Source organism: Microtus pennsylvanicus, chromosome 6 (assembly GCF_037038515.1).
Source record: "Microtus pennsylvanicus isolate mMicPen1 chromosome 6, mMicPen1.hap1, whole genome shotgun sequence".
Taxonomy (NCBI): domain Eukaryota; kingdom Metazoa; phylum Chordata; class Mammalia; order Rodentia; family Cricetidae; genus Microtus; species Microtus pennsylvanicus.
The window spans coordinates 80083202-80227380 of record NC_134584.1 but is presented as its reverse complement, the minus strand read 5'-3'; the positions used below and the strand labels follow the sequence as shown (position 1 = coordinate 80227380).

At 45.5% G+C, this 144179-nt stretch overlaps 1 protein-coding gene across 3 annotated transcripts; it reads left to right on the top strand.

Annotated features, from left to right (window-relative positions):
• The first annotated feature begins 31621 nt into the window (after nucleotides 1–31621).
• On the top strand, nucleotides 31622–97744 carry Smad1 (SMAD family member 1). Of its 3 annotated transcripts, XM_075976536.1 has the most exons (8): nucleotides 31624–31758; nucleotides 51940–52016; nucleotides 58344–58896; nucleotides 74555–74812; nucleotides 77417–77533; nucleotides 80813–81034; nucleotides 90714–90970; nucleotides 96369–97744. In XM_075976536.1, exons 3-8 carry the CDS (start codon nucleotides 58497–58499, stop codon nucleotides 96510–96512), a joined length of 1398 nt encoding a protein of 465 aa, XP_075832651.1. In that variant the 5' UTR covers nucleotides 31624–31758; nucleotides 51940–52016; nucleotides 58344–58496; the 3' UTR covers nucleotides 96513–97744. The 3 variants fall into 3 exon arrangements, with proteins under 3 accessions (XP_075832649.1, XP_075832651.1, XP_075832652.1); XM_075976534.1 differs by lacking the exon at nucleotides 51940–52016 and having other exon boundaries at nucleotides 31622–31758; XM_075976537.1 differs by lacking the exons at nucleotides 31624–31758; nucleotides 51940–52016 and adding an exon at nucleotides 52431–52453.
• Nucleotides 97745–144179: the final 46435 nt, after the last annotated feature.

The window sequence follows — 144179 nt, the reverse complement described above, 5'->3', positions numbered from 1 at the left end:
AAAGGGGACGCTCATGCTCTGCACACAGAGCGCCCCTAAAAGGGAAGGGAACTCCCGTACAAATCACTGGTCCTTTGCAAAGCTGCATTTCCTCTTGACTGACCAATTTTTAAAAGATACCTTCTCTAGGCGGGGTAGTTAAATCCCCGGGTCAGACTAAAATTTTACTTTTACTTATGCCCAAGTAGAAGACCTGCATGCAGAACCTGAAGCTTGTTCTTGCCTCTGTCCTGCCATTTCTTGTGTTAGCCAATAGGATCTGGGGTGGGGGCAGACCCACAGAATGCTCCCGTGGAAGCGGGGTCCACTGGGGTCAAGCTGCCCCTGTGACTTTCTAACAAAACCTCTGACGTTTCTAGTTTCCACTGTTAGTGCCACACTCAGTATTTCAACAGACACACACACACACAAGCACGCGCGCGTGCAACGTCCCCACATATTATTAGCTAGATGGCAGAGGATCTGAGGGACTTGTCACAGGAAGCCCTGGGCAGCTGGAGACGTTTCTGCCAGTACCTGCATTTCAGAGCTATGACTTATGGACAGAGACAAGAGGACGACAGTACCTTTGAGCAAAAACACAACCCTCCAGTGACCCCTCTGGCAGTACATCAGAGGTTCTGCAATCCACCTTCAGGCAACAACTTGAGGCCAGCCAGACATGACGGGAAGAGCCTGTGCCTGGCTCAGCTTCGAATACCTGCGCTGCCGTGCACGGCCGCTGGCTTAACACATGCGCATCCAGCCCTAAACTGTGTCTGATTCACAGTCTGGCTGGACGGTCCCTGGGAACATGCTGGGGAGAGCCCACCTGTTGCAAAACTTTCTTTTGATCCAGGATTGTCTGTAGGGTGTTCCTGGGAGTGGTGCGAGCCTTTCACGAGCCTCGTTCTAAGTCAGCTGAGGTTTGTTCGGACAAAGGCCGTGCTGTGCTGTCGCCATCCTCGAAGAAAACAGCTACACTGCTGCCTCTTCAGGGTCGTCACCAGCAGCTGGTTGGACTTGGACAAGCACAGACTTGGGCTCTCTCTTGTCCGGCCTCACTCACCAAAATTTCACTGAATAAGTAACAATCTCAACAAATGAGAAAGATGATCTAGGTTCCTAGAAAAAAACAAATGTTAACCTGCCTCCCCTCCTTCCTTCCTTCTTTCTCTCTGAAGTACTTATTAGGGTAGGAAGCTGGGGGTAAGCACAGACTCTCTTATTGATAGTGAATGCAGATCAAGGAATATTACTGAGTAGATACAAGCAAAGGCTTAGAAACAAGGCCTAACTCAGTGGTAGGGTGTTTGCCTAGTCAAGGGCTCAGTCCCCAATCCTGCAATCAAGAAACCAAGAAGGCAACGTAACCACACCCAAGGATCGGGGATCACTGTGGAAGAGGGGGCAGAAAGGCTGTGAAAAAGAAAGGGCCCGGAAGATTCCGAGAGTGTCTCTCAGAAATGCCAGAAACCATACCCGTGAAGTCTCGCCAACATAGGTACCGAAGCATAGCCTAAGCAGGACAGTACCAGTGCACATGGACATGATAGCCAAGCCCTCAGCCCTGCATAAAGAACTACAGGCAACCAAGAAGACCTGAGAATGGGGGGAATAGCCTTCCCCAGCGAAGAGCACACCTATCAGATGTCCAGTCTCAATGTGAGTCCTGAAAGCATATATATGTAAGTAGAGGGACTAAGGGGGTGATACTTATATATTTAAGAATATATATACATACACACACATACTTTTAAAAAAGAGGCCATAAATTTGAAAGAGAGCATGATGATGTGGGGATAATACATGGTAGAGCTTTGAGGGAAGAAAGGGAAAGGGGAAATGATATAATTTTATCCTAATCACAAAAAATAAAAGTATTTTAAAAAGAAGGAAATGTGAAAAGAAATGGAGAAGAGAGGAAAAAGCTAGGTTAGCAGGGTGAGAGAACAGAGTGTGAGTGTGCACTTGCCTGAGGACACTCCAGCCCAGCCACCACAAGATGCTCACGCTGTACAAAGGCCAGCGCTTGGTCAGCGCCTGCTCCAGCGTCAACAGCAATGACAGTAACATGCTTCTGCCTTCTTCCCTCTGGCCTTCTAGGAACCTGTCTTTAACGGCCTGCTTTTAAGTCAGAAAGGCTTAAGAAACATTGCTCTTAAGTCCAGATGAGCTACTACTCCCTGCACCAACTTCCTCTCAATCCACTTCAGAACAGTGACTGGGCTCTTGCTGGGTGGGAGCCTCTTGCGATAGGTCCAAATGGTGGTGGGAAGAGGGGGGCTAGAGAATGAACGTCTGGTTCCAGGCTTCACTGAGCTCAGACCAACACACTGCGGGGGGGGGGGGGGGGGAGTACTGAGCAGCAGGCAAGTAGAAAGAGGTTCATAGGAACAGCAGGGGTTTGGAGAAGGGAGACGGTGAGATGCAGGAGAGCATGAGGGTGTGCAGTTTACTGCTCTGGGCGGGAATGGCAGGGTGAAGGGTTTCAGGGTGAAAGTGTTGAGATTCTAAAAGAGGGACAGCTGAGCCAAGTTTCAGAAGAAGAAATTGACATTTCAGGGCAGCAGAGATTAAGGTGGGGTTTTGGCATGAGAGTGTTTTGGACTGCCGTGAGAAATGTGGCGGAACAGTTAGGCTTTGGAAAGACTCTGAAAGATTTTGAGGCCCAGATGAAAGGCTTCGACTTCGCCTAGAAGAACAACACTCATCTTCCAATCTATCTTGTATGCACCAAAATCCAACACGGCATCCGCTTCTCAGAGTTCCTGAAGCTCTAGATGAGAGCAACCCCAACACAAGGAAGTTGGGATGAAGATTGAGAAAAACTCTTCCTGCCCAATAGGTAAAGAAGACATCACAATGCCATCGTGATAGGGTTGGAGAGAGGATGGGTGTTCATTGCACTTGCTGCTCTTCCTGAGGACCCATTTGGTTCCCAGCACCCACATCAGTTGACTCACAACTGTTGGGAATCTGATACCCCTCTGGACTCTACAAGTACCTGCGCACATGTGACATAACACACACATATTCTACTAAAAACAGAATCCTTAAAAAATAAGACTTAGGTAATGTTCAACAAATGTGCTGGACAATGATTCCTTCAGGGAACCCAATGGGATGCAGCATGGAATCAGGAGGCCTCCATCGCGAAGGAGAGGTGAGATTAGCCCCACGACACGGGCCATGTCATTGTGTGGAAGTACTAGGACACTGGAATAACTCTTTGTAAGAACATCAGTTCCAGTCATGAGGCATCCCTAGGGAGGAATTGGGGACTTCTTTCCAGATACAGAGAGCCCGCTCAGTCAGGGAGCTGTGGTATTCGCAGCAGGTGGCGCACATGACCTGAGAGGTGAACCAGTGTTCCGATCTATCACTATTCCCGTTGACAATGTGTCTCTCTCTTCTCTAGCTCTGGACTCCATAGACTCGGGCTCCACTCTCACCAGGGCACACAGCACAGTCACTAACGAATCCTAAGCTCTGACTGCTCCCATGGCTCTCCTGGTGACTTCTTGTGACTATGGACTGACAGCGGATATCAGTGTGAGGGCTAAGGTAATTGATCATGTGAGGGGGTAAAACCATGAGAGCCTAGCAGTTTGCTTCAAGCCTAAAAATGATAAAATATTTTGTTTTGTTTGTAAACTCTTTCAATGAAATAGACAATAGTCATATCACACAATTTTTCTGGCTGAACATGATTTTGAGAATAACTCTACTTGAGGTCATTTAGGTTCAGGGGTGCAAAAAAATTACACATTCATGTGGATTGGATTGTGGGATATTATTAGTAGTTTAGAAATTAAATAAAATTAGACAACCACAGCACAGTCATAAGAACAACCAAAAGAAAAGTTAAAATTAACGTAAAAACACAGAATTGATTATACTATCAAAGTTGTAGAATAAAACCCAGGTATGTTTCTATACACTTGTAACCCCAGCACCCAGGAGATGAACACAGGAGGTCATTTTTGACTACTTAGTCAGTTTGATCCTTGGCTATATGAAGCCCTGCTCAGAAAAACGAGACAGACACAATTTGGGGAATGATGACAAAATGAGCATTTGGGGAATAGAACAGAAAAGGTACAGAGTGGAGACGGAACAGTGAATGTCCAGCTGATGTTTCAGGAGCACAGCGGTACAGAGCTGCAAGAAGGAGAAAAGAATACAAGAGCAGAGGTCAAGCTAGACATCCCAAAAGGAAAGGGCCGTAGAGCCAACACTTCGTCTTGATCTTGGAAAGCGGAGCTGGAAGGGGCGGTTTGTGAACAAGGTTGTTCTGGGAGGACGGAGCGACATAAACAGCATGATCGACGGGCTTGAAAACAGAAGGCATACATTTTTTAAATCCAAATTAAAAAAAATAACATATTATATGTAACTCAAAATTTATCTATCTATACATGCACAGCCTTTACCAAATATTAGAAAATTAAAGCTTGGAAATACCTCCTATGGGGCCATTCAGCTTTGGCACTGAACCAAAGAGAAAGGTACAAGAAGAGAGATCCTCAGAAGAAAAGGCGATCACATTTAGAAACGTGACGTAAGTTTCCTAAATAAAATATTAGCAAACCAAATCTGATGTCTAAAAAATACATCATGACTAAGTCATATGCATATCCCAAGAATGTGCGAATTATTATTAGAAAATACATAAATGTAAGTCACCCAAAACATATGAAGGAGGGGAACAAGGTGGTCATTTCAACAGATGTAGAATAAAAACTTACTAATAAGTTACTGAGGTCCTCAGGCTAGCACAACAAGCATCTTTCCCACTGAGCCATCTCCCAGGCTCCTTAAAATACCATTTAAATGAAGAAAATTGAAAATATTCCTTTTAAAATTAGGAACAATACAAAAATATCCCTTTCTAGTCAACATTGTATTAAACATTCAAATCCAGCACAATAAGCCAAGAGTAAATAGTAACAGAGACAAGGGTTGAAAGGAACAATGTCATTTTTATAAATGACATACATACCAAAAAATTTTTAAATACTCAAATTATTGAAATTAATAGTTTGGCAAGGTGATAAAACACAAACTCTTACTTGTTTATATAGACCAACCACAAAGGGAAAATGACCACCCAATGTCCATTTATGGCTCTCTGGGCATGCAGGCCATGTGACCAGACCTGGAAATGGTATGCAACCCCTTGGCTTTGCCCTGTCTTCCCTTGGACCTTCTCCAGGTGCCTAACTCACTGCCACATCTTGAGACTTTCTTTGGGCAAGAGATCTGTTCACTTCATCTTTGTTCCCAATTCACCTGGCACCATACCCCACCTCAAGACTCCCCCACAGGGTCCTAGTAAGAGAACAATTCACCTTGACTCAGAACCTTCAGGATTCCCTGAACACCAACCCCACTGCCCTGCCTTGGAACTCTGACCTTGTGGGTTAAGGACTCATAGCAAAATACACAATCAATGACCTAACTAAAGATGTCATGATTCTATCTCAAAAGCCACACACACACATACACACACACACACACACACACACACACACACACACACACACACAAATGAAAATGCTACATCTCCACCAAAATGGTTATTTCCATAGTAATGATCACTGATGGGAACAACTTGGGTGAAATTCAAGACACAGAATTCAAAAGAACAATTATAAAAGTAGTCAAATAACTCAAAGAGAACATGAAAAAAACTTCTTTAAAAACACGAACAAAGAACTGGTTGAAGTCCAAGTAAACAAACACACAGCTGGATAAAATAAGAGAACTTCACTGAACATTTCAACTGAATGAAAAAATAGAGATACTGCAGTAAACTCAGACTAAAGGCAAGCTGTAAATAAAAAATTCATCAAGTCTAATAAAAATGTTCAGTGGAAGCCTCCCTAACAGGATGGATCACATAGAAAGCAGAGCATTAGGGCCTGCAGGTAAGGTAGAGAATTAGGTCACTCAATCGAAAAAGTGATACATTTCTTAAAAACCTGCATATGGAATAAGCAAGAACTTTGGCACATTGGGAAAAGATCAAGTCTATGACTTATGAGCATAAAAGAAGGAGAAGGAGTCCAGATCAAAAGCATAGGAAATATTTCCAGTAAAATCATAGAAGAAACTTCCTAAGTCTAGAAAAAGATGCCCAGTCATATATAAGAAGCACACTGAACACCAAACAGACAGGTCTGGAAAGTAAGCGACCACATCATATTATAGTTAAGAGACTAAACATACAACATAAAGAAATGCTTTGACAGCGCCAGCAGGGAAGACTCAAGTCCCATAGAAAGACAGCACCATCAGAACACGTCTGGTTTCTCAGCGGAAAGTTTAAGAACATGAAGAATCTGGAGCAACATGGTTCGAGTTCTGAAAGACCATAGATATGAGCCCCGATTACATCTCCCGGCAGAACTGTCAGTTTTCAGGGGAGAAACAGGCTAAGAGAGCTGATGACTGACAAGCCGGCTCTGCCAAGAATCCTGGAAGGAACAGTTCACACTGAATAAAAGAATAAGCACTCTGAAGAGGCTGCAGAAAACAAACAAACAAATAAATACAAAAAACAATAAGTGATGGTAGAATAGCTGTCATACAAAGCAGGACTAAGAAAGCAAACACAACAAAATAACAACAATTAACAGACTTCTCTCAGTGAGAATGCTGACTATTCCTGGCCTCAGTTTCCGAGTCAAAAGGCAAAACCTAGCTGATTGGATCAGAAAGCAGAATCTAGGGTTCTCAGGATGGCTCTGTAGTCAAGGCTAGCCCTCAAGCCTGAAGGAAGAGCTGACTCCCTACACACCCTACACATTCTTCCTTGACATTCACAGATGAGCTGTGGCATGTGTGCACACACACACACATTCATATACACACATGCATATGTATATGCACAAGTAAATAAATAAATGTCATTAATTTTTTAAAAAAGAAACAGGCTCCATCTTTTTGTCATCTGCAGGAATCACAGATCACTGTCAAAGATGCCCTCTGCCTTAGAACAAAAGGATGGAAAAACGTATTCCAAATGGAGCCAGGAAACAAGCAGGCAGCATTACGATAACATCTGACAAAATAGAGAAAACTAATCAGAAGCAATTCCAAGGTCACTTTATTCAGATCAAGGGAACATTTCACCAAGAGAACATTACAATTCCAAACACATACTCACTAAACTCAAACGGTGACTTGAATATTCTACTTCTGTCAATGAATAGATCATCCAGAAAAAGATTAATAGATAAAACATTGGAGCTAGGTACATGATAGACAATAGACCCAAAAGATACCCACAGAAATATTCTACCCAAACACTACAGAAGGTACATCTGAGAAACTCTTGGAAGTTTCTCTAAAGTAGACTACATATTGGGACACAAAGAAAGTTCCCCCAAATTAGAAAAAATGAAATGACTTCATGAATTCTATCTGATCACATTGTAACAAATCTTAAAATAAACAGAAAAAGAAACTCCATAAATACACAAACTTATGGAGACAAACATCATACTATTAACTGGAACATTGAAGAAATCAAGAAAGAAATTTTAAAGATGTACACAATATACAAACCTTTTAGATATAGTGAAAACAGTCTTAAAAGGGGACTTGTACCTCTAAGTTTCTACATTTAAAAATATCAGGAAGAGCACAAGTAAAAACCTTAGTGATATACTTCAAGAGTGGAAAAACAAGAAGAATCCAAACCTAAAACAGTAAATGGAAACAATCACAAGTGGAGATTAATAAAATAAAAGCAAATAAAATAATACAAAGAATTAATGAAATGAAGAATTAGCTCTTTGAAACTATTTACAAGACTATCAAACCCTTAATCAAATTAACCAGTGGATGTAAAGGAAGATTCAAGTGAATAAAATTAGAGATGAATAGGGAGACATCACAACAGATACCAAGGAAATTCAGAAAGATCATAAGGACATGCTCTGAAAACCTATATTCCAATAAGCTGCTAAACCTGAAAGAAATAGATGATTTTCTAGATACATCTGACTGACTCAGGAAAGTTAAATCAAGACGACTATCAACAATTTAAACAGACCTACAAGTTAGGGATTGAAGTGGTCATAAATAGAGTCTACTGGAGCTGGAGAGAGGGCTCAGTGATTTAGAGCACTCAGTGCTCTTGCAGAGGGTCCGGGTTTGACCCAGCGCTCACATAGTGACTCACAACTGTCTGTTACTCCAGTTCCTAGGAATCCAACCCCCTTTTCTGACCTCTGAGAGCACAAGGTTTACAAGTGATACATACACGGGCATGCAGGCAATACATGCATACACATAAAATAAAGTTTCAAAATATTTTTTAAAAGAAATCTACTAACTAAAAAAGCTCAGATACAGATGGATTCACAGCAGAATTTTACCAGACCTTCAGAAAAAAGCTACAACAGTGCTTCTAAGTGGTCTACAAAAAGAAACACAGGGGCTGGAGAGATGGCTCAGAGGTTAAGAGCACTTGTTGCTCTTCCAATGGTCCTGAGTTCAATTTCCAGCAACCACATGGTGGTTCACAACCATCTGTAATGAGATCTGGTCCCCTCTTCTGGCCTGCAGGCATATATGCAGGCAGAACACTGTATACACAATAAATAAATAAATAAATATTTTTTTTAAAAAAAGAAACACAGGAGGCACTTCCGAACTCCTTTTGTGAAGCTATTGTTACTCCATCAGTAAACGCAGATAAAGACACAGCAAAACAAAAAAGAACTATAGACCGAAACCCCTCATAAACAAAAATGCAAAAATTCTCAACAAAATAATTGCAAGCTGAATATAGGAACACATTTTAAAAAATCATTGACCATAGTCAAGTTGGCTTTTATTCCAGAGATGCAGGAATAGTTCTGCCTAAGTGGCTAAATATAACAAATAGTATAGATGGAAATGAAGACAAAAATCACATGACCATCTTAATAGATGCAAAATCAACCTTTGACAAAAACCCAACATCCTTTCATAATAAAAGCCCTAGAAAGATTAGTGTTGGAAGAAACATACTGCAACACAATAAGGCTCCATACAAGTAACTCATGACAAACTGTCATGATAAATGGAGAAAAACTCAGTCATAACATTGTCCCCACTTCTTTTCCATATAAGACAAGAGAAGGAACTAACAGGGATACACATAGGAATATAAGTCAAACTAGCTTTGTTCGCCAATGATGTGATCATAGGAAACCCTAAAGATTCCACCAGAAAACTCCTAGAACTTTTAGAAAACTGGTAGAATACAAAATTAACATAAAAATGTTGTTTTTCTGTTGGCTTAGTGGCAACACCTGAATCTACTAGGGGGTTTTGTTGTTGTTGTTGTTGTTTGGTTTTTCGAGACAAGGTTTCTCTGTAGCTTTTTGGAGCCTGTCCTGGAACTAGCTCTTGTAGACCAAGCTGGCCTTGAACTCACAGAGATCCGCCTGCCTCTGCCTAATACCGAGTGCTGGTATTAAAGGCATGCACCACCACCACCTGTCTTACTGATGTTTTAACTACTACTCTGCAGACAGATGTTGGGGGTTTTTACCTTGACCTCAGAAGGGTCAAGAAGTAACCAGCTGAACTTCCTTTGGCTGGAGACCCAGATCTCTCCATTTGTTCCAAAACAAAAAGACCAAAAAATCTCCTACTCCTTCCTGTGCATCTCGCTATCCTTCTTTCAGGGTTCTTGGATTTGGTGTGTCTAATTCTTGTCGACTGGTTGCTGGCTTTGCCCCCAACCCAAGGCTGATTTTATTAACACAGTCTCCGGGTTTCACAGTGCAATCAAACATCCTGCAACAACAAAAAAACACAATGAGAAAGAAAATAGGAAACATCCCATTAACAATAGCATTAAAAAATATATCTTGGAGTTAATCTAGCCAAGGAGGTGAAAGACCTCTATAAGGAAAACTTTAAAACTCTTAAGAAAGCAGTAGAAACCATCAAGCATATAGAAAAGCCTCCATGCTCATAGGCTGGTGGAATTAATATTGTAAAAATGACCATCCCCCCAAAAGCAACCTACAGATTTAATATAGTCTAAATCAAAGTCCCTGTACCATCCTTCAAAGAAAAAAATCTTAAAATTCGTATGGAAAGGTATTACTATACCTGGTCTTGAGTTATACTGCAGAGCATAATATCAAAAACACCATAATAACTGACATAAAAACGGAAATGTAGTGGACTGGAAGAGAAAACCCAGATTTACATTTGTACAATTACAGCTACATTTAACAAGAATGTCAAAAATATACAGAGGACAAAAGACATCTTCGCCAAACAGTGTTGGGAAAACTGGATGTGAACATGTAGAAGAACAAAACCAGATCCTTATCTTCCAGCTTATCAAACAATCGGCTCCAAAGAACTCCACATAAACCTGAAACTCTACCGCTAGAAGGGAAGTTAGAGAGTGTCCCAAGATATAGCCATAGATAAGGACTTTCTAAATAAGACTGGTCATCCAGGAAGTAAGGCAAACAGTTGACAAATGGGACCTCATGGAACCGAAAAGCTGTACAGAGAGGAATCACTCACTTAAGCAAAGAGACGGTCACAGAATGTGAGAAAATCTTTACCGGATATATATCCCACAGAGGGTGTATACCTAGAAAACACAAAACCTCAAACAACAACCTATCAAGAAAACAGCGCAGTCAAATAACGGGCTGTAGATCTGAACAGAGAAGTCTCAAGCGGCTTTGTTAGTCTGTGTTTCTTGGGCACCACAGAACATCTGTTGACAAGCATGCGCTGTAACAAGACCTTGGACTGAAAAGCATGACCTGTGTGTTGAAGGATATCACATATGATTATTTACTTTGATTGTTTCTTAATTTTACTGTATTATCTAATGAAAGTCTTAGAAAATAAAATCATAATGCTTGTTCTTCATATTGATTTAGATAGAATAATATGAGAAGGCAACTTGATTAAATTTGAAATTGAAAACTTTTTTTAAATCAATTTATAACAACAGTTAAAATGTATTTAAGAATAAATCTCACAAGGTGCAAGACTTTCATGGCTATCCTATAAAATTATATTCCAAAATGTTAAAGAAATTCTTGGTGTATTGAAACTGATCTTACATTCATGAAAAGGAAGTACAGTTTATCTTGATTGTCAACTGGATTAGATGAAAAAGGCCTGGGAGGTCAGGACAGCATAGTATTGGGTGTGTCTGTGATGATGTGTTCAGGGATGGGGGGCTGCCCTGAATGTGGGTGGCACTGCCCAGTAAGCTAGGAGGCCCGCTAGCACAGGGGTCCTTTCTCACCATGCTTGCTGACCGCCATGATGTGGACAGTGTTACACCGCTCTACTGCTTTGCCTCAAACAATAAAGCCAGAAATCCATAAGTAGCTCTCTGCAAACATGATCTGAAATTAATCTTTCTTCCCTGAAACTTTTATTTCAGATGGGTTACAGAGACACAAAAAGTCTGGACAACACAAGACAAGACTGTTCTAAATATTTTAACACTCCCCAAATTGATTTACAGTTTCAACACAGCGTAATTAAAACCCCCATGATGCTTTTGGTGGTTCTTGACAACTGATTCTAATACCTGTTCAGAAGGATCAACAGTATGGTCTGTTCTCCTGTGTGGTGTGGTATAGTGAGTATGGTGTGTCTGTGTGTGTGTGTTGTCTATGTGTGTGTGTATGGTGTGTCTGTGTGTGTGTTGTCTATGTGTGTGTGTGTATTGTGTGTCTGTGTTGCATATGCATGTACAGGTATGCTGGGGAAACATAAATGAGCACATGTGTATGCACGGGAGTAGATAGCAGAGGTTGCCACTAAGTGTCTTCTTCTATTGTTGGCCATTTTGAGACAGGATCTCTCACTGAACCAAGAGATCACTGATTGGACCGGCTAGTGAGCCCTGGAGTCTACCTGTCTCTGCCCCCACAGTGCTGGGGTAGTAGACATGTATGGATGTACCTGGATTTTATATGGGTTCTGAGGATCTGATCTCAGATCCTAATGTTTGTGCAGCAAATACTTACCTACTGAGCTATCTTCCCATACCAGAAGTCACCAGTAGTCTTCATAAAGAACAAATCAGGTAAATTTCTCATTTTGATGTTAAAACCTTGACAGTTATGGCAATTAGGATAGTGTTGTTTTAGTGTGAGAGTCAACATGTTGATCAGCGGGTAGAATAGGCAGCTCAGAAACCAGAGAAGTGGGATATGGCAGCGGCTGTACTGCAGGTCTGTGAGAGAAAAATAAGACCATCAGTCCAGCTGGCCTAAGTGCCCATGCCTGCCGTTAGTGCCAGCCTTCAGGAGCCAGAGGCAAGTGAAGTTCTATGAGCTGGAGGCTAGCCTGATCCCATAAAGTGAATTCTAGCCCAGCCAGAGCTATACATTCTGACCCTGTCTCAAAGCAAACCAAGACCAATTAGTATACTGGGTATCTTCCAATAAGGTTGGAGTATTGCTGCATAAATATTCTAGAGCTGCAATAATATGGTATTATAAGTCAGATTTCTTAAATGTTATAAATTTATTTTTTCACAGTTCTGGAAGCTAGAAGTGCAAGATCCAGGTGCTGGCAGGGTCCAATTCCAGAGACCCGTCCAGTCTCAGCTTACAGACAGCCACTGCTTCCGGAGTCCTCACGGCACCTTCCTCTGCTCATACCCATTTGATGGTGTGTCACTTTCTTCTTAAAGACCTGCCCTGATGACCTCATTTCACCTTAGTTGCCTCCTTAGGCCCAGTCTCCAAATCCAGTCACACTGTGAGAGAAGATACAGTTCTGTTAATAACCCCTACTATGTGCAAATTGAAAGAAGAAATGCATTCCAGATCAATCAAGGGCTCGGTGTTAAACACAACACTTCAATGATGTGAAATGTCCTTTCTGTATATGTGTTGTTTTTATTGGCTAATGAATGAAACTGTTTTGGCCTATGGCAGGAAAAATATAACCAGGCTGGAAAAGATAGATAGATAGATAGATAGATAGATAGATAGATAGATAGATAGATAGATAGATAGATAGATAGTAGGTGGAGTCAGAGAGATGCCATGTAGCTGCCAAATGAGAAGGACACACTGGAACCTTACCAGTAGGCCACAGACTCATGGTGATACACAGAATAATAGAAATGGGTTAATTTAAGATGTAAGAGTTAGTTAATAAGAAGTCTTAGCTAATAGGCCAAAGAGTATGTAATTAATATTAAGCCTCAGAGTGGTTATTGCATAAGCAGCTGCAGGAGCTAGTGAGCGGGACCAGGTGGGTGGAGAGAAAGCAGTCCAGGTTTATAGTAGAATATTTGTAGCTACACGTCAAGACGTCGAACATAAGGTAACATGGGTCAACAAACCCTGAGAGAGAAATTATCAAGGTAAGGCTCAGGAAGCCCCCAGTGTAGTGCTTGGAAAGTTGCACTGACAGTTAACAATGGGCTAATAAAATGAACAGTTTTCAAAAGAAGAAATACAAATGGCCAACAAGTGTTTTTGAAAGCATTCAGCATCCCAAGTCATTAAGAAAATGCAGATTCGGAGACCTCAAACCAGACCAATGACTCTTTGCAAAGAACATTTGAAAGTAAAGAAAAATGGATAAAGGAGTTTACCCTGTGACTTACTGTGTCACACTGTAGCTTCCACGAAGAGATTTTTTATTTTTTTCCTTTCTTTCTCTTAAATTGTGTTTCATTTTGGTGGGGTTGCAGGGGGTAGAGGGAAGATACAAAGGGACAGGAAAATGAATGAGATCAAAATGTGCGATGTCAAAGACACATTGAATAATTAAAAAGAAAGTTAAAATGCAAATTAAAAATCTTTGAGATTCCATCTATTGACAGTCAAATAGCTATCACCAAGAAATCTAACAGTAGCCTGCTGAGTATTTGGGAAATCTAAGAGCAACCCTGCTGAGTGTCAGTATTGGTGGGACTGTACACGAATGCCCATTACAGAAACCAGTGCTGAGCTGGAGAGGTGGCTCAGTGGTTAAAAACACCTCCTGCTCTTCCAGAGGACCCATGTCCAGTTCCCAGCACGCATATCAGGTGACTCACAAACACGTAACTACAGCTCTGGGGCATCTCCAGCTCTGCGGACACCTGCACACACATGAACACAAATCATTATGAAGATTCCACAGAAATTTAAACTAGAACAAGCAAAGGACTCAGCTGTATCATTCCTGGCTGGACAGCTAAAGGTCTCTGTACTCTACCACAGAGGTACTTGCTCAGCCAGCCACATCTGTTGCTGCTCCACTTACAATATCAAGAAAATGGAATAGCCTAGATCATCAACAGATAAATAGATGTTGGAGGAGGCCTCTTATTCGTTCCCAGCTGTCCGGCTAGCTTAGACCCAAAATAATCACACAGAAACTTTATTAATTAAATCACTGCTTGGCCCATTAGCTCTAGCTTCTTGCTGGCTAACTATTATATTAATTTAACTCATTTCTATTAATCTGTATATTGCCACATGGCTGTGGCTTACCAGGTAAAGTTCCCAGCATCTGTCACTGGTGGCTCCATGACTTCTCTCTAACTCCACCCCTCCTTCTCTCAGCATTCAGCTCAGTCCTCCCCACCCAACTATAGGTCTGCCCCGCTATAGGTCCAAAGCAGTTTCTTTATTCATTAATGGTAATCACAGCATATAGAGGGGAATCCCACATCACCTCCCCTTTTGTGTTTAAATAAAAAGGAAGGTTTTAACCTTAACCATAGTAAAATTACATGGTAATCAAGGTAATTACAGGTATCAAAAAATAATTACAATTACAATATTTATATCTACTTTATTTTTATCATAACTAAGGAAAACTATAACAACTATAAATTTTTTAACCCTATCAAAGACTCCAGAAGGATACAACATGACCTAAGTAAACAGGAATACATTGTAAGCAACTTTCCAAAACTCTAGAAATAAAAGAGACATCTCGCTGCCTGGACAGTCACCCAAAGTTCTTTTGTACCATTGGGGCACCCATCTTCAGCCTACAGGCCCATAGTATCCAGCAGACTTTTCCATGAGAGAATGAAAATGTTGTATTTATTTAACTATAAAGAAAGATACAATTATGAAACTTGTAGGAAAATTGTATCTTATGCAAAGTTATTCAAACCCAGAAAGCTAAAACTTGAATGTTGTTTGTATATGTAGATCATGTGAGTTGAGGGTAAAGGCTGAGAAACGAAAAACAAAACAAACAAAACCCAAAAAAGCTAGAAAACGGTGATGAAGAAGGAAAAGGAAGTGCTGAGGAGGGAAGGGGATGAAAGGACAGATGATGTGAAAGTGGGAAAAGATGAGAGCAAGAAAAAAACCCTAAAAATGATCTGTTTGAAAGGCTATAGTGAAACCTAACTCTTTGTCTTTTGGCTTAATGCATAAATACTGCAGTCAAGAATTAAGAGATGAAGGAACTTAGAACAGAAAGGCAAGATAAGAGTGCAGATCTTTGAAGGAATCCACAGGGCACTGAAGGAAAAATGACCGGCCGTCACCTCTCTGGCCCCCAAAGTGCAGAAACGTGAATGGAATAGATGTAAAGAGAAGGCTGTGGTTGTGACATGCTAACACTGAAATAAAATCACAACTCTGATGAGCTAGCAGCCACTGCGAAACTCCACTCCAGAGGTGCGGTCATGTCAGACAGGTGAAGTCAACATGTTTATAGTCCTGGGAGCTGAAGACAACCTCCAGGGAGATCCCTGAGCAGATAGGAGGGGAGAACAGAAGCCTCCTGGGCAGTCCTGGGGATAAAGGAGACTCAAGAAGGCAGCGGAAGGCCCAGGAGGTTGCGACAGACGGCTTCAGAGAGCAAGAATGTAAAAGAAAAGGTCATTGTACCCAGAAGGCTATAGAGTGAGAGGCTAAAAGAACCTCTGTGTGTAAGGTTTGCCTCAGGACTTCAGAGGGGATTCTAGCCTCTGGCGGATGAGTCAGGGTCGAGGGCTAAGGAATGAGTGTGGGCTTACCAACTCCAAGAGGACATTTAGCAGCAGGTGAGTACAATGGAAACTTGGCAACCAATTTAGAGAATGGAGAAACTCTCGGGATGAGAAGATTCCAAGAAAAAAACAGAAATTTCAGAGAAACTCAGGGTTTGGAATCAGAAAGAAACAGCTTGAAAAAGAGAAGAGGAATCTGCTGGTATCTAGAAAATGGCATTGGTGTGGTGTGTGTGTGTGTGTGTGTGTGTGTGTGTGTGTGTGTGTGTAAAATATAATGGATACCCTGGGGCACAGTGGGTAAGGCGCTTATGAGGCCTGAAGACCTCCATTTGATCCCAGGAAACCACATGGAGGGAGGAGAGAGCAGATTCCAGTAAGCTGTCCTCTGACCTCCTCATACACGCTGCCCCCAACAAATATACATGCAGTAGATTTTTGGGCACAGGAGACTTGCAGAGATACAAACATATATTCCTTTCATGCATGTGCATACACACACATACATATGCACACACAAAACCCTAAAATAGTTTATGCTTATAAAATTTACGACGATTTTTATAAATGTAAAGATGTACAAGCATTTTTTTGTGAAGAGTGGGATTTAGTGGCATTTTGGTTTTGTATGTATTATTCTCTATATTTAAAGGTTTAATTGATTTTGTTTTTGTGTTCCTTCTTCTGTTTTCTGAGAATCTTCTCAGAGTGCTTAGAGAGCCTTGATCTCTAAGGCTTGGACCACCCTTTCTCCTCAGCCTCCTGGGTAGCCGGGCCTACAGATACACACCGTCATCTCCTCAGCCTCCTGGGTAGCCGGGCCTACAGATACACACCGTCAGAAGACTGAGTGCTTTATGAATTTCATATTGTGATCTTACATGCCTTTTATAGTTAAATGCATTCATGAGTCTTAAAATATTATTTGTGAAGGACACATCTGTTCTTAAGGAATGAGATGAAAAAAAAAGATGATAGAGTGTCTTTCATTTATTACTTTATCCAAAAAGAAAACAAACAAACAAAAGCCAGGTGGTGTGGCATAAACCTTTAATTCCCAGCACTCCGGAGGCAGAGGCAGGTGGATTTCTGTGAGTTCCAAGACAGCCAGAGATGTTATACAAGCCATACTTGAAAAACCAAACCAAACAAACAAACACCAAAAACAACAACACACACACACAATTATTACTTTATGTCTTTGTACTTTGGGGTTTTTATTGAAGACTTACTCTCTTGTGAAGTGATCTGTAGCGTGTGGGAATGTGCACATGTGCGTGCCCCTGGAGGCAGGAGAGGTTTCAGATCCCCTAGTTGTGAGCCAACATGGCTGCTGGCAAGTCACCTTGAGTCCTCTGCGTTGACAGTCCGCTCTCTTAGACACTGACCTTTCTCTAGCTTCCTAGAATTTCTTAACGTACATAAACTTCTTTCATGATCTCTCAACATGTAAAGCTTCCCGTGAACACCATGTGAGTGCCACGGGGTGAATGGGGTGAATCTGATCTAGTAATAAACACCATGAAAAATCTGTTCTGCTGGAAGAAAGGATGAAACCCTTTAGTGTGTGACACCTTGAATGGACCGGGGTGCTGTCTTCAGTGAAAGAAGTCAAATACAAAGGCACAAGCTCTCCATGATTTCACCAATATGGAATCCTAGAACAATCTTGTCTAGAACTCAACAGTAGACCAGTTGTTAGCCGAGGCTTGGGAGGGAGAACAAGTTCTCTTAAGAATACTGCCTCATTGAAGGGAATCAGTTAAGAGCCCTTGGTTCCCTGCAAACATAGGGCAGAGACAATCCTTCCCTGTCAACTCTCATGTGTAGGTGTCTGTGTTCCCAAATGAGTGTGTTTGTTTGGTAAGTAATGTTGACCTTTCCCCTTTGCATGCATGCATTTGTAGGACTCCTGGCAGGATATGCCTATGTGACCTGAGATGCTAACCCACATGAAACCAGTTTTTGTGGGAATGGTGTTTTCCAGCGTGACATACTGTGGCTGGTTCTTTCCTAGGCTTGGCCCAACTAGTAAAGTGTTAAGCATTATGGAGAATGGCTGAGCACGTACAATCTAAAATGGGTGTGGTCTCAGAGCTCAAGTGACGATGCTCAGGACATTGGGAGGAAACAACTGAGTCCAGGAGCCATGAGCCAATCCCCCTAGCACTGGAATGTTTGCAGTTCACCTTTAACCTCTGGTGGCAAAGGCTCTTCTGTTTTCTCTCTCTTCTGGCTCTCTGTAGCAGGACTGGAATCCTTTGAACTCAATAAGTTGTAGGGTGGTGGAAGAGTCTCAGGAAGTCAGGGTACTTCCTGACACTAAGAGCAGGTGGGTACTCAAACACATAAAAGTGAAGTACTGTGTTTGCATTGCAAGCTAATAAAGATCATTCCAGACACATGGCTGACATGAATCTCTGCGGAGTGAGTCATCCCCTCATGGTCTCTGCTGAGTTTCCTTAGATGTCCTCATGGCACCTGCATGCGGTTCATTCTGCGCATATTTCCTGCACATGGGGAGGGGTGATGAAAAGCAAGCACACCATTCATCTAGGAGACAAATGGACCAGAGGAGAGGGGCAGGAGTCCTTGGAAGAGGCAGTCTTGTGCAATCTGTCTCTTCAAGGTGCCTTTTCCAACACCAGCAGACTGCCTCTTGGGAGCCAGCTCCTGGATGGTGGTATTCCCAGGGTCCACAGGACATCGCTTCCACGGAACCAAGAGTCCTTCACGGCTTGTTCGCCTATGGCAGGCCTCACAGAGGCCCAGCAAGTATATATTAGATAAATAAATGATCTAGTGAGTATCCGAGCAGGACAGAGGGGGATTGAAGCTGAATGCCACTTCATCTGTGCTAAGAATCTCCCTGGTGAGCGAGAAGCAGGAGCACACAGATACATATGCTCTGGGGAGAAAGCCTGTACCACAGAGGCTTCTGTCCAGGGCCCTGTGAGAATTCTGTGAGGAAGAGCATTCTCCCACGAAGGAGCGTCCCCATAGAGAGGAAGTGAAACTTGCTAAGGAGAGGGAGTCAATTTTGATCTGCTGGGCCTGATGCCAGATACCCTAGCCCATTAACCATGGCATGGAACAGGAGAGGCATCCTAAGGCTCGTTCCGGACTACATTGCCCTCCTTCTGTGGGTCAGCGGGTGTGACTAACGTAAATCCAGCTCTCTATAGCCCTAGGGCCACTTGAGTTAGTCTACCTGGGGGCAGGGACTAGATGCTTCTGACCCCTGGGGGGTTGCTGCACTGAAAACACACTAGCATCTTTATTTCGCCAAAGAGTAAGTGCAAGAGGCAGGGTCGCCGCTGCATACTGAGAAGGAAGAACATCTATTAGAGATGGAAAGGAGGGCTCATGCTATAGCATGCCTGTGGATGCCAGAGGGCAACCTGTAGGAGTCAGTTCTAGCCGTCCACGTGGTGGGTCTCGCCTGCAAGTTCAGTTCGGGTCTTCAGGTATAGAAGCCAGTGCCTCTTCTACCTGTTGAGTCATTTCCCCTAGTTTTTATTTTATTAAATAATAAAAAAAAGCTTGCTGTACTGTGGAAAACATAAACTGATGGGGGCTTGGGGGCTCCTTATCACATTTTCTTCTTATTTTGGCATTCATCATCACAAAATAAACCTAAATAAGTAGAGTAGCCAGAAATGGTTCTTGCTATTTGCCATGTGGGAAGAGTTTTAAAAGAATGGAATTCTGAAATCCACAGGGCCTCTCCTGGCTAAAATGTTTATACCTTAAGACGGTGCATACCTGTGCTCAGTACATTGGAACCCAAGGCAGGAGGATCACAAGCTTGAGGCTAGCCTGGGCTGCATAGGAGAACATATATAAAAGACAAAAACATTTATATCTAATTCAGGAAAGGAAAAAAAAGCAAAGCCAAAACCAACTAGAGGCCTTTAAGTAGGGATTTCAAGGCATAGGCATTTGGGACGCTGAGAAAAATGATGTTTTGAATCCATTGCTGTACTCAGGTAGCTCACAGGGAGGAGATGGACATGCAAAGGCAGTTTAAAAAGTGGCAAGGGGTATCTGGGAATTACACACGTGCTTAGCTTGGGTGCTGGCTCCCAGTGTTACCCATCTGTATGAATTATCCAGTGTGTGCGGCTCCTCCCCGTGAGCTGCCGGAGGGTAGCAACGTGCTCAAAAGGCCGTGCACAGTGAGAGCTGTGCCGGTTTCCTTTCTGTCGCTGAGATAAGGCACTCTGAGCAAAAGGAAGCAAGCAGAGGAAAGGGCTTGTTTGAGCATACAGGTCCCAGTCCGTCATTGCAGGAAGTCAGGGAGGAGTGTGAAGCAGAAGCCACGGAGGAACAGAGCTAGCTGCTTCCCTTGCAGACTGGCTCGTGGTTAGCGTAAAGCAGCTCCCGCCCACCTGCCAGGGAATGGTGCTGCCCACAGTGGGCTTCATTAACCTCCCCCGCCCCAGACCAATCAGATCTGGGTACTCCCCTAACTGAGTCTCCTCCTTAGGTGACCCTAGGCTGTGTCAAGTTGACAGTTAAAAGACAGTGCTCAGGAAACATTTGTGAATGAATCAATGTCTTCCTTGTTGACTTAAATTCAAATACATTCAAATGACTAGGATTCGAGTTTTTGTTGCAAACTATGTAACCTATTGTTGATGTAATATGCGTGTGTAATATATACATATATTACACATACACAGATATGTTGAATACATATTATAATTTGATTGACTTTACTCTACCTTTCCTCAATGTTAACCATGCTGTTATAAAACAGTGTCCCTTCCTGCGTGTTCCTTAGGCACAGAGCTTTTCAGCCATCCAAATGGTCCTTCACTCACATGGCGATCCATATAAATTGTAGACATCACAGTTTTGTCTCTACTCTTGCAGTCATGACAACCCAGCCGGGCACATGTAAATCTCCTAACTCCTCAGAAGCTTGTGACATGGGGGCCATTAATTCTTCAGCAGTTGAGCGAGGAGCACAAGTTTTTGTAGGAAACCCCCATGGCTCATCTGGCTCCAGAGTCTTGGAAAGGTCCCAATCGTGGTTTGTAACAATGTTAAAATAATTAGTTTTGTCTTATATTTTATTACAATTTAAAATTCAAAATGTCAAGTATTATTAATGACGTGACCATGGGAAATAGTCTTTCTTGCTTTCTTTCTTTTGCTTTCTTTTTCAGTTCTCTGTGTCACTAGATTATGTCCTACTAAAGATTTAAACTAGGTGACTACATTTTTTGTTGTTTCTTGTTTTTTGTTGTGTGAGACATGGTCTCATGACCTTGTCTGTCCTGGAACTTTATGTGTAGATCAGGCTGGCCTCAGACTCACGGAGATTTTCCGGCCTCTGCCTCCCAAGTGCTGGGACTGAGAGTGTATGACTCCATGTCTAGCAAGGAGACTGTATTTTCATGAGACACTTAACATAATCCACCTCAGTGTCACAGGCTGCATTCACGGGTTGACTTGTTTCATTTTTCAATTTTTACTTCTTCAGAAGAATACTTTTGCTTTGTGATTATGTAAAACATGAATATGGTTCAGTGTTAAATTCGCAGAATATGTTATAGTCAGAAAAGGCCAGTTTCTGTTCTATTTCTCTCTTTTTCAAATCTATGCAACTTTTAAATATGTTTTGGTTTATCCTCTCACTGGCCTTTTAATTGGGAACAAACGTTTATATCCTCACAGGCCACAAGCTTTTTAAAAGACTTATTTTATTTGTGTGTATATGTGTGCATGCATGTGTGTAACAACAGAGGTCAGAAGACAGAATCAGACTCTCTAGAGAGCTGGAGTGATAGACTGTTGTGAGCCGCCCAACACGGGAGCTGAGAGCGGAACTTGGGGCCTGTGAAGGAACAGCCAGCACTCCACTCCTAGCCACTGAGCCACCTCTTCAATTCCAACCCTCCGCTTTTAAAGACAACATCATAACACACACATTCTTTTTTCTACTTTACTTTCTTCACGTGATATGCCCTGTAGCATAAAGAAACTATTCTAATTGCTTTTTTAGTATTTTATTTGTTAACTAGTCCTCTAGGGATGCACGGAGGAGTTAGTTTCTCACTGCGAAAGAAAGACTAATGCATAGTGAATCTGGGCCATTCAACAAAAGGAGGACTGAAAAGTATGCGTTCAACTTTGGCAATATGAAGACCTGGGACATTTTAGCCAAGGGCAAACTGTACACAGAGTCTGCCCAGCAGGCTGCAGCACCTGGCTCAGCAAGAGGGGTGCAGTGGCATGGCACAGACAGACGCTCGGTGAAGGACGGTGGTCAGGAAACGGGACGCTGTCCTTTGGAGGAAGGAAAGGTCTGTCTGGACTCGCAGTGTAAGAGGGATGCAGTTCATCATGGGGGGACACGTGGCATGTGTGGAGTGGCTGTACACTTGCATGTGTGATATGGAAGTGTCCTCAGAGATTGAAACATTCCATCCTGCAGGCAGCTCCTTAGCAGGAAGGCAAACCACTCAAAACAGCTTCAGGAAGTCCCAGGAACCGAGCAGATTCACTAGGTCCCCCCCTGCCAGAGTAAGCAATAAAAGCCTACTGTTACTCTCAGACAGAGATGCCAAGAAGACTCTGAGACTAGACCAGCTGCCTGGAAGATGCAGAAACCAGGCCAGCTACCTGGAAGAGGTTTAGACCAACTGAGGAGCTGGAGAGAATGCTCCCCAAGCTGCAGAGGTGCCTGCAGGCTGTGCAGTGTGCTCCAGGTTCCCAGCTCTGTGAGTCACCATCCATGCTGGGGTGGGCTGTTGTCATACAGCTGTCAGTGAACTATTTCCTCATGTAAGTAACCCTATCAAAACTCACTGGCTCACCAAGTCGGACTTTGGTGATATCTGTACTTGGTTTGTAGTGGGATCCCTGACTGGGATGAATAGATGTTTGTATGTTGTGTCTCCCCAGGAAAAGCCTTGTCACACAATAGTGTGCAGGTGGGAAACGGAGAGCAGAAAGTAAATGGGAGTCTCAAGGCACACGGTTATTTTACTATAATGTTTTATGTTTGTATATTTATTATGGAAGATATTGGAGTCACATTTATTGTTTATTCTCCGTTTTTATTTTAGATGTGGGAAGAATGGCTGGGAATGTGAGATGAGCAAACTCTCAAAAGTTACCTTTCCCGGGGCGGTGAGATGGCTCAGTGGATAAAAGTGTTTACCGCAGCGTTTAATGACCTGACTTTGACCTTGGGAAGAACCCATGTGATCGGAGAGAACAGACTCCAGTGCCTTGATCTCTGACCTTCACACACTTGCCACAGCACGGGAGCACCTTAAATAATAATAAAAATAATAAAAATGGTCTTTCCTGAAATTCGCAGGGTACCATGAGAAGACTTCCACTCGCCTAACTCCAATCCAGCTGAAGTTCTCATTAATTCACCCACAGTGTTTAACTGTTTTGATCCTGCTGTTTGAATCCACCGGTCTCACCAGCCCCCACCAAAAGCGTTTGCTGTTTGTAACCACCAAGCACTGGCCTACCTGAGTGGGATGGCTAACACTGATTGTGGATGTGGGAGATAACTTCCAGTGTTCCTGGATTGGGTTAGCTGAGGAGAGCACCTTGAGTGTGGGTGGCACCATCCCACGGCAGGTGTCAGTGACCGAGTGAGCAGGAGAGTGGGAGCTGAGCATCACCATCATGTCTCTGGGCTTCCCCATTGCAGATGTCACGTGACCAGCTGTCTCACACTCTGGCTGCCAGACCTTCCTCACCTTCATGGACGGCACCATCAAATGGTGAACAGCACCAACCTTCCCTCCCTTACGTACGTACGTACGTCTGTCAGTATTCGACCGTCCTTATGACAGATGGAACTAGGAAGTGCGGCCACTGCTCTCTGTGGTAGCCTGCCCATCTATGGTCTCTCTTGTGGCTTTACATAAGAAATTCAACTTTAACAGCCATGGATTTTCGGGGGCAACCCAATGTTTCGGTAGTTCTTAGTTTTCTATTAAGGATCCCGGAGCAGTAACTCCAGTCCTTCCTTCCATGCTATAATAACGTCCATCACACTTAGACTAAGTCTGAAGTCCTGGTGAGGGCTCAGACAGGCTCCATAGCTTGTTCAGGAGCTGCATTGTTCCCACCTCAGCTCAGAGGCCTCAGGGAAGCCTTTCCCACCACCTGCTAAAACAGACCCATCTAGCCCCTGACATCCTTATTACTCACAGTGATTTTTCTCGACACTTAAATGACCATGTCTTAAGCTATGTCCTTTGGTCGTGTGTCCCCAGTGATGACATGTCTGGTAGTCCAAACAAAAGCTTCTGTATAACACAGACAGTCCGCGGCCACGAGCTGTGCTCAGCATGCAGCAGGGATCCAGCAAATAACCACTAGAGAAACCTTTTTCTCTCTCTTGTATAATAACTTCCCCATCTATTCTTTCTCTGATTTAATATTGATGGCTATTGTGGTGATACAACAATAATAAATTTAAAATTTGAGCTTCTAACATTCAAACTTTAGAGAGTTCATCCCTTGGCTCACTTGGGAAAAACACAACTTAACTAACCTGCTAAGTTTGCCTCAGATGGAAAAGTGCAGAGGTAGCCTGTGCTAGCCGGTGCTAGCCTGTGCTAGTCTTCATCTAGGGAGAGGAGGCACTCAGTGGGAAATCCTGGAGGAAGCCAAGAGAAGGAAAGTGTCCTGTGAGGGAGGTCCTGCTGGTCCAACCACACAGGATGTGATCTGTCTGTCTGCCTCTACACTACGGCCAGGGAGCTAGCTGCCTGCTGGTGATGGAGCTCCACTGACTGGAGGGGCATGGAGGGCGGGTCAGGGGGTGTGTCAGAGAGCGGACCAAACTGGCCACAGGGCTAAGACGGCGTCTTCCAGGATACCACGTAGGTGATGGTCTCACTTAGACTTTTGCCTTTGCTTTCCAATTTGACTTCATACTTAGGAAAGCAAATGAATGTATGTATGCTTGCTTTTTAAAAATATATTTTATTATAAAAACGTTGTGAATAATGATACCGTGTACCAAAATTAACAGTTAGAATTGGCATTTGGAATGGAAGCTGTGAAGCCTCACGTTAAACTTTGCATTTTCAACCTGGAATAACTCCGGAAACCAGGAAGGTAAAAATGGGCCACTGTGGGGGTTAGGAGGGCAGTTGGGGGAACATCGCAGGGGCTAGGGGGCAACGGGGATAGCAGGGCACACATAACCTGAAGTGGAAAGCGGGAGCACCAGAGTGGAGCTCTAACTAGAGTCGGGGCGGAGGTGGGGTAAAATGACAGTAAGGATGCCCGAAAAAGTCGTGAGGAACCAAACCATTAACTATCTACCTAAAAATACTGATACTACGTGTAAGCCAGTGTATAGACACACATGGACAGTTTAAATGAAATTTTCCCATCTGTGCTGAAACTGTTCCCACCAAGAGCTATTAGACCATCTATCAAATACCCCAACATCAGGGGCTGGAAGTCCCCTTTTGAATTTTTGGTCAGGATTGTCCAACAGACTCCCCAGACATGGTAGGCTATTGCTATTGCCCTTGGTTACCCCCAGAGGTGGAGACACCATGTATGTACAATATAGGGCCCAGAGGCCCTGAGCAGGAACTCCCTGAATGCCTTAGCCCTGAAGAGTAACTTGCCTGGTACCAGAAAGCAAAGTCCCCCCCAAGCAGCAACAGCAAGCCAATCCGTTTTTCTTATTACCAAGATGAAACAACAACACTTTACAACTTTTCAGATTGCCTTGTGACAGGGTCTCACTATGTAGCTCTGGTTGGTCTTGAAGTTGATATATAGACAATGCTGGCCTAGAGCTTACAGAGCTCTGCCTGCCCTGCCTCCTGAGTGCTAGGGTGAAGGTGTACACCACCATGCCAGTGCGTAGAACAGGAATTATTTTGAAGCGTGTGATCATCCTTCACTTAGAAAAGCGAGCTGTCTTAGTGATGGCCGCAATATAAAACCAAAGTCATTGCTGAACATGTCTGAATCTCACTAGACTAATATTTCAGGATATTTTCAAATAAAACCCTTTAAAGGATTTGAACAGAAACACCAACAGCTTTATGGCACTTCCAGCCTGCTAGCAAAGAACGCTGCACACTCTCCCAGGGAAGAACAGGAGCCATTATAAATGGATGGGCCTAGAACCACTATGTGAGGAAGAAGTGGAGTTATTATGGTGAACGCTTCAAAGTTTACCTGCTTAATCATTAATAAATTTGACTCGTGAGTCAGAAATAACTGATGAAGGCAAGGAAGGGGAAAGGCCTCTTGCAGCAGGAAGTTCTGGTTGCTTGCCGACTCTGGCGTGCTGGTAAATGTTTAACAGCTGACTTTCCGCAGGGAGAGGGAAGGCCTTGGCTCTTGGTGTTCGCCCAGTTTTGTTGCGGTTGTTGCCGACACTCCCACCACGAGCAACTTCCACACTCACGCGTTAAATACTTTTGCAAAGAACTCGAAAACCGGGCCTAGGGGTACGCACTGGTGGGTAAGGGTGCTTACTGAACAAGAGGACGCGAGTTTGAAGTCCAGCATCTGTTTAAAGAAGGACATGGCTGGACATGCAAGTAACCACAGCACTCGGGTGGGGGTGGGGTGCAGAGCCAGGTGGATCCCAAGAGCTCGCAGCCAGCCCACCCAGCTGAAATGCTGAGCTCCAGGCTCCGTGAGATACCTGTCTCAAAGCACAAGGCCAAGAGTGACAAAGCCATCCAGCAGCGGGTTTCCAGGAACTGTGTATGGACACGCATGCGCGTCACACGCACCATCCCACGCACCATCCCTTCCCCGTAGTCCTTCAGGGCCCATGAGCCTGTGCTGGCCATCCGGGCTTGCTGCTTTCACCCTTCACCTTTTACTCACAGGGACAATGTAGACAGATTAGAAAGGATATTCTCCGTCACTGAGTGCTAGCAGAACTTGTAGGAGTGGTGACAGTCACCAAGGGTTAGCAGTGTCTTGCTTCAAGCAGTTGTAGGCTAGGCCACCACATTTTCAGAGCCATTTTGTAACTAGCCATGAAGGAAAAGCCACAAAAATGGCAGAGGACTGTAATGCCCCTGAATTCCTCCCTGGGGTCTTCTTTAAGCCAGGGCTTATTTAGCTTTTGTGTTAAAGCAAACACAGTCATTCTTCGGGTGGCTCAATGGATACAAACAAACCAAAAGGAGATTGCTACTGAAAGCAAAACTATTGGAAATTTAAAAAAAAAATTCATACTGTTACTTTCAAAGATTCATGGTTCCTTTGATGTGAGTTTGCCTAAAACTCTTGGCTTAAAGACAGAAACTGTTCTTAGCACAGCACTGTGAATATTTGGGGAAAAGAACATGGCCTCCCTGTATCTGCTACAGGTAGAGGCCACGGTGAGTACCAGAGAGACATCAACACGCTTGTTTGACCAGCAGCAAGTCACTTAGCAGTTGGCACCTTAGCTCCTCATCTGCAAAACAGAAATAATGTCATCCATATTAAAAAAGATTTCTTTTTATTGTTAAGTTAGTATATGTAGGTGGGAGAGGACGTCCACTTGCATGTAGCTGCCTGTGGAGGCCAGAAGAGGACATCAGATCCCCTAGAGCTGGAGTTACAGGAAGCTATAAGCTACTCAGGTGGGTGCTGGGAGCCAAACTCAGGTCCTTTGCAAGGGTACTCGGTACTCTTAACTGCCGAGCCAACTCTCCCGCTCCTTACTGTGTTGTTTTGAGGGACTAAGGAGTTGGTAACTGTGTAAAGGGCCCGGAACAATAGAAGGCAACCAGCATGCTCCAAGTCAGTAGCTGTCTCCATCACCCTCGTCACAAACCCTAGTCAAATAGATTCTGGGGTCATCTAAAGATGCGGAAGTGGCTGCCTTCATGGGGGGATGCTTTGAGACTGAGACCAAGCCTTTCAGGGTTCAGTCCTGTGCCCCCATGCTTAGAAAGCTCTATCTGCTGTGAGTCTCAAGCACCCCTTTTTCAAACTGCTCTCCAGCTTTGGAAATACCCCTCAAATCTGGAAATTCATGAGCCCACTGGACACTGCCAATTCACTGATCCTACCGTCTTCTCCGTATCTCATGATCTCTCCAGCTCCTGTGGTCACTCCCTGGTCTGTGCCTCCTAGTGCCTGGCTCTTTTATTCTCTCCATCATACAGCCAAGCCCCAGCTGTAGGGAAGCCCAGCTCAGCCTCCTTTGGTCAAGTGAACCTGGCTGACTGGGTTTGCTTCAAAGTTTTGATTGCTAACCTCAAATGGGTACTTGGCAGTGCGGCCTGGCATCCCCTCCACACTGCTGTACGGACTATGCCTCCTGACTCTCATTTAGAACACTTCTCTCTTCTACCCTCTAGCCTCCTGGCTGTGCATCCTCAGGATGGAGTCCTGAGGTAGTTCACAGAGAACAGAAAGCAGCAAGAGACCTCTCTGGGGCTCACATCTCTGCAGCTATCAGTTTGGGTGCATCGGAGCCTCTCTGCCTCCCTCCTGGCCTTGTTTCTCCCTGCGCATACGCGGCTGGATCCCTCAGTCCTCTCAGTGTGCTGCTGAAGACCTACCTGGAAAGCAAGGTTTTCAGTCCACATTGGAAGGCCAAAGAAGCTAGGTTCTGATGGCATCGAGTAATGGAATCTAGCACAACAAACAAGCAAACCAAACTGTGAGCCCAAGTCACCGTCTCTGGTTAGCTAAGACATTTATTGTAGCAACAGAAGATTGGCAGATGGAGACCATGATAACAGAAAGAGAACCTGTGAGTGTGGAGCTGAGGGGAAGCAGGAGAGCCAGGCACTGAGCAAGGGGTCTCATGAGACATACATGCTGTGAGTGTGGTGGAGACAGCTTCGTGTCACTCTCGGGAGGGCCTTCTAGGGAGGTAATGACAATTCCTTAAAGCTTTGGTGGAGTCGTGTCCATCTGGAGACGGAGGTGGCCAGGATGACAGGAGGGAGAGAGCGAAAGATACAAACTAGTTTGGAGTAGGAAGGATGGTGGGGAAGGCAGACCACACATGGCCTCTGCGCATGGTATGAACTTTATTCTGAGTGAAATGGGAATTCAAGTTTTGTTCAAAAGACTTTAATATGAGGTTAGCCAGAATTTACAACTCTCTCAAAAATGCCCTTTTTGAAAGAGTATCCAAATTTTTTATTACCACTTAAAAATAACTTGTACGGGGTCAAATAAAAATTTATAGTGCATATAATATTAATAATTATCATTTAGGGATACCAGGACTACACTAAGAAAGGCTATCTGTAGTTTTATAAATTACTTTAACAAACAGTTATATTATGCCACTGTATATCTCCCTTTTAGGATTTTTTAAATTTCTTTTTATTATATGTGTATGGGTGTTTTGCTGGCATGTGTATCTGTGTGTCATGCGCATCGCTGGTACACTTGGAGGCCGGAAGAGGGTGCTGGATCTCCTGGAACTGGAGTTACACTTTTGAGCTGCCATGTAGGTGCTAGGAATTGAACCCAGGTCCTCTGGAAGAGCAGTCAGTGCTCTTAACTGCGGAGCCATCTCTCCAGACCTCCCCTTATGATTTAATCAAGAACATGCACTGCCTTTAGTTGCCTTCCTTTTTTTTTTAAACAGTTTTATCAGGATAAAATTCATGGTCATATAACACAATCATTCAAAATATAAAATTCTATGGCCTATACAGTTGCATAACTATCAGATTTTATTATTTTAGAATCCTTTTACCACCCTGCAACTTTTAGTGATCACCTCAGGTCCTTCAATCCTACACCCCAACACCCAATCCCAGGCAACTTCCTGTCCCTATGGATTTGTCTACTATGAACAGCTCACATGAATGAAGCAAATAAAATATGGTCTTTCCTTATTCATTTGATAGAATGCCTTGTTTTTTGATTGCTTTTATTTTGTTTTTGGAATGGTCTCAAGCAGACCCAAGTGGCCTTGAAGTTACTATCCAGGCAAGGGCAACCTTAGGCTGTTGGTCAACTTGCTGCGAGATCAGGGAGCACTGTCTGAGCTGTTGGTCACCTTGCTGCGAGATCAGGGAGCACTGTCTGAGCTGTTGGTCACCTTGCTGCGAGATCAGGGAGCACTGTCTGAGCTGTTGGTCACCTTGCTGCGAGATCAGGGAGCACTGTCTGAGCTGTTGGTCACCTTGCTGCGAGATCAGGGAGCACTATCACACCTGGATCATGTGGTGCTCGGGTTCCAACCCAGGCTTGTGGTCCGTCTGCAGAGGAAATAGCAGTACGCCATTCGTTTTCCGGGTCTAAATGATGTTCCTGTGTATGGATAGACCTCATTGTTTTCGTCAAAAGAGCTTCAGTAGAAGGCAGGGGAATGGCTCTGAGTGGCATTTAACCAGGCTCACTCCAGCTGTTGCACAAGGGACCAGAGAACAACCAACTATGTCCAATGCTGCTTTTAAGGAAAATAAGATGAGATCCAAGAATTGACCATTAAGTGCTCAAATAGTTTAATGAAGAAAGAAATTTAATTAGCAGAATATTCTTATGTATAATTTATAAATGGCATTTTATGGGTTTATGGGATTTGTTGCATTTCCTTTGAATAATTAAATATGGAATACAGATATAATACTTAAATAATTAATAAGAATTTTAAGTGGAATACTAGGCATGTAAAGGTACAGGAATGATTGGAGAGAATCATTAATTTGTAGTGGCCTTTGGTATTTTCTTTATATTGCTGGTAATGATTTTTTTCTTTTTTTGGTTTGTGGGGCATTTACTCCTAGAATAGTTCTCTGAACATAACTCGACATTATGATAATTGTCCAAGATTTCATGCCAGCTTCCAGAAACTGACCAAGAGAAAAGTTGATTATTTGAGGAAGGTCTTTTTGGTGCCTGCACAGATCAGGAAGATGTGAGCTCATTTGTGTTATTGCTCTTTGGGGGGGGGGGGGGAGCAGGGGCAAGACTCTATGTCATCTACAAAACTGACCAAAAATTTACAGCATTGAAAGGCTATTTCCCAGTTCAAGGCCAGCCTGGGCTCTACAGAGAAACCCTATGGCAAAGCAGGCCAGCAGGCAAGCAAGAAACAAAAGGGCTGGGGTGAGGCTCAGCTGTGAAGTGCTTGCTTAGCCTGCACGAGGCCATGGGTCCGATTCCCAGACTTATAAATAAAAACATGTGCTAACACAGCACTAAGGATGAGGCGCAGAAGTTCAAGGTCTTTTTCCCCAACAAAACGAGTTCGAGGTCATTCTGGGCTACAAGAGACCTTGTATGGAACAGACAAATGGCTTCTGTCATTTGGCGCAGCTAGAGTACATACTAGAAACAAATGCATCTACCTATGCGATGTTGGTGTAAACCATAGCAGTAGTCAACAGGTCAATTTGGGGCACATGCTACTTGGAGGGCATGTAAATCAATGGGCCAGTGATTGTAGGGCAATTTAGAGCCGTTTGTAGGACGATTGGGTGGGCTCGGTGGTCGTGTTCGAGAACATTTCCGAAAACAAACCCAGGCTTTGGAACTTGACTGGCAACTAGGCAGGGACCGCAGAGTAGGAAGCAGGCGCGGGCCGGGAATTTGGAGAGGATCCCTAGGCGGTGGCGGGCGCGCGCGGTGCGCGTGTGAGCGAGGGCGAGCGGCGGGCGGGTTGTGAGCCGGGTATTGGCAGGCGGGCTGTGGAGGCTGGGCGGTTCCGACTGCCTGACGCCAGCGCGACCAGATCAATCCAGGCTCTGGGAGCGAGCGGGCGCACCACGGCGAGGCCAGGGCCAAGGCTCGGGGACGGCGGCCGGGAGCAGAGCGGAGCGGAGCGCGGGACCCGGCGCCCGGTCTCGTGCGTCCCCGCTGATGGGCGCGCCGCCGAGCCGGTAAAGCCGAGTGTACCCGAGCTGACTCGAGAGGGACTTGTTCTGCGCCGCGCGGGGTGCACCGGAACAGGGACCGGCTCCAGGGGGATCCGGGACCGGCTCCAGGGGGCGATCGGGGACGGGTTCCGGGGAGGATCCGGGACGGACTCGGGGACCCGCGCTTGGGGAATCTGGGACGAGGTCCGGGACGTGGTTCCCCCCCCCCCCCCCCATGATGGCGCCTTGCGGCCGCGAACCTGCCACCAGACCTCCTCTCCTGTCTCCCCGCGTCTTTGTCGGGCGTGCCCAGCTCTCCGGGGACCCCGTTCCGCCACGGGCCGCAGCCCCATTGTGTCCCCGCCCTGGCCTGCAGACCCTCGCCTGGACAGCGCAGCGCTGCGCTCCGCTCGGGTCTCCCTGGATGGGTGCGCGCCCCCCCTCCCCGGGGTCCCCAAGCAGCCTGTTTTGGGGGTCGAGGTTAAGGAAAGTTCGCAGCACAGTTCCCTCTGATTTATTCAAAGGTCTGGTGGCCTCGCGTCTTTCCCCCCTCCCTCCTTCCGCCTACACCCCCTGCGTCGCCCAGTGTCGCCTCATTCCTTTCCCTTTACCGGATTCGATTGCTTCACTGCGTTCCGAGAGCCGGGAACAACTGTTCTCGTCCCGACCGTCTTTGTTAGTGTTTCTGTCGCGGGGTGGGGGCGGTGGGCGTGAGAGCGCGGGCCTGGGCGGCCGCTCTGCCTACTGCCTGCAAAGGCTGCGGGGGACAGCGTCTCCCCGAGGTGCTTTGGGGAGCTAGGAGATCCTTCACCGACCACATCTCCATACTATGGTAGTCGCGGCTTTTGTTTATTCGGAGGCGCAGGCAGTTTTTCTAAATGCACGGTGCAGGATAATCCAGCTAAGAGCTTTCCATCTGAAAACCTCAGCCCGAGCCACAACCCTCTAAGAGCATCGTGATAGAGTGTGTGTTGTCACCCCCGGCCTGTCTCTTCCCCTTCTCTTGGATTCCTGGGTGACATCTGAAGTTTTTAGAGCACGGACTGAAGGGAGTTTCTTGGTTTGTGTAATGTCTTCCTGTTGCTGGAGCGAAATCACAGCCTGCCCTTCACATCTCTCACTCTAAGGGCCTGTGGTGGATAACGTGCCCACACCTCAGCACAATGAGAAAACTGTTCCCTGACAGGTTCATTTTTCATCTTGTTTATAATTACCACTTTAAGTTGTACCGGAAGCAGATGAGCTGTGCTGGAACAGTTCACAAGGCAGAGGCAGTGTTCACTGCCTTGGTGTTTTCAATTGGTGCAAATAATTTTTTTTTTTTGCGCCAGTATTACTATAATGTAGGTGCCAGGCCTAAACAGGTTGTACTGATTTGATGGGTTTGGCCTCCCCTTCCCCACTTTTCTCATTTTCAGTTGTACGATATTTCTGTGAAGGTGATATTTCTGTGAAGGTGGTGTGCCGTTTGAGTAATTTAGCATTTGTTAGGAAGCTGTAAACCCGAGTCTTGAGAGATGATTATTTGGGGGTGGGATTCGAGATGCTCCCGAGGAAGATCAGGTTTCTTCAGAGGCTAGGATTTGTCCTTGGTTTAGTTTTGACCCTTGCAACCATAGGTAGTAACTAAATCCATTCTTCCTTTACAGTATCTCTAGCTTTGTGCCCTTGGGGAGATGATGGCTTTACGTTTTGGAGGAATGACAGCTTTTTTATAGGCAATTAAAAATGCTAACCTCTTGTTCATCTTGGAATTTATATTCTTTTTCCGGTGAGTTCATGTGAACGTTAAGAGGAAGTAAATCTTGGTTCCCAGCTAGACATACTAGTTGAAAACAAAATTTCGGTTTTTAATCTTGATTTACAACGATATTGGCCTCAAGTAAAATGCAGCAATGTGGGAGATTGGAAGAAGAAATCCTGTTGTAATTAGATGAGCGTATTTAAGCTGCAGTAGCCTACATAATCAAGGCCAAGTTGTGTGTGTATAAAAGATCTCATTTGTGTGGTCTTACAAGGCTAATGGAGGCATCGCGGAGACTTTATAAATAATGTAAGTTGTGTATAATGCGGAGTCTCCAGAGAGCCGGAGAGAGCGTCATTACCAGCCTTTTCAACCTGCTTGAGATCTTAAATTGATTTACAGCACTGAACTGGTGCAAAATGATACATCAGGATGACATGGGGTCAGCCTGTAAAAGTCTATGATGTCAGCCTGTTAGTTCAGCCATCATAATTAAACCATATTACAGGGGCAGCTAAGCAGGAGTCTGGCGTTCTACTTCAGATATGGGTGGTACATAGATTTTGTTTATAATGGAGAGGGGAGGTGGTCAAGGACCCTAGTGTTTCTAAAAGCGGAAGAAGCATTCTGAACGGCGATTTCTGAGGGAGAAAAATGGCAGAGATGTTGCGTCTTGTCGAAGACGCAGCTGCTTTGCAGTTGATGCTTTTTGGGTGGTGGAGCGACCTTTGCAGTTCTGATCTGGGTGTCAGAGCTTGCTTACATTATTGTGAATTTAACTTGGCCTTCAGAGGATCACTTACTTTGTTTCTGATCATTTCTTAGCTCTGAGCTTGCACTGCATTTGTAAGTGAGTCAACACGTTATTGCCTTAACAGGTCAGAGTTACCAGGTTCGCACCGAAAACATAACAGCAACTCTGAAGAGGATTCTTGCTTCTGCTTAAGTTTTTATAAAACATATTAAATTTAGACGTGCTGTCCGATAAGAGAGAAATAGAAATAATAATCATAATTTAAGATACCACGTTGTGTGCACCACCCACATTTCCAGTAGCCTTATGTGACTGCCACGTTGAATGTGTATGGGACAGTTTTATCATCACAGAAAGTTCTAGACTCTAGAATCTGAAGAGTGAACCTAGGATCTCCCTCTGTTCTTCAGACAAGTCGTTGGGAAGTGACGGGAAGAAACCAGGTGAGATGAGGTTGGCTTTTCAGTAGATCGTATTTGCCGTTCATGTTCATGATTGAGAGTACTAGGTACTTAGAAATTATTCTCGGGTTTTTTTTTTCTGATCCTTTTACTGTGTGCCAGCGGTTTTAAATTATTTAAGCCTGGGACTTCCCTCCACCCCCATCTTACAGGTAAAGAAACTGAGGCAGAAGTGATCATGTTGCTTCAGGCTGCACAACTAACATGCAATGATTGACAGTCTAAGCAGGAATATGAACCAAGCGACCTGACTCCGCCCTGAGCCTCATTCTTAACTCTTTTTTGTTTGTTTTCTATTTAGAACAGAGCCTCTTAATCTCTGTTCTTGCCCAAGGAATGTATCTGTGACCCTGAGTATACGGGTATATGAACTAGGTCTACAAGTCACATACTTTACTGCTACCAAGTCCTAAAGAGATGTGCGCTACCAGAGACCGCAGGAGGGTTCGACATGTCAGGAAGGCCGGTGACCCCAGTGTGAGTCTAGAACCTACATGGTAGAAGGAGAGAACTGACTCTCCTAAGTTTCCCCAGGCCTGACCTCCACCCTCCTTAAATAAATTAAATATTAAAAAAATTAAATTTATTTAAAGATAATTCTTTGGTATACATATACTTTTTTTTTTTACCACTTATTAAAGAGGAAACTAAATTTTCTAACTAATCAGATGAATGTGCTTGTTTATTTTACATTAAAATTGGTTGGGTATTTGGTAGCATGGGACATGGAGCCTTTTTAGAATTTTTCAGAGTAGATCTATACTTTCATAATCGTCAGTGCTGAGAACGCCACTCAGCCTAAATACGTGGCGTAGAGTGTCGGAAGTGTGCTTAGGGCTGTTATAGAAGTTATTAGAAATTCTAGCCTAATCCCAAGTCAGATTCATTGAGTGTTTTGCCACACTCAAGTCAGCCTCTTGATCATCAGTTTCTAGAATCAAACGTTCTAACACCACACGTTCCAGGGATACTAATTTAATACATGCTGAGGAGTGGCCCTGTAGGAAGACATTCAAAGTCTTTGTTTTCCATAATCAAACTGTTACGTTCAAAAAAACATTTATTTGTGTGTGTAGGTGGTGGGTGCCCAACCTCTGAAGGATAGGGACAACCCTCTGGAGTGTCCCCTTCACTTCATGGGTTCCGGGACCCAAACAGGCCATTGGGCTTGGCAGTGGCACCCTTACCCACTTCTTGTTGAGTCTTCTTGTTGTGCCAAGGCGTTGCAGTTCTGTAAGAGCTGAAAATTTGGTGTCTATAGCAAGAAACAAAAACCCATGGCAATCCATAGCAAATGATAGTGTCAAATCCGAGCAGAAGTGTGGCCCTCAGTGTTACTGTGTGGCAGGGGGGTAGGGACAGGGCGAACTGCAGTGTGTTCCAGTCCGACATCAACGAGCCTGCCAGAAACACCTTGGATTCACATTACGCCTTTGATTTTGAGTTAATGTTTGGCTACGACTTGAGTTAAGCTGGGATTTGGAATACCCGGTAGGCCTTGCTTTGTCCATGTGGACATGGCTCTGCTTTTACATTTTAGGACTTTAACAAACTCATTCTGCGTCAAGCTTTTTTTGGGGGGCAGGAGGATACTTCCTCCTGTCGCCCCAGGTTAAAAGAGAAAAACTGAATTTCATCCTTACCTAAGCAGCACATGACTTGAAGGCGAGTTTGACAGTCCAGTCAGTTGTGACCCTGCTTTTCTGCGTCGTTCCCACCGCTTGCCCCTGCTGTGTCTGTGATCAGTTCCCAGCTGATGGGGTGGTGAAAGGTGACGCTGTCTGGTCTACCTGTCTCGACGACAGAACCGCTCGCTCTGCTTCCCTGAGCGGTCCAGCCCAGCAGCTGAGTGAAGGACGGTTTGCTGCCAATTCTTTGTTGACTTTTTTTTTTTTAAGGATGGGTGTCAGCTTTTGTAGAAAGCCTCACAACTTACTTGCTTGTAGCTTTTTTGGAGGAAGGGTCTGAGCTGTTTGCAGATCTGATGGGAGCATGGTTCTGACCTCTTTCACTCCCGTCTTCCTATCCAGGAATGGCTATGTGTAGTGGTGAGTTGGTGAGCATCAGGCTGTGTGCTCAGGCGAAGTCCACTCTTGAGACTGTCTTGTCAAGGGCGTCAGAGAGAATGAAGATGTTCGGTGTTAAACATTGCTTTAAAAGGTTCCTAATCCAATCGGTTCCTACCAGGTTGGGCAATCTGAGGCCAAGAGAAGTTACTTGGCTTGTGTTTTATTTCCTATCTAACTGATTGAAACAGAAAGCCAGACCTGGATCCTCTGAGTATTGAGGGTTCATTTGTTTGTTTTTTCCTGGTACATTCAGTGTTCCTGAGGCATTGGGCTCAGCATATCCTACATCATTTGGGGAGGGGAAGAAAGAAAAATTTGTGTGGGGGGGGCATGATATTGCTGTTTTTATACCTAATAATTTTTTGAGCTAGGAAGCAATTAAATATGACAACCATAGAGAAATGTTTGCTTTTTACGGATTAAAATTGGTATTTTTTTCATTCAAGAAATTGAAAAGAAAAACCCCATGTCTGATTTAATCAATGAGATTGTATTAGAAATGGTTGGCCAAAATTCAAATTAAATCAGACATCTATGACATACTAAGAAATCCTAAACTCTAGGCTGGAACACCTCCTCACCAAAAGCTGAAGTTGGAGTCTTTATGGAGTTAGGTGGGTAGCAAGGAGAGAGTTGGAAAGGTCTGGGAAGAGAAGGGTAATTTAGCTGTAAAAGGATGGAGGAAATTTAATTCAAAAGAATCCTGAGATTGGCGAAATGTCTTGGTATTTCTATGTGTGGTCTTGTAATTTTGGCACCAAGATTGTAGGATACGTGTTTTGGTAATGGGTAGGGACATCTCTCCTGAAGTGTGGTCTTCTCACTGTGTTCCTTTTTGGCTATTATCTGGCAGTGGAAATACTCCAATCTGGTCGTCAGTGATCTGATTTGTCGCAAAAATCCATGAAGTATTTTCAGCACTTCACGCTGCAATTGCTTCTCTTAGGGGAAGTGGTGGAGCGAAGAGGCCGATATGTAACCACTTCAGATCCGAACCATTCATTTAATGATACTGTGGCCACTTCAGATTCAACATTCATGGAGGCGTGTGCCGAGATGGCCCACAGCTGGTCCACAAACAGCATGGGAGGCCCTCGCTGGAGTGTGCAGAGAGGGGCAGGATCTCTTGGGTGTCCGTGTTCATTTGCATAAGGGATACTATCCTCCCTTGGGAAGCGCAGTTCAACCTCAGCGACGACATCATTTTGGAGGAGGCACTGGGAGCTGCCATATTTGGACAGTGTAGCAGCTCAGCTCTGCAATTTTTATTATAAACTGGAAGCAGAATTTGAGAACGGATTCCCTCCTGAGAAGAAAGCACCAGCCGTCTCAGGCTCCGGAGCCCTTGCTTGTTGATTCTCCTGCATCTATCGCTGCATGGTTCCAAGTGTCTGAAAAGAAGCCTGTGTTTCTCTTTGAAGTGCACACATCTGTGGTGGCTTCTTCTTCCTCCTCTTCCTCATTCTCTTCTCATTTTTGTTATTAGAGACACGCCTGCATTGAAGGAAAGAACACATAACACACGTAACCATTAATTAAACATCTAGACGTTTCTTAGCTCCGAGGTGTCAAAGAATGTTCATGGTCATGCTTGGGAGAGAAAGAAAAGGGCTGCTTGTTGATTTAGAAACATGTACTTAGACCGAATTTTTGAATGTTTTATTTACAGTTTGGAGCTCCCATGCTATATTTTTCCTTACAATTTCAAATAGTTTTATGATATAGTTTGTCTAACTATTCACTTTTTGTCTGCTTGCCTGTGGTTTCTTTATGCCTGTACCGAGTAGAAACACTTCAGACCGGCACAGCTGTTTTATTTTTCAGTTTCAAACACCACAAGAAAAAACGGGCAGCTAATTATCTACCGACTGCTATAATTAGGCATTAAATTAAGTTATTCATTTAGTTAAATGAAAGGTCTTTTATTTCTTTAGATTGAAAGAAAACTTTTTTAATGGAAGAGGGATATTTAAATAAGGCCCTTATTTGATGATTTTTGGTGTGGTATTGTAGTTAGTGTATGCTTCATTCATCCATGATTTTTTTTTTAGTTATGGTAATTCATGAGAAGACACATAAAAGTGAAAGAAAAAAATTGAATAACACTGCAAGAATTGTTCCTGAGCGGTCTGGGATTTAGTCTTACAACTCTGGAGGACTCCTGTGGGATAGAGGAAATACATGGGGCTTGTATTGGTCAGAGCACAGTGAATGAGCAAGGCTGAGCGATCCTGTGGCAGCCCAGTCCGGTGGAAATCCTGCTGTGGTGCGGGTGTGCTCTCTCCAGCCCCCAGAGCCATAGCCACAGGTGGCTGTCCAGCACTAAATGTGACGATGCGATTGGGGAACGGCCTTTATTCATGTCAGATAACTTGTGTGGCTATCAAATTGGGCAGCGCAGACTTATCCGCTAGTGAGCCGACTTGCCTGGCTTCAGCGGGCATTACCAGTGGACCCTGAGGGATAGGACGAAGATGTGCAGACGTTGAAATGAACATTCTGGGGGCTTGTCCTGTGCCAGAATGCAGAAGCAGCAGGTTGTCGCTGAATAAACTTGGACATAGGTTTGGAATTGGGGTCAGTAGTGCTGGATGCAGCATTTTTTAAGCTTTCTTTTATATGGTGATTAATCTTTGATAAAATGGATAAGGAACAGCAATGACAAACTAACAAAGACTTGGCCATTACTTGGCTGTGGAATTACGAGAAAGATGCCAGGCATGACCTTAGGCTCCGAACCTCTGGCTGGGAACTGGCGCAAGTGACATGGTCGTGAGGGATAACGCTTGTGCAGGTGGCAAATTAGGAGTGGTTTTGTAGGTAAGTTAGAGATGCAGAGCTCAGAATTTGTGTGGGATCCTTCTATGTAGGATGAGAGGAGGGGTGGCGTCTCTCTAGCCGCCTGCTGTGCACTCAGAGAGAACCAGGACAAGGAGACACGGCACGTAGGTCCACTTTTCCACCCAAGCTCATACCTAGGAATGCCGACGCGGCATGTCAGAAGTCAGAAGAAGCAGCTGTAAGAGAGATGTAGCACTGGAGGAGTGGAGAGACCAGGACTCCTGAGCAGAGTCCAAAGGAGGGCCAGCGAGGGTGTGCCTGTCACTTGGGCTAAAGGAGGGCCAGCGAGGGTGTGCCTGTCACTTGGGCTAAAGGGAAAAAGCCATACTTAAGTGAATGCAGTTGTGGAGAGAATGAGTATATCAAGAAATGAGAAATAGATTCTTATATTCCTGCTAGTCCCTTATTTTTTTTTAATATGAGACTTTATATGGAAAGATGGAAGAGACGAAGGGGCAGCAATTAAAGACAGTGTGCTTTTGACCTGAAGCCCAGATGACAAAGTACCGACCCCTGTAATGTCTGAGTGGTTGTAGAGGAAAGCAAGCGCCTCGGCAGAGGGCACACCAGCCTGTGCTGACCCTCCCCGTGTTCCAGGGAGCTGGCTACCTGTGTTTAAGATCATGCCCCAAACTTGCTCACACCATATATTTTGGAAAACTACCATGACCTCGTGGTTCTTCCTCAGTAGGAGGAAAATGGCGCTGATCGCACAGCCAAGGATTGCTGTGGACATGAAAGAGGCATGGTTTTGTATTTCATCTAGTTTAAGGTGTTACTTCATGTTCTGCTGAAGGAAAAACACCTGTCCAGTTAAACACGGCGGCCTAGGAATCACACTCTGTGTGGCTCTAGAGATATTAAACTAGTGTTAAAATGTAGGAGTTGAATCTTTCGGCCGTTCTGTGTGGGACCAGCCGTCCAGTGAGCATTATTCAGCTGATTGTTCACACAAATCAGTGTGGTTTACAGGAGAGAATGTTAATGAGGGCAGTGTTGCATCTCGTCCAGATAAAGGGATGCCGCTGGGATGAGGGGGCTAAAGGACTGAGTGGTTGCAGAATAGCGAGCAGAGGAATCTTGAAGAAAGAAGCCGTGAGACCGCCAAGTCTGGGAATTTGTACCTAAAGCACTCCCTGGGCAGATGATAGCAGTGTTTAGAAAGTATGGTCACTGAACTCGGGCGAATCCCTTTAAAGACCTGGGCATGTTTTTTAATTGTTCAAAGCCTTTAAAGTCAGTATTCTGAATTTATCCGTGCCCTTTCCCGTTGACCTCCACCCCAGTCCAGGGATTAATACCCGCATCTTCAGTCTCTTGCATCATTCATTAGGGTTAATTTCTGTCCCACTCTGACAACACGTACTAGCTAGCAAGGGTTCTTACCACGTTTAGATGGAAAGGTTAGTGTATGACAGTCCGGGGGGAACTGCAGAGCCTCCGGATGTGGCTCCAAAAAGAAAAGCTTCATAGATATGACAAACACCATCTCCATAGTGTGCACAAATATGCAGGCAGCCTGACAGCAGGTCTGGGCAGGGTTACTGTGGCCTGCAGGAACCTTCCCAGTGCAGCAGGAAGCAATACCCCCTCCCCAGAGAAGAACTGAGCGAGCACCTCACAAACAGATGCAACACAGGCCAATGAAGGGGTCCTGCACCTGCTCGTCCCTGGGAGGGAAGGGAACAGTGTCTTGTCTTGGACCTTAGTGAGTTTCTCACTGAGATCGGAATGCATCTGCCTGGCAACACTGGGAACGAAGGAAAGGGGTTCAGTATTTTAGAGCAACCGGTGGGAACCAGGAGTTGCAGGGTGTGTGAGATAGATACATGTAAACTCAGTTGTTTCCTCCACAGTAGCCTGCTTCCCTTCATGACAGGTCTCGGGGTCAGGGGTCACAGAAGTAGAATTTAGCATTTCTAGCCCTGTTAGGGCTCTGGCACATGCACATTGCCGGCAGCTGCCAGGACTAATGAGCCTTGAAGATGCTGGTCTTCCGTGGGACACTGTGAAATCCCCCTCCCCCGTCTCCTACCTGTACTGTATTAGATTCACAGTGGCGTTTGCTCATATATATGAGGTGCAGTGATGACTTGGAATATGCCTTTGATTATCGAGACAAACAGGCTTACGGAGAACCAAAGTGAGAAAAGTTGCCCTGTGCAGTAAAACCTCTTCTAACGTTAAAAAGGCATTCAGAGTTAATCCCCTGATTTTCTGTTACGGATAGTAGTTAGTGGTCAGGGGTTTTAAAAGACTTCGCATACACTGCGCAGAGGAGGTTTGCTGATGATGGGTGAGATTCTGACCCAGCTGAATCAAATTCCGTCTTGCTCAGCATTCGGTGCAAGTCTATCCAAAAGCTGCTGGGCAGACTTGTCTGTTTTCTCACGCTCGCCTGGCCTCTGAGTTGCCTGAAAATACTTTCGAGGTGGAGGGGAATCGCACGTCTCACCTGTAGTCTCTGTGGTGGGGGAGGGCACATCTCACCTGCAGTCTCTGTGGTGGGGGAGGGCACATCTCACCTGCAGTCTCTGTGGTGGGGGAGGGCACATCTCACCTGTAGGCTCTGTGGTGGGGAGGGCACATCTCACCTGCAGTCTCTGTGGTGGGGAGGGCACATCTCACCTGTAGGCTCTGTGGTGGGGAGGGCACATCTCACCTGCAGTCTCTGTGGTGGGGAGGGCACATCTCACCTGTAGGCTCTGTGGTGGGGAGGGCACATCTCACCTGCAGTCTCTGTGGTGGGGGAGGGCACATCTCACCTGCAGTCTCTGTGGTGGGGGAGGGCACATCTCACCTGCAGTCTCTGTGGTGGGGGAGGGCACATCTCACCTGCAGTCTCTGTGGTGGGGAGGGCACATCTCACCTGCAGTCTCTGTGGTGGGGAGGGCACATCTCACCTGTAGGCTCCGTGGTGGCCTGCAGTCATCCCTTGGCATCCTTTAGGTGTCCTCTGAATGGTGAGTAACCAGGAGGACCCTGAATGGGCATGCACCTGGTCACATGTGCCACTCAGACACTCTGAGCTAAGTTGGACAGGAAGAATGAATGTTGAGATGTTAATTTTATTAAATGTAGTGGCTTTTTAAAGTGTGTGTGTGTGTCCGGAAGAGTTGGGGGAGGGTCTGTGGACAGCTTTTGGGAATCAGCCCTCACCTCCACCTTCTTTGAGGCATTGATGTTTCTGTTTTTGCACTGCTTACTCTAATATAGCCTGTGAGCCTCCAGGCAGTTCTGTCTCCGCTCTCAGCTCACCCTCTGAGTGCTGGGATTATAGGTGCACGCTGCCATATCTGACTTTTTACTTGGTTCTGAGGAATCGGACTCAAATCATCAAGCCTGCCAGGCAAGCACTTTTCCCCACTGAGCCATCTCCCTGGCCCAGTGACTTTTCTTGATGGGAAATAAAATAGCTCTGTAGAAATTAGACATGACCTCTTTTAAAAGCTCAGGACAGTTGGTGTGTGCTTGCCCTCTCGTGTATTAGAGCTTCCTGTTTTGTTGATGGTTCTTGCTGGCTCTGCAGTCCCGAGTGATTAACAACAACCTCGTTGTTTTCCCTGTTGTGTTTAGTTTCTGTTTAGTTTGTTCAAGCTTGAGAGAACGTTTGATAGGTTTTTAATGTCTTTTGCTACCTGAAAAAAAAATGAGCTTATCATCTAGATGATTGGCACAAAAACTTGATGGCATTGATTTGTGCTTAAACAGGGAGTCGTCAGATTGTAGGAGGCGAGATGTTTGTGTTCCAGGAAAGCCTCCTCCTCACAGGGCACATCTGCTGTTGGGATTTGGGGATTGAAGTCAGTATTAGCCAACTCAACAAACACTCTGGGCATCCTGCACAGGACTGTGTGGTTTGAGAGGGAAGGAAGTGTGTCATTTGTACCTGAGCAGGCAATCTAGTTGGCACGATAGCAGTACGGAAGGTTGGCTGAGTTTAAAGGAGGCTGAGTTTAAAGGCAGCTCAGGCATGCTTGGGGTGATCTCTCAAAATTAAGGGATTGGGATGAAAGTTTGATGCAATTAGTAAGGCGTTCTAGATTTATTATTCATTTAGTGTATGTGTGTGTGTATTTTCGTGCATGTGTGCATACCATGCTGTGACTATGTCAGAGGACAACACGGTCTCTCCTTTGACTGTCTGGCTCCCGTCTTCCGGTGCAGAGGCAAGCACCTAACCCGTTCAAGCTCTCTTGCCTGTCTGGGAAAGTGGTTCCTGCCAGCCGACTTTTCTCCCTTAGCTGATTCTCCAGCAAGTTTCTGAATGCCCCCAAATGTATATTTATACTTAGTGCATATCTTATACAGTTTGATAAAGTTGGGATAAAGGATCATAAATATAGGACTTGGACTAAGGAGCTCGTAACCCTGCAGAACAGCGCAAACCTGCTTGTCTGGTCTGGCTTCTGTTGTAATGCCTTTTATTTCAGTTATCATGTTAACTGAGTTCCTTGAGGGTGTGCGGGGTGTCTTCATGATCTCTGTGTGAAAGCACACTGGTTCCCACCTGGCCTGTTCCTCAGAGTCCCATCCACATCAAGAGCACAGACAACCTGGCTGTCCAGGGAACGCTATGACAATCAGGGTTGGCCTGGCACACTGCACGTGTGCTGAGTGCATTTTTCTGTGTTGATATTTTTGAAAACATGTTAGGAAATCGGCCATGTTATGTTGTAAGTGCTTTGTGGGTATGGACCATGAGCGGCTTTCGTGCTTGGGGGTCTGTGGTAGGATGTGGGACCATTTTGTGTTGAAGCACACCAGTGAAACACGTAGGACCATTGCTCTGTTTTTCTTTGAGGAGAGAAGAGCTGGGTGTGGGCTGGAGAGATGGTTCAGCTGTTAAGAGCACTTACTGCTCTTGCAGAGGATTTACATTTGGTTCCTAGCACCTGCAATCAGGTAATTTAGTCCCATATAACTTGTACCCCCGGGGATCCAGTGCCCTGCCCTCTACTGGCCTGTTCAGGGAGTGCACTCATTGTACACACACACACACACACACACACACACACACACAAAGAGAAAGGGTAGTGTTTTGGACATCATTTCTTCTATCCTGGCAGTAACCAGAGACTCCTCACATTGAGGAGTTAGCTATGCAGCAAAACAAAGCCACTGAGACCTGAGGTGCTGATTGCCCAGAGAAAAGGAGGGGAGGTGCAGTAGGACAGTGTGGTCGCCTGGCAGTGTCCTTAGTTGTCACAGTCTGGAGACCAAGCATGGGGACAACAGGCGGCTTATGGGAGCCAGAGACCGGGGTGCATCTGTGCTGCTGTCGGGCTGAGGCAGGGAAGGGAGCATCAGGAAGCCGCAGGATAACGGAAGTGTATGTCTGCCGCATCTGCTTTGCCTTTCCCGCCACGCTGCCCCCCACCACTTCTTCAGAGTCCAGACAGCACCGGCACTTGCAGCTGTGTGCTAGGCCATACAGTGACTGTTGTGGTATTTTTATCTTTACTAAAATAAGATGTCTGAAAAGCTCTTGGCTAAATTTTCTTTCCCTCTATGCTTGCTCAGTTGGGAAAGTATTATCCCAAGAATGGGAAATGAGCCTCGTAGTTTGTTTTTGCACTGTTTTATATTTTTAATAAAAATGTTGAAAATAAAAAATCTTTAATCACATTCATCCATTTATGTATGCGTATGTGTGTCAGTGGGTAGGCGCACTGTGCCATGGTGCACATTTGGAAGTCAGAGGCCAACTTTCAGGAGTCTGTTTTCTCCTTCTACCGTGTAGGGCCTAGGGGTGGGACTCAGGTCCTCATGATTGGCCGCAAGCGCCTCTACCTGCCGACTCATACTGTCAGTCTGGAAAATGAATTGCTAAAGGGGACGATAGTATTCCACAGACAGCTAAGAAAGGGGTACCAAGCGTGGAGCCTCTGTGTGGGCTGTTGGTGTGACGTCCTGCTCCACTTTATTCAAAGCTTTGTAGGGTCAAGTGAACCGAATTTTGTTCCGGCCATCCTGATAAAACTTATGATTTGCCCATGTTCTAAGATGGGGACATACCAAGAAGGAAAACAATAGTAACAGAAGTAAATTAGGAAAGGAAAGAGCTGAAGGAATCAAAATGCTAAACAAATCCGTATGCTTTCTGCCTCAAACAAAAAGGGGGTATCGTTGAGGAAGCAGGGGGTGGCTGGGTAGCCTCAGTGAGTTCTGTTGGCCCAACTGGCCATTTGGGTCTTGGTTTTACAGCTAATAAAGTAAGGCAGAACTTACAAGATTCCCACTGGGGTGAAGGGCATGGTGCCTGTGGCTGGTTCAGGGTTCCTTGACTTCCTGTGGCTTTCCATTGTAAGGGAGCCACATGGCTTAGGATACACAGGAGAGGTGTGGCAGCGAAGAAGACAGTGTCGGCCATTCCACTTGCATGTGTGTGTTCCTTAGTAGGTAAATAGGCAATGCCTGGTGCCCGTCTCTAGTCTCCTACCGTGTGGCTCACACTTCCTTCCCCCCGCACATTCTTGCAAGCACGGCAGAGGTGGGAACTCTCGTTCGTACTTTTCCTTTCTTTTGGGGTGCTGGTGAGACCTTCAGGAATTTGTTCTGGAATAGTGGGCACTAAAGCTCTCCAGTAATTGAGCAGGTACTAGAGGGGAAATGGGTTCTCAAGCCTTCTGAGAGCATTGCCTTGAGTCTTGTCTTTCTGATGGGTAAGTTTTACAGGGGGTTACTGGGTAGGACTGGGTATGATCCGAGGCAGAAGGTCCTCGGTTATGGGACAGGCAGACCTTTTGGTTTATGCTTGCCTTTATCTACAGCTTAGTTTTTCTAAATATAGTGGAAAACGGTTTCTTTCAGCTCTCAGGTAGAGGGAACTCTTACTGACGGGACAAAGGCTACCACTCTGATTTCTCCGAAGCGGCTATGTGTGCAGTGGCCAGTCCATCCGTGGTCAGAGGGTTGCCGGTGGGCTGCCATTGGTTCTGTGGGAGAAGGTTCTGTCTGGCTCGCTCAGCACCGGTTTCGGGGGTTCTCCAAAGTTCATCTCCACAAATTGGTTCTCTCAACTCACCTTTAGTCCAGAAAAGAGGCAGAGACAGTTTGCTGTTGGAGATGTTCAGGTAATAGAGAGCATTTCCCCCTTCCCTTGGTAATATTGCATATGTTGAAATACTGGTGTTGATGAGCGGCTGATGGAAAGAGGACTTAACAGGAAACAAACGCATTTTTCATAATAGGATACCATTTCGTAAAATTGAATTTTTGATCATTTAGCCGAATGGCTTAAAAAAGAATTCATTTGCGCCCGTGTTCTGTTTCTCTAGGCAAGTCATTGCTTCTAAACTGGGCACAGGGATGCAGTGTGCTCCCCTGAAGATGCCCGTCAGTGGTACCAGTCTGCACAAATGCTCCCTTAGTTGTTTTCCCCTTTATATATGTAAAATGTCAATTGTAACACCTGTTGGTCACAAATGCTGCCTTTTGAAGCTATGCAGAATGAACCTTGCACCTACTTTCAGCTTTTATTGTTGGGATTTTAGACCCAAAAACAAGAATCTAGTTTAAAAAAAAAAAGTGGTTGGCTCTGGCATCCCCAGCTCATTCCTGAAGGTGACGGCCACCAACTTTCAGTTTTATCCGGTTCTGACGAGGTTTGCAAAACACCTGGTAAAGAACACTATTGTGCAAATAGAGAACTCTGATAGTTAAACAGAGGGTAGAGAAACCTGCCTCTGCACAGAGACAGGCTTTTGTTTCTTTCAGAGGTTTGAAGAGGGCTCATGGGAGAGACACTGGTTTGTAGCATATTTTAATCGAAGATCGAAGGTTTATTTCATGTGAGTCTTGAATGTATCTATTCTGGTTGCATTTTTAGTAGTAGCCGCGTTACCTGCGGGTTCGTATGTGGTACTGTCAGATGTGTGTTCTCTAGAGTGGGATAGAGGCAAATATCCTCTGCTGTCTATGTGGGGACGCTGCTGCCCTCCAGCTCTCTCTACTCCCGCTCGCTGCCTCGCTCGCTCGCTCTCTGCACCCTCTCGTTCTTCGCTGCCCCAAGCCACGTCTCCTGGGAAACACTGGTTTTGAGGGCTGTATTCCTACTCCCTCCCTCCCCTGCCAGTCTCCTGCGGTCTCACTGCACCCTGGTCACCTCCCTCCTGTCTGAGATCTGAGACTACCCCTCCAGTACTCAGTCTCGGTCACCATAACACTGAGTTTCATACTTCTGAAAATGAAGTCGGTTTCTCTATCCTGTATATAACCGTTTTCTCTGTTTGTACAAGTAGGGCTATCTACTCATGGCTTTCTTGTCAGGATACAGCTGGAATCTGAGCACCTCTGCCATACCATGCTGGCCCAGGCCTTTAACACCTATGTCTTTGTGTCTGCCACCTTCCCCCCCTTGAGACTCTCCCACTCAGAATCCCTCCTTGGGCCCCTTCAGTCTGTCACAGCCCCGCAGGCTTCAGTAATCCTGTTAGCTGCAAGTCAGATGTGTTTCCATTGAGGTCCGGTCTTCAGCAGTTTCCACCTCAGCCTGGTTCCCTGCTTGCCTCTGTCCCCTTGCCCAGGCTCCACTCCAGCCAAACTGCACTCCCGGCTTCCCCGGAACATGCGGGATCTTCTGGACAGTAGCCTTTGCCCTTGCTCCTCTGTTTACCGTGCTTCCTGGGTCTCTGTTCAGGGCGTGTTCTTGGTGAGGTTTCCTGCACACCAGCATGCAGGTCCATAGGTGTCAGGGCACTGCCTTTGTCTCAGTACTTACGACAGCTCTTGGCACGTCCTCCGTGTTTGTTGAGTGAATTAAATAACTGTGATAGTTACCTCTTTTTTTTAAAAAAAATAATGTTAGAAGTTAATTAAACAGAAATAAAATGAACAAGTTTCATTTTACATATATAAGCAGTATCCCAAGAGCATCTATCAGTTGGCAAACTGCTCTGTTAACGGAATATGTTCAAATGTTTCAGCGTGTACTGTTTCCAGACCTATCTTACTATACATGCACATTTAATCCTTGTAACAACCCAGTCAGGGTGGTGGTGGCATCAGCTGTGGTGAAGTCGCTGAGGAACAGAAGTCACAGCAGCTATGCAGTGGGGAGCAGCAGCTGAAGCCTTTTCAATGAAGGGCTCTTGTTTTTTATTTAAAAGCTATCATAAAATGGCAAAAAAAATATTTTATTTAAAAGCCTGAAAAAACAGGCTCTGGCTAATTTTGGTTTTAGTCCGCCTTTTGTTTCCATTCTGAAAGCATAAAGTAAATGGTTAATGTTAACAACCCCTGACAATGTCAAAGCGACAAGTTTTATTTCTCTCACCTGTGGAGGAAGTGGCCTCCACCCAGCTTGAATGAATTAGGAGGGAAGTGATTTTTTCAAGTGATAAAAAGAACTAGAATTCCATGCTCTTCCCACAGGAGGGGCTCAACAATCGGGAGAGAGGCGTGAGACCATATGTTGGTTTGCAAAAGGATATAACTCGTAAAGATGTTTCCTTTGATGCCCGTGATGGACATGGATGTGTTTCCCTTCTAGAGGGTCCTGATTAAATTAAGCAATTAAGAGCGGGGCTAAAAGATCTAAATATAGAGAGCGAGTTCACGTTGTCCTCCTTCGGGTACACGCCCCACAGATGTGGCCGCTCTTACAAACAGCACCTGCACATTCAGAGAAACAGACAAGCACATTCTGAAAGATGCTAGGCAGCGGGAGCTGGCAGGGAAGGGAGGCTTTTCCTCCTGTGCTCAAATCCCTTTGTATCTGTGGGCTTGCTGTTTGAATGACCTTGTTTTTAAAACCCGATTCTAAACTTTTTTTTTCTTGCTCTCTCTCTCTCTCTCTCTCTCTCTCTCTCTCTCTCTCTCTCTCTCTCTCTCTCTTTTTATTGAGACAGTGTATCCCCTGGTTGGCTTGGAACTGGCCAGGGAGATCAGGCTGGCCTTAAACTCAAAGAAATTCTGCCTCTGTCTGCTTCCACACATTGGCACATTGGGATTAAAGCTGTGCACCACCAAACCCGCCTGCTAACTGAACTTTCGTATCAATCAGTGCAGGCTGAGGTGTAGGTCAAACTGTTAGTAAAATTAAGACAGTCGTAGATGTGAGGGGGTCTGTGAGATGCAGCCACTGTCCCCCAGGCTCAGCTAACGGCACTGCTTCTGTTAGTGACCGGCAGGCATTCCTGGGCACCAGCGGGAATTGTTCCCTTTAGCCTTGTCTGCAGACTCTGTAAAGCTGCTGTTCAAGACAAGGATTCACAGAGAACAGCAGCTTGGTCTGTTTGTTGTTGTTGCTGAGATGACTGCGGGCCTTGCTCTCCTGCACTTCAGGAGCGAGGACCCTGGTGAGCTTCTTCAGGGGAGGTTGTGGGGACCTGGATCTGCCCAAGGTCCCTTCAAGCTGAGTCAAGAACAAGCACCCAGTAAGGTTTAGGGGAAATGTCGAGGAGAAGGAAAACCAAGTGTGGAGGTTGACGTTGGGGGCAGTAAGGTAACCGAAAAGGTATCAATTTCCTCGTTCTAAGGAGGTTAAAAAAAATGAAAATAAAAATCCTGAAACTTGCTGCTGCTTAGGGAATCAGAGTGAAACGGGCCAGGATGTGCTGGAAAGGATTTGTGCCTGCAGAGCGGGAAGCAGAGAGCGCATACCTGTTCATCTGAATGTAGAAACTGCAGTTGTATCCCAAGAAGGCCTATTGTGACATCCATAGATTCTTGGATTCTTCTTCATCCAGGGGGCACTGCTTTTGAAGTTATTTGCAGGGTCACAGCCCTCGGTAGGTTTGTAAGTGGTAATCTGGGGTTCACACGCTTGCTGATTTCTAGGTCTTCCTCCTAATCAACGGTGTTCAGAGGCCATATGGCATCTCTGGCCCCTAGCCTGTGCCCAGACTGGGAAGGGCTGTTAATGCTGACACCTTCAAGGCACCTGGTCCAGCTGAGCTCTGCCTCTGGGGGCTCGCCTTTCTTTCACTGCCTGCCACCCCTACCCCACTGGGGAAACGCCAACTCTGGAAAGATACATTGTTTTTTAATGAACACTAAGTAAACTAGATACTCTACCTGGTCAGTCCCTTGAGTGCCTAGCACCAGTGATCTCTGAGCGTCTTCATACTGTTTTCTTACATAGGAATTTTGTAAAAATAATTTTTCCTGGTACTTCATTTTAGCCTAACTTTCTGGCAATGAAATAAAGTCTTTAAAACATACGTGGGGGCGGGGGCAGAGAAGGGGCTCAGTAGGTAAAGGTGCTCACCGCCAAGCCTGAGAGCCGGAGCCCCACCCATGGCCGAAGGAGGGAGCCGACTCCTAGGTGAAAGTTGTTCTCTGACCTCTGCACGAGCAAAGTGGTGCGTGTGTGTGTGTGTGTGTGTGTGTGTGTGTGTGTGTGTGTGCATGCGCACACCATAAATAAATGGAACTTTGACAAATAGAAGAAATATTGAGAGGTTGTATAACCTCCAATGTCCTCTTTTTAAGATTTTATTGTTGTTTTTCTTTGTGTTTGTGTTTTGTTTTTCTGAGACAGGGTTTCTCTGTGTAACTTTGCAGCCTTTCCTGGATCTTGCTCTGTAGGCCAGGCTAACTTTGAATGCACAGAGATCCACCTGCTTCTGCTTCCCAAGTGCTGGGATTAAACACATGCACTACCACTGCCCGGCCCAATTTTCTCCTGTTACTGGGAATTTTCTTTCTTATTTTGGTTGGCGGAAAGTCTTACCTACCTGTGTTTGGCCCTCTCTCTGACGGGGATGCTGAGAGCTTAATTAAGTTGGAGCGATGAGCTGGTAGCACGTCCCCGCACAGAGTGGACCCCTCCGGTCACGTGCAGCCAGATCATAGCGTTTCAGTTAAGTTCTTTTCTGAGACAGTGAGGCCCGCCTTCATTTTTATGTTCATGTAATGACATTGAATTGTTTTGGCAATTCTAGCTTGTCTTTTCTGCTGCCTGCCTTACTTATGAAACCTTCCCCACCTGACTTTCTTCTGCTTGTTGGAGGAGGGGGATAAATATGCCAGACTTGAATATTCTTCACCCCTTTTTTGAGATACTATGTAGCCTTATTTCAAACTCAGTATGTAGACTGGCTGGGTTTGCCCTCAGAGATTCACATACTTTGGCCTGCCAGGGTGCTGAGATGAAAGGGGTGCATCCCTCTGCCCCAGCATTGCTTTCGCCCCTTTAATCCCTCTGGGGCCCCAGCTCCAACCTGAAGGGCCGCCCACAGTCAGGGCGGGGCTTCTTCCACCCTCCCTTTATCTCCTCTGGAAAACTCCCTGACAGGCCCAGAGGTGTGGATAGCTAATTTAGGTACTTCTTAACACAATCAAGTTGATAATCAAGATTGATTTACCAAAGCCAGTGTCTCTCTTTGTCAGGCGATGGGGGTGTGGCCACTCCTGGGAAGTCCTTGTGTGTGACCATTCCATGGGAATTCTGCTGCCTGGCTTCTAAAGTAAGAAACTTGACATTATTGAAAGTTTTGAGCTCTTTGGTCTTCTGAATTCTGGTTACTCCAATAGCTTCATTTCATGTAGGCCTAATGATTATAACCATATTTTTTTTTTTACTTTCCCATCTTATTACCAAAAAACCTCACTGTACTTTACTGAATTATAGGGTTTTTTTTAATGTTTTATAATATATTACTGTCTGTAAGCGTGTGAAAAGGAAAATATTCTTACAGCCTTTGTCTTCTGACCCTGCAGCATTTAGTCTTTTGTTAGCGTGTTGTTTCTGCGAGTGTGAGGAATTAAATATTTTTAAATCCATTTTAGAATAATGAAAGTTTCATTATAGGCCCTGGTGTGCTCGTCTTTGTCTCCTCATTCTAGTTACGTATTTCAGAGGAAGCAAGAATTCCCCTTCTCGGGCTATGGATTGGATACTAGGGTAGGTTAGTTGCAGTGGTTCTCAACCTGTGGTTCTAACCCCTGAGAGAATGACCCTTTCTCAGGAGATTGTCAGAAAACACAGATACTCACATTACAGATACAACTCATAATGGTAGCAAAATTACAGTTATGACGTAGCAGTGTAATAGCTTTATGGCTGGGGTCACCACAACATGAGGGACTGTCTTAAAGGGTCACAGCATTAGGAAGGTTGAGAGCCACCGGTCTCCACAGTGGATCTCTCAGGCCTGTTTGCTGCTGTGGTGTCCAGAATCGAGAACAAGATGATTTTCTATATTAAAATGACAAATGACACAGGCCTATCAGCCTCTCCGCAGGTCTTGTTGTTCTGTGTGTCCACGGGTTCAGTCCATCTGTGTAAAATGGTGGCCATGATGTCGTCTGGAAACAGACCCCAGTTGATTTATTTATGGAGTTACTAGAAAATGCTTTCCTTAAAAATGTAGATCAAACAAAATCTTTTTAAAGTTTTTTTTTTCTTGAATAATCTACCCAGCTGTTAGGCGGTTTCAAAGTAAAGTTAATTAGTACCCTGTGCTTTTGTTTGGCTCAGTCCTCTTGATCCTTAGGCCCTGATACTGTGCCATTAGTTTTGAGCGAAGGAATGAATGGAGCCGAGGGTGAGAAGTGGGGGAGGAGTGGGCGGCCTCCTGCATAGCTGAGCACATACTGGTCAGTAACTTTTGGAAGGTAGTGTGAGCCTTCTATTTTATTTTTCTCAGTCCCTCTCTGCCACTGTCTTACTAGGATATTTAATTACTCCCTCAGGACATACGGAATCGTGCTTTTGTCTGGTTCCCACACCAGGGTCAGGCCTGTGGACCAGTCCTTACTTGTCTCATTTCTTTCCTCTTGGAAGGCCCACCAGGCTTTCCTACTTGTGGAGGTGGACTCCAGGGCTCGGAGGAAACCCCGAAATCCACGTAAACTGCACATCTTCCTGTGCCGCTCACACCTTGGGTTACTTACAGCACCTCACTCGGTAGGGCCTCTGGGTAAAGGGTTCTGCTCTGTTGTTTAAGGAGAGTGGAAATGTTACATGCCCGTGCAGTTCAAGAATGAATGTGTGCGTATATGCATGATGTGTGTGTACGTGGACACACGTGCCATGGTGCGTGCATGGAAGTCAGAGGACATCTGTGTGGAGTCGGTTTTCTTCTGCCTTTACGTGAGTTCCAGGGACTAAACTCGGTTGCCAGGACTGGGGCCAGGACTTTTACCCAGAGAGCCATCTTGCCTGCCCAAGGTCCATTTTCTGAAAATATCAGCTGTTAGTTGAAGCCACAGATACAGAAGTCAGAGCTGTGGAGGGTCAACTCTGTCTCCAGGTACAAGCTAGTGTGACTTAGAACTTTCTGGCGGAGTTCAAGGCATTGAACGCGGAGACTGCGGTTGGCCGATATTTACACAGTTGGGTAATTACATGTTTCTTTACTGGATGAGGTGGAGATAAGGAAACTGCATTGAACAATTGGCTGATTCTGTTTCCTCTAATACAAAGCAAATTATGCAGCAATCAAGAGTAGTTTAAATTTTACCCCTTTAATGATAAAGAATATCCCATAAATTTCAAAGTTAGCCATCGAAGAAATGAATATTCTAATGTCTGACTTGGCTACCAGTCAGTGGTACTAGTTGAAATCCTTCTTGTGATGGAGAGTTTATTAGAGAAGTTGTGAATTGAGAACCGTTGGTAAGTTATCCTTTTGTTATTTCTGGAGCTGGGTCACACTAACAACCCAGTTGTGTGTGTGTGGGGGGGGGAGATGCATGTGAGTGCTGAAACCCACGGAGGCTTGAGGCCAGAGACACGGATCCCCTGGAGCTGGAGTTGTCAGTTGTGAGCCATTGGCTGTGGGTGTTGGGAACCAAACTCTGGGTTGTGCAAAAATAATGCCAGCTCTTAACTGCTGAGCCCTGTCTCCCGCTCCTCACCTCATCGGACTTCTGAGAGAGTGCATAACAGCAGGCAGCTTCAGCTCCTGAAGAGTGTGTGTGTGTTGTTGTTTAATTAGCAAACATTTGCATAATGAAGTTTCAGAATCTTTTGTTTTATAATTTTTCAGTAAAGACTGCTTGGAAAGTTTGGGGAGTGGGGGACGTTTGGCCGCCAACGCTGCTGCCTGGGGTACTGGCACAGTGTACTCAACCCTTTTGCTCTCCGAGTGAGTGCTGTCTGTTTTTCACAGGGGCTGTGAACAGAGCGGATACAGTCCACACAGTGGATGTGTGTAAAGTTAATAATTTTCTGGTTATAAATAATTCCCATGAAAATCTTGGTGTGAAATTTTTTTCCTCTTTCCAGTTTAGAATAGTCTCTGCTAGTAAATGCACACTTCTGATGAGGTAGCTGAGCCGCTGGCGGCGGCGGGGGGGGGGGGGGGGGGGGCTCCTCACTGAATGGTTTTGGGTTTTTAGTTTTGTTTTCTTGGTCAGTGTGAAATGTTTGTGTTTGCTCAGGAGGGAAGGAAACCTCTGTATGCTGACTCATGTTTTTATGTTACCCTTTAAATTGATAAGCCACTTAGCTTCAGACATAAACCAAGGCAGGAAGTACAAAAGGGGACAGAAAAGATCTGGTCATGTGGCTTAATCTGTAGAACTCATTTTTGACTTCTTCATGTGAGCTGAATTCCCTGTTGGACATGGACCTGGAAAAGCCTTCACTCTCAGAAGCCTGAGTTGTCAGTATGTATTTTTTTATGGCTATCACGCGCATTTCCAGGGCTTGTGATCTTTTTAGTTTAATTATTGTAAGTGTCATCCAGACCTTGACTGCTGGGTGACCACTGCCTTGCTCCCTTTGTGCTGGGTGCAGAGACCCTGCTTTCTTAAAGGTACTACCTTCCCTGTGAATCTGAGTCACCTCCCGCCGTCCACAGGCTAAGACACAGAAGATGTAGGCTGTCACATCTGTATGGGTTGACTTCTTAGGGTTCCTATCCCACATCTGAGTATGGAGATTTAGGACCAGAGTTTAACAGCCTGTGCAGTAGGGGTTCAGACTTCTGTTTTGTCTCTCACAGATAGACATGGAGTATGGAACAAAACATTTAACTTTTCACAATTTTACTTCTTGATGTCTAAAATGAAGAAAATGGAAGCCGTTTCAGAGTTTGTAGGTAAGATTAGAATGGGTGAGCGGAAGCACTCAGGACATCCCTTGTACTTTGCAGACGTCTACATATCGTTCCTGGACTGACTGTCTGAGGCTTCCTCTTTGGAAGAACTTCCTGGAGTTAATTCTTCACTCACTCCTTTTCGTCTTTTCTGTTCTGTCGTGGATTTTGGCTTCATTTATTCAAGCCTCTGCACCAGGCAGTACCATAGCCGGTGACACCCCAGACCAAGACGGACAGTTGGAGGACTTCCTCCTATGCGGCATCTTGTTGCCACACCCTCCAAAGGGAAGATGATTGGGGACTGTCTGGGAGAGTTCTGAGGCTTTGTTCCTGTGGTCCAACCCCCTCCCAGAGGCCGTGCCCAATACTATAAGGAGTTAGGACACACAGGCAAGTATCAGACTTGCTTGTGTGTTTGACAACTGTTAGCACATGGTGCTGTTATCTTAGGTCAGCATTCCTTCTGGGTGAGGCCTGGAGTGGCCGGAGAGGGCAGCGCAGTCCCGTGGGGCTGGCCCTGGATCAGCCATCTGCTCTGTGGAGTTACTTAGATGTTTGTTTGCGTTCTGGTTCTTCCCTTAAACGTCCATCCGAGTTCTTCAGGGTGTTGGTCACCACCCATCCCCAGTGCCCTAGTTCCAGGCACTTGGGCTAACTGTTCTGGGGAATAAAGATCCAGAATGGGGGTTCTTAGGCAGTCCCCCAGAACCCGAACACATATATGGTAAACACTCATCAGAAAACAACCCTCAAGTGATTTTGAGATAAATAAGCCCTCCTGTTTGAAAGTCAGTGATTAAAATATTAAAAATCTTTTTGGGGAGTAAAAGAGCTGGTAAAAAATCAGGGTCTCTCTAACTTGCTTCTGGAGGTCTTTCCAGTTCTGGGGGCGGGGTGCCCCCCACGCTTTACTGAAGACTGGATTACCATATCAATAGGTGTGTGCTAACTGCCTGTGACTTCTGCTAAGGGCCTAACTTTGTTTTCTCTTTCATTTCCTGTTAAAAGAAAACCTCAAACCCTAGTAAATTAGGGCTGAGCTCTGGTGAAAGGACAAGCAGCTCTCTGCTGGGTGAGGTTGAGCCTTTACCCTTGGAGAGTGAAGGGAACGTGCAATCTCTTCATCTTAGTGTAAGTTCTGGAGCCCGGTCGGTCGTCCATCGTGTGCCAGGTACCCTGTGCCAGGTACCACGCTGTGCTCATTATGACACGGAGTGGCCAGGTCATTTCCTGTAGTGAGGAGACGGCGCGCACACCATCCCAGCTCTCTGCAGTTACCGATCATGATCAGTATCGGTTTAAGACTGAGGATCAGGAAGATTGTCCCTAATTATACAATTTTTATTAGTGTTTTGGTTTTATAGGTTTTCTTTACTATGCTTTAAAAAATAATTTCTCAATTCCTTGTATTTTCTTTGGGCTTAAATCACTGCCTACATTCCCAGACTTTTTTTCCCTCCCCAGTAAATGCATTTTAGCTATAAATTCCCATATGATTACAGCTTGTCACATCTTTTTTTTTTTTTTAAGGCAGGGTTCCTCTGTATAGACCTAGCTATCCTCTGTAGACCAGACTCCAGGCTGGCCTCAAACTCGGAGAGTTGCCTACTTCTGCCCAGGATTGAAGGCATGTGCCACTACCGCCCAGCTACATCTTATTATTTTTGATGTCATATTTTTATAATCATTCAATTAAAATATTTCATCTCCACTGTAATCTCTTCCTGACTCACAGTTAATATGTGGTTTTATTTTCAGTAGTGATATTATTGTTGATTTCCTAGTTATACTGAGACGGAGAGGGCTTATTCATTATTGTTTGTTGCGTGTGGTGGTGTGCACATATTGCGGTTGTCAGGAGTTTTCCCTTGTGTTGTTTGTTCATTTTCAAGACCAGGAGCTTGCCCCCTGGTCTAAGCAGGGCAGCCAGCAAGTTCAGAGACCCCCCCCCCGCCCCCTCCCCCCTCCCCATCCCCTGTCCTGTCCAGTCCCCTCCTGGCTGTCAGCGTGGGCTGAGTACCTGTGTGAGACCTGTTTGAGGCCAGCACTTGAGGCACGCAGATAGCTCTTGGCCCAAATATTTTATTTTCCACGTGGCTTTACTCCTTGGCGTGTTGGTTTTCATATACATTGGGCCACACGCTTACACTTGACTCTCTGTCAGTTTTTCCTCATCAGTTAATATGTCTGGCTCCCACAGGACTGGGTTGGGATAGCTGTTCTGATTCTTTTCAGTCTTCTGCTTGGTGTCTGCTGAGGCTTGTCACTTGCCTGTACATTGGAGGTGGTGATATGCAAATCTCCTGAGTGGCTAGCTGTGCCGGAAACACTCCCATGACCTTTGTCCTGGGCCTGGTGTGGCTGTGAGCCGGCTGTTCTCTTCCTCTTGTAAGACCGCCAATCCTGTTGCTTTAAGGTCCCACCCTTATAATCTGATTTAACCCTAGTGAGTTCCTCAGCGGCTCCAGGCCCAAGTACTGTCTGTCACGGTGGGCACTGGGCTTTGGTGTATGAATTTTAGGAGAACACAGTTCAGCTCCTGGCAGCATAGAATACAAAAGCTCAGGAGCTTAGCGTGGGGTCGCATCTCTGACAAAGCCACCAAATGGGGAAGCTGAACGGTAGAAGCCGGGGCCACCTGTACAGGGAAAGACCTAAGGAATTAGTACCTGGCATTTAATAATTAGTTAAATCGATGTGTCTCGAGCTAATATTAAAGCCAGTTTCCTCTCCTGTCTTTCGCAGGTGCTAACTTTGGGTCCCTTCTTGGAACAGAGGAACTGAGTGAGTAGCTAAAGAGAATCTATGTGAACAGACTGAAATCTCTTCTGACTGTGCCCTTTGGAGACCTCCCCACTTCACCCGGTGTGAGGAGCGTGAAGAGCTAGACCAGTCGCTATGAACGTGACCAGCTTGTTTTCCTTTACGAGTCCGGCTGTGAAGAGACTTCTAGGGTGGAAACAGGGTGACGAGGAAGAAAAATGGGCAGAGAAAGCCGTGGATGCTTTGGTGAAAAAACTGAAGAAAAAGAAAGGGGCCATGGAAGAGCTCGAGAAGGCCCTGAGCTGCCCAGGGCAGCCAAGCAGCTGCGTCACCATTCCCCGCTCCCTGGATGGCAGGCTGCAGGTGTCCCACCGCAAGGGACTGCCTCATGTCATTTATTGCCGCGTGTGGCGCTGGCCTGACCTCCAGAGCCACCATGAACTGAAGCCTCTGGAGTGTTGTGAGTTTCCTTTCGGTTCCAAGCAGAAGGAAGTCTGCATCAACCCCTACCACTACAAGCGAGTGGAGAGCCCTGGTGAGTGGGGATGCACTTCGTGTGTCCCGTGAGTTCTGCCGAGAGCAGAGCAACAACAGCTTTCTGTTGTGGGGTGTAAATCCAAAATATTGGGGGAAATTGTTGTGTGGACTCGTACATGTGTGTGCAAAAGAGAAAGAGCGCAGGAACACTTGCACGCTACTCAGCCTTCGCTCACTCTAACGGTCCCTTTAGAAAGAGGCAGGTTTGGTCCCATTGGCTCCAGGGCTCTGTCCTGCTGCACTGTAGCATCCTGGGGTGGAACGGTGGTGGAGCAGAGCTCATGTCGAAAGAGCAAAGAGCTGGAGCCTCACTGTCCCCTTTGGTGACTAGGAGACTTCCCACTAGGCTCTGGGGACAAGCCTTGAGTGTCTGAACATTTGGGGGTGCATCGCGGTCCAAAATTCAGCAACCCTGGAGTATTTCATCCATGCTAACATGTGACTTCTCTCTATGTGACTTCATTTCTTGGAATCGGGCTCTGAAAATTGAGTTTTGTGTCTGAATCTGCTTTGTATGGTTCACATTGTTCTGTGTGTCTTTCTAGCGAGTTCAGCTGTGCGGTACGTCAGCGGTCAGCTGAAGCACAGGCTCTTGCTGTGTGCTGCGAAGGAAGGGCAGTGTGGGGCACTCCATGTTTCCTGGCAGTGCTTTTTGTCATCTGTGTTGAGGTGTGCTGTCGTGTGTTCCCTGTGGGACGACGTTCCGCTGTGTGAGGATGTGACGTGTTTCTTCATGATATCTGTCTACTCGTGTGGCGCTGGGCTGTGGGAAAGGCTGCAGTTGGCCCCTCACATCTTTGGATGCTGCATCCATCCATAGTCAGCTGCAGATGCAAATACTTAGAAAAGGAACTCTGTCTCTGTGGAGCAGGCCGACTCTCCCTTCCAGGTCCTTTCTCTTTGGGTTTTGGTGGTTGAAAAAGTGGACTCCATTCTTTCTGGGGCTCAGGGTTCGGGAGCTCTTGGTGGGTGAGTCTGCTTCCTGTTCAACACCCCAGGCCTCTAACTAGCCACCACATGGAGATCAGGGCGGGACTTGGGTTACCAGGGCTGGAGGTCCTCATAGGTTGACTTCCATTGGCCTAGTCTCAGCTTTGGGACTGGCACAGCTCTGCCTTGGCAGAGGCTGCACTCCTATAGTCTCCGTGAACCCGCCCATCGTGCTGGAAGGAGTCCACGGCCTTGAGAGGTGACTGGGCTAGGCGCTATATGACCGCTTATTCCTCTGGACCAGGAACCTGGAGCAGGGCAGCCCGCGTGACTGACCATTGCAGATGCCTACGCACAGCGACAGCAGCTAGGGAAGGACAGAAGCCCCTCTGAATCTCTTCACAGCATTTATATCATGTTAGGCATCCTAAGTGGCTCAGAGCTGGGTTAAAGTGTAGGGCGGACAGGTGCACGCTCCTCGCAAATTCGGTGCCGTGTTATAGAAGGGCTTGAGCGGCTGCAGGTGAGGGCGTCTGGAGGAGCTCTGGGCCGCTGGCCCATAGATACAGACCACTATATTTTGAATTTATGTAGTTTTGCTCTTGTGTTTGTTTCTCCATCCGGACAGGTGGATCAGTGCTTCTGTAGGGAAGAAGCCAAAAAAGAGCTGTGCTCATCCAAGGATACAGAAACAGAAAATAGAAACCCTCAGAACCTAGTACCCCGCTTTGGACTCCTGATCTTGTCGTTCTGAACCTTGCCACCTCCCAGATCTACTAATTGTCATCTCTGTGAGCCCCTAGCTCCCCTGTCAGGGTTCTTCTTTTTTGAAACGCCACATTGTCATTCTGGGTGATTTTGTTGATGGACTGGGTTCACTTAGCTGGTGGTTTCTGAGGATCCCTAAACGTGGATGGTGGTGGTGTCAGATTCATGCGGCTTCCCTCCCTGTCCCTGCTCCTGGGATGGCCAGATGATCTTTCTCTCACAGGAACTTCAGACCCCAGGGCAGAGGTGTCGCTTCAGTGACTGCAAACTTCCAGCTCGGTCGTGCAATCATCTGTTTGTCTCCAAAGGCATTTTGAAGTTTTTTTGCAGAACATTTAAGTCATGTAAAAAGACTAGAGGAAGATTTACAAAGGCTTTTGTGTGCACTGCCTATTTTAAGAAAGAGAGCATATAAACTAAAATCATGTGTTTCCTTCTGTTATTTTTCTGTGAGGAACCACCATTCTGAACTTGACATTTGTCACCATGTATATTTCATACTAATACATTTGTCCATAGGAACACGTTGTTTTGTGTATTTTAAAATATTCTTTAGTGACATTAGGTTTTCCTGGAACTGATTGTCGTGTTCTTCCCATATTACGCTGTGTGATTCTAGAACGTACATTTTTACGATGACCTTGTCCAGTGCTGTGAGGGACCCTCTCTTCTGCTGGAATTTCATTTGGGAACGACTGCTAGAATTAGGCCGTCACACATAATATTATTTAGTATTCATAAGTTTCCACTCTACTCTTCTTACACAGCTTCTAGCTTCCTTTCCGGGTGACTTTTTATAGGGCCCTTTGAAAATGACACTGTTAAAGTTGCTCCGGGCTAAGACTCTGTGTCCCCTTTCCCTAGCAACCTTACTGGTTCTCATTGCTTTAGTATTAATACTCTTTACTGTTTGTCAAACCAGATAGGATGTAGGTTTTATTGTTACTTGTTTTTAGGAACAGCTCATATAAAGACACATGGTTTTCTTCAGGTAGAAACTGAAACGGAGGTGGGAGTCTCAGAGAACGAGAAGGACTGTGCAAGCTGGGTCCCTGGTTTTCGGTTCACAGGGTCCACAGGGAAAATTTTAATGTAACTCAAGTAATGAAAGCGACTCCTCCAAGTCAAGGGGCTTGGGTGCCAGACCCCTGGAAAGCAGAGGGGTCTGAACACAGAAAGTGCTCTTCCACCTGAGTCACTGATGAGAACACGGGGGCGGGGGGGTGTCCTTGCCCTGCCCTGCTGCAGCCCCACCTAGTCAGCTCCGTCCCCTCTATAGCTCGTGAGCTATGAAGATGTGGCCCTGACAGGGTCCTCTTTCCCAGGGCTCTTTAGGCGAGCCCTGCCGCCTTTCCTACTTCCTTCTCTGTTTTCTACTGGCTCTGAGCTTGAGTTCTCTGCGGGCACTCAAGGCCTTTTCCTCTGTAACTCCCTTCTCTCTCGGGGTACAGCTCACTTCCCTTCCTCCTTCAGACCTGAAGGGAGTAGAGATCTGTGTAGCTGGGACTTGGTCCCACCGTTTTCCTGTCCCAGAGAGAGTGTGCCTTCCCATCCCAACCCCAGCTTCTTCAGAACACACATACGGCCCAGCCATTGCTGCTCAGCTACTCTCTGAGTGAAGAAAGCATAGGGCGGGGCCCTGCATGCTAATTTCTCTGTCTCGGCAGCTACCACAGCAGCAGGGATTGTGGATCCCTAAAAATGCCGTGACTAGTGTATTCATACAGCCGTCTGTCTTTCTAGAATGAGTTTTCAACTTGTCTGCAGCCTTTGGAAACCGTCTTCCTCTCTTTGGTCATTTCCTTGCTGATGTAAGATGAAAAGGAAGCCATTCCTGGTGCAGTTCTGTTACTTAGTAACTTGCTGAGGTGGGGCGAGTAAGCGGGACTCTGAGCTTCCTATTCTTTCTCCTCTTCAGCCACAAGTCTCAGGAGCCGCCTACAGGACAGCCCTAGAGGTCCTTTGAGGGCAAGGCTGAGATGTATTTGGTGTAAATATACTAGGCTCTTGACTCGGGTCTTTCGTGCTGCTTGGGTCTTTTGTGTCCTTAGAGTCCGTGTGTGTGATCACATGACAGCCACTCACTGCCCCACTCTCCTGGAGAGTTTGTCCATTCACAAGGTGCCCGTGAATTGGTCTTTGAAGTCGTTCAGCATTCGGGAGTTTTCTGTTCTGATGCAGATAGGAAATTGGCTGGCTCTTTCTAGACTTTTCCTTCAGGTAGTCCTCAAGGTTGAGACTGAGAGAAAGACAATCGACTGTTTTCGTTTGTCTCTTGCAGATTTTGTCATTGTTCCTTTGAGTATCCTTGCTTTCTATTTCTTTGCCGCAAAATAATTTCATCAATTTAAGTAACTACAATTTCTTCTTAACCCGTGGCTTGTATTTTGTTACAAATAAAATAGTGTAAAAACGATGGTCGGGAAACGGCCGCACTTTCAGAGACACTGTGCCTCTCCTGTTCACTCTAGCTTCGGCGGGGTGTGTGTGTGTGTGTGTGTGTGTGTGTGTGTGTGTGTGTGTGTGGAGGGTGGAGGGGTGGGCACCACAGGCGCAAAGCAGAGACCCTCCGTGGAGAGGCTGTCCTCTGGCCATCATTGAAAGATACATCTCTCAAGGACATGTTGGGATTGTTCTCTCGCTCACAGGAAACAGAGTCCCCAGACTTCTGAGACTGGCCCTGCCGCTGCTGTGGCTGTCCACTGTCTGCCGGACTTTTACTAGCCTTCCGAGTGGAGGCTGCTTATTAGTGGTCGGATTAAATAGTGCTTCTCTTTTTCTTTTCCCAAAGTATCTGCTGACCAAGGCTGAGTAAGTCACCTAATTGTGGTACTGAGACGACCGTGCGGCTCCTGTCCGCTGCTCTCAAAGTGCCTGAATGGGGGTTTCCTGGCTGCTGGCCTCTTCTTTTTCCTCATGTGGTTCTTTAAAATTATTATGATTTTTTTTTGAACTTCACTGGGAAAGTCCTTATCGAACCTGAGCCTTCAATCCTGAGGTTGTTGTCAGGTGTGCCAGTACATACCCATATTCCTAGCCCTCGAGAGGCTGAGGCAAGAAGTTGTGAGTTTGGGACTCCAAAGTAAGAGTCTGTCTCATAAGACACCATCCCCCTAAATAAATGCAGTCTGAGATTTCTGTTTTAATTGTTGGAGAAAGAATGCTGCTGGCTGCTGAAAATGGAAATACACTGAAAATCCTCCTCACCTGTCAGCTAAATATGGGCTTCAGCTCCAGCTGTCCGTTCATCCTGTAATTTGTGGCTTGGTAAATTTTACCTGGAAGAATGTTTTAAATGTTACAGAACTGGAGAAAGATCCGTTATTGCCAAGCAGGAATGGGGCAGAGGAAATCGACGCCAAGGAAGGAAGTAAACTGAGTGGTCCTGAGGATGCCACAGACTGTTTTAATTTGACAGTATCCCTTCAGACGCTGGGGGCTGCATAGGGCTGAATTCGTAATGGTCTCAAAAAGTATTCTGTGAGCCGGGTGGTGGTAGTGGGGCATGACTTTAATCCTAGCACTCGGGAACCAGAAACAAGCAGATCTCTGTGAATTCGAGGCTAGCCTGGTCTACAGAACTAGTTCCAGGACAGTCAGGGCTACGCAGAGAAGCCCTGTCTTGAAAAACAAAATAATAACAACTCAGAGCGCCTGTGTGGTACGTTTGCTGCGGTGGGGGTGGGGAGCAGTATTGACCTTGCTTGAAGGCTAAGTTATAAGTCAGATACCAAGATATGTTCATTACAAAGATTATGAAAATTGGAGGTAAATTAACTATACTAACTATAAAAATTAAAACAAGACAGCATGCACTGCCTTCCAGTACACCCAAATTTCTGTTCCTTCTGACATTTTAATAAACACAAGGCTCTACGGGAACTGTGCCCCCAGAAAAGACGGGCACGGAATTTTAGTAGCGTATGCTGAATTGAACGGCAGGTGTGGATGGAGGATGAACTTGACCCCTAAACTTCAGACGAGCACTGACAAGACTTCCTCAATTGTGACACACCTGGACACCGCGTTCCAACTAACGCTGGCCCATGGTACAATGCAGACAAGTTCACGTGTCTGTCATCCCAGGGATTTTTTTATGTGTGTGTGTGCATTTGAAGGCCAGAGCACAACCTTGGGTGTCATTCTCAGGAACACATTCTACTTCCTTTGCAACAGTCCCTTAGCAATACCACAAACATAACTTAAAATTTAGTATTCGCCAAAAAAAAATATAAAATTCTTGATACCGGTTGATAATCACCAGGCTTGATTCTCTGTGAGCTCAGGCCTGTGAGCTTCGGGGGTCCTCCCGTCTAGGCCTCCCCAGCGTGTGGGAGAGAGTTAGGAGTCATCGTGCCTGGTGTTCTGTGGATTCTCTGGATGGAATCAGGTCTTCAGGCTCCCAGGCCATCCCACAGCTCTGTACAAAGGACTGGAACCAGTTTTTAGGTAGAGGAAGAATAAAGTAAATGAATATTGTTAATGAAACGGCCAAGAAAAATAGATGAATGGCTAAGACCAAGGAAAATTAGCAAATATGGCACTGCCATCACACAGAAGCAGGACTGGGTCAGTCTGGTGGTGCCTCGTGGAAGGTAGGTCACTGAGGATGCAGCTTTGGTCCACTGGGTGCTCCAGCTGTAATGTGCTGTGTCACCACAGGTCCATAGAACCCAGCCAGCCGCCGAGAAACGGCTGGAACCCCATGAGTCAAATAAATGAACGAATGATTTTTGGTTAAGTTTGTGTTAGCAAAAGAATCCCAACAAACCATTAGATGACACAGAGACCTCCCGCTCCATCCCACCTCCGAAAGCTTCAGTCAGAACAAGGCATGGGAAGAAAATATGAAGGCGTCTCATCTGTTCTGTGGGAGGAGCACAGGGTTGGCCCAGTCTATGCAGAGGTCAGAGGATGACATCTCACCAGCCGCCTTTCTCCTTCCACCTTGCTTCTGAGGTAGGGTCTTCCTTACTGTTTCTGCAGCTGGAACCCACAGGGTGTTTTGTTTTGTTTCTTCTTTAAAGGCAAATTCTTTCAAGAAGCCCCTAAAAAGCCCACGCCTGTAATCCCAGGAGTACTACGACCAGATAGGAGGGCAGATAGGAGAGTCGGTCAGAAGCTTACGTACACGGTAGCAAGAGAGACGGCCACTTGATCAAGAAGTCCTTAAAACAGAACTAGATTGTAAACCATTGGTGGTGATGGCTCAGAAATCCCGAAACCTCACATGTAACATCAGTGAGAGGACATCAGCCCACGTAGACCGATAGTGTGGAATCCCTTAGGAGTTAGGACAGAGAAAGGCCATGTAAAGAAGATACCAATTGCCTGTAGTAATGATGTAAAGACACGATAGGGGATGAGCCGGCTTAGGTGTCCACTCAGCCTGGGCAGTTTGACCATGGGCCACTCGCTTGTCTTCCGGGGGCCACTCACGTGTCTTTGAGGGCTACTCACTTGCTTTGAGGGCCACTCACGTGTCTTTGAGGGGCGCTCACATGTCTTCCGAGGGCTGCTCATGTGTCTTCCTTGAGGGTCTCTGGCTGCTGACCTGTTGGAGAAGGCGAAGGTTGAGACTGACCATCTCTTCAGGGCTGGCGTGAAGTTCTTTTAATCACAGTGCGTGATGAGGCCCCTCTGCATAGGACATTCTTGAGGACAGTGCAGAAATCTCTGCACCGTGCATAGAGTAGAATGAAATTTGTGATGTGAACAGGTCTCTGTGAGGAAGTCCTCCGAAGACTAGCGGTAATGGGCACGGAGTGACAGCGAGTCTCGTTGCTCACGTCCCGCCCTACCGTGTTCACTACCACACATATGTTTTCGTGTATTTCTGGCCTAGGGAGCAGGTGCCAAGGACTGCTGAGATGTAGAGGCGGAGTAATGAACAACTTGAAGCTGCAGAGCTAGAACCCAAGTTCAAATCCACGCCACTTAGCCCCGCGTGGGACTGCTTCACAACAACCAGGAAGCGGTTGGCTTCTCTTTAGCAAAGGAGCCAGACACCCAGAGTTATAAGTGTTGGAGAATGTGCCTAAAATGCCTGTGGTAGCCAGCCTGCGGACTGGCCGAACACGGGCAGTAGGGAGCATTGGCGCCTAAGGCTTGGGTGCTGAGGAAGTTGTGTTTACGTTTATTTCCTGTTCAGCAGTAATCATCATTAGAAAACCAGTGTCCCGGCTTCACAGAGCATATTTGCTGGGATCCAATTTGAACTCAGAATAAGCGAGTTAATTAATTGAACTGTGATTGTTCATCAAGCAAAGCTGCTTGGGGGTCATTGTGAAGCTCTCAGTGGATTGTTAGGTAGCTGAACCAACTGTTCAGAAACTTCCTTAAGACCAAGGTGGTCCAGAGCCTCACTGTGGAGCCAGACTGCCCAGGCTTGAACCCTGATTCACTGGATACTATCTGTAAGACCATAGGTAACCCAACCCCATTGGCTGTTGGTTCTGTATTCTTAGGTAAGTTACTTATTCCCCCTATACCTCCATTTCCACTTTCATTTAAGAGTTATTTTTATCCTTTTTAATTACCTGTATGATGTTTGTCTGCATGTGCACGTGTGCATAGGAGTGCAGTTGCCCATGGAGACCAAATGTATTGGATCCCTGCTAGGTGAGCCACCAGATCAGGGTGTTGGGGCCAATCTCCACAGTCCTCTGCAAGAACAGTTCACGTTGTTAACGCAGAGCCAGGTCTCCAGACCCTCGGGTTTTCTTTTCCATGCGGCATGGGGTAACACGGGAATGCGTGAGAGCAGGGTTGTTGGGGGTTTGGTGAGTTAACACATGATACAGCAGTTAGCATGTAAATGCTGTGTGTTGGAAAGAAGCGCCCTTGTTCCAGTTATGCTGTGGCTGTAATCCCAGTGCGGGGGGGGGGGACACAGGCAGTCATGGGGGCTCGTTGGCCCAGCCAGTCTAGACAAAACAGTGAGCTCCAGGTTGTGAAAGAGCCTGTCTTCGAAAAGTAGAGAAACCTTTGAGGAAAACAATCCAGTCTCTCTCTTTCTCCCTTCCTTTCACACACACACACACACACCCTAATCAGAAACTGGAAAGGGAATTTTTGAAGCAGCTTTTCAACTCCCTCTCAGTTTTGAAGGACTAAGCAGTAAGGCCTGGTTGTGAACAGGCTTGGATCAGGCCCTAGATCCGAATGAGTTCCTTAGCTAGGCTGAGCCTGCTTCCCTACATCCGAATGAGTTCCTTAGCTAGGCCAAGCCTGCTTCCCTAGATCCAGAATGAGTTCCTTAGCTAGGCCGAGCCTGCTTCCCTAGATCCAGAATGAGTTCCTTAGCTAGGCTGAGCCTGCTTCCCTAGATCCGAATGAGTTCCTTAGCTAGGCCGAGCCTGCTTCCCTAGATCCAGAATGAGTTCCTTAGCTAGGCTGAGCCTGCTTCCCTGCACACCCCAGACTGCAGTTGTGAAGTCAGTGTGAAGCACTCTGTGGTACAGCCTTGTTCTCCTGTTGGCTTTTATTGCCACAGTTCAGGGGACCTTATCAGATATTTCAACCCTGTCCACCCTCAGCTCACCACCAGTGAACACACAGACAGATAAAGGTTTTTTTTCGCTGTTGTTTATTGCTATTAAAATTTAACCTTGATTAAGATTCAGAGAACCATTTCTTCAGTTCCCAAGATGTATCTTGAAGTAAGGAATTTTATTTTATAAATAAACATACTATTAACTTGAAAACCATCTTTCACACCTACCTCTTTACACGGAAGGTCTCTGCCCACAAGGTCATCCAGTATACTCTATCAGGGATGTCTGTCTTAGGCAGCTACTCAGGCAACTCACCCTTTTGATAAGAACTGCTGCAGGGTGGGACGGGCCACCTCTCTGCTCTTAGACAACCCCAGTGCTGTGTCCTGAGATGTTACTTGTGCGGAGCTTTGTGTGGCATACTGATAGCATTAGGTGTCCACGAGCCATGGCCAAGACATACAAATCTAGAATGGGGGTGTCTGAGTAAAGCAATGTTCTTTTTGGGGAGGTAAGGAGTGTGAAAGCCCAGAAGTCAGGTGAGTTGCTCCCGGTCCCAAAGGTAGTCACCCTGCTCAGGTCCCCTAGCTAAACACCTCCTCCACTCCTGCAGAACCAGGCGGGAAGCATTTCGGTAGCTTGATTGCCATTCTGTCTCCATGGACAAGCATAGGGAACAGGCTGGCAGTCTCATCAGAACTCTCTTGTGTTAAAGCGGAAGCCAGCTGCCTTTTGGAGAACATTTGGAGGGTCCCGGCACAGCTGAAGACCGGTCAGGTTGGACTAGCACATGTTGCCAGTGACCATTCGGTGTAGAGTTTCAAGCCATGCTTGAATCCCTGGACAAAGCTCCAATCTGGGGTGTACAGGAATGCTGTTGAGCTCGGCTGTATAATTTTAGCTGTTCTTGGTCGTTCCTTTCCCATGTGTCTTGGCAACACAGAAAAGCAGAGGCCAACAGCAGAATCACAAATGCCTCCCCGGACTTGAGCATCCTGCAGTTTTATTCTCCGTTTGATTTTCTGTTGGCGGGAAAAGGGATTTTAATTTTCGTTTTTCATGGGAAGAGATACAGAGTTTGAGCAGCAGCGAGGAAGGGAAGACTCTGACTTCGTCTTTCCAGAGGTCCAGAGGAGAGCACATCCTCAGACTTGAGCCAGCGGGCCGAAGAGATGGCTCAGGGGCTAAGAGCACACACTGTTCTTACAGAGAATCCACCCACACTGGGCAGCTTACAACTGCTTGTAACTCCAGCTTCAGGGGATCTGATGCCTCTGGCCTTAGAGGGCATTGGCACTAACATACATGTACATATGTTCACAGATACACACATAGACATATACATAATTAAATCATTAAAGTTTGTTTTTAAAATAGACTTGGCAGAGAGATGGTGTCTCCCCTTCCTTAGTTGGCAAAGTGCTCCCTGCACCAGCCTGCAGACCTGCGTTTAGATCTCCAGCACCCCACACAAAGCAGACTTCCTAGGCAGCATACCTGGAATCCCAGCGCCAGGGAGCTCGAGGGAGGAGGACCCTATAACTTGAGGTCCAGCCAGTCCAGCCAGATGGGTGAGTCCATGTTGAGCAAGAGATCTTGTCTCAAAAGGCAAAACGGAAAAGCAATTCAGGAAGACAGTGGATATCAACTTCTGGCCTCCACATGCATGTGTCCCTGAACCTACACACACACACACACACACACACACACACGAGACAGAGAGACAGACAGACTCCAGGCAGTTGTTAGCTAGGTGGGAAGGTGGGGAGAAAGGCCCCACTCATCCAAGCAGGCAGGGTTCTCTGAACATATGACCCGATCAGCTCAGAGATGAAGCTTAGTAAAACCATTAGGCTCCACATCCAAGGATAAGCCTCAGGGCTGAAGCAGAAAGCACAGGTTGCTGACAATGTTTAGGAAGCAGGTTTGGGATCTGGCTTCTCAAAGGTGTCTTACATCAAGAAGCGTTTCCAGAAATGCAAGGGTTGCAGTTCCAAACCACGCATGCTGCCCTTCAGTGGAGTTTGAGGTATGAGAAGTTGGAAGATGCCGTGTGCACCTGTACGGACTGGGTTGCGTGTGTCCCTAAATTCATGTTGAAGCTCTAACCCCAAGGACCACGGAATGTTGGTTTTAGAGACAGGGCCTTTAAGGAAAAGATAAATGGAGATGAAGGCATTGTGAGGAGCTAACATCCTTACAAGACAGGGTTAGGCTGTGCAGAGAAACACGGGGCTGGAATGCCATTGGGAGCCGAGGACAGAGGTCTCAGCTGAAGCCAGCCCACCGGTACCTTCATCTCAGGCGTTTGCCCTCCAGGGCCACAGGAAAATGCATTCTGTTATTCCAGTCTCTACTCTCTGGTGTTTATTCCCGCTGCTCTAGGAAACTAATGCAGACAGTGTCTACAAATCACAGAGCCACAGTAGACGTCAACAGACCTTCGTAGTGCTTCTGTTTCCCCAGTCCTGGGGGTGAAGCTGGGCCCTCATGTATGCTAAGCTATATACCCTTGGCTTTCTCTAACTTTGCACATGTGTGCAGGAGACCACGGAGTCCAGGAGAGGAGCCCTTGGAGATGGAGTTATCCATGTCCAATGTCCATGCTAGGAAGTGGAAGAGCAGTGTGCACTCTTAACCACTGGGCCAGTTTGTTTGTTTGTTTGTTTGTTTTTGAGCAGAGTTTCACTCACTTGTTCACACTGGCCTAGCACTCATTCTGTAGTCCGGACTAACTTTGCACCCTCATCCCCCTGCCTCTACCTCTTATCTGGACTAGCTTTGCACCCTCATCCCCCTGCCTCCACCTCTTGTCTGGATTAGCTTTGCATTCCTATCCCCCTGCCTCCACCTCTTGTCCGGCTCTTCTTATTCTAAAGAGGGCATTTCTGCACCAAGGTACTGCTCTTTACGTTGACCTGTCAGTGTGGTGGCATCTCAGTAAGGACTCAGGAACTTCATTGTTTCCAAAGGCATACAGGGTGGTGGCTAAAGCTATTAGGAAAGAGAAACGTGCAGCTGAACTCTGAGGAGCTGGGCCTGCCAGCCATGGAAACCCCTTTCATTAACACAGTGGTGTGGCCAGGAGGTGGTGGTGCGTGCCTTAAATTCCAGCACTCAGCAGGCAGACGCAGATGACCCCTTTGAGTTCAAGGCCAGCCTGGTCTACAGAATGAGTTCTAGGACAGCTAGGGTTACACAGAGAAACTCTGTCTTGAAAAACCAAAAATAAACACACACAGTTACCAAAATGTAATTAAAAAACATTAACAACAGCAAAACACAGTGGCATGGACACAGACTAGAGCAGAAGAAACTGTCTGAGAACATACAGCATAGACAGGAGACTATAGAAAAGGTAGCAGCTCAGTCTGCAGGACAGAGATGGGCTCTTAATCAGTGGCATTTAAGGTGGCTTGCTAACCAACCATTCAGAAAAAGATGAAGTGAGATACATTCCTCATACCACAAATAAAACGTAAATAAATTGGGAAACTCTGCACAGCCCAGAAGGGTGCAGGGGTGAGCTCTCCCATTTAGCATGGGCATACAAGACTTTCTAACCTCAAATTCATAACACACGGGCGAGAAGAGTGAAGAAACAAGAACCCCGTAGCTGCCCTGTGCGGAGGTTAGAATGAGGGAAATGAACAGAAGGGATGGGAGAGGGATTGTTCTGACCTTCAGAACCGCTTAGTGTTTTCTAGATTTACAAAGAATTGGGGAAGTCAGCACCACCAACAGATAAGCTAGCTCAACGCTGAAGGTGGGAGTCTGACCCAGACAAATTTTGAGCAAATGGAAATGAGTCCAAGTATTTTACACATAAAAATAAATTTAGAAAGAAAATAAATCCCTAGGTGTAGTTCATAAGATGATATGACTATAGTAGTTTTGAAAAAAATTAGTGAATTTAAGGGATTCATGAATATATGGGGACTGGGATAGGCAGGTTGACTCATATCTATAATAATCCCTGTGTAGAAGAAGTGGAGGCAGGGGAACCAGGAGTTCAGAGTCATCTTCAGCTACAAATTTGAGGCTAACCCTAACCTGTCTACATGAGATCCTGTTTTAAAAATTCCAAAAGATAAACACAGATAAATCTATAATAATAAATATAAAATAAAAAAATAAATCTAAAATAATAAATATATAATAGGAAGGCAAATAAAAAGTTGGTGGACATGGGTTGGGCTTAGGGAGAGCACTTGCAAAGCTTTTCTGCTCACGTCCCCGTGTGCACGCACACAACTTAGAACCAGGGCCCCGGGGATGAGGAGGGAGAAGCGAGGCAGAAGCCAGGACACTTTGAAAAGCTGGAGAGAGAAATGCCTCAAGAGTGGCAGCGTGCTTGAAAAGACGAAAAGAGCAAGCAGTGGCCCGTGGTGGGACACGGTGAACCACAAGAATACACAAGAGCAGGAATGTGTCAGCCCATTTCTCAGGAACTCACAGACCCATGTCAGTGGCTGTCATAGACGAGCAGGAGGCGGGAAATGGGGAACCCCTCCTCATGGGAGAATTCTGACGGAAAAGTAAGGACAATAGAAGGAAAGAACCATCCCATCTGAGCAAATGCTGATTCAAGCAAAATCTACATTCAGAGTTGGTGAAGTCTGGTGAGAAGTGGAAGGTTTACTCAGTTGGAGGATTAGCTGTGGATGGTGGGTGAACTGGGCAATAGTCTAACCAAGCAGTCGAAAGGAAGCAGGCATATGTCATTGGCCACTGGGTTTGTACCCAGAGAAGGGCATAATGTCAGCTGCGTAGCATGGTAGCCAAGAATCGCAGGGTTTAACTATAAAGAACTGTTGGGAACCCATGTTGAGAGGCCGTCTGTAAAATCACTCATATGTGATTGCATCAAGGGTTACCATGTCAGTGATGGTTGCCTGTATGTGTGGAACTTAGGCCTGCAGTGTAGCAGTTACTCTTGACCACTGTGGAGTTCAGGGGCACACAGCATCCATCACCTGCTCTCAGAGAACCCCAGGGTGGGGTGGGAAGGGTTTGGAGCAGGAGAAGGGAAGAGGATGAGGAATTTTAATACTTCCCAATCTGTTTTACCAACAGTTCGCAGCTAAGTCAGTGATAATCCATGTGTTCCGAATGCCTTCCAGTAGAAGCACTCACCGTCAGGCAGGAAGAGGGTTCCTGGAAAGCCCCGAAGTCAACTCCATTTCCAATGTCACTGGGCGTTTCTTTAGGGAAATGCACGGGGTCCTGGTCACTGTTCACAGTAGCCAGTTTAAATCACCTTCCTCCTCTTGCTCAGTTTTAATACATGCCGCTTTTCTCTCATTTCGAGACCACAAGACAGGAGGGCTTCGGAAGGTCTTTGCCACTAAGGGGAGCCACCTGGTGACCTTGGAGGAGATCTGGGGCCTACGGGCACTCTCCTGGGTAGGGTTCTATAATCAGCGGTAGGCAGCCCGTTCCTCGAGGGTTGCCATATGGTGGTGGCTCTGCCAGGGTTTTCTGGAGTTAGCTGTGCTGATTTTTCATCACCTCAGGCTCTTGGCTTTCAGCGGGCAACTCTTTTTGTCTGGGTACCGACTCTTTGACCCCCGTCTTGGCGTTTTTAGTTGGCAAATGTAACTAGCTTCTGCGTCCTCCTTGGCCCTCTTGTGTGGTGTCGAGGACCATGGAGAAGTGAGTCCATGCATCCAGATCCTTGCAGAAAGGATGCTTCTAAGTATGGCTGCCAGGACATCCCCGAACATCAGAGGCCACGTCACTAACCTCCTTCTCTGGCCTTTGGATGTCACATGATCACAGTTTACTGCTTTTTATTTTAAAGAAATTAATGTGTTGATTCAAACACTTAATGGTAATAATATCATTTAATACATATTAACTCAGATTTTAGCAGACCTTTAAGCGAGAGTATCGGTGGCAATATGTACATATGTAAACGGAGTGGCCCAGGCTGGACACCAAGCTCCAATCCCTTTGCCTTAGCTGCCCTCCTGAATACTGGAATTGTGGGTGTATGCCACAGTGCCCGTGTGGGGGGGGGGCTTGGAGGGGTGCACATGTAGAGGTCAGACCAGCTTTGTGGAATCTACTCTGACCTTTCACCTTTACCTGAATCCCAGGGATCAAACTCAGGTCTTCCAGCTGTATGACAAACCCTTTTAACCATGAAGCTATCCGGCTAGCTGGTGATGTATAGTGTGAAATATGCTTTAGGGTTTTTGTGAGTAGAAAAATTAAAAATGGAATAAAGCAATTAACTTTAATCTGAAACTGTGTCTTGAGGCTTCCCTGGGTCAGCAGGCCAGCAGGCCAGCAGGCCAGCGGCGCTGCCCGGAGGCTGGGGTCCTGTGATCTAGGCTGTACTCTGGAGCAGAGAGTCACTATCCTTCTGATAGCAGGATGGAGTTCAGGTCATCTGACCTCGCTTACTGTGAGGTAATTATCGATTTTCACCTTTCTCATTTGTCTCTCTGTTCCCAGTCCTGCCTCCCGTACTGGTTCCCAGGCACAGTGAGTATAACCCTCAGCACAGCCTCCTGGCGCAGTTCCGCAACCTGGGACAAAACGAGCCGCACATGCCGCTGAACGCTACGTTTCCAGACTCCTTCCAGCAGCCCAGCAGCCACCCGTTCCCTCACTCGCCCACCAGCAGCTACCCCAACTCTCCAGGCAGCAGCAGCAGCACCTACCCTCACTCACCCACCAGCTCAGACCCGGGCAGCCCTTTCCAGATGCCGGGTAAGAAGGGGTGTTCTGGGACCCTGCCTTGGGGAGATGGTGGGCGTGGCCTGCGGTGTGTGTGGGGGGAACCCTGTGAACCAATGCTTCAGAATATCCGTGTAGCAAGAGGAGCCACACAGCCGCAGAAGAGGATGGCCTGTTTGAGTCCTGCTGTCCCTTCCCGAGACAGCTGCATCCTCCTGAGTGAGTGGCAGGATTGTTCCAGTCCCTGCTCTCCATAAAGAGAGGGGGAAATGTGCTACGCACAGTGCTGCTCCGGGAAGCGGCTTCAGCGAGCGTTTCCGACGCTAAAGAACGCTTGCTGTCAGTGCAGCCGCAGAAGCGCTATTTCCCAAAGGATCACACCCCCCATTTAATTAGATTCATTTAGCCGGTGATGTCATCCCAAGAAACATGTACTTTTAACAACAAGGAATTGCAACAGAAGTGCTGGAGACCATCTGCTTGTTTAACTTAGCAAAGACAAAAGCCAGTTATTTTCCTGTTTTAGTCATAATGGATGGTGTAATAGTTATCAAAACAAGCGATTAATTAGAAGATTGTATTTTTCAAATTACAGGTCAGTAAACAAGCATCTCAAATATTAGTCCCAGATTAAATTTTACTTCAACATCCATGTTTAACCTTCAGAAGTTGACAAGTGACCCATACTTTATTGCTTCTTTTTTTTCTTTTGAAAGGGTTATTTTTCAGCCTGTTTATTATGTTTTTCTGTTTGGGATGAAGATGGGAGGACGATTATTTTAATAACCAAACTTCTAACATCCGGTCTTCCTATCCACCCATTCCCTGGCAAGCCCATTGGGTCTGGTGGACCAGTTAGTAGTGAAAAGGTCCATTTCAGAGGACTTTCGAGCAGGGGCAACCCCAGGTGAGCTCTAGTGAAAGAGTCCAAGTCCATCACTAGAATTTCTTTTTGTCCTTGACTGCCAGGGATTAGTGTACAGCCACCAAGAGGGAAGAGGAAGGGGCTGCTGTGTTCTGGCAGGGACGGTAGAACACCTCAGCAGTAATCTGGCCCCGTGAGCCCTGGTGGTGCCAAGGACTGCGAGTGAGGTTTCACGAGGCCTGTTGGTGTATATTCAGTGGGTTCTGCTGAGAAGAGGCTCTGCCTACACCCCTGGCTTGAGGGATGCAGAATGAACCTCACTGCAGCAAGAGGCTGGAGTGAGAGGAGAGACAGTCTGAGAAGGGCCCAGGAGACTGGCTGGCTCGCTTTTCAGCACCTGGGTCAGACGTGGGAGGAGTTGCCAGGGAGCCCTAAAGGAGCGGAGTTTGTTATTTGGGTTCTACAGTTGCCCCTAAGAATTTATCCAAGCATTCATGGATCCCTCCAGTAAATTTTGTTCTCAAGGCTCTGCTGTGCATGCTGGGTAGACTTACAAACCAATGAGGAACTTGGTTTTCGAGTGCAGGAAAATAATGCCCTGGGTTTCACAGTGAGAAAATGCCCGGCTTGCATTCATGCGTGTGGGTTCAGTAATCATATTTGCTGGAAATTCTTCAGAAGAGTCCAATGTAAATTCTGAAACAGAAGACAGCTGAGATAAGCTGATTTATTGCCTCATATTCTGTTATTGGGGATTTTTAAGCTTGTCATTGCTTAAATGGTTGGAGCAAAGGTAGTCCAAGGAGATTGCTTAAAGTCATGGATAATCAAATCTCAATTAGTGGGTTCTAGCAAGTCCAGAGAGCAGATTCCCTGCCTGTAGGTTTACTGTCGGGCCTGGGGGAGCTCCTTACCAGACCCTATCTGGCATTTTTACACCAGTGAACCCAAACTTGAGGGTTCTCAAAGTCTGCTGCGTGACTGTCTTCGCCAATGCTCTTCTTGGCGGAGTTAAAGTGACTGATCCTAGGTAGGCAGGGAACTCCTAGGACTGACTTAGTTTCTTTCTTCTCACTGAAATATCACTGTAAACAAAGTTTGGGGGTCTGATTGTTTTCAGAAACTCTGCTTTAAGTCCAGTGTCTTTAGCATCTAAGCTTTCTGGGGAGTTGGGGAGAAGGGTAAGGCAGGGCCTGATATAACCAAGGTCGGCCTTGACCTCTCCATCTCCTCCTCCACGTCCTAACTACTAGGACACCAGGCATGTACCACCATGGAGGCCCGTCTTTCGGTAAGGAGGTTGACTCAGTCTGAGTGATTAGTGATCTCAGCACAGGGAGACCCCAGGGGCTCACTGACCGAGCAGCCTAGCCAGCCTGAAGAGCTCGAGGTCACGAGAGACCTTGCTTCCCCACCACACGCCACAAAAAGTGAGGGCCAGCCAAATGGCTCAGTGGGCAAAGGAACTTGCTGCCATTGTGAAAACCTGAATTCAGTCTCTGGAACCCACAGGATGGAAAGACCTGACTCCCCAAGTTGTGCTCTGACCCCCGACATGTTCCTTTCTTCACAATAAGTAAAAGAAGATTTTTTTTTTTTACCTAAGCTATCATCCTCTGACCGCTACATACTTGTGCACACACATGAACAGGCACACACATGAACAGGCACACACATGAACAGGCACACACATGAAAGGGTGTACACACACACAATCTGTCTGAGATGAGAATATATGGCTGAAGCATGTACTTTTCTTTCCCTCTTTGTAGCTGACACCCCTCCGCCTGCCTACCTGCCTCCTGAAGACCCCATGGCCCAGGATGGCTCTCAGCCAATGGACACGAATATGCTGGCACCTTCGCTGCCCTCAGAAGTCAACAGAGGAGGTAACAGGAGTTGCTGCTTACTCCCTTTTTAGAGTTCCTTGTCTGGATGTCTCAATGTTACTTTCACTCATGTAGACCTTAAAATGGCAGCTATTCGAGAGACATGGAAAACAGGTTTGCTGTTGTTGTTTGGAGCCCAGTGGAAAAAATTCTCTAGAACCCATGGAGATCTCGGGATTGAATGCGGTGGTCTCCATTGTCACTGGTCTCTGAAATGGCCTCAGGCAGTATCCTGCCATTTTGTACATTTTGTACAGTTAGGTGAAGTGAGTTTTCAGCATTAGTGGTCAGAAACCCGGTCAGTCAGCTCTGAAGACAACTGAAGATATCTGTATATCCGCCAATGTTGAATATGCAGCCAAGATTCGGTGTTTATGTTAAAAAAAAAAAAGAAAGAAAGCATGTCTATGTCGTTAGCATGCTGATTTGTTCTCACCTTCAGTAAATGGTTAAGCGATATAGGGAGATATATAGATATGTATGTGATATATAATCATATACATTTATATATATACACATATATCAAATGACTATTTAAAACTGTATTTATCTATGATTACCAATAAATATGGTTTTGTGTAGCTGTTTCACATACCTATATACACATGAGGTTGTTAGAGATCTCTTGGGCATGCAGAGATAGTGGGGAGGAAGCGGTTGAGTCCTATTTTACATAACAAATGTCTGTTATTTAGATAGTCACGTGTTCAGGTCTTAGGTAGTTAATAAGGAGATGCGTGCTGCCAGAAGTGTCTGTAATGGGCCAAGAGGAACAGGCCGTCCACAGTAGCACAAAGCAGCCTGCCATGGGTGATCACAGCAGAAATTCATACAGCTGTCTGTGTATCCGAATAGACACGCGTAGCCTCGTCTCTTTTATGGCCCTTAACTGCCACTGAAACAAGTGATGACATTTGTTTCCTTCTTTCTGTACTTGTGCCTAACCTCATTACAAAAAATAAAAAAACAGATGAATGGATAATGAATGAATGAATGACAAGATTTTACCCTTCTCCCTCAAAGCACTTACAAGCAGAACCAAAGTTCATGGTCCCTCTCTGGGAGGAGGGACCGATCTTTACGGTCAGGCCCATTTCAGCCCGGGAGTGACATGGTGGACGGCCCAACCTGCTTCCCTGGTTGAGTAGGCTTCAGGGAGCAAAGAATGAGATCCTAGAATCCCTGTCGGCTCCCAGTCAGTAACCTTTGAAGGAGTCCTCTACATACTGTGTGGAGCACATTGAAGTTACAAGGCAGTGTTCCTGCTGAATTTGTCTGTTTTGTTCTTAACCCCATTTCTCGTGAATGAGAGGTGGCTCGGGCATTACCAGGCTGCTAATGCTTGTTAAGGATTTAAACACTATGCTGCCTGCATGCCAGTGTAGTAACGATGGCAGCATGCCCTGCGCATGTGTGTCCGGAGCACCGAGCACAGGCCCTGCTGCAGACTCTGTTAGTCATCTCGGTCCTTGGGTGATACTGAATGCGTCGCTCTGATGGCGGATCTTGTGGGAAGTCCTGTGTGACCCCAACTGCTCCAAAGATAAGTTTGAAAAATGACGGTAATCTCAAGGAAACTTAGTTGTGATTTTGTTTGGAGTTTCTTTACAGGCGCTCTGTATTTTATGGGTCTTGTTCATCATTAGATGTGGGCAGTCGACATAAAGGAATCTGACTGAGAAGAGCCCCTCTCTGGCCCTCTTTTGGAACTTTTATTTGAGGAGTGAGATACTCTGTAACTGTACTGATGAGATGAGTTCTGTGGCCCCAAATAGAGACTTACTTTTAAGATCTTTTTCCTTTTGAAAAGCTTTAAAAATGTTCCCCCATTTAAATCACCAGTTAAATGAAGCTAATTTAAAAATCACCTGGTATTTTCAAAGGAAAAAACGTTGACTTTTCTGCTGTTGTTACCTGTGATGGTTTTCCCGGTCAGCAAATTACAGCCCATAGACAGACTGATCAGCCCATTTGTTACATATTATCCATGGCTAGGCTTTCTTTTCTTTTTTCTTGTTGTTGTTACAAGGGCAGAATGGAATAGTTGTGATAAAGACCACAAAATCCTTCTGACCTTTTGTAGGAAAAATAATGTGTCCACATGTACACCAGGTGAGTAGCATTTTTGACAATGCCTATAGCTGACAACAGGTCTTCTCTGTGATCGGTGGCACAACCTTCTGAGGTTCAGCACTTGTGAATCACTAAAGCTTTGCTCCTTGAAGAACAGCAGAGTGACAGGGAAGAACTGTGTAGAAGAGAAGGGGATAGGATATTTTCAGCTAACCCACTTAAGTACATAAAGCCAATAACAGGCCGGTTATGTTAAGAACGTGAGAGCCCTCCTTTTCCCACGCGTGGTGGACGTTCTTTCCACCGAGGCCCCGTGAGGCTCAGCTCAGTAATAATGAAGTTGGCAATGGTGTGCTCTGTGTCCCTGGGCTCTCAAAGGCGTGCACAGGAGGCTCGCTGCAGAAAGGCCTCGTTTCCGAGCCTTTTGGTGGAAAGCGTTTAGAAGCGTTTTCTGTTTGGAGATTCATCAGGCTTAAGAGATTGGGCCTAACAAGCTGCATCCTGTCCGTAAAGCTGGGTAGTTTCCATTGTTGGCCCATTCTGGGAAGGGAGAGACAAACACACCTGCTCGGCATGACTTGAAGCAAATAGAAGGAAGTTAGCATGGAGTCTGGATGAGCGAGATATGATTCATTTGGAGGGAATGGCCAGCTGGCACGGTTTCTTCCTGAGCTGTAGTAAAACTGGAGCTGCGGCCATCACTGGCTCTTGTGAAGCCAGGCAGCTTCTTCGGGATAGGGAGATGTTAATTTTCAGTGCTTCGGGAAAGCAGAGATCTCCCGAGGCTTTGCGAAAGGCAGTTCCTTTCTTCCCCAGCCCCGTTGGCACATCTCCGTGCCCCTCCTGTTCTGGTGCCACTTGCTTTATCACTGGTCACTTGTATTCTCATAGGTAGTGTGCCAGCAGGGGCAATTTCTATTATTTCTGTATGCTAATGAGCAAATGATGGGTCGTTAGTATTCTGCAAATGCTGTTACCGGGCTTGCTTAGCTGGTATTTCGGATTTCTGCCAGTCACTGGAGAAGACTGCTCCCCAATTAAAGGGGAATGCCACCCTTACTCAGAAGTTCCTCAGCTCTCATAGAAAATGACCCTTGTGAGCATCATCGCTGCCCCTCCCTGTCTTCATTCCACAGTGCGGTTTCAGGTTGGGGGTGCTCCAGGCACGACCCATGAGCAACAGAGCCTTTTCTTTCCTTCCCGCAGACGTTCAAGCTGTTGCTTATGAAGAACCAAAACACTGGTGCTCTATTGTGTACTATGAGCTCAACAACCGCGTGGGCGAAGCGTTCCACGCGTCCTCCACAAGTGTGCTGGTTGACGGTTTCACCGATCCTTCCAACAATAAGAACCGCTTCTGCCTTGGGCTGCTCTCCAACGTTAACCGGAACTCCACCATTGAGAACACCAGGCGACACATCGGGAAAGGTGAGCCTCGCTTCACCCCCTTGCGCATGTCCATCACTGCTTCCTCTGGAAGCGACTGTCATTCCTGTGGCAAAGGCCAAATGTCCAGATGCTGCTGTTTGAAGCATTTTCCAAATTCATATTATCTGAAAGGAGTTCCAGTCATCGGAGGTTTTCCAGTTCTCACGATATTGATACATATCAGCTGACACTGACTTGTTATTGTGGGGCACTATGCTAGCTTACATTTTGTTATAAGTGAAATATCTTTTATAACAATTTTCACATTGATTGCATGCACATGCATGTGTGCATCTGTGTGTAAGTGCCATGATCAGAGGACAGCTGTGGGAATCAGTTCTCTCCCTCCACCGTGTGGATACTCGGAGTCAAACCCAAGCCAACAGGCTTGGTGGCAAGCACCTCTATCCATCTCGCCATCTCACCATCCCAAATACCTTTTTTGATAGACTTAACTATGTATCAGTGGCAGATTGAAACAGTTCCGTAACGTTTACATGTATTTTTTATATGATTAAGTCAGTGACTGAGTGTGAGGGAAGTGCTCAGGGGTTAAGCTTTCCCTGCGGAGAGGAAACATACAATCAAGAAGGGGTGTGGCATTCCTTGGAAGTGTCCATGTAAAATCATAATTTAATGACATGGCGTGTGTTTATATGCTCTTGTACATATGTCTGCATGCAACCCTATCTATATACCCTCTGAATATGCATGTAGTTTCTACCCTGTCTACTGAGAAAGATACAAAGCAGCAGTAGCATCTGGGGTTCAGATCATTGCTGCTGATATTTCTCCCCACTGAGGGAAACTGTGGCTGCCTCCAAGGCTGGGACAGGTGAGCCTGGCACATCTCACGTGACAGAAAGTGAAGAAAGGCTTCTAAAAATGGTGGTGCCTCTCGGGATTCAACTCCCACCACACAGCTTTGGACAGTTTAAATACTAAAATACAGCTGTCCGTGGCGGGTTTGTTCTGGGGCCCTGAGAAATAAAATCCATGGATGTTCAGCTTCCTCATATAAAACGGTGCAGTGTGTCCTGTCACGTGCACCCCTCCTTATATAAACCGTGTAGTGTGTCCTGTCACGTGCACACCCCTCCTTATATAAACCGTGTAGTGTGTCCTGTCACGTGCACACCCCTCCTTATATAAACCGTGTAGTGTGTCCTGTCACGTGCACACCCCTCCTTATATAAACCGTGTAGTGTGTCCCATCACGTGCACACCTCCTTATATAAACCGTGTAGTGTGTCCTGTCACGTGCACACCCCTTATATAAACCGTGTAGTGTGTCCTGTCACGTGCTCACCTCCTTATATAAACCGTGTAGTGTGTCCCGTCACGTGCACACCCCTCCTTATATAAACCGTGTAGTGTGTCCTGTCACGTGCACACCCCTCCTTATATAAACCGTGTAGTGTGTCCCGTCACGTGCACACCCCTCCTTATATACACTGTGTAGTGTGTCCTGTCACGTGCACACCCCTCCTTATATAAACCGTGTAGTGTGTCCCGTCACGTGCACACCTCCTTATATAAACCGTGTAGTGTGTCCTGTCACGTGCACACCTCCTTATATAAACCGTGTAGTGTGTCCTGTCACGTGCACACCTCCTTATATAAACCGTGTAGTGTGTCCTGTCACGTGCACACCCCTCCTTATATAAACCGTGTAGTGTGTCCTGTCACGTGCACACCCCTCCTTATATAAACCGTGTAGTGTGTCCCATCACGTGCACACCTCCTTATATAAACCGTGTAGTGTGTCCTGTCACGTGCACACCCCTTATATAAACCGTGTAGTGTGTCCTGTCACGTGCTCACCTCCTTATATAAACCGTGTAGTGTGTCCCGTCACGTGCACACCCCTCCTTATATAAACCGTGTAGTGTGTCCTGTCACGTGCACACCTCCTTATATAAACCGTGTAGTGTGTCCTGTCACGTGCACACCCCTCCTTATATAAACCGTGTAGTGTGTCCTGTCACGTGCACACCTCCTTATATAAACCGTGTAGTGTGTCCTGTCACGTGCACACCCCTCCTTATATAAACCGTGTAGTGTGTCCTGTCACGTGCACACCTCCTTATATAAACCGTGTAGTGTGTCCTGTCACGGTCACACCCCTCCTTATATAAACCGTGTAGTGTGTCCTGTCACGTGCACACCTCCTTATATAAACCGTGTAGTGTGTCCTGTCACGTGCACACCTCCTTATATAAACCGTGTAGTGTGTCCTGTCACGTGCACACCCCTCCTTATATAAACCGTGTAGTGTGTCCTGTCACGTGCACACCCCTCCTTATATAATCCGTGTAGTGTGTCCTGTCACGTGCACACCTCCTTATATAAACCGTGTAGTGTGTCCTGTCACGTGCACCCCTCCTTATATAAACCGTGTAGTGTGTCCCGTCACGTGCACACCCCTCCTTATATAAACCGTGTAGTGTGTCCCGTCACGTGCACACCTCCTTATATAAACCGTGTAGTGTGTCCTGTCACGTGCACACCTCCTTATATAAACCGTGTAGTGTGTCCTGTCACGTGCACACCTCCTTATATAAACCGTGTAGTGTGTCCTGTCACGTGCACACCCCTCCTTATATAAACCGTGTAGTGTGTCCCGTCACGTGCACACCCCTCCTTATATAATCCGTGTAGTGTGTCCTGTCACGTGCACACCTCCTTATATAAACCGTGTAGTGTGTCCTGTCACGTGCACACCCCTCCTTATATAAACCGTGTAGTGTGTCCTGTCACGTGCACACCCCTCCTTATATAAACCGTGTAGTGTGTCCCGTCACGTGCACACCCCTCCTTATATAATCCGTGTAGTGTGTCCTGTCACGTGCACACCTCCTTATATAAACCGTGTAGTGTGTCCTGTCACGTGCACACCTCCTTATATAAACCGTGTAGTGTGTCCTGTCACGTGCACACACCTCCTTATATAAACCGTGTAGTGTGTCCCGTCACGTGCACACCTCCTTATATAAACCGTGTAGTGTGTCCCGTCACGTGCACACCTCCTTATATAAACCGTGTAGTGTGTCCTGTCACGTGCACACCTCTCCTTATATAAACCGTGTAGTGTGTCCTGTCACGTGCACACCTCCTTATATAAACCGTGTAGTGTGTCCCGTCACGTGCACACCTCCTTATATAAACCGTGTAGTGTGTCCTGTCACGTGCACCCCTCCTTATATAAACCGTGTAGTGTGTCCTGTCACGTGCACACCTCCTTATATAAACCGTGTAGTGTGTCCTGTCACGTGCACACACCTCCTTATATAAACCGTGTAGTGTGTCCCGTCACGTGCACACCTCCTTATATAAACCGTGTAGTGTGTCCCGTCACGTGCACACCTCCTTATATAAACCGTGTAGTGTGTCCTGTCACGTGCACACCTCTCCTTATATAAACCGTGTAGTGTGTCCTGTCACGTGCACACCTCCTTATATAAACCGTGTAGTGTGTCCCGTCACGTGCACACCTCCTTATATAAACCGTGTAGTGTGTCCTGTCACGTGCACCCCTCCTTATATAAACCGTGTAGTGTGTCCTGTCACGTGCACACCTCCTTATATAAACCGTGTAGTGTGTCCTGTCACGTGCACACCCCTCCTTATATAAACCGTGTAGTGTGTCCTGTCACGTGCACCCCTCCTTATATAAACCGTGTAGTGTGTCCTGTCACGTGCACCCCTCCTTATATAAACCGTGTAGTGTGTCCTGTCACGTGCACACCTCCTTATATAAACCGTGTAGTGTGTCCTGTCACGTGCACACCCCTCCTTATATAAACCGTGTAGTGTGTCCTGTCACGTGCACCCCTCCTTATATAAACCGTGTAGTGTGTCCTGTCACGTGCACCCCTCCTTATATAAACCGTGTAGTGTGTCCTGTCACGTGCACACCTCCTTATATAAACCGTGTAGTGTGTCCTGTCACGTGCACACCTCTCCTTATATAAACCGTGTAGTGTGTCCCGTCACGTGCACACCTCCTTATATAAACCGTGTAGTGTGTCCTGTCACGTGCACCCCTCCTTATATAAACCGTGTAGTGTGTCCCGTCACGTGCACACCTCCTTATATAAACCGTGTAGTGTTCTCTGTCACGTGCACACCCCTCCTTATATAAACCGTGTAGTGTGTCCTGTCACGTGCACACCCCTCCTTATATAAACCGTGTAGTGTGTCCCGTCACGTGCACACCTCCTTATATAAACCGTGTAGTGTTCTCTGTCACGTGCACACCCCTCCTTATATAAACCGTGTAGTGTGTCCTGTCACGTGCACACCCCTCCTTATATAAACCGTGTAGTGTGTCCTGTCACGTGCACACCCCTCCTTATATAAACCGTGTAGTGTGTCCTGTCACGTGCACACCTCCTTATATAAACCGTGTAGTGTGTCCTGTCACGTGCACCCCTCCTTATATAAACCGTGTAGTGTGTCCTGTCACGTGCACACCTCCTTATATAAACCGTGTAGTGTGTCCTGTCACGTGCACACCCCTCCTTATATAAACCGTGTAGTGTGTCCTGTCACGTGCACACCCCTCCTTATATAAACCGTGTAGTGTGTCCTGTCACGTGCACACCCCTCCTTATATAAACCGTGTAGTGTGTCCTGTCACGTGCACACCTCCTTATATAAACCGTGTAGTGTGTCCTGTCACGTGCACACACCTCCTTATATAAACCGTGTAGTGTGTCCCGTCACGTGCACACCCCTCCTTATATAAACCGTGTAGTGTGTCCTGTCACGTGCACACCTCCTTATATAAACCGTGTAGTGTGTCCTGTCACGTGCACACCTCTCCTTATATAAACCGTGTAGTGTGTCCTGTCACGTGCACACCCCTTATATAAACCGTGTAGTGTGTCCTGTCACGTGCACACCTCCTCCTTATATAAACCGTGTAGTGTGTCCTGTCACGTGCACACCTCCTTATATAAACCGTGTAGTGTGTCCTGTCACGTGCACACCCCTTATATAAACCGTGTAGTGTGTCCTGTCACGTGCACACCCCTTATATAAACCGTGTAGTGTGTCCTGTCACGTGCACACCTCCTTATATAAACCGTGTAGTGTGTCCTGTCACGTGCACACCTCCTTATATAAACCGTGTAGTGTGTCCTGTCACGGTCACACCTCTCCTTATATAAACCGTGTAGTGTGTCCTGTCACGTGCACACCTCTCCTTATATAAACCGTGTAGTGTGTCCTGTCACGTGCACACCCCTCCTTATATAAACCGTGTAGTGTGTCCTGTCACGTGCACACCTCCTTATATAAACCGTGTAGTGTGTCCTGTCACGTGCACACCCCTCCTTATATAAACCGTGTAGTGTGTCCTGTCACGTGCACACCCCTCCTTATATAAACCATGAAGTGTGTTCTGTCACGTGCACACCTCCTTATATAAACCGTGTAGTGTGTCCCGTCACGTGCACACCCCTCCTCATATAAACCATGAAGTGTGTTCTGTCACGTGCACACCTCCCCTTTCAAAGGCCCTGAGTCACAGCTACTGCAGAGTTTGTGTCACTGGTGAGCGACTCCCGAGAGGGCAGAGCCAGCACGTGTTAATGGTGGTGCTATTAAAAAGTAATTTTTTATCTGTGCATAGTTGAAACTGGACTCCAGACCCAGAGATAGTCAGGAGCGACTGTAATCAACTGGGTAGTGAATCTTAAGACACTGCTGGGGGTGGGCGTGAGCTGAACTCCTGAATCCCATCACTTAGAAGGCCCGAGGCAGCAGAAAATCAGGAGTTCAAAGCCAGGTTGGACCATATACATTGTGAGGTTCTGTCCAGTATGTAAATTCTAACTGATACAGCCATGCTAAGAGGGAAATTAATAATAACTAAATAGACAGTGAGTGCTAGAATACAAATATCATTTTGTAACTACTACAGTAAGGCTCACGTAAGAGTCATCTGTGCAAGCTGGGGAGGTGGCTCCGTGGGGAAAGGGGCTTGCACCATGCCTGACAAACTTAGTTCAATCTAGGACCACATGGTAGGAGAAACACACACACACATGATAGCCCAAAGCATATGCCTCACACAATCATACACACACATAGAACAAGCAAGTGTTATAAAAACGAAAGATCACTGGTGTGTGCAAAATACGAAGAAAAATTTTATGAGACTCGAGGTCTTTACATGTTTTAAAGTGTTTCTCCACAAACTGTTTTAGGCAAATAAAAACAATTGCAGAGCAAAAATTAATTCTACAGTGGATAAATCTACAGTCAGTAAACGGATCCATCCCCCTTCTTGACATCACTACTGAGAGCTGTATGGGTAGCTAATGCAGGGGAAGCAGAGGCAGGCAGATCTCTCGATTCCAGGCCAGCCAGAGCGACATAGTGAGACCCTGTCTCTAAATAAATAAATAAAGTGAAAACTGAAAGAATCAACATCTACATCAATGGATGAGGTAAAACAGTTATTTTAATAGGTGCTTAAGAGACGCTTGAGAAGATTTTTAAGATTTATTCTTAGATCCAAAGAGGAAACCTAACAACTGTTGAACTCGGTGAACATTTCCTTGGTATGACCAAAGGGAGCGGAGACAGAAATGACAACCCAAGGTGAAGTGGTAGAACTTAGGTTCGTAGTGCAGATGTCTGGACACCGCTGACGTTTCTGTCAATGCGTTTAGAATGGAAGAGTGTATATTTCATTAAATTTTAATGTGACTATTCCCCCCAAAGTAGTAAAAAGCCAAATGAGGAAAAAGAATTTCCTCTTTAAGAGGTTGGGAGGAAGTAAGGGTTCTGGGAATGCACTTAACGTCGCTCCAGATGCCCGACTGGTGGACTCTGTCCACTCGAGATGACAAAGAAGCCGAGGTTATTGTTAAGGAAGCTGAAACATTATGTGGACATCGTGACCAATGATAATATTCTTGGGATGGATTCTCAGAAGGAACCAGCAACTGTTGGTTACATACTTTGAGAAAGTTCTTACTAATTTGTACCTCCCATTAGACATAGACATGTGCTGTTTCCTTTCACGCTGGACAGGGCATGAGAGGATGTCACTATCTGTCTGTGTTATTCTGTTTATCTGGACAGTTGTATGACCATGTTCCCTGACCTGTTGCTGGTCACCAGCACAAGGCAACTTAAAGAAGAAAGGCTCATTTCTGCTCATGGTTCCATCCTGGCAGGGAAGCATGGTGACAGGAGGCACGGTGGCTAGGGCGGAAGCAGAGGACATATAGAGAGTGAACTGCAGATGGCTCAAGACTTTAACCCTCAAAGCTCTCCCACCGGGCTCTACAAGAGAGAGCAACTGCATATGCAGACAGCCTTTGTTCATTAAAGGGGTGGCTTAGTACTGTGCAAACATTTCAGGCAGATAGTCATTCTTTCTGTGTTACTTTGTGACTTAAATTAGGTTACAATGTGATTTTTTTTGTGCAGGCTGCATGATGTGGCGCCAGTATTACTTGAAAGGGAAAATAAGAATAGTTAAAAATTGTAATGGACAGCAACAAAAGAATGGGACATTAGGGCTAAAATAACCCTGTAAAACTTCAAGTAAACCAATCAGTGTGTAGACAAGACAGTGAAGTACAGTTGGACTCATATTGACATGTGAGGGTAAGGTTCGGGGACAACAGGGGCCGGTAGCCTCTCCGTGATCCTGCGTGCGTACACACGTGTGAGGGTCAGGTTCGGTGACAACAGGGGCCGGTAGCCTCTCCGTGATCCTGCGTGCGTACACACGTGTGAGGGTCAGGTTCGGTGACAACAGGGGCCGGTAGCCTCTCCGTGATCCTGCGTGCGTACACACGTGTGAGGGTAAGGTTCGGGGACAACAGGGGCCGGTAGCCTCTCCATGATCCTGCGTGCGTACAACGTGAGAGTGATAACGACAAACAGTTCCAAAGCTTGATGAGAATATATTTATATGAAAGGTAGTTTTCTACCTCACCAAAAATCATAAATTCAACTAAGGGATTTTAAACTTTTCTAGGTTGAAACATATATCTAAATCTATTTATGTGTCTGTCTACCTGTCTATCTATGTATCTATCTACACATGTACACACATATATAAAATGTTTAAAGTTTAAAGACAAAGGAAGAACAGGAAAATACAAAATAAATTATTTATATCTAGCCCTGAAGATGATTAAAGCCCACAACCCCAGTGTGCTTAATAGGTGAGTCGTCAAGACAGTGAGTTCACAAGAGACACCCAGATGGCCACTAAACAGAGAGTTTGCCCAGCCCCGTGTGCAAATTAAAATAATTTGTATTATTTTCCAGCTAGGAACACTTTGCTTTTGTTTAAGCTCAGGATCAGGAAGGGCTGGCATGGGCCAGATGATCACGGCACTTACACACTACTGGTATCGTCGTAAACCAACCCAAGCATTCTGGAAAGTCGTTTGGCAAAGTGATTCAAAGGCCTTCCATCCAGGCTTTTAACTTAGGAGTCTCTGTTATGGATATTGGTAAAAACCGTTCAGTGACATCAGTCATGACTGCCGTAACAGAAAATGAGTGTCACCACTGGTCGGCTGAGGGAGCCTGGTAGCAGTTCCGGCAACAAAGCCGCACAGAAATGTGAACGTTTACACCAGAAGCTTCAGTGACTGCAGAGCCGGACACAGTGCTGCAGACTATTAATTAACAAGCATTTTCCCTGTCACTGAAGGAATCTTAATATCTTCCACATCTTTGTATTTTCATATATTGTCTTAATTTTCTAAAATGAAAGTCATCTTTATTATGGGGAGAGGTGGGGTTTTTTTTCTTAAGTAGTTTTCTCTCTATTTTTTTCTCTTAAATACATTTCTCTGTATCGCTAAACAAAATGGATTTCTGCCACAGTGGGTAGAGCTGATTCTGCAGTCTTGTTAGCCCTGCGTGTCTGTAGAAATGCCACGTGGTGTTCCACAGACCGTCACAGTGCCTTTGCTACTACGCCATTCCAGGGTCACCTGCAGCTTAGCCAGAGGGTTCTTCTTCCTTCTAAAGATTTGTCTTTGTTTATTTCACGTGTGTGTATGTAACGGGCACGTAGCAGTCAGAGGACAGCCTTGAAGAGTTTGTTCTCTCCCCTGCCAGCTTCACTAGGAGGGAATCCAGGTCTCTGCCCCTTCTCTTGTGAGGGCAGGGTGTCGCCTAGACTCCGAGCATTCTAAGTTGTAAGAAGTTTTCAATTATTATTTTTAGTAGTTTGGTGAGCTCTTATTTTGCACAATACATTTTTTTTTCTATTTAAAAGGCTTTTGTTTTTAACTAGACCTCAAGTCTTACAGCTCCCAGTGGTAATTCTTCACCCTGGGTTTCATTCCTCCACGTTTATTAATCATCCCTTCTCTCTCTGAAGTTTAATGAACAATTTAGCCCTGTTCTAAACGCAGAAGATTTTAAACGTGCAGGATACCCCAGTCAGCTGCAGGTTTTATTGCGCTCTATTTTTAGAGTGCAAATATACTTTCAACTCCGGCCAAGTGGGACATTAAATACTTACAAAGTGAAAGTGTTATGCTTTATTATTTTTGAGAGACGTTGTTATTTCGTGAACACACTGGCTGACACAAGGGTAACATAGTTCCCCAAGTGTGTGTGTGTGTGTGTCAGAATGCCTGTGTGCAGAGCTACGTTGCCTCGGCTGACACGCTTTGTCCTGTCGCAGGGGTACACCTGTACTACGTTGGCGGAGAGGTGTATGCCGAATGCCTCAGCGACAGCAGCATCTTCGTGCAGAGTCGGAACTGCAACTACCATCATGGCTTTCATCCCACTACTGTCTGCAAGATCCCCAGTGGGTGTAGCTTGAAAATTTTCAACAACCAAGAGTTTGCTCAGCTGCTGGCACAGTCTGTGAACCATGGTTTCGAGACAGTGTATGAACTCACCAAAATGTGCACTATTCGAATGAGCTTCGTGAAGGTAAGCGGTGCCCACCCATCTCACAGTACACAAACCTGTGCCTGCCTGGTATATATTCCTAACACATCTAACAAGAGTGTCAGTGCCTAAGAGGTTGTCATGGAAACAGAGAGTCCTCTCCTCCCACCATGCAACTCCCAGAGATAGAACTCCTGTCTCCTGGCTTGGTGGCAGGCACCTTTATTCTCCCCTGAACCATCTTGCTATTCTTGGGCAAACTGAGGGTCTAATGTAGTCCAGGTAGTCTTTAGTTGGCTGGGGCTGTGGATGGGTTTGAGACACTGATCTGTCAGTTCCACATCGGGGGTAGCTAGGATTCTAGGACTATGTTCACCACTACCCCATCGCAGGGTCTCTGGTGTGCTAGGCCAGCCTCTCACCTGCTGTGCTAGGTCCCTGGCCCCATAGCTATTATAGACATACATACATACATACATACAACACGGGCCTTGAGTACATGATCATCCTGTGAGGCCAACTGAATAAATGCATCTCCATTCTCCTCCTTTGCTGCTGGTGCTGCTGGGGTGCCAGCACTAAGTGGTCGTAGTTCAACAGTCAGCATATGATTGTTTAGGGCCTCGGGGGGAGTGGGACTGTGGCACTTTGATTCCTGGACCCATGTGATACAGAGACAGAAGCAACTCCCTTGAGTTGTTCTCTGGCCTCCGCGTGTATACACACACCCACCCATACACACACACATACAGACACACACACAGAGCCGGGAGGGGAACAAATGTATCTAAGTAAGTGGAAAAGTTCATCACACTGGAAATTAGTTTTAATTGGTCATTTTTAAAACGTATTTCTAGTAAATCTTGTGTCTTACATATAATTCAGAAGTTAGCAAGGCCCTTGGCGTTCACTCGGAGTGTTCTGCAGTCTCAAAGAAAGGAGACCATTCAAGTCATTGCTTCTTATCTCTGTTCTCTTCTGCCACTAAGAAATGGAAGTTTTTAAGGTGCCATTGGAAAAGAATCTAAATGTGTATCTGGTGCCAGCATTTGTCTCTGGAGTCTGAAAGATGCTTTTTTAGCCCGCTTCACCTTGAGGAAGAGCGCTAATTACAACCCGGGGTGAGGCAGTCATCTCCCGTGCGCTGTCTTCAAAAGCTCCCGGACTTCTTGTTGGGCCTGTTTAGTGATGTGCTCATCGCTGGGGGTGATTCCAGATCAAAGGTTCCTTCCCTCCTTCTGGCCGAGCGTGGCACCTCTTTAACACTGAAGGAGGCCTTTCTTTACCCCGTAAAGAAGTTGGCCTCTATGTTGTGCGCAGACGTGACCACAGAGTTCTCCTTGTTCGTTATTCACAAGCGCCATTTAAATTTTGACTTAGCTTTTTGGCTCAGACAATTTTCAAAATGAGGCCAGCAGCTTGCCAAAGTGCTTTTTATTTGGAAGGAAGAACAACCCCTGAACGATTGTTTTAACTGGTTGAGGTGCAGGGCCTTTCTCAGCCCTGCTCTTGATCTGTAAGATAGGGCCGGGTGGAATCGGGACCTTGGTAATTATTCACAAGATCACTTGATGGGGCTTTGATTATAGAATTTTTGAGGACGCTTTGGCTCATGTGCTCCAGTAAGCTTTCTCCTGCATCCATTTCCTACTGATTATATAACTAACAGGTAGTGTTTCTTTATATAGCTAAAAACAACCTTTAGTATAAAGTATTTAACGATTTATTCTTTTATCAGTGTGTGTGTGTATACCCATGGAGACCAGAAGAGGGTGTCACATCTCTTGTAGAAGGAGTGACAACAGTTGTGAGCCCTTGTGGGTTCCTGGAACCGAACTCAGGTCATTTGGAACAGCAGCAAGTACCCTTAACTGACAAACCATCTCTTCAGCCCAAAGCTACAAATTCAAAGTCTGTTGACATTGTTCTTTCAGCAAGTACTTTACCACTATTCCAAAAAGACAATACAAAGTGAGAAAAAGACGCATCTAAAGTCTCTGGCTCCGAGATGCATGTGAACAGCTCTCAATGAGTTTAATAAGAGCACAGCATTGAAAGAATTTAGTATGTATTAGCATGGAGGACTGTCCAAGTTGTGATGGACATGGTTGGGGGGTTTAGGATGGACAAATCCTACTAAAAACGTGGCAGTGGACTAGAGAAATGGCTCAGCAGTTAAGAGCATTTGCTGCTCTTACAGAGGACCGGAGTCCTGTTTTCAGCACCCACATCAGGCAGCTCATACTTGCATCTAACTCCACTTGGAAAATCCTGACACCTTCTGTCCTCCATAGGTACCTGCATACACATACGCGTAGTAAATAATAAATGTTTTTAAGCTCGGTAACTGTAACACAACCGTCACCACACAGCAGGAAATTGTGTGTTGGCAGCAGAGCTTTACAGACTTTCTGTAGCTCTGCGCTGCCGTGAGGGAGCCTGGCTCTGCCTGGCCTCCCAGTCTCCTGGAGAAACGAAGCGTAGCATCTTACTCACGTCAATAGGCCACCTCGTCTTGTTTTCGAGATGACTTTGGGTGTTAATAAAAAATTAAACTTTATGAATGTTAAAAGCCAATCCCTCCCTATCTGAAAAACCCCAATCAGTTTGGCAAAGAGAACGTAGAGCTTCTGCCTCATGTTGGCCGTCCTGGATGTCAGAGGTCGGATGGTAAGCACCTGCCTTCAGAGAACCCAGTGTCTGCAAGGCAGACCTGTATGGTAACTGTTGCCGTTGACTCTCCAAGCCCAGGGAGCTACGTGCACATACATATGTGGGTGGAATTCATGTGCCCCGGTTTTGTCTTCACAGTTCTCATATTCAGACGTAATCTTTAAAACTGCTGAAGAAGGTTTATAGCAGAGGTCAGGAGACCCTGGTAGCTACTGTTCCTTACAAACAAGAATCAAGTGGAAATCTGAGTTTCTTATCACTTACACCAACACCACTGTTTGTTTTTCAACGTAAGACAGAGTCTCCCTGTGTAATCCAGTTAGCCTCAAGTTCAGTGCAGCCCAGACTGACCCTGAAGTCGCCATCCTCCTGCCTCCACCTCCCACTAGTGCTAAGATTGCGGGATTACGGTACATCCTGTCACCTGGTTTCCATGGTGACATCTGTGGAGCGTTACTGTCCTAACCAGTCATTCTGAAGCTGTGGAGCAAGCCACCTTCCTGGTTAGATGAATGACAGAACCCGCTGCTTCAACGCAGCGACCAGGTCTCAGAAGAACTTTGGGGGTGTGCAAACTGTTCTCCTGTCAGTTTCACTTGAGACTGGAGGATCAAGAGGTCTGTGCTGTTGACAGGTAGAATTTCATCTGCCAGAGTGGGGAAGAAACATCAGTCTGTCTGACGTCACCTTTACCATATTTGTAAAGGGAGAATTTAATGATAGCTTTAACAGGGCTGGGGATGTCTGTGGTGATGTGTGTTGCTTAGCTTGAGACAGGCCTTGGGTTTCATTCCCAATGTCACAGAAATGGTTGTTAGAAGGGAACCAAGCATGGAAGCCCATACCTGTAATCCCAGCAAATGGGAGGCTGAGGCCCAAGGAGCCACAGATTTGCAGGCAGCTGGGACTATGTAGTGAATTTCAGGCTGGGCTGTAGAGTAAAACTCTGTCTGAAAGAAAAATAGATGGGGGCCAAGGAGATTGTTGAGTCAGCGAAATGCTTCCCGTGCATCTGTGAGGACCTGAGTTTGGATCCCCAGCATCCATTTCAAAAATTAAAAAATGCCAAGGTGAGATGACTTGGTGGGTAGAGCCACTCACTGCACAGCTTGGCCACCCGAGTTCAGTCTCCAGGAAACATGCTGTATGACGTTGTTCTTCGGGAGACGTGAACAAACATCTGCTCACCCCAGACAGGGGACCAATACACACCAAAGTATGGATGGGTACCTCTGAAGTCCATGAACAAACATCTGCTCACCCGAGACAGGGGACCAATACAGACCAAAGTATGGATGGATACCTCTGAAGTCTAGCTTGTGAGCCATTGAGTTTTATTGGGGTTACTTAGAGAAATAGAAATGACTCAAAGACAGCTAATTCACTATGTAATATGCAGACAGCTCACCAGACTGGAGTGTGTCTTTTCCCAGCTCAGCTGGTCTGCGCCTCTTCTAGACAGTTTGCCTAGCCTGTCTTCCAGGCAGCACAGCTGGTCTGAGTGTCTCGGCAGACCTTACTGCTCATATCAGCTTGGGGAGGAAGGGGACTCGTGAATCTGGTCAGTTCCGGGGACTTCCACAAGCTTTTGAGTTGTTTGCTTCCTGAGTTTTAAGGAGTTTGCCTAAGTAGGATGGAATGTTTCACTTCGCCTTAGAACATTGGGCATTTATGGAGCTTCCCTCTAAGACAGAAGGTTGGATCCTTGAAGAAATTGCTACATAACATGTATAAAGGGAGGAAGAGAAACCCAGCTTCCCAGAGCGGTTCTCTGAGCTCCAGAAGCACACACATACATGCAACAACTACAAAAGCTGGGTGCAGTCCTGTGTGGAATCCCATGTAGGAGTCAGGTCTAGCCTGATTGGAAAAAGCCCTAGGTTCAGCAAGAGACCTCATCTCAGAAAATACAGTGGAGTGTGATTGAAAAAGACAACCGGTGTTGATCTGTGTCCTCTCCAGGCATGACAGACAGATAAAGGGGCAAGAGATTGCTCAGTTAAGGGTGTAGCACTCTTACAGGGGTTCTGGGTTCAGTTCCCAGCATCCAGCTGAGGTGGTTTACAGCAGCCTATAACTTCAGCTCTAGGGGATCCAACTCCTTTCTAGACGCCACAGGTATCACATCCATACATAAAGCCATACTCATGTACATACATATATACACAAATTTTAAAATATTAGGAAAAATAAAGCCAGGTTTGATAGCACATGCCTTTAATTCCAGTGCCCGGGAATCAGACAAGTAAGCTCTGAGTTTGAGGCCAGCCTGGGCTACATAGGGAGTTCAGGCCGGCCAGGGCTACATAGCAAGAACATGTTTTAAAAGTATAAGTAAATAAAGTATTAACAATGTAGTGGGAAATATTTAAAATATCTTTATTCAAACAACTATTGAATATATTTAAATTTTTTGATTACCCAAGACTAGTGGGTATTTATTTATTTATTTGAAACAAGGCTCATTCTGGCCTGGAACTCACAGAAATCTGCCTGATTCTGCCTCCCAAATGCTGGATTAAAGATGTGTGCCACCCCACTAGACAGAATGGGTGGTCTGGGGTCCTTGGATAGACTTTGAATGGTCAGTGTCCATGGCCAAAAATTACCCACCAAATTACCCATTCATTTGTGGTGTGTTTGTTTTCCTTGTGGGCCATAGCCACGAGTCCAGACAGAATTCCATGAACTGACTATGATCTTTTTACTTAGGAGGCTGAGTCACCCAGATAAGGGCATTAATGACTCTGTGTTTTCCTTTTCCTAGGGTTGGGGAGCTGAATACCACAGGCAGGATGTTACTAGCACCCCCTGCTGGATTGAGATACACCTGCATGGCCCTCTCCAGTGGCTGGATAAAGTTCTTACCCAAATGGGTTCGCCCCACAATCCTATTTCATCGGTGTCTTAAAGGGCCCCGGGCTCTGTGTCTTGCAAACTGTTGAGCCGTGCATGTACTTGAAGGATGGGATATGTCAGATGGGATGAAGACCTGACAAGGAACCTTGATCATACTTGACCTCTGTGACCAACTGTTGGCTTGAGAAGGTGACAGACCTGGGTAACGTGCTGTTGACATCAAGAACCTGTTCGGTTTACATCGTGACACCCTGTTGTGTAATCAACTGAAATGCTGACTTTTAGCAGGACTTTTGTCTATAGTTAAAAAAAGGGATGGCCAAGCCAGGGACAGATTATCTATTAGAAGAAGAAGAAAAAGAACGCTCCTACGCAATCCTTTCATTTGGAGTGTCTGGCAGAACGTTACGCGAAGAATCAGCCTTTCCGAAGTGTGCTTTTCATCGGGTCCCGAGCCCACACCGAATCATCTTCCCGTGGGCTCTCATCGTATTTTAAAACTATTTGTTTAGAAATGAATGGGGTTGTGTTTGTTTTTAAAGTAACGGTTAATCTATGACATACACAGTAGTCTTTCTAAAACTGTATGCTCACTACTGCTGCCAGGACGTCGTCGGGTGTGTGCTCTTTGCTAAACGTGTGTACAGAGTATTTGGAGGTTATGAATAGTCCACATGGCTAGCGGATCTAGAAAGCATTTGAGGGGCGGGGTGGGGGGAGGAAATGACAGCCGCAGAGACTACACCGTAGAGTCCAGTTCGTCGCGTTCAGTGAGCAAACTGGTGTCTGAATTTGCTGTGTTCCAGTTTTCTCTTAGAGTTTTATCTGACTTTTTTCTTTCCTTCTATCTCCTCTGCTCCACAAGGCAGTTAAGCAGCTGGTTGATCCCTGGAACTGTGAGAGCAAATGAATAATTCCTTTTATTTGCAGATCTGCAGGCTGTGTGTTTCAGCACCCAGGACATGGAAAGCTTGAACTTACTGAGCAGTTTTTACGGAGTTTACAATACAGACATAGGCTTTAATTTCCAGATAAATTGTTTGCCAAACCTACTAGCGCTCTTCACCCTGCACAGGTTTAAAGAAGGTCCCTATTGGAATCCATTTCAAACGCTTTTATTTTGTTTTGTTTTCTTTTGTACTGTTTGGTTTTGTTTTCTTCTGCTAACTTTTCTATTCTCCTCTGCTCTTCCCCATTGAGTACCCTTTTATTCCAGCTCTAGCGGGTTTTCTCTACTGGAAAATTTTAAATAAACCTGTCATTATTGCTTACTTTGATTAAAAATGTGTGTCATTTTCTTTTCCTTGCATGTTAAAATTTTGGATAAGACCAGGTGATCTTTTGAGTACTCTCTGCCAGATACAAAAAGCTCAATTAGCACCGTGAAGACATGGAACCTGACTTTCTAAAAAGGCAGAGTGATTTAAAATCAGAAGAGAAAGGGACCATAACACTGGTGTGGGGGGGATTATGATAAAACAATAAAATCTAAATGTGTAAACTTGAACATTTTTTTTTTGAGGGAGGGGTATGTACCATGGTGCGACCATTCAGGTTAGAAGGTAGCTGGTAGGGCTGGTTCCTCCTCCATGATGGGAATTTCAAAGGTCAAACAGGTTCCTGGGCTGGGCAGCAAACACCATTACCCACTGAGCCATCTCACCGGCCCACAGATGGGTAAGCTGTTTATTGTAAGGAACTTCGGCAGCATAGTTACTGATGGATGCCCTTAGTTAACCGGAAGTGTAGATTCCTGAACCAAAGGCACACGTGTAGGGTGACCGTGGGAGAATATAGCCAGTGTGGGCCAAGAACCAAAACTGCACAGGAGCACAGGATGGCCTTTGTGCCGTTTTATTGAGATAAGGTGCTGATCTCTCTCCTACCGAGGGAATTTTTAAAAATGTGTTTGAAAAAGCAACAGTTTGAGGTTGTTAAGTTTTCTAACCACATAAATGCCACTGTTTCACCTCACGTTCTCTCCTGGACTTGGTACGCAGCCCCAAAATTTTAGGATCTGTTGCCTGTCACCACTTGAAGTCCACTTTAGAATGTCTTACTCCCCACCTACTGAAACTACAAAACATATCCCCATAAACAATGACCGGGCCCAAATTTCTGCTTCTTGTCGTTGCCTCTAACACCGTCAGTGTCACGCAGAGAAAGCCTGGGCCCAGAGGCCTACACTGTGACCGTGTCCTTTCTGTCTTTGCTGGGCCACTTAGCTTCCATGGGCCTCTCCATGTTTGTTGATTAAGTCACACTCTTGAGCCAGGGATCACTCAGCTAAAGGTATGAATACCCTAGAAATGCCCCACACATACAGGAGCCGCCTTTTCTTGAACCTTCTGTAGTCTGTGTTTTCCATTGGACTGTATCGTTCCTTGTGCCAGTGACCAGGATTAGTGGATGACAAGATAGATTTTTGGTTATTATTATTATTGTTATTATTATTATTAAGCTGGACTGGGGAGAGGGCCCAGCAGGTAGAAGCCAGATGTGAGGATCAGAGTTTACACCCCTAACACCCAAGCCCACCTGAGAAGGCAGAGACAGGCTCCCTTGAGCAAGTTGACATGGACATTAGCCATATCCGTGAGCTTTAGGTTTGGCTGAGAGACCCTGCCTCAAAGAATAAGGTAAAAGATCCATCAGAAATGATCCAACCATCAGTCTTGGGCCTCCACATGAATGCATGCACACACATACCACATCCACACACCATATACCCATGAAAAAAGCAAATGAGAAATAAAGTTTCCACTAAGAATGATTTATAACTGGAGATTGTCTGATAATATAGAGCTCAGTTCAAGAGTTCTCCCCTTTCCTGGTGGAAAGCCGCTTTCACTGTTCTCGAGTTCCTTTGGTGGTTGTTGGGCAGTTGTGAGTTGGTGTTACACCATTGGTGCCTTGAAAATGAGCTGGATAAAACACAAAGATCATCCCGTCCATTGAGACCTACTAGATGAAGACCCTGGGGTGTGCCATGTGGTGTGAAAAAAGGCCGTTCTTGATTAAAGGAAATGATATGGAATTCTAGTAAAATCTTAATGAAAAAAACATTCTCAATCTGCCATAGGAGGTTAATGAGCAAGTCTGGGAATATTTTGTTAAAGGAATAAGAAAAATCAAAGCAACTGTTTGTCTAGATAACAGGAAAACAGATGAAGCTCAAGAAAATGACAAAGGGGATGTGAAGTGTTTCTGACACTCGGTAGCCGAGCTGAGGAGCAGTGAGAGCCTTGGCCCGGCCACCTCCGGCATGTGACAGAATTGGAGCTCCAGCCCTGGCCTCACCAGCCAAGTCCCTGCCCTTCGTGCACGTGCTCCCTCGTCTGTAAGATGGAGATGGTCACACTCACCTCACTGGGTCATATGCAAAGCTCTTAGAACTCTTCAGTAAATGATTAAATCTGCCTGGGAAAGACCTTTGATTCAGCTGCATTGCCTTTGATGGAGTAAGAGTCAGATCCTGTCCACAGGAGCCTATGGACTACCAGGAGGATGCTGGCAGGTTACATATACCCAGGTCTCTGCCGTGGGCACCAGGCCAGGAGCATCCCGACCTCACCTCAGTTCTCTTCCTTACAACAACATAGGAGATAACTACCCCACCCCAGCTCTTGCTGTCCCTTGCTGAAATAAATGATTACGATGGCCAGTGTGTAAAGAGAAGCAGTTTATTCTTAGCTCACTGTGTGGAGGTGATTCATGACTTGATGAGGCAGACTTCTTGCCTTCAGACCTCTGTCAGGGACAGAGAGGGAGCAATGTGTCATGACAGGAGCATGGGGCAAAAATGAACTAACTGCTCACCTCGTGGCTGAGCAGCAAGGGAGATGGGGGATTGGTGTCGCCCACTCTCCCTTTGAAAGCATGCCCAATGGCCCGAAGACCTCCAACTAATTCCCACCTCTCAAAGTCTTCCCCATCTCCTGATAGGGGAATTCTGCAAGCTAAGCCTTTGACACAATAGACCACTGAGTGGCTGTTCTGAAATGCTGTCCTCTAAGCGTAACAGCCATTACCACCTTAAACAGAACAGCTCTGACTGCCTGCAAGAAACTCCCAAAGTCAGGTCTGTGATGTTCTCTTCTAGGGAGTGAAGAGTCCTCAGACCTTCTCCTGAGATTTTAGCCACTCCTTCCTGACCCTCCATCCCAGCTTTAGGTAATTCTGCCCAAGTTGTGTGTGGTCTTGGTTGCTGCTTCAGTAGAGATAAGAGTGTGGAAGGCTACTGAAGTCAAGCCACCCCATCTACGCAGCCGTGAGAGTCATCCACCATGGGGTGAGGCTTCAGGAATGTGGCTGTTTACTGGTTACCCGTGCTCCTCTAAGTAACCTCCCATGGTGTTCTGTAAATAAGGACAGTGGACGCGCTGCTTCCCCAAACTTGATGTGACTGGAGTCATTCTGCCTGTCGCTGGTTCCATCGCTGAGGCAAGGAGACATGTGTGCACACCTCCCTGGGAAAAGATCATACGACGATGATGTTTAAGATCAAAACTACACATCATTTTTTAAAATATAAATAGACAAGCTTAGCTATTTTGTCCAAAGTCGCCTGGTGTAAACATAAACTTAATGCAAAATAAGAAGATAACAAGAGAAGAAATCAGGTTGAATTTTGTTGAAGGGAGATAGATAAAGGTTTTACAGAGGAAGTGGCATTTAAGATTGAACATTTGGATAATTGGAAAAACACTTAGGTAGAAGAGTCAGATCAGAAGTGTCTGTGGTGCGCTTATTGTTTGGTTTGACTCCCTAAAAATGCACCCTAGTCCTTGGGGATGCCGCTGCAATGTCTGCATGCTAGCTAGAGATCATACAGGCAAAAGATTGGTGAGGGAAAGCGTGGATACAAGGCCAACGATGGCCAAGTACAAGTAGGAGATGGAGGTGCATTTGGGGCCAGTAAGTGTAGTGTAGACAGACAGGAGCCGTGCCATTAATGATCTTGGGTACATTAGACTGAAGGATGGGAAGATTTACCTCCGATGAGTCTAGCCCCAAGATTGACGAGATCACTTGAGGATCAGACATGCACCCATTATGCAGCTCCACAGAAGGACCCCAGAAAGGAATAGAGAAGAACCACAGAAAGCAGGTTTTCTGTGAACACGGTTTGATTTACAGAAGGGCAAGGCCTGAGAATAAACAGGAATTGCAAAGCCATTGCTGACCTGTGAGTTTTTGGGCGTCTGTTTGCTTCTTTTCCAATCACTGTGATAAAATATAGAGATGAAATAACCTATGGAAGAAAGGTCTTATTTTAACTCACAGTCGAGTTACGAGAAAATCAAGGCAGTAGCTTGTAGCCACGGGTTACATGGCACCCACAACCAGGAACAGAGGCCATGCAGGCAATGCTGTATACAGCTCAGCTCCCTTTCTCCATTCATATAATCCAGGCTCCCAGCCAGGGAATGAAGCCGCCCACAGTGGGTGTCCCTTGCCTCCTACTACCACAGAGTCAGGCGAGAGGCAGAGCAGACTCAGCAGTTATTGCAGGCGTTAGGAGATCTTCATATGCCCTCCCAGGACCAGGGAGATGCAATCATCTGGAACGCTGCGCTGTCTCTGCTTCATTGGCGCCGGTCATCTGATGTCATGGCACCATCAATCTCCGGGTTCCAAGGCAGGCTCCCGATTGGCTGAAGGGGAAGTTACCAAGGGGGTTCCTCCCAGGCAGTCACAACTGTTTTTAGCTGGTTGTTGGCCTCCTCTTACAAGTGGGCATGTCTTTCCACCTCAATGAACACAATCCCCCACAGACATGTTCATGTGCCCACCTCCTGTGAGGTGGACAATTAACCAAGCATTGGGGACAGAGCAGCTGTGGTACATAACCAACGTGTAAAGGTTTGGAGTCTGAGCTGAAAGGAGTGGAAACCGAATATTTGAGTCCAAGGGTTTGGTGACGAGGAGACAAAGATGGGGAAGAGAATGGCAGCTGGAAGATGAGTAGACAGAAGAAGGGTTGTGCTGGGACAGGTGCTGTGAGCACAGCTGTGGGCTATCTGTCTCCCTGGCAAGCCAGCCACATGTTGAAGGAGCTGCAGGCTGCATTCCCACCCGGCTCCTGGGTGCCTGGCTAGCTTATGCCCCTAAATAACAACACACAAATTGTATTCATTTAAACACTGCTTGGCCCATTAGCTCTAGCCTCTTACTGGCTAACTCTCACATCTTGATTAATCCATTTCTATTAATGTGTGTAGCACCACGAGGTGGTGACTTACCAGGAAGATTCTACCCTACGTCCATCTTGGGTGGGAGCTTCATTGCATCTGACCCAGAGAGGAGAGGCATGGCGGTTGCTTCACTTCCTCCCAGCATTCTGTTCTGTCTACTCCACCCACCTAAGGGCTGGCCTGTCAAATGGGCCAAGGCAGTTTCTTTATTAACCAATGAAAGTAACTCCTCCATCATCCACAGGAATGGGTGAAGGTTGAGCTGAAGGCAGGCAAGTCAGAGAAGCTGCTGCAGGGAGAAGGCGCCCACTAGTGAGCAAACAACACAGTCTCAGGAAGTGTTGTGTGCATTGCTGAGGTGGGTACTTGGCCTGCTGTTGATCCATTTCCACAGCTGAAGCCGAGCATCAGAGGATAAGAATGTAGTCAAGTGCCTAGAGCTGTAACATGAGGGCCTGCTTGTTGGGGTTTCTGTCCTGCCCAGTTCCTACAGCCGGTAAGCCCCAAAGAAAATTCACACAGAGAGTCTATATTAATTACAAACTGATTGGCCCATTAGCTCAGGCTTCATATTAGCTCTTATAACTTATATTAACCCATTATTCTTGTCTATGTTAGCCACATGGCTCGGTACCTTTTTCAGCAGGGTAGGTCACATCTTCCTTCTTCCATGTCTGGGCAGGACTAGGGAGAAATGGGCTTCCTCCTTCCCAGAATTCTCTTGTTCTCATTGCCTCACCTCTACTTCCTGTCTGGTTGTCCCGCCTATACTTCCTGCCTGGCTACTGGCCAATCAGCATTTATTTAAAACATAACTGATTGACAGAACACAGAATTGTCCCGCACCATAGAGTTGAGGTTGACAGAGCAGTCCTGGGGAAATTCGAGCAAATGACAATCCTTACCCTCATAGGGAGGATACCTGGGTAGCTGTATTGCTTGTCTTCATCATACAGTGACCATGCCTGACTTAATCTCATTGCTGTGGTCAAAGACCTGCTGAAAGCAGCTTGAGAAAAGAGGGCTTGTGGCTCATAGCTCCAAGTCATAGTCCACCGCAGTGGGTAAGGCCTGGTGACAGGTGCCCGAGGCAGCTGGTCACACACCCTGCGTCTGCAGGCGGAAAGTGGAGAGCAATGAATTCTGGTGCTCGGCTCACTTTCTCGTTTTTATTCAATCGAGGACCCCAACCCAGGGATGCTGCTGTCCACATTTAGGGTGGGTCTCCCAATTAACCTAATAGGATAACCTTCACAGGCATGCCCAGAGATTCGTTGCCACGGTGCTTCTAAATCCCATTAAGTTGAAGTGAAGACTAAGTATTAACAACTCCCAAAATAATTTTTTTTTAAAGAACAGTGAGTTATATATTGCAGAAGACTGTCCACAAACTCACTGTGTGGCTAAGGATGACCTTGAACTTCTGATCCTCCTGTCTCCACCTTCCGAATGCTGGGGTTACAGATGTGGGCCACCATTCCCTAGTTACGTGATTTAGGGGATGCCTGGATCAATCCTGAGCAGAGACACTCCACTACACCCTTTGCTCACAACTGCCACCATTGGCTTCAGAGTCAGCCAGCCGAACCTCCAGAACTGCAGTCTCTTGGGCTCCGCTCATCTCTCCCCTCACTGAATTTGCAGTCCTCAGCCTGTGTGTGTCGCCTTCACCACCCCTTAAGCCATTCGCCCCTCTGCAGTTCTACATCCCAAATTCTCCCTCTCCCTTTGTAGGCAAGGATTTATTTTGGTTGTGTAATCTGACCTCCTCTGGTCAAGACATGGAAGTCTTCTATTCTGCTTCTGGAAGTGTAGGATCCGTAACTAGGTGATCTGGCAGCTGCCTTGCCATGGGTGACTGCCTAAATCCACACCACATTCTACTGTCACCAGTCATCACATATAAATAACCCACTTGTATCTAGTAAGATCTATTAACTTGTCCCTACCAATGCTCTTATCCCGTCCTGGACTTGGCTCTTGCCTAAATAGAGTTAGAAGCTTAAGTCAGTGTAGGACCTGCTTTCCTGGAGGAAGGAGACAATGTAAGTGGATTTAACATTTATAGGCTGTGTAATTCTGCTTTAGTGTAAGCATTAAGTGTAACATTACTCAGGCATTTCTTTAAAGCTAATTCATGTATGACAGTAAAGTGCTTTACAGTTCAAACCAGTGCGACTGCAGTATCAATGAATTATGACATTAATCTGTCTTCAAAGTGGGGGAAGGGTTCTATATTTATTCCAGACTCCCGCTTCTGTCTCTTAGGAGACTGCACTGAGTGTGGAAGAGGAGGAGAAAAGGTTCTGAGTCCTGCATCGGATCCCGGCTCCTGCACTTCCTCCTGGGTGCTTTCTGGAAAGTTCTCCAGATCTATTACACTATTGCAGCTGCGTTTTCTATATGAAAAAAGGACCCCTCCTTCGTGAATGTTGTGAAGATTAGGAATAATCAAATCCTGTTGGCCATACCTATTACCTGCTCAATAGCTTTTAAATAGTTGCTACATTATTATACCTGGATCTCGATCTCTCTCTCTCTCCCTCTCTCTCTCTCTCTCTGTGTGTGTGTGTGTGTGTGTGTGTGTGTGTGTGTCTGTCTCTCTCTCTCTCTCTCTCTCTCTCTCTCTCTCTCTTTCTCTCTCTGTCTGTCTCTGTTTCTCTCTGTCTGTCTCTCTCTCTGAAAATTTCCTGTAGTCACTTTCGAGTTCAGATATTACGGTTGTGCGTACAGCATGGCAATTATACCTGGGTTTAAGTTTGTGAATTTTCTTTGACTTAGAAAATGGTATTCATTAAATTCCTTAGAAAATCTGAAAGTGTCTTTTAAACTGAGAAACCCCAGTCCTGTGCTGGAAGTGACCAATAAATATTGACTAGTGAACCTCACCTGCCACTTTTCATGAGAACATGAGCCCAGACCTTCTGTCTGAGGCTGCCCTTAATGCAAACATTAATTACTACTTTATAGCACGCTATTATTATTATATCCATACTCTGCATTGGGAAATAGTTTAAAATACATAAAGGAATGCATCCTCATGCTTTGATAAATGAGTATAATTAGTACCAAAATTTTTACCCATAAGCCAAAACTAGTGTCATCAATCATTAAATATTCCTATTAAAATTAATGTGTGAAATGCCAGTGCTCCTCTTAATGGAATAATTAATAGAGACGTGCTTTGTTTAATAGTGTGGGGTCCCCATGGCTCTGTCCTGCCTGCCCTTCTCCTCTCCATCTTCTCACTCTTCCAATGTGACCTGCAATCTTCAATCCCAGGGCTCAAAATGCCTTCTGTGCACTGCTGGTCCCTGGATGAGTCTCCAGCCTCACCTTTCAGGAACCTGGAGATCCACATCCACATTTCTCTCCTGTGTCATCTCAACCTTACCATGGGTCCAGCTGAACCCCCACATGGCTCTCACCCACGCGTGATCTTCCCTTCCCTGGTCACTACAAGTCAGTGTCATTTACCAGTTGACAAAGAAACTCATCCAATGTTGGGGGCTGTGGACCCCCAGACCCTGAATTTCCTGTAAACAACTTGCTTGCAGCGGCTCCGGGCAAAACAAATTGTTTTCCTGTGTTTGCAGCTGCTCTGAGCACGAGACAGGAGCAGAAAGATCCCGAGAGCTGGGGCGTGGCCAGAGCACTAGCTAAGTTGCCCCTGAGCACAATAAAGAGGGCATTCTTGTTTCAAGGATGACCCGTGTCCCCGTGTCTCTGTGTGTGTGTGTGTTTAAATCTCCAGGCCCCTTTCCAGGCTCGCGGACTGTACTATCGCACATAGAGCAGATGCTGTACTGTACAATCCCACATCAAAACCATTGAAAGTCCTTCTGCCTCCACCCTCCACCCATCCCAGCAGTACATCTATTTCTTTTTAGATCTACTTCTCCCACCTTAGCTGAGGTGGCATCATCTCTTGCCCTCACCATGGCTTCTTAAATCGTAGGTATCGACCATATATAGGTGGTCACACAACAAATGTGCGGATTACAAGAAATTGGCATCAGTAAAGGGTTTGTAAATGTGCAGTGACCAAAAATTAATTCAAAGTCGAATGCTTAATGAATCAAGGCATCACGTGACTTCACTTCACTGCAGCCTTGGTTCAGACCACAAAACATTCACACCTTACATAGCATATGCCACCATGCTGCTACCAACAAATACTACCCGCAACACCTAAGCTTGTGTTCAAAGCGACTGTATGGTATTATTAATTGCTTTGTTTTAACTCTACAGTTTTCTGCTCTTATAGAAATATAATAGTTTAATTACAGAGAACAAACATTAAATATTTTCATTCTTTCATTAAATCTAAGTAGGGATGTATTGTATAAGAATGTTTGATTTTAAAATTGCTGTTTGAGATGCTAAGTCCCATAGAAATAATTGTTTAATAAAGTTTGGCCTGAGATTATGATGGGATGTACAACTTCCAGATGCTCTAAATATATTCCTCCATCTTGTACTATGTATTTATACAAAATGGTTCTCAGACTTTCCTATTATAAAAACAAACTATTGATCAACTCTGAAAATCTTTGGAGATACCCACATCCAACAATATCAAATATTCTGCCACATTTAAATTTTTATGTAAAAATAACCAAATTTCTCATTAGTATGCAAATTTGTTTTGTCATTAATAAACAGTAAAAATATCACAGTAAAGAGTGGCTTTAACATGAATTTCTTTTATCAGTGACTATTTGATTTGTCGGCCTTATTTCATATATCTGCTTACCTAGGGGACCATGAAATTTCTCTGGTACAAAGGATGTGAGAAGAAAAGCTGAAACCCTGGCCTGAACCCTCACTGGAATCTGGGCTGCTTCCCTGTGTGCTTCCCTCAACTACACTTAAATCTTCACGTGAAGTCACTGTGTGGCGCACACCTTTAATTCAGCACTTGGGAGGCAGAGGCGGGCAGATCTCTGAGTTCAAGGCCAGCCTGGACTACAGAGTGAGTTCCTGGACAGCCAGAGCTACACAGTAAGACCCTGCCAAAAAAAAAACAAAAACAAAAAAAAAAAAAACCAAGCAAACATACAAGCAATCCACATGGTCTTCAGGGCGTTGAAGAAACTATCTAGGACAAACGCATGGTCCTAACTTAAGTCTGGTCTTTTACCTTTTAGAGGCTGACCATGGCTAGAGAGATGGCTCAGTGGCTAAGGGTGTTTAACTGCTCTTTCAGAGGAACCAAGTTTAGTCCCAGCACCAGCAAAGGCCAGGAAGCTCGTTAGCACTTGCATGTCCAGCTCCCAGGGATCTGGAGCCTTCTTCTGGTCTGTTTTACGGACAAACCTTACTTCCTCTTCCACAGGAAGGGCCCATGCAGCTTGAACATACAGCTTTAACGTCCCCTTGGACTGACGGGCTCCACCTCTTCAGAGTGCTGTTTGATAAAACCATGGCAGTGTGAAGGCAGGTGAAGGGTATGTACCTTAGAGACAGGAAAACGTGGTTGAAGACACTGTGAACATAACATTGTAATGGGGTTTCCAAAAGGGCAGAGAACGGAGCCCCACCTGGATCGCTATTAAATGGAGACAGCCCAGCTTTGGGCACAGGGAAACAAGGGACCAGGCAGGTTTGCACCCCATCAGCTCTTGGGCTGTCTATGGACAGGGTTAGACTCCAAGGATGATGTGGGTTATACAATGCTTCCTATAAGTACCAATGCGTGTTTTCCCAGAACACGTGGGGCAGATAGGCCCATTGCTTTCATAGGATCCTCAAAATCATCTGTGGCTGACAAGAGCTCACACTCATTCTCACAGTGGCCTCACCAATCAGGGTGTTTGCTGAGCCCCACAGCGCCTCAGCGACTCAGGTGAGTTGGTTAGCTTCAGCCACAGGCGCTTTGAGAGCAGCACTTTCTCTGCAGCTCACGCTACTCCTGCTCCTGGCCTCCCCGACCACATGTTTATCTTCTTGTGCCATTTCTCTGCTCCACTTGCTCCACTTTGTACTTGGAGTTCATATGTAAAACCAGCTAAAGGCTGTGAAGAATAACCATGCAATAGCCTGCTTTCTGTGCTGTCTGGAAATTTACTCTGCTAAACAAATTCGTCCGTTGCTGTTGATTCTACCTCACTAGAATTCAGGACAATAGTGAGATGTGACTGGGAGGTAACAAAATGGTTAGTTTAATGTCCACTCCGGAGCCTCATGCGTTCCCCGCTTACTATCCGCATTTCCGTAGGCAGTCTGGTTTGTCACATTCCCACTGTTTGATGGTTCAGTTCTGCATGCAGCATGCTAGGACTTCTTTAGACAACACCTCTGACTGTTCCACATTCCTCCCAGAGACCAACATGGTGAGTATATCATAGAAACAGCTCTGTTTCTCGGTACCAATATTCTGTGTTTGCTACTTTCCTATCATTGCAACCAAGCACCCAGCATAAAGTTAGCCAGGCGGTGGTGGAGCACACCTTTAATCCCAACACTCAGGAGGCAGAGGCAGGTGGATTTCCATGAGTTCGAGGCCAGCCTGGTCTACAAGAGCCAAATCCAGGAAAGACTCCAAAGTTACAGAAAAACCCTGTCTCGAAAAAAGACAAACAAAAATAAAAAAACAAGAAGTGCTTCCAGTAGAAAGGGTTCCATTGGTTCATGCTCTGAGTGTGCGTTTATCATGGAGGGGAAAAGTGCCATGGTGGCAGAAGCAGCTTGCACTGAGATGGCAGGAGCTTGGCTGCATTTATTTATCTCAACAGAGAGAGCGGGGCTATAAATCTTAAAAACTCCATCCCCAGAGACTCACTTCCTCCAGACAGGTCCCTGCCTCCCAACGATTCCACAACTTCTGAAAACAGTGCCGCTAGCTGGAGAGAAGTCATTAAATACGTGAACCTGTGGAGGACAGTTCACATCCAGAGCATAAGTACTTTGTAAACTGTTGGCAGTGTTCTATGTATCCTAAATTAAATATAATATTTAAAACAGGGTGAACAATATGCTTATTACATTTGATGTCCATTTCACACCAGATAATGTAAGTATGCTATAAGACTTTGATTTTTCTCCCCCCCCCCCATGCTGTGGGTATTTTTCCTAATTCCACTTACACTGTCAAAATGCAAAATGTGTAATGAAATTACTGGGCTGTGTTTGAGCTTTTAAAATCGTAGTTGCATAGGCTCTTAGTTTCTGAAATAAATATGACTTGTTTTATTTATGCACCAGCCAAGCTATTTTAACTCCTAACAGGTCTGTGCATTTTATTATTGGTTTGCTCTGTAGGAAGCAACAATCCAAAGTTCTTTGGATTCTTCTCTCAGTTCCAGCTGTTTATGTTTGGGAATAGAAGTGTCCTGTGTTTTAATCTGGTACAGAAAAAAAGGAAACTGTGTGTTTCTGTGGCTGGTGACTGAGGCCTCTTTAGGGCCATGACTTGCTACACTTGCTGTCTTCGTGGAATTTATTTATGTATCTACGTGCTGGTGTGCACATGCATTTGTGTGGAGGTGTGCATGCATGAGTGTGTGAAGGAGTGCATGCATGTGTGTGAAGGAGTGCATGTGTGAGTGTGTGAAGGAGTGCATGTATGAGTGTGTGAAGGAGTGCATGCATGAGTGTGTGAAGGAGTGCATGCATGTGTGTGTGAAGGTGTGCATGTATAAGTGTGTGTGCATGTGTGTGTGGAGGTGTGCATGCATGAGTGTGTGAAGGAGTGCATGCATGTGTGTGAAGGAGTGCATGTATGAGTGTGTGAAGGAGTGCATGCATGAGTGTGTGAAGGAGTGCATGCATGTGTGTGTGAAGGTGTGCATGTATAAGTGTGTGTGCATGTGTGTGTGGAGGTGTGCATGCATGAGTGTGTGAAGGAGTGCATGCATGTGTGTGAAGGAGTGCATGTATGAGTGTGTGAAGGAGTGCATGCATGAGTGTGTGAAGGAGTGCATGTGTGAGTGTGTGAAGGAGTGCATACATGTGTGTGTGAAGGTGTGCATGTATAAGTGTGTGTGCATGTGTGTGTGGAGGTGTGCATGCATGAGTGTGTGAAGGAGTGCATGCATGTGTGTGAAGGAGTGCATGCATGTGTGTGAAGGAGTGCATGTATGAGTGTGTGAAGGAGTGCATGCATGAGTGTGTGGAGTGCATGCATGAGTGTGTGAAGGGAGTGCATGCATGTGTGTGAAGGAATGCATGTATGAGTGTGTGAAGGGAGTGCATGAATGTGTGTGTGGATGTGTGCATGCATGTGTGTGTGAAGGAGTGCATGCATGTGTGTGGAGCCTAGAAGCTGACACTGCGTGCCTTTCTCAGTTACTCCTTGACTTTTGGAGTCCTCCCCGCACCGCAGAGTGCAGATTTTCTCACTCAACCTGCACTCATTGATTATTGATTCGGTGGGACTGGCTGGCCACTGAGTCCCACAGGGCTTCCTTCCTCATCTCTTCAGGGCTGGGACTGAAATCAAGCACTGTAGCACCTGACTTCTTACATGGGTCCAGGGATCTAAACTCAGGTCCTCCGGCTATGCCGCAAGCACTCTCCTGACTGAACCATCCCCCAGTACTACTTTCTTGGCTTTTGAATAATACTGTAGGGTAACAGGAAGCTCTTCCCAGGTTATGTACCTCTACAGGGACGCTGTGGACTGTTTTGAAAGCTGGGGAGAAAATATGCAGAGTGGGGTGTTCAGATTAAGATCTCTGCCTAGCGTTTTAGGCTCTTGCCAAAGAAAGAATTCAGAGACAAAGTAGGAAACTGGGAGGAAGTTTTATTCCAGAGTGGAAGTGCAGCAGGGATGCTAGGCAGCGGGGAAGAGCATGAGAAGGGCCATTTGCAGGCAGCTGTTTCCCAGTACCACTTGGGGCACATGAGTATCTACGTCAGCTCCCTCTGGTACAAACAGCGTGGACCACGGTTATTAACATCCTTCCTGATGTAGGCAGCAGGTGCCTCCCATAGTGGGGCCCCTTGGGGACCGTGGAATATCAACATCCTCTGGCCTGAATAGCCTAGTGGATGATCAGAAAACCCCTTTCCAAATGGCTTGGTTAGTGGCCCGAGAATACCCTTTTGATGTGGGCAGCAGGTGCTTCCCTTGGCCAGACCTTTGGTGAGAAACAAATCCTGTTTTACAACCTATGACCAGCTTAAGGCCAGAATTTGGAAAGAAACATGACGCACCTGCGTACATGACAAGAAAACAGGATGCGTTAACTCACCCCTTAAGTAAGATATGGGCTTGCACACTCCAGAAGCGCCCCCCTCCCCCTCCCCTTGCTGTTGCATGCAAATTGGCTGGAAAACTTCAAATTCTGAGTTCTAGCTTAGAAAGTGTTTCTCCTCCTCTTTGTTCCCTACTCCTCACACTAGCCAACATCCTGTGCCTGCCTGCCTGCCTGGCTTCCTGGCACGCTGGGCATTCTCACGCTCCCCGAAAGCTCTCTCACCATGCAATGGCATGCACAGACGTGCCTTAACGTAGCTGCCAGCTTTATTGACCTCCAGCTCAGAGAGAGCGCTTTCTTTTTCTCTTCTTGCCATCTCTCTTATCCAGACAGCTGTGGGATCTCTGGCTTGTGCTGCTGTCTTCTCTCCCCAGCCCCCAAGGAAGTCCCACAATTCCTCTGAGTCCGTTCTTTAATTCTTTCTTCTCTGAGACCATGGAACCATCTGTCTGATGACGGCGAAAGCTGGCATCCTCACCAGGAAATGGACCATCTATCTCACGGACAATCTTAATGACAGGAGCGTTATTTATGAGCTAAGTTGGGGGAGGGGGAGGAGATCTGGGAAGAGTCAAATGTATCCAGAACGCTTTCTGTCCTTGGGTGGGGTTTTTGGACCTCCACGGCCCCAGAGCATGAGGGAGACGGCCAGTCTGTGAGACTGGCAGCATGGGGGTGCCATGACGGTGAAGCAGAGAACATCTCACTGTGAGTCATCCTGGTGGCGTGTGCTGGTCCCCGCTGGCTGAAGTCATCTGACTTTCAGTGTTTGAGGAGTCATGTGATTCTGGCCAGCCTGCCTCAGTTCTTCCCACAGTGGCTTTATTGCTGAAAATTTGCTCGGATGGGGCAAGGAAAGAGAAAGCGCCCAACTTCTGAAGAGTTCTGTTATTATGAAAAGACGGTCGGGGCAGGGGGAAAAGGCATTCATTCCTCTTCTCCAAGAATTCTTTACGCGGAAGATTGTGAGGAAACAAAGCCAGAAGGAAGATGGATCTGAGCGTTCTGCAGATGTGGGAAAGGAGACAATCAGCGTCAGACTTGCTCATTCATGTACACGAGGGACAAATGCATGCACATTGCAAATGCAGAAGGGGGCAGAAGACGGGCAAGGGGTGGCCAGGCAAAACCCCAATCCGGAAGGAATGAGGGAGGAAGAAGATGGGGGTGGGGGAGGGAGGATGCGGGAGGCCTGGACGGATGAGGAGGAGAAGAGGCCATTTCTCGTTATCACTTGGATGTAGAAGTGTGGAGCAGCCATTCAGAGACCCTCTGCCAAGAGGAAAGATTTCGTTTAACGTTAGAGCAGGGCTGCTGGGAAATTGCGAGGAGGAAGTGAAGCCTGGCAGCAGTCCAGCAAGAGCCTTGCTCACCTGCAGCGTGCAGCCATATTCAGATAGAGCCGGGGTCCCTGGTAAAATGATCCGCCTCATTCGGGGTTCCTCACACATCTGTCCCACTGTAGGGTGGTGGTCAAAGGCACAACTGGCCCTGATGAGGGGTCAAATGCTTTTGCTCTCACCGGATCCCTGGAAAGCTAGCTAGTGTCCTTCCCAGGGCCAGACCTGCTGTGTCATGTCTGACTGCCTGCGGACTGACCTGCTCCTCTGGTCTCCAAGCAGGACCCTTGGGACTCACTGCAGACGTAGCGAGGTGGCAGGAAACCCATCACTGTGGACTCCTTTGTTAATCAGATAACCATTCCATGTGTGCTTAGGACTCATTTCATCTTCTATGTGTCTTGTATGACTCGGGTTTTGCTTAGTACTTTTTAGTTTTTAAAATACATTTGTTTAAAATTTTATTGGGGTGACATTTATTTGATGAATTAGAAACTAAATATTACAGAAAGACATCATTCTGTACAACCCCGTCCTGTTGTCCCCTCCCCATCCCGCAAGTCCCCCCACACACACACACCCGGCTTTAAATTTTGCTTCCCTGGGGCAAGCCATGGCCAGCAGTTGTTATTGTTTTCCTCTGGGTTGCCAGTTGCTCGGCCCTAGATAATAAGCTTCTCCATCTATTTCTGGTTTATTAACTCCAGACCTTACTTACTGATTTCCGCCTGTGGCAGAGGACTTAGCTGCCTTCCACGGCCCCCACATCCTCTTCCTGCCTCTCCTAGCATAGCAATGTCATGGTTCTTCCTTCCTTCCTGGCCTGCGTGTCTTCAAAATGTACTGCACCCTTTCCCCTGCCACCCACTGTATGTGGCTCCTTTGACCCGGCCCCACTCTGAGACAAAGATGCAGAGTGCCCCCTGGCCTGGGTACCAGCGCTTCCTCCCTAAGTGGCATCAAGGCTGATAGCATTCTTTTCCCCACCTTCCTTTAATTAAGCCAAGTCTCAGTTATTTGTCCACAGGTGGATGCTAAGATCCCAAGGCAATACGCGGCATTTTGTTACCCTAGCTACGTCAAATGCCCATCTAGGGCCAAGCAGGGAGCATCTGCAACTCCTGCTTCTCCTCTCTGGCCTGCTGATCCACCCACTGAACCCTTCAACGGAAAATGTTTCCAAAGCCAAGTTCAAATGCATTTTCGAGTATTGTCATTTCAGTTTAGTTTGTACTCAGACCACAATGGACAGGGACACACCTGGAACCCCAGCACTTCAGAAGTGGAGGCAAGAAGAGCCCACATTTCCAAAAATATGGGGAAAGGATGTTTTTTCTTAAATGATGGGAATTCATAAGGAAACATGAATTCTTTCGACTGCTCATAACAATGATTATCATTCATTCAATACTCAGTTAAATATCTGCTTTGTACCAGCTATTGCCTGGTGCTGAAGAAACAGTGGTGAGCGAAAGTGAGACAGATTCCCTGCACCCGCTCTTACAATCCCAGGAACCTCTGGGAAATAGGGTCACTGGTCAGTGCTGGCCCAGACTCCAGGGAAGAAGAATGTATCGGTGTGACTGAACTTAAGAAGAGCAAAGTATCAATTAAGGCTATTATATGTTGTATGTGTTTGTATGTGTCATTATTGTACCGGTCAACCTGACCAAGAGCACACCAGAGGCACAATCAGCAAGCGGGAAGGTTGATGGTCTCTTCAGTCAGCTCTGAACAGCAGGCTCATGTGACCGCAGGCAGCTCCACTCAGCTTCTTGGAGGGGAGGGGTATATTTTATTTTTTTCTGTAAAATAAAGAAGCTGGGTGAATGATCTATTAGGTAATTTCTAGATTTAAAGCTACCTCTTGAAATATTTATGTGTGCATTAAAAGTCAAATATGCATTATATATATATTTATGTATCCATATACACTGTTCTAAAATAGCTTCTTTGAAAAGCATCCTGACCATTATTTAATCATAGGTATGTGCATTTCCTTATGCACACATGGGAAGAGAACAGTTAAGCACGTCCATATAAAATAAAAACGATTGCCCTTCTCACGTAGAATGACTTGACATGAGCAAACACGTGTTCCATTCTTCCTGGGAGCCATGTTGACTAAAGAAAGGCCTTTTGATGAGTTTTTAGACATGAAAGAGGCCTGGAGGACTTTGGCTCCTGGGTTTACACTGAACTTGAAAGCTTGTGAGGTAACAGCACAGGCTGATGCTGTGGCAACACCGTCTACGGGAGCAGGGGAGGAGGGTGTTTGCACGTGCTGCTTGTGGAACAAGAGACTCGGCTTGGGGAATTGTGAGCTGATGTTCTGTTCAGGCCTCAGGAATGGTAACTGTCCACATGATCTGATAAACTGAAGAAAGAAACTTGCATATGATCAATAGGCTGCCACAAGGACTCGGGGAGAACCCTTGCCTAGAGTGCACCAGACCCTGGGTTTGAACCCTAGGGCTGCAAAATCAACGTCTAAAATCCTCTCTTAGAGTTGGGTCAGCTGTGCTTCTTGATCAGCTTGATCTTTAGTCCTTTGCTCTTCAGAGGGTTTTCCTCGTCTTCCTTAGCAATTTCTGCAGGTTGGAGACAAAGCTCTGAATGGATTAATTGTCCGTGTATTTTTGAGTGGAGATATACGCTTTTGTCTTCGAAGCTGTTCTCAAGATATCTTTAGTTCTATCCATGCTTTTGGTTCCTTTTTTAATATTTTATTTGAGGTACTAGGATCAAGCCCGGGGCTCTTGCATGGTAGGCCAGCACTCTGCCACAGCGCTGTGCTCCTAGCCCTTCAGAATTGTAATTCCTCACTGGGACTAAACCCTCTGTCTTCAGGAGTTAGTGACTCACTTGGCTCTGAATTTTAAGTGAGTCCCTTGTTTCACTGGCAGGGAGGCCAACTGACCTGTGAGTCCTCTGTTTAAGGTGGCGAAGACTGACCTGTCACAATCCAGCTGTGATTCAGCTAACGTCACAGAAGATGTGACTCTGCTGGCTCCTTTGAGCAGCTTCGAAGCAGAGAGCAAAGATGAACCGCCACTGAGGGGTGGCAGGGACAAGCTGTGGAACAAAAACAAAGTCCGGGTGCTCCATCTCTTATGACCCACATTCCTTCCTGCCCAGGAAGCAAGGGCCTCCTCAGTAGTGGGAGGTTCTCTATCTCTTTGGCTCTCCCAGGGTCTTTTGCCGTGTGAACAGAATTGCAAATGGAGTTTGAAGTGTATGTGGAAGTATTTAGACCACACAGTTCTCAGAACACAATGTTCTCTGCAGGTCTCAGTCTAGAGACCCGGTTCCTTGGTGTGCGTCTCAGTTACTTTGCTGCTGTGACCAGCACCATGACCAAGCAGCCACAGAAGGGATGAGCCCATCACCACAGGCAAGCAAGGCTCGGAGTGGTGGCAGCAGCAGGAACCTGGAGTCTACAACCCTCAACCACAAGCACTGGACAGAGCACAAACCGGAAGTGCCTCCAGGCTTTTCATCTCAAAGTCCATCCTGTGATGTACTTCCTCCAGCAAGGCATCACTGAAGCCTCCCCAAACAGCACCACCAATTGGATACCAAGTGTTCAAACATCTGAGCCTATGGGAGGCAGTTTTATTCCGACCACTGTACTGTGCGTCTTTGGGGGTTTTCCCATTTCTTGTCTTGAACTCTGCTCAGCAGCTGATATGGAGTCTCTCCTTAGCAATGGAAACCCCGACGAAGGCAGCTGCTGATTCCCATCGACAGCTCAGTGTGCAATGAGACAACTGTCTGCTTGAATGGAGTCGTTAACTTCTAGGAGGTGTCTCATACGTGAGTCTTTTCCAAGTATTTCTCAGAGTGGTTTTGTAAAGCCAAGGTGTGGCACTAGAGAGATGATTTCTGGAGGACCTGGTTTCAGTTCCCAGGGCCCACATGGTGGCTCACAAACACATGCAATTCCAGTTCCAGGGGATCTGATGCCCTACTCTGGCCTCTGAGGTTATTGCATATATGGGCAAAATTCCCATACACATAAAATAAAAATAAATAAATCTTACTGAAAAATCAAGCCAATGTGCTCTCATCCCATATAGCATCCATTAACTACGGCCACATCTAATCAGCTAAGATACAGCCATGAAGGGATTGGAACGGCCGATGAGATTCTCGCATGAAACATGCATGCAGGAGCAACATGGATAAAGGTGGATAGACATTCCTGCATTTCCTGAGCCTGTGAATATGAGCAGACAATTAGACTTGCATGTTAACATTATGCTTTCTTAGAAAGATACAGATGGTAACACTAGAAATACTCCGTCTAGGCGTGGTGTCACAGACCTACAAACCTAGCTCTTGGGAGGTAGAGGTAATAGGATTGTTACAAGTTCAAAGCTAGTCTGGGCTACACAGCAGGTTCTAGACCACACAGCCAGGGCTACCCAGCAAGACTTTGGCTTAAAGGAAACCAACAAATTGCACTGTTAATGTCGGGAGAAGTTTATGGAGACAGATCAGACTAGCACAACGTGTGCTGAGTGATGATGCTGGTCATACAGGTGTATTAGCGAAAGGAGAGATGAATTGGTAGCAATGGTGGCTAATGGCGGCTGCCTCTAGGCAGGGAGTGAGTCATGGGTGGATTATTTTGCTCTTCGCTCATCTTCCTCTCCTGTGTTCTTCCAGATCTCATTGCTCTCAGAATAATACAAAAAGTATCAGTCTCACTGCGGTAGATCACCTGACTGTAGCAGAGCCACCAGCATTGGCAGAGGTCATGCAGAGGTCACAGAAAAGCTAGCCGGTGGGACACTAGTGATTAACAATATAACTGGTCACTTTTTACAAGTCAATCTTTTTCAAAATGTGTTCCCCCAAAACAAGCCCATAGTGAAAACTACACAGTTCACACTTATGGAAGTGACCTGGGTGGAGGTCTTACTGTACAGGGCCCTGGTGGCCTGGGTGGCCTGGATAGAGGTCTTACTGTCATGTCCAGAGCCCTGATGGCCTGAGCGGAGTCTTACTGTCATGTCCAGGGCCTTAGTGGTCTTACTGTCATGGACAAAGGTCTGGTTTTGATCCCTAGTATCCTCCTTCCAGACACATTGATAGAAAGGATTCTAAACCCCTTGGCCAATCTAAAATGTATTCTGGAAAGTTCCATAGTGGAGAATTGTGTTGCAGCAGTTACTTAACCATAGACCCCATTTTCATGAAACCTTAGGGAATGCGATCTTCATGTAAGGCCCACGAAGACCCTCCACCTTGGCAATCAGTTGCAAAGGCGTCTTTTTGGCCACCTTCCCTAAACAAGGAACTCTGCAACCAGATTCTCACATCAAGTTACTCACTGAGGTACAGCGCAACATAAATGCAATGCCCCAAAGAGCAGTAACAAATGTGCTTCTCTCCCTAGCCACATCTGTCCCAGGACTCTCTTCAGTGAGGAGGGACCTAGCCCTGTGTCTGGCACTGTCACTGGCTTTGCAGACAGAAGCAGCGTGCAGCAAGGCCACGCGTAAGCAAGCACACGCGGAGGCTAACAGATATCTCAGGAGCATCCCGGCCAGCAGGGAGGAGCTTCAGTCTCAGCATCTACCTCAGGGTCGTCGGCCCCTCCCTCCTTTCCCATCTCCCACTACCTCCATTCTGCAGAAATAATGCTTTCTAGAGCAGAGACTGCCCAGAGCTGCCCCGGGCCTCTACAGACCAGGCCCTGGTGGTGTGGAGGAACAATTTAGAGCATTAGTAGATGCAGTTGTGTTATAATTTTAAACTAGTAATAAGACAGTTTTACTGTGCTAAAATATGCATAATGAAGGTTATGATTTTAGCCACTTCTAGCGATCTGCTTTGGTGGTGTGTAGGCTCGTATTATCACCACCAGCATCCACATCGGTAACTTTCAGGGTATTCCAAAAGATACTGTGGAGCCACTAACTCTAGGAGCTTCTATTTCCGTTCTTTCTCCATGAATGTACTGTTTAAGCACCTCAGATAAAATGGGTCAGGCCTCGTGTGTTTGTCCTTTTGTCCCTGGCTTAATTCATTTGTCATAGTTTCCCCAGTATTCATTTAAAATGTGACACTTTTATTCATAATAATTGTAATAAATATGACCACAGTCCTAAGTTATAAGATTTCTCTCGGGGGAAGCATGATCCTACGTGTAACCTTTCACCAGCGTTTTTGTAACAATGTTAAAGACAAAGTGTCTGAGGCACAGCCTGGCTCTCTCGTGGGTCCTTTCTTTTGCATAACCTCAGGGTACATGGTGAGATTTTTTTCTGTAGTGTTATGGCCTAGCTGGAAAGATGGTGCAGCAGTTAAGAGCACTTGTTGCACTATTATGAGAACCCCCGTCTGGCTCCTGTATACACTTGCACCCCCAGCGTCAAGGGACAGGAAGTTTGTTGGGGCTTACTGGCTCCAGCCTAACCAAGAACACAGGAGCCTCAGGTTAACAAACACTGACGCCAGGGAATAAGACAGAGTGATAGAGTGGGAGCGCAATGCTTTCTTCTGGCCTCTGTGAATGGACAGGTGTGCACACCTGCACACACGCATTAGATAGGTAGATAGATAGATAGATAGATAGATAGATAGATAGATAGACAGATAGATAGATAGATGATAGATGATAGATAGATAATAGATACATAGATAGATGCTAAATAGATAATTAGATAGAAGATAGATAGATAGATAGATAGATAGATAGATAGATAGATAGTTGGGTGGATAGATAATAGATGCTAAATAGATAATTAGATAGATAGATGCTAAATAATTAGATAGATAGATAGATAGATAGATAGATAGATAGATAGATAGATAGATAGTTGGGTGGATAGATAATAGATAAATGCTAAATAGATAATTAGATAGATAGATAGATAGATAGATAGATGCTAAATAATTAGATAGATAGATAGATGGATGGATAGATAGATAGATAGATGATGGATGCATAGATAGATAGATAGATGATAGCTAGATGGATAGATAATAGATAGATGATAGATGAATAAATAATAGATGATAGGTAGATTAGATAGATAGATAGATAGATAGATAGATACATAGATAGATACATAGATAGATACATAGATAGATACATAGATAGATACATAGATAGAGGATGGATGCATAGATAGATAGATAGATGATAGCTAGATGGATAAATAGATAATAGATAGATAGATGATAGCTAGATGAATAAATAATAGATGATAGATAGATAGATAGATAGATAGATAGATAGATAGATAGATAGATAGATAGATAGATGATAGATAGATGGAAAGACATGGGATGCTATGTGTTTTCCTCAGAGATGGTGGCCAGCAGAGTCCTGCTTCCCCCTGTTGAAGGAGCTGTGGGCTGCGTTCTTGCCACCCAGCTCCCGGCTGCCTGGCTAGCTTATGCCCCAAAATAACGACACACAAACTGTATTCATATAAACACTGCTTGGCCCATTTCTATTAATGTGTGTAGCACCACGAGGTGCGCTTACCAGGAAGATTCTAGCCTACGTCCATCCTGGGTCGGAGCTTCATCGCGTCTGCCCTGGAGAGCAACAGCCTGGCATCTGAGCTCACTTCCTCTTCCTCCTAGCATTCTGTTTTGTTTACTCCACCCACCTATTTTTCTGCCCTATCGGGGCCAAGGCAGTTTTTTTATTTAACCAATGACCTTCCTCCACGTGGTTTTGGAAAGTGTCTCTCTAGTGTGAGCAAGCATCGTCTGGATTTCCTTTCACTGCTGTGCTCTTTTATACTGTGAATACGCCTGTGTCTCATCTGTCATTGATTTCTCTGGTGAATGAAAAAAAGTAAACAAACAAATCAAACTTAAGATAATTAAACTGCGCTTTTGTTGTCATAAGGAGTTCCAATAACTACAGTCAGAAAATTGACAAAGCTAGCACTTCGACCTGAGAGACCAAGGCAAGTGATGTGCCGCTTGATAAAGGAGGAAGGAAGGGAGGGAGGGAGGGAGGGAGAGAGAGAGGGAGGAAGGAAGGAAGGAAGGAAGGAAGGAAGGAAGGAAGGAAGGAAGGAAGGAGGGAGGGAAAAAAGGGCTTGCTACCACTCTCTTCAGCAAACACTTGGAAGAGACACATCCTTGCCCATGGCAGTTTGAGAGCACAGAGCTCTTTCTCAAGCTATTCCCTGGGGATAAAAACATGGATGAAGGGGAAATTGGTTCTGCTCAGCAAAAGGCAGCTGCTCGTTCCCCCATTACCGCTGCTGTCGGTGCCTCGCGTTCATGCGAGCCCCGTCGTGGCTATCTATGTGGAAAAGCTCCTCAGTAAGTCCCAGAACACTTCTCTTTTACACATTTCTTAGCCTTTTGTGGGGAACGTGTATGTGAAAATTTCAGTTTCTCTAAGGATGAGACCTTTGATGAGAAAGATCATGATGAGAGGAGAAATTGCTTCCCTGGGCCAGCATTCTCTTTCATGGGCTGGGGATGAAGTGTGAAGAGAGAGGAGGCAGGAGAGGAGTTTGGAAGGGACAACTGGCGTTGACCATCTTTCTGCATAGGGTTGATGGAGAACGCACATCTCTGACTCTTTCCCGTGCACAGTCCTGCACACTGTGCTCCATGCTATCAATACTGCCTAATGTACACACAGCAAGCAGTCTGTCTAGATCAAGGAGCACCCGGGATCTAATTAGTGTCTCTCCTCAGCATCATTGGGCACACGTGACTTCTGCATTCGTTTCGGGGTGCCCCATTTTGAATCGTCTTGCTTTCGTTTCTGCATCCTTTTCTTCCTTTAAATGACACAACTTATCAATTTCCTGTGTAAAGCCTTATCTTGTGATTGTTCAGGAAAAATTCCATTGGCTTGTCAGAAAGGCCCGGGTGCCCTGGAAATAACAAGAACGTCCGTGGCTTTAACTAAGTTTCACCAATGCCTTTTGATGGCCGGTATCTGGTACAATTCAATGTTCATGTATTTTTTCCAATGAACGCAGCCAGGTTTTCCAAACCAGCTCAGGATTTTGTCCTCTGCTCGCATTCACTCTGTTTTCTCATTTCCACCATGGCTTGCAAACTTTTCAGTCAGTCATATATTGGGGTGATTTGGCTGTCATAACACACAATGCAAAACATAAGATTAGATGTCAATAGCATTTAAATACATAGGATTTAATAGTTAAGGTGAAGTATACCATTAGCTCTTAGCTGAGTTGAGCATCTTTTGGGAACATGGTAATTAATTATTAAGTAGGTGACTGTGTTCTTACAAAACAGAAGTTCATCGTAACTCTCAAATGTACAGAGCACGGAGGTGCGGAATCACAGCTGTCCCCTTCACCCCGCTCTAGCCTGGAGCAACAGCGATGCACACCTACCCTCCAGGGAAGCGCCTGGGGCGTCAGAGTGGCTGCCTGTCATCCCCCACAGACCTAAGCCAATGTTTATTATGAAGGTCACAACATGGAGGGTGCTGTCAATACAGAGTCGATACAAACCAGATATAGCTCCTGCCTTCTAGGGGCATAAGATGGAGCTTCAGAAGCACCGATAGGTCACCAACTGTTAACACCAACTGAGTAAGAGCTAAGAAAGAAGTGCCATGGAAGTGCGCTTAAACCAACAGGTCAAAGGCGTGCAGGCAAATGGTGTGGTCTGTCCTGGAACTCCTGGGCCAACTCTCTGCTTGGGCTCACCACCTACTTTTTCCTGACGACAGGCAGACAGTGTCCCAAGACCTTGGCATAGCTCTTCTTCTTCTTCTTCTTCTTCTTCTTCTTCTTCTTCTTCTTCTTCTTCTTCTTCTTCTTCTTCTTCTTCTTCTTCTTCTTCTTCTTCTTCTTCTTCTTCTTCTCCTTCTCCTTCTCCTTCTCCTCCTCCTCCTCCTCCTCCTCCTCCTCCTCCTCCTCCTCCTCCTCCTCCTCCTCCTCCTCCTCTTTCCCCTTCTCCTTCTTCTTCTTCATCTCTGAAAGTTTTGTCTGTATTTTGTTCCTACTCTGTTATGGACAAAGTTCTAGGCCCTGGGTATGCAGTGGTGAGTCAAGCACACAGGAGTTTTGTTCCCATGTTGCTTTTATTCTGGAGGTGAGATTTCTTTCCCAGAACACAAAAGAGGAAAATATAACTAGACCCTGGACCATTAAACATCACTTCTAAAGAACTTCATTGTGCCACGTGGGGGCAGGTGGATCTCAGTAAGTTCGAGGCCAGCTTGGTCTACAGAGCGAGTTCCAGGACAACCAGGGCTACCCTGTCCTGAACAAACAAACAAACAAAAGAGAGTACCTGTTGGCTTTCTCGATGACTCAAGTTTGAATCCTAGGACTAAATTGGGAGGCTCACAAGGCACTCACACACATGTGGCAAATACACACACACACACACACGTGGCAAATACACATACACACACACACATAATAACATGCATCTTTATAAAAACAACTATACCCTTACCTAATATCACTTGGTTGTTTAATCACATACTTAAAGGGTTATAGTCATGAGAACTTTCATTGGCAATGTAGAATAGGCTGGTCAGTGGGTGTCACAGATGGAAACTCTGGCCACTCATGTCTCCTTGCTCTTCTCCTGACGTTTGGCCTTCATGGTAATGCACCTGGAGAATGACCGCCACGGCTGTGCACGGGCTTCCTGATCACACTTACTAGTCTCTCATTGGGCCTGGTAGGACTCTTTACTGGAGGTTGTATATCATGAGCTGGGCCTATGAACAGGAACTGAGTGTGCCCACAGAGGGTGCATTTATCCACAGGTAGTAGCTCCAGCACCCCCTGGTGGAGGACAGCCAGCATTCCCCAGGAGACTGCTGGCCTCTTCCCAGACAGGTATTTGAGTAAAGGGAAAAAAGAAGGAGATATTTTGGAGCTAGCTCACCAGTTCTCCCTGGGGAGAAAATAATGATTTACAGGACCAGGTAGAAACTGGTTATTGCAAGGCTTACAATAAACCATTTTTGAGAAATTGGCTCAGATTCTCAAAAGCTGTCAAGATAGACTAGAAAAATCTGGGACAATGGGACGTGCAGCGTTTGATCTCTTTACAAATGCTCTTGCTTGGGCATCAGAAGGAGGGCAGACAAGTACAGCCAATGGGGTTCTTTTTAATCAAACCAACAGGCATTTCTCACTTATTCCATAAGTTGAAACAGTGCCTGAGATCAATCAAGAAATGGCCAGCACTCCACTCCTGTCCCCTTTTCTCGTGAAATTGAAAAGAAACAAAACAAGACAAAGGGCACAAGAAATATTTATCACAGGACACTGAGTGACAGTTACCTGACACCAAAGCTCCTCTTTCCAAGTTCAGCAAAGATGCACGAAGAATTGGATAAATATTGAATTATTCTTCAAGGTAACAGTGCAGACTATTCCTATGATCTTTAACAAATGTATTGCCTTCTTTGAAGTTAAAGCCCACCACTAGATGTGATTTTAAAAATATATCACATCGCTCTTTGCCTCAGCGTGGAGGAGCCTTTGTGTGGCTTTGTATCTGAACTTGGAGTAGTCTGAAAACAGTCTGAACATTTTCAAAGGAACACAGTTTTGGAAACACAGGCTGCCTACAACACATTGTGATCAAATCCTGCATGATACAAGTGACTACTGTGGACTTGTGACAGTAAGGCTGGGTTAGACTGAGGCTGGTTTTTTGCCCACCAGTGTCTGGAGGAGGCAGAGGCAGGTGATGGCTATCTTCTTCAGTCAATTGCCATCCTATTTTTGAGAACCAGAGCTCACTATTCTGGCTAGGTTGGTCATCCAGCAAGTCCCCGGGATCCACCTATCTGTTGCCCAGTGCCAGTCTGTCATATGCAGCCACACCCAGCTTTTACTTGGGTACCAAGGATCTAAGCTTACACTGCTCTGCTTTCACAGCAAGCACGGAGCCATCTCCGTGGGTGTTCTCTGAGCTGAATCCCTGAGACCCACCCATGGTGAACAGAGGCAAGTGGCTTCCAGGGGCTGCCCTCTCACCTCCCAACCCTGATACAAAATGTTCATAGGTGTAACAGTTAAAAAGATACTGATACTCACTTCTACGTCTTACGTTCTCTCTCCCTACTCCAAGGTTATATATAAATCACTATCCTAAAATAACTGTGTCAATGTAAGCAACAGTACTGGATATTCAAAATGCATTTAAGATTACATTGCCAATATAAGATGCTTAGTTACGTTTATGTCAGATAGAGTCCAATATGCTTTTAATATAGATATGTCCTAAACGTTGCATTGACAGCCTGTGTCTGTGTAGTATCAGAAACTCCTAATTTAGGTTCTGTGTTTTTACTTGAAAATTCTTAGCGATAAAGCTTGCTTGCTGGTTTTTCGACGCCCTTGAAAACATGGGCTGTTAAGAAGGTGTTGGCGTATCCTGGGATCTGAAATCAATCCTTTCACAATTCCCATACTCAGTCTTTGTCTTGGGTTGGTTCTTTCTTGCCTCTTAGTCAAGCTTCACATCTGTGTTCAGCAGGACCAACAACAAACAAGACACCGCCGATGTCTTTGTATTAATTTTAATTATGGTTGCATTTATTTATTTGCATGTGGAGATCAGAGTACAAATTCTAAGAGTTAGCCCTCTCCTTCTACCATTCGAGTCCCAGGACTGGAATTCCATCACCAGGCTGGGTGGCAGTGCCTCTACTTATTGGGGTATCTCACACCCACCCTGCTATTGCTTTGAAATGCTAGTTTTCACCTGTATCTGTTATATACAGTTCTTCGTGTCTGCAAGTGCATATCCTCCCCCTGAAAAAAAAGTGTACTTCAGGCCTTTTTTCTGCTTGCTGCTCCAAAGCACACTAGACAGGTGAGGTGCGGTCCAATCAAATACTCACAACTTTTTTTGTTTTCTACGTACATAGATTAATATGGCTGTGTGAGTGACTACATACATCCCATAAGTATATCCTTGCTGTGTGAATCTGTGTTGGTTTTGTTAGGCAGTATTACTGCTGTGAAAGAGATTGTGGGGGTCTTAGCCCTGCTTTGATGACTGTTGTTTGAAGGAGGAATGTCCCCCATAGACTGGTACAATCACCGCCTGGTCCCCACCTGGTGGTGCTGCTTTTGAATGTTGTGGAGCCCTAAGGAGGTGGAGTTTGCTGGAGGAAGATGGTCAGTTGGAGAGGGCTTGGAGGGTTAGCACCCCCGTTCCACTTTCCATCCACTCTGATTCCACACTCAGCCACCATAGACATCCACCTCCATGTCACCCCTCCATGAGGAACTGTGAGCAAAAACAAACCATTTTTCTCTTGAGTTGCTTCATGTCACATGGTCACAGCAACAAGAAAATGAATGAACGACCTTAGAAACACCCTCACACTTGTAGAGTCCCAGCGTGAGCTTTTTGCTCATATAAATAAGAGTGTTCTTTGTCTGCTCAACTAAAATGGGAAACTGGGAGATAATTCCAGCTACCCTTGTCGTGCGTTTCCTTTCTACTTCTAAATAAGTAAAAGCGGAAGTCAGTCTAGGGGTCACACGTTATAGAAAGACTCCATTCCGCCCTGGATTGGCCTTTTTGTTATGTTTACCAAGGCTCCCCAAAGGGAGGCACAGAGACAACAGCCCAGCTCCAAAACTGCCTGGCCCGTAGCTTGCCCACCCAGGGAGCCGATCTTCCTGGACTGCTCACTAAGTGATGTCTCCTTTCCCATGGCTCAGCAGTTTTTCTTGGTCTGTGAACCAGGCATACTTCACTGTGATTTCTAACAGAGTCTGCTGTTCTAAAGGAATGTTGTTGATGTTTATTAGTTTGCTTTGTGCTTGACCTCCTGAATGAACATTCTATGTAAGGTTTGTCAGTGGCCTAGACACAGAGCTGTGGTAGGTGGTGGAGCACTTGCTTACCAGGTGTGAGGCCCGGGTTCAATCTCTGGTAATGCACACACACACACATGCATACACACGCACACACACGCACATGCACGCACACACATACACACACACACACCACAATCTGTTCAGACTTAAAATCTGCTACCTGTTCTTTGGCCTTCCTTAGGCACTGGAGTCTGGGCATTGAGAGATGCATGCCAGAGAGCACCAGGAGACTATTCAAGCCTTTGTGGTTGATGATAATGCAATCACCTTACTGGAATCGCAGGATAAATGGTCTAGGGAGGGACACACAAATCTTCGTCTGACTTAATTAAGAACAGTCACAGTTGATGAGCCCCATCTCCAAAGGGGGTTCTGAAAACTTCCCATACTCATTCCAATAGTTCCAAAAGAAAATTTCTTGTTAAACAGTAATACTTTCAAGAATCAAAAATAGAGGCAGTAAGAGGGCTCAGCAGGTACAGGTCTTGCCATGCAAACCTGACAAGCTGAGCTGAGTCCCTAGAACACACGTAAGAAGATGCCTGACTCTACAGTTACCCTTTGACCTCTGCACATCGCTGTGTCCACATGTGCACACCATGCACACTAAAAACTTTCATTAAAAAGACAGAAGTTTGAACCTCCTGATTAACATTTATGCATTTAATATACTAAATGAATTTATACAGTGCATTAAACCATATGACTGAAAAGCCATCTGACTATTTCATTATCTGAAAAGAAAGGCATCAGAAACAGGAGGTACAGACCAGTGTTGAATGCTTGCCTGTAGGTTTGCAGGGGTAAAATGGAAGGAAGATATTAGATACAGTTTACTACTTTGTAAGATATTTGCCCATTTGCAGATAATAGCTTACCATGATGCACAGGACGGTCTCTGACTTCTGCATTCAGGCAATCCTCCTGTCTCAGCATCCCAAGCATCTCGAGCCACAGGAGCACAGCACCGTGCCTAGCTATCACTCACTATTGCTTACGTAAAACTTCGTGAGCATGAAACACAACACTACCCTAACATTCTCAAAATTACTTCTCTTAAAGCTAAGTCAACATCAAAATATCGTTGCATCTCTAGAACAAGCTGTAAGTTTTGTGTTGGCATTTAGTGTTACTTCCTAGTGTGAATTTAAACTTACTGTTTTTTTTTAACTGAACTATTCATTCTTGGAAACCCTCAACTGGTCTTGAATTACTGTATTTTTATGTGTGCATATACATATATATATGTATTTTTAAATACATATTGATGTATTTGTATTTAATTAGGGTTTATGCATAAAACTTATCATTTTCTGGGAGTGTTCATGCAAAACAGATTTTCCCTCTTCTTTAGTGGATTTAATGGTGAAAAATCTCATCTGGAATCAAATATGGGTTTTTTTGATGGGAATATGTATGACTTCTAATCAGTTTCTTAAGTGGTTATGGCTAGTCAAGGTTTCTGTTCCATTAGTTGTGTGTCTTGTCTTGGCCTTCATCTATTTCACTTAAAAATCCCAACAAAAATAAAACTTGTCATAGTATCCTCTCAGTGTAATATTTTTAATCTTCATATTCCAGTTTTTATTAATTTTTTTTTGCAGAGATTGAACCCAGTAGAGCTGGACAAGCACTCTACACCAAGCCACACCCCTTGCATATTCTAACACTTCACACTGAGAACTTGGGCCGTATCTTTTTGTTTCTGTTACGACTCACCAGAAATATGTGAACATATCAGCCCTTTCAAAGTCCCAAGTTCTGATTTGATCATTCCTCTTTATGACATCTCTGTGTAGCTTTGGCTGACCTGGAACTTACTCCGTAGACCAGGCTGGCCTCGAACTCACAGAGATCCACCTGCCTCTGCCTCCTGAGTGCTGGGATTAAGAGTGTGTTTTCTTACCTCTTATATTCTACTTTGTGTCCTCTGGTAGAACGGGTTGAGAAGCCATCATTCAGATTGGTAACCATTATTTCCAGTCTGTATGCAGTCTGTATGCAGTCTGCCTCATGGTTCAGCCATATATCATAAGCATGTGGTGCTTCCCCGGCGGCTGTAATGCCCTCTTTCCTAGAGACCTGTCAATCCCAATCCAATGTTTCTGTGTCTGTACATTTATTTTCTCTTCCTTCCCTTGCCTCCTTAGTTCAATCCCTGGGGCATCTGGGCCATTTCTTTTGGGTGCTTTTTACTAAGTTTGGAAAATTCTCTTGGCCCATTATCTCTGTCGAGACTTATCTCTTTCCTTTTGAATGGAACTCTGAGTAGATGTACGATAGCCCTTCTTAATCTAAGTTTCACATTACATAAATTCTTGTTTGTGTTTACCTGTTCACATCTCTGTGTCCTAAATACTTTCTTCTTGTCTGTATTCAAGCACTGTAATCCTCTTTTCAGATGTTTCCTGGATGTCAGTAAATCTGAGGCTTAAGTTTTCATTGTTGTTTTACACCTCAAGAAGTTTTGTTTAGTTCTTACAGATGTGTTAGTTTGCTTTCTGTGGCTTCCTAGTTCCCACACTTTTCTTCTTATTGTTACAGCACACAAACTTATCAGTAATTGAAATATTCTCATATCTCAAAGTTTTTGTTTTTAAGACTTGGTTTTGCTGTTTGCTATTCTGGTTCTTTTCCTCCATGACTTGTTCTGCTGTGGCTGACTTACTTCTATCCATTGCTTTTGGATTTCCCTTGGCAAGTTCTTTCCGAGAATCCCTAAGGGCCAAAGCAGGCATGGCTCTTCTTCTGCCTGGTGCAAACTGAGAAACCCCTCAAAACTCAGGCTTAGGGTAAGGTTTAGGGTATCTCAGACCACCTTAGTGGAGCATGCACGAGAGCTCCTGAAACATTCCTAGGGAAACAATTTCTCCAAGTTGGTTTTTATCTCCCGGTGCTGCTTTCTCTGGAACTGAAGCAACTGTGCCCATGGACGCAAGCCAGGGCCACTCCCAGCTTAACCTTACCCTGAGCAAGTCGCCCTCATAAACTTGGTTCAGTGGGAGAAGAGTGTCCTTTTGGATCTTTACCTTGGCTTAGCCCTCGGCTGCAATTTCTGTTGTTGATCCTTCACAAGGACTAAATCTAGGGTTTACCTGGTTCAGCAAACGTTCCCAGGACAGCAGCGATTTACCTCTGGCATTCCTTCTCCATTTAGGCTTTGTTGGAACTCCTTACTGTCTCACTGGGTCCTTATTGCTTTAAAGAATTTGTTTGATGTCAGCTACCCATCATTCTAAGTTGTGTCCCCTCCACTCCCCGCCTTGGAAATGGGTGGTCTGGAAAACCTAGCCAGCCCGCCATATTGTTAGAATGGTAATCTCCTTTATAATAATAATAATAAAACCATACAAGTTCAGTCCCTTTTCTCATTCTTCAAATATCTAGAAGATCTGAGGATATTTCAAACACCTTGGTGTTAGTATGAGGGTATGTATGCTTCTTACAGGGTGCTTTTGTGTTATTTTTTATTCTGTGTTGCCTGTTTTCATTGTTGTTCTTCTGAGACAGCATGCTACTTACACCAGGCTGCCCGTGAACCAGGCTCCTCCTGCAGAAACCTCGCATGGAGGCTAGGATGTGCCGCCACATCTGGGCTTAACTCAACAACTTCTATATTTACTTTTCTCATAACTCGGCAGAGGGAGATTATTTCTTTTCTGTAATTTTTAGGAGGAAGTTATTTTTATAATTTTTGAGTTGAATATTTCATTAATTACTTTTTTATACAATAGAAATACTTAAATGAACGATTTGAATTTTGGCTCGTCTGTGCACATTCCATCAGATTTATTAGTTCACATCTTTTATCCCTACAAGATCTACAATACACTTTTGATTTTTTTTGTTGCTGTTGTCCTAAGACATGGAGTAACTCATTTCTAAATGATTGGTTCACAACCACCACCCCCTGTTTAATTATTTTGTATTAATTTTTATCTTTTTTTATTAGAGAATAGAAATGTGGTCTGTTTGGAACATTTTAAAATATTTGCTAAGGTTTTAAGTTTAGTATGTAGTGTGTGAGTGTGTGTGTGTAAGTGTGAATGCATGTGTGTCTGTGTAGTATGCTTTCTCATCAGGACTGCCACCCTGCAAATAATGACATGGAGACTTCTTGTTAATTATGGAAGTTAGCTCTTAGCTTAGGCTTTTTTTCTAACTAGTTCTTATAATTTAATTCACTTGTGATTTTAATCTACATTCTGCAATGTGGCTCAGTTACCTATCCTCAGTAGGGCATGTCCAACCTGTTCCAAGTGTATTGGCCTCTCTAATGAGATTTTGTTTGTAATGTAACAAATAAAGCTTACATCAGAGTGCAGAGCTAAGCCACTAGAGGCTAGAGAGTGGTGGCACACACTTACCATCCCAGGACTCGGGAGACAGAGGCAGAGGGATCTCTGTTAGTACAAGGCCACCCTGGGCTACATGACATTGAATCTGTCTAAAAGAGAAACAGCTCACACAAAGGTGATCTCAGCACTTGGGATCCCACACCTTTAATCCCAGCACTAGGGAGGTGGAAACAGGGGCTCAATGCAGTTTAGGTTTCATGGAGACAGTTTTAGTCTGAGCTGCAGTGTGAGATGCAGCCTGAGGATTGCCCCTAAAGTCTGAGGATTCAGTCTGAGGACAGGATCGCCCCTTCGGTCTGAGCATTGGTAGAGGTAAAAGGTCTCTCTAGTGACTGGCCTCACTGCTCCTCTGACCCTTCAGCTTTCACCCCAATATGTGACTCTGGATTTTATTTATTAAGACCAATTAGAATTCTTGCTACAGGTGTCTCCACCTTTCTTCTTCCCAGAGTCCTCTGTGTCCCCGGAAGTTGCACTTAAGCTCTTCCTGTCTAGCTATTGGCCATTCATCTCTTTACTAAACCAATCGCAGTGACACATCTTCACACAGTGTAAAGAAATATTACACAATATTTCTCCCTTTTTGTTTAAATAAAAAAGAAAAGGTTTTAACTCTAACATTATAATACCATATACAAAAAGGACAATTATCAAGTAAGGATCACATTCACAATGTCCAATCCATTTGTATTTGGCAAATTTAGAGAAACTACTCTATTATCTATTCTATCTAGGCTAGTCCAATGTTTGTTTGTTTTTGTTTTTTTTTTCTCCTAATTCATGTCTATCCTTTTAGGCCCTCAGAATACTTTTTAGATAAACAATTTAAGCCTTTATGTCTCTCAACCTTATACACTTGTTTCTTTTTTGCATTTGGTAACAATGAAAACTATAACTATATCTGTCTCATCTTCAACCCCATCAGAGACCTGAGAAAGATATAATATTACCTGAGTAAACAGGAAGTTCAGAGCAAACAACTTCCAAAACTATAGAAATGACAGAAGCAAATGGCTGTCTGGACAGTCATCCAAACTTCCTCTGCAAAATTGGGGCATCCATCTTTGGCCTAGAGGCCTAGAACATCTGACAGACTTTTCTGTGGAACAGGAATTTTGAAGGACTGTCCTACCTTGTCTGACAAAGTTTGGCAGTCACCTTCTTTTGTGTCCCTCTTGTCCAGTTTGAACAGCATGCTGTCAGAAGTTGAGGCAAGGGCAGCTTTTTTCCCAGTGGCTAGCTTTGACACACAGAAGGCAAATTCCATATGTAGGTTCTTTGAGGCCCATCATCTTTTTTTTTTTTAAGTAAATTGGTGCAGCCAGGAGCAGATATATCTCACTCTCATGAAAAGCCTTATGGTATTAAAACACTTTAAATGATGTATCTCTGGGTCTTCAAAGCGTTTGAAACCCAACTATCTATTTAAAATATATCTCTGTTTGACCTTGGAAACATACCTAACATGACTATAAATTTGATCGTTAAAAATGACTTACTACTTACCTGCCTTTCTTTATTATCCTAAATAGCTTTTAAGGACTAAAACTTTACATTTTTAAATGAGCTGCATAGATACAATATCTTAAACTAGAGTAGAAACATATATACAGTATAACAAAAATAACCTTAAATTCATATCAATATATAAAAATCCATACCAATGTAAACTATTTGAGATTAATAGTTGTGTTTTTGTTTAATGTAGATTCAATAATCTACCCTATTATCCTATCCTTTCCATATTCCCCATTTTTTTCCTCAGAAAGAGATCCTTGAATCCAACCTCCCTTCCTCAGTTTCCTCCCTTACCATGTCCAGTAGCAATTTACAACCAACCCCCTAAACAATGACAAATACTTATAACCCACCAAATGAGCAGTCACCCCAGCTTTTGGGAATGTGGGCATTTTATTCTTAAAATTACTTCCTCATGGCAACTTTTGGGGACCCTGAGAAAATTGGGATAATGATCAAGTCTTTGGAGAGAGAGAGAGAGAGAGAGAGAGAGAGAGAGAGAGAGAGAGAGAGAGAGAGCTGTATTATTTTTTGTTTAGGCTCTGGGTGATAGGAAAGTGTAGCACTTATCTGATGTTGAGGCTGGATAGTCTGTGAGGCTGGACCATCTCAGCTCACAGCTTTGAAGTTGTTCTGGATGTAGAATTTTGAGGAAACTACAACAGGTATTCTGAGAGGCTGGATCACCTTGGCTACTTGTCTTCACTGGTATCTTTTTGTTCATGAACGCACATAAACTTTTAAAAGTAACATATATATCTGTAGTAACACAAATACGGAACATGTGGTGTGCACAAATGTGTTAAAGGTGATTTTTATTTTATGTTTAAACAGGTAAACGGCATCTATCAACTTTAACAGTCCATTTGGACTGTATAACCAAGCTTCTATCCATGCCGTATAAAAGGATGGCATGTGATAAAAAGTCATGAGGACTCTGTAGGCAACAAGATTTATCAGGTCTCATCCAGTCTCAGAACTGTTCCCACAGTAGAGAGATCAGCACATATGCCACTTGTCCTGTAGTCTTTCTTGACTTCTTTCTTCATGTCTGCAGCCAAGATTTTCGGGAGATTTCCCCCAATCAAATCTGATCTTTATTAATTCTGAAAAGAACCATTAACTTTTTGTTTCCTGTGGAAACAAAGCCATAATCTCTCCACCAACACTGGTATAGGAGGGTCTTCTTTCTATGTGTTTCTTTCATTGGTTGAATAAAGAGACTGCCTTGGCCTTTTGATAGGGCAGCCCTTAGGTGGGCGGAGTAGACAGAACAGAATGCTGGGAAGAAGGGAAGTGTGGCAGACGCCATGCTTCTCCTGCCCAAGATGGACAGTGGTTAGACTCATGCCAGTAAGCCACAACCTCATGGCGAACACAGATTAATAGAAATGGGTTAATCAAGATGTGAGAGTTAGCCAATAAGAGGCTAGAACTAATGGGCCAGGCAGTAATTTAATTAATACAGTTTTCTGTGTGGTTATTTGGGCGCTAAGCTAGCCAGGCGGCGGGACGCAGCCTGCTGCTCCTCCTACTACACAACACAACATATTTTCTGGCTTCCATTTTGAAGTTAAGACATTCTGAAAATATACAGGTTGGTTTAATTTAGCAGTTTACATACTCCAATGTCTGTCAGCAGCTATTGTTTTGTACATTAGCATTTAAAAAATTCAAAGTCAACAAAGCACCATACAGGACTTAGATACCCTGTTTATTTTCCAGCTTTACATGGCTTATTTTTATATTACTTTACTTCCTCTTTGGAGACTTTATTATTTTTTTAAACTATACTTTGCTCTACGGCTATCTATACCCTTTTCTTTCTTCAGCATCCAGGCACATTTTTAAACACACTGCACCTTTTTAGAGGTTTTCTGTGTCTGGATCTGTCCTTACTGGCCTTATGAGGCACCTGCACCATTCTCTTGCAGTGTGAGACAAATCTTAAACTGCCATGTGAGATGCTACATGGCTCAGCTTAGCAGATGGCACTGGTACATGGTGCTGGCAGCTGGCTGCAGCCCACAGGCAAAAGCTGGGAGCTTTATTTCTGTACGCTGCTGAGCACTGGCCCTCCTGAGAGACTGCAGGACTAGGAAGCCACATCTGGCTCCTTGTCCAGATTTTTTCTTAGCTGTCTCAGGCCCTATGTTTGGATGTTTGAGGCCCCATATTGGGCACCATATGTAGTATGCTTTCTTCTTGGGCTGTCTAGCCCACAAATAATGACAGAACGACTTCTTACTAATTATGAAAGCTTGTCCTTAGCTTAGGCTTTTTTTCTAATTAGTTTTTATAACTCAACTAACCCATGATTTTAATCTACATTCTGCAGTGTGACCTCTTCTCAGTAGGGCATGCCCTACCTGCTCTGAGTCTGTTGGCATCTACACCTTTCTTCTTCCCAGAGTCCTCTGTGTCCCTGGAAGTCCCACCTAACCTCTTCCTGCCTAACTGTTGGCCATTCAGCTCCTTATTAAATCAGTCACAGTGACACATCTTCACAGGGCGCAGAGGAATATCCTGCAACAATGGCACACATGTGGCTGTCAGAGGACAACCTGTAGGAGTCAGTTGTTTTCTTCCATCTCGTGGGTCACAGCTTGGGTCTCTAAGCTCAGAGGCAGGCACTTTCCCCTGCTGAGCTGTTCACAGGCCCTAATTCTATGAGTTTTTAATACCCTGCTGTAGTATCAGTTCTACACATCCTTGTCAAAAAGGAATAGTCATGTCATTCAAAGTATAAGTATAGATAGACTGGCAGGAATGTAGGTGTTAAACTTCAAAACTCTAATTTGACTGCACAGTGGTGGTGCACACCTTTGGTCCCAGCACTCAGGAGGCAGAGGCAGGTGAGTTCGAGGCCAGCCTGGTCTAGAAAGCAAGTTCCAGGACAGGGCTGTTACACAGAGAACCATTGTCTTGAAAAACTAAAACAAAACCCAAAATCTCTGTTTGTTTTTGTCTCATTTATTAGCCAGGTAACTAATTCAAATAATAAGACTGTAAAATAAGAACTCTTCTGAGAAGGGACAGTGAGGTGGTGTAGTAATATGGGCGCCGGCGGCGGGGCTGCGTCCCCAAACACCCCAGCCGCCTGCCCTGCCCGGCTAGCTTATGCCCCGAAATAATTACACGGACACTGTATTCATTTAAACACTGCTTGGCCCTTAGCTCTAGCCCTTACTGGCTAATTCTCACATATTAATTTAGCCCATTTCTAATCATCTGTGTAGCACCGGTCTTACCGGGAAGATTCTAGCCTAAGTCCATCCTGGGTCGGAGCTTCATAGCGTGCGTCTTCCCTGGAGCAGGTAGCATGGCGTCTCTCCTGAGGCGTCTGCTCCGGAGAGCAGAGCTGTGGAGTCTGACCTCACTTCCTCTTCCTCCCGGCATTCTGTTCTGTTTACTCCACCCACCTAAGGGTGGGCCTATCCAATGGGCCTAGCAGTTTCTTTATTGCTTAGCTAATGAAATCAACAGATTGATATGACACTCCAACATCACTTCCCCTTTTTCTGTTTAAACAAAAAAAGGAAGGCTTTAACCTTAACATAGCAAAATTACATATAACAGTTATCAAGTAAAAGTTACATCAGAAACATTTATACATATAACAAAATTGACCTTAAAATCCATACCAATGCAAATTATTCATACCTATATCATTTCCCCCTTTAAATGTAAAAGAACATTTATAAACTATATTTGGGAACATGGGCGCAGTTTTTTCTCTCCAAACTGCTTCCTGCTGAATGGGGGCGTCGTTAATCAGATTATTTAGGGTGTAACCTGTGTGCCAGGTTTATCTCAGTTGGCAGTTGAGCAAAGCAATTTTCTGAAGATGTTCACAGCAACCCTTCAGGAGGACGTGGTCCATCATACCAAATCGGAATAGAAGAAATCCATAGAGTCTCATCCTCTGTGAAAACAAAAGAAGAATCTCTTTTCCAAAGTATCATATCCTTAGATCCAAATTCTGAAATCATACCCTCATGATATCCGTTCTGGTTCCACTTGGCAGCCCATATAATGAAATGTCTCTCTGTACTTAGCTCCTTCACAGTCAAAAATTTTAAAGAAAACACAATGTACATAATCCAGACTCTTTGTGAATTTTTCATTTTTACGCGGCTTAGTTTTACTCTATCACTTTACTTTATTCTGTCTCTTTAAAGACTTTACTTTTACTTTTTTTTTAACCATTAACTTTATTCTCTATATTCTTTTTCTTCTCTCTCCCAAGCCTACGTATATTCATCCAACAGTGTGACTCATTTAGTGGTCTGAATCTGTCCTATTGTGAATCTGCAATTTTTTACTATCCAGGAGCACTTTTGATTTGCGTTTAAATCACTAGACGCTTAAGAATCTAAGCTGCGACATTCCTACGTTAACTTTTTGCTTTTTGAGCGTATATCTTTGACCTGGAATAACCCTGTAGACCAGGCTGTCTTTGAACTCTCAGATATCCACCTGTCTCTGCCTCCCAGGCATTGGGATTAAAGGCGTGTGCTACCACACCTTGAACTCACAGAGATCTGTTTGTCTCTGCCTTCTAGGCACTGGGAATAAAGGCGTGTGCTACCACACCTTGAAGTCACAGAGGTCTATCTCCCTCTGCCTCCCAAGTGTTGGGATTAAACACACACAACAACTCTCTTCCTTTTTTTTTTTTTTTTTGCTTTAAGAACTTCAACTTTCAGCCAGCTTGCATATATTTTTAACACACTTTAAACCATTCAGAAATTTTCTGTCTTTGAATCTCTCTTTACTGTATATCTCTCTTTTTCTGACCACATGAGTCTTTAGTTTACCAAGCAATCTCCGCAGGACTAAAGGCGTGGCTTTGTCAGCTAGATCCAGTCCATTCCTTAGCTTTCCAGCCCCATGGCGGATATACAGGCTGCAGCCATGTTTATAGCCACAACTGGCATTTCAAGGTACCTGCCAGTCAGAGAGCTACAACAGACAACACTCAAGTCCTCTCTCGGTAGCCGGCCCTCCTGCCTCAAACAGTCAGAGTTTGCCCTGGCAGGATGGCCCAGAAAGCTGGCATTTTTAAACGGCACAGCTTTTTTCCTGCTACGGCTGAAAACCGAAAAGCATGTGTTCAGCTTTTCATCAACACCATTTAAGTGTTTTGTGGCAGGACCTCTTAATGAGCTGCAGGCTTTGCAGCTGAAGCTGAGTCAGTAAGCCTCTCTTAGATGAGGTGCTTGCTTGCCTCTAGCAAGCAAAGTAGACCAGAGAAATTGTCACAATCAAGAAAACATGCTTTACTCTTTCCCAAGCTTTCTCAGGCTTTTAGTGGGTTCAGTTAGCCACACGTCTGGGCGTCATTTGTAGTAATATGGGCGCCGGCGGCGGGGCTGCGTCCCCAAACACCCCAGCCGCCTGCCCTGCCCGGCTAGCTTATGCCCCGAAATAATTACACGGACACTGTATTCATTTAAACACTGCTTGGCCCTTAGCTCTAGCCCTTACTGGCTAATTCTCACATATTAATTTAGCCCATTTCTAATCATCTGTGTAGCACCGGTCTTACCGGGAAGATTCTAGCCTAAGTCCATCCTGGGTCGGAGCTTCATAGCGTGCGTCTTCCCTGGAGCAGGTAGCATGGCGTCTCTCCTGAGGCGTCTGCTCCGGAGAGCAGAGCTGTGGAGTCTGACCTCACTTCCTCTTCCTCCCGGCATTCTGTTCTGTTTACTCCACCCACCTAAGGGTGGGCCTATCCAATGGGCCTAGCAGTTTCTTTATTGCTTAGCTAATGAAATCAACAGATTGATATGACACTCCAACATCAAGGTGGCTCGGCAGGTTAAGGCTCTTGCCATCAACCTTGACAACCCAGACTTGGTCCCCAGTATCCACCTGGGGAAAGGAGAGAACCAACTCCCACAAGTTATCATCTGACTTTCAGATAGAAAGTGCTGACTTGTGTGTGCGTGCATGTGTGTGTGTGTGTGTGTGTATATACACGTGCAAGCACACACACAAATGTAACTTAAAAATAATCTGTCCTAGGAGTAATATATTGAAGCATATCTAAATTTAAAGATGTCTCCCCTAATATCACTTTAGCACACTTAACATTGCAGTGACTAATGTACTTGGAAGAGTAGTGTCACAGTGAGACTTCTCACTCACTCTTGAATTTCTACTCCCTTGATCCCTTCCAGTGCTGAACACAAACTGAGTGGTTTCCCGTGCTGTGCACCTCCAGGGAGAATCAATGGCTGTTTGTTTGCAATCCTTTGGGCAGTCACTTGTGTCATTATTTTTCCTAGCAACATTTCAAGGGGTGTTGGGGGGGAGTAATAATGTTATGTCTAAGTGGGACTTTGGAGAGCTTGTTATTTTCCCTCATTTACAAAGAAATCATAAACTGAATTGGCTTGGAAGTAAACACATTTTTTATTTGGGCGTAGAACAGATTTAGAACCTAGGAGACAGGTGCAAACAAGCCCTCCATCCAGGGGAAGGAAGTGTGGGGTTTTCAGGGCAAAGGGGGACAGTGGAGGGGAGGAACTTGTTTTGAACAGTTTATACATTTTGCCCCACTTTGGAACATTTCGCTTGGGGCTAGGAGGGCAATTGTGTTGCGCAGCGAGCGGCTGGTTTCCAGGGACTGTGTGGCGAGCATAGGGCAGCAGGGAGTCTCTGGAGTGGGCACTGCTGCAGCTGTGCTCTGAAGATGTACTCTTCTCCGACAGTGGTCTCCAGCTGTGTCTCCAGCTGCAGGCCAGTGGCTGAGGAACCTGTCTCTAAGGGGCAGACTGCAGTCTGTCAAGTGCTTTCTTCTCTTTTGGTCAAACTAGGGCATTTAAATTTCTTTGTCTCTCTTATTCCTACTCTAACTTTCTTTCTTTCTCCTTTTCTTAATCATTGTGTCAATAAGATTTTTTTAAATGTAAGAGCAAAATCAATCTTATAGGAAACTGAAAACAATATCTATAAGTTAAGCAAGAGGGACTCCGCATACAACCCTAAGGGCCCAAGAGTCACTGTAAATAACTTTGCTTGTTTTCCTCTAGCATTTTTCTATAAATGCTTCAAGTGAGCACAACCTTTTTTGTGTGTGCGCACATGCACGTGTGATGGCTTCCTTCAAGTGAGCACAACCTTTTTGTGTGTGCGCACATGCACGTGTGATGGCTTCCTTCAAGTGAGCACAACCTTTTTGTGTGCGTGCACATGCGCGTGTGATGGCTTCCTTCAAGTGAGCACAACCTTTTTGTGTGTGCGCACATGCACGTGTGATGGCTTCCTTCAAGTGAGCACAACCTTTTTGTGTGCGTGCACATGCGCATGTGATGTATGCACACGTGTGAAGGTGCAGAGGTTGACATCGCATGTCTTCTGCTGCACTTCACCTTGGTGTTTGAAACAGGGTCTCTTCACTGAACCGAGCTGGCCTATTTAGCTACACTGGCTGGCAAGAGAACGCCAGCGGTCTCTGTGCCCTTAGAACTGGAAGCTACAACACATGCATGCGGCTCTGCCTGACTTTTTTTTTTTATTTTTATTGCTTTGTAAATAATACCATTCAAAATTTCCACTTCCTCTCTCCTCCCATTTCCCTCCTTCCCCCTCCTCCACTTATCCTTCCCCCTCCCCCTCCAGTCCTAAGAGAGGGCAGGGTACTCTGCCCTGTGGGAAGTCCAAGGTCTCTCCCCCCATCCAGGCCTAGGAAGGTGTGTATCCAAACAAACAAGGATCCAAAAAGCCAGTAATGCAGTAGAATCAAATCCCAGTGTCATTGGCTTCTCAGTCAGCCCCCATTGTCAGCCACATTCAGAGTCCAGTTTGATCACATGCTCGTTCAGTCACAGTCCAGCTGGCTTTGGTGAGCTCCTATTAGATCAGGCACACTGTCTCAGTGGGTGGACCAACCCCTCGCGGTCCTGACTTCCTTGCTCATCTTCTCCCTCCTTCTTCTCTTCAACTGGACCTTGGGAGCTCAGTTCAGTGCTCTGATGTGGGTCTCTGTCTCTATCTCCATCCATCACTGGATGAAGGTTCTATGGTGATATTCGAGATATTCATCAGTGTGACTATGGGACAATCTGCCTGCTTCTTAAAAGTTATTGTTATTCATTGTATTTTATGTATGAGTGCTCTCTCTCTCCCCTGTGTGTGTGTGTGTGTGTGTGTGTGTGTGCGTGTGTGTGCGCGCTCACCCATGAGTCTACTTAGTGCCCACAGAGGTCAGAAGAGGACACCAGCTCCTATGAAACTGGAGCTATGGTCGTGAGCCACAATGTGGGTGCTGGGAATGGAATCCAGGTCTTCTGCAAGTGCAACAAGTGCTCTTGCCTACTGAGCTATCTCTGCAGCCCTGGGCCTGGCTTCTCTGCTGTGCTGGGGCTACAAACTCAGGTTCGCATGCTGGCTCAGTGAGGGCTCTCCTCGCAGGTCATCCCCCAGCCTGAAGAATAATTGTGTGCAGTCTTGCCACTGTTAGGTCACAGCTATTTCCTGCTGTCGGAGAGGAGTCACAGGATCACGTCTAAATGCCCAATGGTATCCTCGTTATTGCTTTAATGCTGGACTGTCATTTCCAGTGATTTTATGTCACCAGAGCTTCAGTGACTGTTTTTTTGTTTTGTTAATATCCAGTGGATCTTGAACTTTGATATGTGACCCTGGGTTTCTGATTCAGTAGTGGGAGGTTGAACCCAGGAATATGCATGTCTGCAAGCTGAGGTGATGCTGATTATGCTGATCCAAAATGGGAATTAAATTATATTGTTACATTGTAATAACGGAATGTACAAAGATTTGTTTCAATGGTCTGTCCCGAAAATGCACTGTTGGTCTCTTCCACAGAGGCGTTACTTTGGATTTTGCAGGAAAAGATATAACGGTTTTCCTGGTAGGAAAAGGAAGCGGCAGCGGCTGCGACAGGGCTCTCTCGAGTCCAGCCACCAGCTTGCCCTTTGCTCGCTGTGGAATCTTACTGCTCCGCACTTCATCACTACCCAGCTGGTCTCATTCTGTTTTTAAAGTCACCTGCTATCATTGAATTCACTTCCTTCCTGCGGAAAGTCTGACCTCTGTCCCACAAACCTTCTGAATACAACGGTTCATCTCTCACCTCTTTATTTTTAACTTCTGTGAGTCAGTCACACTAAACCTTTTACAGCTGCAATCTTTTCGTCCCTTACATTTAAAAAAATATACCTTGGCCTATCATCTTCTGTGGAGCCTCTTTTCTAAATTACATTTTAAAACCTTTAATTATACTCTATTGGCCTATTTAGGTCTGATCCTAGTATCAGTAACTGCATATCGATGATTTCTCTGGCACCGTCATTGGGAATTTTGAGCAGCAGTGGAAAATTTGCTAATCGGGTGCCACGCTAGTCCATGACATCTCCTAGAAAGATTACGTTGGAACACATGATTAGGGGATCAGAACAGCTTTGTTATACTTTAGTAAACCCATAGCCAGATACGATGTCGTAAACATCAAGTATGGGATAATGGAGTCGACGTGAACCTGGTAATGATCACACACTCTGGGTTCAATGCTTCACCTGACGGACAGCTTCCTGATGTAAAATGTGGACTCTGGTAGCATCTGCTTTTCCAGGATACTGGGAGGAGCAGTTGATAGTAGGCAATAGTGGCCGTCCGTAACTCAGTCCTCGGTCGGGAAGGTGTGGACAAGCCCATCGCACCTACTCTCCCTTCCCGCTCAGACTCACCGTGGGAGGAATTTCAGAACAGAAGGCATCCCCAGAGACTGTAGAAAACTGCATCAGAATAGAACTGTCTTCAGAATGAGCACACGTTAGCATAAACCAGTGCAAACAGAAACGGAAGTAACAGCTCAAAATTGCTTTCGTAGAAGGGAAGGGGACATGGAGTTATCTTCAGAACACTATCCCAAGTAGACTTTAGAGCTGGAGAGATGGTTAAAAGTGCTGGCTGCTCTGCCAGAGGTCCTGCTTCAGTTCCCAGCACCCACATAGGAGCTCACAGCTGTCTGTCAATCTAGTTCCATAGGATCTGAGGCCCTCTTCTGACTTCTGAAGGTTCTAGGTGCATGTGCTTGCACACACACAATTAGTATTTTTAAAATGAAACTCGAAGAGTAATCTTGCCAAATTAAGCATGATTGACAGTCAAGCAATAAGGAGGAAAAAAAGTTAAAACCTTTCAAGAGTCAAAAGTACTATTAACATTAAGAATTATTTATAATCCCAAATCTTCCTTCAGATCTATTCAAACAAAACTTGTATCTTCATAAATCCTGGGAAGAGATTCAGTTAGCCCAAAGCTGGATGTTGCAATTTCTCCTTAAGAATGATTTTTAAGTATTTTGTTGGAATAATGGGGTGACAGAGATTTAGTCAGCAGAGGAAATCCTAGGGGCTCCCTCCTCGAAATCATTTCTCTCTGAACACCATGAGACACCTGAACCGGAACCGGAGTTTGCAAACGGTAGTTCCATGGATTTCTGTTCTACCATCAGGCACATGAAGTCCACATTCTGTCGACTCTCTAAATTCAGCGAAATAAGCATTCTGTTTTATCAGCTGCAGCCACCAGTGGGGAGGAATGCAAGAAAGGACAATTTTGTGGATTTTAAATATGCTATAATTCTACTTCTGGGACAATATCAGAGGTTAAACAGCCAGCTCCAGTGTTCACAGACTGGTCCCGGCTCAGGGCAGACCCAGGTTGGTGAACCTGGCTGGAAACTGGTACTGAAAATCCCACACTCCTTTCCCATATTCGTCTGCTGGCAGAGGAGGCCCCAACCTCAGTGTCAGTCTGAACCTCCGAGGCCAACAATCTGCAGGGTGGCCATTACTTTGTTTATTTGAATGTTTTCATTTCACCAGCTTTGTAGCTTCAGAATACAGTCCCTGTCTTCATTAAAAGCATTTAAAAGTATTTTTTTTAAATTTATTTATTTATTAAAGATTTCTGTCTCTTCCCTGCCACCGCCTCCCATTTCCCTCCCCCTCCCCCAATTAAGTCTCCCCCCCAGCCCGAAAAGCAATCAGGGTTCCCTGTCCTGTGGGAAGTCCAAGGAACCCCCACCTCCATCCAGGTCTAGTAAGTTGAGCATCCAAACTGCCTAGGCTCCCACAAAGCCAGTGCGTGCAGTAGGATCAGAAACCCATTGCCATTGTTCTTGAGTTCTCAGTAGTCCTCATTGTCCGCTATGTTCAGAGAGTCCGGTTTTATCCCAGGCTTTTCCAGACCCAGGCCAGCTGGCCTTGGTGAGTTCCCAATAGAACATCCCCA

Excerpts from the sequence above, each read along its gene's own strand:
- Smad1 (XM_075976534.1), top strand. The coding sequence starts at position 58,497 with ATGAACGTGACCAGCTTGTTTTCCTTTACGAGTCCGGCTGTGAAGAGA. Across the intron at positions 58,897-74,554 it reads CAAGCGAGTGGAGAGCCCTG|TCCTGCCTCCCGTACTGGTT; the intron begins GTGAGTGGGGAT and ends CTCTGTTCCCAG. Across the intron at positions 90,971-96,368 it reads TTCGAATGAGCTTCGTGAAG|GGTTGGGGAGCTGAATACCA; the intron begins GTAAGCGGTGCC and ends TCCTTTTCCTAG.